This window comes from Ischnura elegans, chromosome 2, assembly GCF_921293095.1.
Source record: "Ischnura elegans chromosome 2, ioIscEleg1.1, whole genome shotgun sequence".
NCBI lineage: Eukaryota > Metazoa > Arthropoda > Insecta > Odonata > Coenagrionidae > Ischnura > Ischnura elegans.
In genome coordinates, this window is record NC_060247.1 from 135,985,351 (window position 1) to 136,124,739 (window position 139,389).

At 37.9% G+C, this 139,389-nt stretch overlaps 6 protein-coding genes across 6 annotated transcripts; 1 reads left to right on the top strand and 5 right to left on the bottom strand.

Annotated features, from left to right (window-relative positions):
- Nucleotides 1–22,481: 22,481 nt before the first annotated feature.
- LOC124154671 (zinc finger protein 512B-like) lies at nucleotides 22,482–30,357 on the top strand. Its single transcript, XM_046528534.1, has 3 exons — nucleotides 22,482–22,526; nucleotides 26,563–26,721; nucleotides 29,501–30,357. The coding sequence occupies exons 1-3, from the start codon at nucleotides 22,515–22,517 to the stop codon at nucleotides 29,921–29,923; spliced, it is 594 nt and encodes a 197-aa protein (XP_046384490.1). The 5' UTR covers nucleotides 22,482–22,514; the 3' UTR covers nucleotides 29,924–30,357.
- A 7,149-nt stretch (nucleotides 30,358–37,506) lies between these two features.
- On the bottom strand, nucleotides 37,507–41,064 carry LOC124154667 (chorion protein S38-like). Its single transcript, XM_046528530.1, has 2 exons — nucleotides 40,962–41,064; nucleotides 37,507–38,355 (listed from the first exon to the last, which is right to left on the bottom strand). The coding sequence occupies exons 1-2, from the start codon at nucleotides 40,971–40,973 to the stop codon at nucleotides 37,666–37,668; spliced, it is 702 nt and encodes a 233-aa protein (XP_046384486.1). The 5' UTR covers nucleotides 40,974–41,064; the 3' UTR covers nucleotides 37,507–37,665.
- Nucleotides 41,065–56,035: 14,971 nt separating this feature from the next.
- LOC124153262 lies at nucleotides 56,036–88,227 on the bottom strand. Its single transcript, XM_046526360.1, has 4 exons — nucleotides 88,169–88,227; nucleotides 80,130–80,739; nucleotides 59,146–59,249; nucleotides 56,036–57,478 (listed from the first exon to the last, which is right to left on the bottom strand). The coding sequence occupies exons 1-4, from the start codon at nucleotides 88,178–88,180 to the stop codon at nucleotides 56,198–56,200; spliced, it is 2,007 nt and encodes a 668-aa protein (XP_046382316.1). The 5' UTR covers nucleotides 88,181–88,227; the 3' UTR covers nucleotides 56,036–56,197.
- Nucleotides 88,228–97,675: 9,448 nt separating this feature from the next.
- LOC124153263 (titin-like) lies at nucleotides 97,676–106,590 on the bottom strand. Its single transcript, XM_046526361.1, has 4 exons — nucleotides 106,576–106,590; nucleotides 104,668–105,300; nucleotides 99,981–100,058; nucleotides 97,676–98,334 (listed from the first exon to the last, which is right to left on the bottom strand). The coding sequence occupies exons 1-4, from the start codon at nucleotides 106,588–106,590 to the stop codon at nucleotides 97,726–97,728; spliced, it is 1,335 nt and encodes a 444-aa protein (XP_046382317.1). The 3' UTR covers nucleotides 97,676–97,725.
- Nucleotides 106,591–118,296: 11,706 nt separating this feature from the next.
- Nucleotides 118,297–121,029, bottom strand: LOC124153264 (proline-rich protein 4-like). The gene is made up of 2 exons (XM_046526362.1): nucleotides 120,955–121,029; nucleotides 118,297–118,908 (listed from the first exon to the last, which is right to left on the bottom strand). Exons 1-2 carry the CDS (start codon nucleotides 120,964–120,966, stop codon nucleotides 118,297–118,299), a joined length of 624 nt encoding a protein of 207 aa, XP_046382318.1. The 5' UTR covers nucleotides 120,967–121,029.
- A 3,649-nt stretch (nucleotides 121,030–124,678) lies between these two features.
- LOC124154670 (proline-rich protein 4-like) lies at nucleotides 124,679–126,394 on the bottom strand. The gene is made up of 2 exons (XM_046528533.1): nucleotides 126,316–126,394; nucleotides 124,679–125,365 (listed from the first exon to the last, which is right to left on the bottom strand). The coding sequence occupies exons 1-2, from the start codon at nucleotides 126,331–126,333 to the stop codon at nucleotides 124,757–124,759; spliced, it is 627 nt and encodes a 208-aa protein (XP_046384489.1). The 5' UTR covers nucleotides 126,334–126,394; the 3' UTR covers nucleotides 124,679–124,756.
- Nucleotides 126,395–139,389: the final 12,995 nt, after the last annotated feature.

Below are 139,389 nucleotides of genomic sequence, written 5' to 3' on the forward strand. Positions count from 1 at the left end.
CAAAACTTCATTGTCACGCCTCTTGAACGGGGAAATAAGTGCTACCCTAGGATATCGACCGGCAAAACGATTCAGATTTAAAAAAAGCAAGTTTCTATGTTGCCGCATCGTGGAAAGTAGACAAAAGGTTTGCTTAAGCGTAGTAATGAGAGAGCCGCTACAAACAGCTGTGAATTGGAAACGTTCGAAGCTGAAGATCCCCCTCGTGGTCATGGCTACGTATTTAGCCTCGAGCCGCAATCTACCGGATCGCTTTCATTGTTGGCGCTTAATAAGGCGAGGGGTGGGAGTCGGTTTTTATTTTACGCGCGGAAGAAAGTAAAAGTCGGAAGGAAGTCGACGGACGTGCTTTCGTTTTCGTTTTAATGGGAGGTGTAGCGGGTAGAAGCGCTTGTTCCGGCCTTGGCGAGCAGCGACGAGGAAGGAACGAGCGAAGACCGGAATGGACTTGGACGTGTCTCCGCTCAACATCTGTCGCTTCCAATGAGAGCTCCAATGATGGGGCGACAATCTGCTTCTTGACACACTTCCTCGATCTTCCGGCGCCGAGTAGAAAAAAAGAAGAGGAAGAACGCCACCCTCCGTATGACTCCCCATCTGCGCACCTGTGGCTTTCTTTTATTTCTTTTTTAAGTGTCCATAAGAGGAGGAGGCTTCTTCTCGGGGTGGGTGGGCGTGAAGAGACTCGTGTGCCGCAATACCCACCTCCTCATTGACAGGGCACGCACATATTTGTTTCAGCTCAAGAATTTTCTCTGCCAACGTGCGCTCCGTAAGATTTCTCCCTTGATGATGTAGCGCTCTACAGATGAGATGATGCAGTCAATTATTTGTGACCGTATTTGCCAATAAATTTTGGTTCTTCACCTCTAGACTGCAGTTTTATTTAGCATTTTGTATAGTGATTTATCTGGCAACATGCTATGTGTGGTAATGAAATAAGCACTTGAAATTTTCCACGATTGTAGAACATATTCCGACTTAGGTTTCGACGTTACTATATCATCTTCAGGGTAAAAATGGTACAAATAGTGTTAGAGGTAAGGGGAGAGAGTAGGGGGAGGAAATGGAAAAACCTGAAGAAGTAAGTGAATAGAAGAGAGCGGAGAAAGAAATAGGGGAAGATCAAGCAGAAGGTTTTCCAGGCATCTTCCCCCCATTTTCTCTCCATTCCGTTCACAATGATCGCCGCGCCGCCATTGGATTTTGGTGGCGAATTTTTGAACTAATCTCCATAATCAATTTTTAATGAATAAACATACAAATAATGGGAAATTTAGTGTTTTCACAATTTTTCCCGAGGGTTCAGACAATTTTAGAGGGGGTCGCCATAAGACTTTTTGTCGTCTTGACTCGTCTCGTTCACCTCAAACTACATCAATGGACCAAAGCACCGATGTAACATGGAAACACTTACTCGGTGAATTACTCGAAGAAAATCCGAAATCCTTTTGGTCGTACGCGAGAGAGCTTCAGGGGAAATATTCAACCGTAGATTCGTAATTTGTTAAGGCTGGTGTCCTAACACCCCCTGTCACACGCCTTTTAGGCGGCTTGCGGGGTATTAAGTAGATGTAGATGTAGAAACATTTATATGAGTGTGTGAGTGAGTACACATTAAATAGGATACTAACAGAAAAAAGAACGTGATTAAAAAATAATACGTTATCGCCATCACAAGCAATGAAAATCAAATCATTTTTACCTACCTTTCTTTTAAGGAAGGCTTTTTTTAGATATCTTTCTACTGCAATCGTGTATCGGCAACAAGACAGGAATCACAGTCAAAATCATCTTCTTCCCCCTCCTCTCTAATCCATTCACTTTCTTCTTCATCTTTTCCGATCTCCTCCCCCCTTCTCTCTCCCCTTTCTTTGCCCCACTCCAGTCAAAAATTCCATAATCTGAATGCACTACGCATCATTTTTACCCTGAAGTTGATGTAGTACATCGAAAACTTGGTCGGAATACATTTACACCCGTGGAAAATTGCTAGTATTTATTTCAATGTGGAATTACTCCACTCCGCCACGCTTGGATCTTCGGATTTTTTATATATTGGTGGTAGTTCTACTACTCCTCTAATTTTTAAGTGGTCAGGGGCGGTTTTAGGGGTGGAGGGGTAGGAAATTCTGGGAGGGACATCCAAATTGTAAGTGGAGTACAGTGGAGATTACTTGAAACCTTCTTTCAATATGATTTATATCCCTTTTTCAATGCATAATAGCTTAGTAAGTGATTCATGCATTAGTTATGACAATTTATTTACCAAATTGAGTCCTTCCATTTCTCTCACAATCCGTCTCTCCTTGGCAACCCAACATGTGCACAAGTTGGTGTTAGAGAAATATTCTACACTGAAATAGGGAGGAACTACTTCTCATGATGAGTCAGTATTAGCCTAAGTTGAAAGGTAGGAACGCAAGCATGGTTCTTGAAGACTAAGATTCGGTCACGGGGTATTGACAGCATCACCTTATCTCGCAAGCGATGTCGTATGGATGAGACTCAATTTATATCTATCAAAGCATTGATTTTCACAAAAATACATCATTATGAGAAAACTTATCGGAAGTTCATATACCGTGAATACACAATAGCTTAGTAAGTGATTCATGCATTAGTTTTGACATGGCAAAATTATTCATGCAAGTAGTTAGTATTTACAAATAGCATAAGTTTTTAAATACACATGCAGAGCCTGTTTTACCTTAAGCGACTTAAGCTTTCCTAGAGTCAAACTATCGCAAGCATTATGGTCCCTTATTGTTCGCAGAAAAAACTGCATCTAAAATGTATTGATTCTGCAGTCAATTTCTCTAATCTTATCGATGCGATAGATTCTAATGATCGATAGATGCAGATGAATACCGCCAATAGATGGCGTTTATCGTGGTTTTGCGAGGAGAATGGACTTAGAAAAGCCTCGTATCACGTGATGCAACCTGAAGATAAAATATCAGAAATATGAGGTAATGCCGCATAAAATTAGAGAGTTGTTTGTTGCACGTTTTTTTATCTGATGTTCTTCGCAATAAACGCGGGTGAAAATGAACTGTAGAAGGCCATGAAAAAAAAAACAAAGAGAGAGAGATCAGCAGAATTAATTACTTAGCTATAAATTAGATATTCGTCTTTTTTGGCCAAAGACCGCTTTCTTGCATATATTTAACGTATTCGTGGAATACTTTTCGATGAAAACGGCCATTTGGAGTTCAAATTTGGGAATTATAGCTCCTGAAAATCTCATAAAAAAGTTTTTAAAAAAGCACATTGGGATAGTGATTTTACACCAATGAAGAAGCATGGAATGGTATCTAAACCACTACCCAATTATTATTAAATTTGGGAGTGGAGGAAATGGTAAAATAAATTTACTTCACTAAGAATTTTTGGAAATGGTAATTCATTTTCACAAGAAATAAATTTCTAAGAGTTAATTTACTCTGCCTCCAATGAATAGGTGTATTTTATTAGTTGTAACTCTAAGCCGCACATCAGCTATCAAAATTATTGAATTCAGCTTTTTCCTTAGCCGAATCGATTTCTTTCGCGGGGTTAACATCTCAATGCCATGTTATATCCTCGTTTTTTTTTCGTTCTGAGGTGTCTTATTCCACGATGAACGATTAGAAATAACAAAATACGGCTGCGAAGAGCATGACAAAAATCATACGTCTCGGCGAGCTCTAATTTTTAACGCTAATTCGAAATCGACCAATCCACTGGTAATTTCCGAGCTATTTTTACACCGTGAACGCCGCCATTGAAATATGAGAACTGATATGTCACGCTAAGTGCTTGGTACGGATTATATATTGCTAATATATATTTATATAAACCCTTAGGCCCTTGGGTGCAGCACAAGTTGAAATCGATCGATTCGCCTTTCACTAGGTGAAAATTTATGTTGAATGAAGACTTACAACCTTCGTTAATTATCACTGATTTTTATTCGGTACCACGCGTTTCGACGCTATAAAAAGAGATGACACTCCAAAATGGCGAGTCTTACCAAATAAAAAATATGAGTATTTACAAAGGCTGTATACTTTCTAGATAGAATAAAATAACTTTGTTTTATTCCACACTTTATTTTAAATAGCACGACCCGGGTTTCAGCGTCTGCCACCTGATGATAGCAATAGATGCCGAAACCCGGGTCGTACTATTTAACATAAAGAGTGGAATACAACGAAGTTATTTTATTTTATTTTATAATGAAGCAATTCCACAAAATAACGCCTGAGAGCGTGTCTTATACTGTATACTTTCATTCATGGCTTAAGTTTTCCATCTCTCCAGTTATTTCTTCGAACAGTTATTCGTATTTTTAAAAGTGGTTTGTTGAGGAAAAAGCACTTCGACTCCTCGCTTCCGTCTCGGATGCATTCGCTCCCTTTCCTCGCTGCAGAGACTCGTTTGCTTTGAAGCACGCATGTGAACCACATTCCTCCCTCGTCCGACCGCTATTTCACTTTTACTCGCAATGCCTCGAACTCACTATTCCACCCAGCCTCAAGCGATTCCTCCTCTCTTAAATAGTTCAACTCAAGAAGAGAATAAATGGGACGTTTTGCTTCTACATGGGACATTTTACATGCTACCCCACAGGCTGTCACGTAGACGTGTGACGAGGGGTGTTAGGACACCAGGTGTTGGCAAATAACAAATGAAATACTCTTACAGGGTTCCCACTCAACCGTGAAAACCTTAAAACCGTGAATTAGCCGTGAATTTCGTCTACCGTGAAAAAACCTGGAAAAAGCAGTGAATTTCGTTGTAAAACCTTAAAAATCTCTGAAACTTGATTTTAGAACTACGATGGACAAATCAAAAGAAAACTCGATGTGTCGGTCATATTTCAAGGTCATTCAAGCGCAGACACTGCCCTCGCATTTAACTGCACACGTATGTTCGAAGCGCAAATATTGGTTCGTGTGCCATGACGACACATTACCTTAAGCCTGTACCAACGCCGGAAGACTGGTAACCAAAGTGTTCATTAACCCTGGCGAAAAATCAGACACTTCCTAACTTTCCTGGCACCCTGGTCCCTCCATTTTCCCAGTCAAAACATTTAGACGACGCTGAATTTTACAAACGATATGTGACGTCAGGAGAGATATCACTTTCATTGCTAAGTTTGCATTCTCAGCGTCTTTTACGTTCGTTAAATTTTTAGGTAAGGTGCGACCGATGATTACTACGCTGTCAATTTTTCTGCCCGAAATGGTTTTACTACAAACCGTGAATTTGACGCCATTTAGACCGTGCAAATCTGGAAAAAACCGTGAATTTTACAATTTAGTGTTTATGGGAACACTGGCTCTAACTAAGCTCCGACAAGCATCTCTTAAAGTACTTCATTACTATTTTTTATTGCTCGGGTGAAAAATGAAAATAAATTTCGGCGAAATAATTAATCTCTTCATTTATCGTTTCTGTCGGATCTGGAAATATTTTGCAGTTCTATCGCGATGATCCCCGCGTCGCTCTGAAAGATATCTACTCAGCATTGCAAAAGCAATCTAAGCCTAGCGGGCAACCAATAGAATGGATAAAGTAAGAGAGTTGTTTTGCCGGACGGATAGATATGGGAATTCGTTTTTCCCCCGAACCAGGAAGGACTTTAATAAACGCTAGTCCCAACTCGTTAGAGCACTTCATTTTTTATGCGTAGACGGCTAGTGTCCTAATACCCCCTGCCACACGCCTTTCAGGCGTCTTGCGGGGTAATATGTAGATGTAGATGAACCTCTAACATCCGTGTAATGCATTTCTTATGACCTTGTCAGATGAATCTCGCAGCCTCCTTTTGTATTCTATTAAGTTCACGGATTAAATCTTTCTACGAAGGCATTTTTGTGACTTACCCAAATACAGCGGAATCACAGTCGGATCACGGTCACCTAGATTACATGCGCTCTATATTATACACCTTAGAAGACTTAAATAGATACAGAATAGGGTCTACCCTCAAGTATTTATGCGAGCACTCGAACTTATTCTCAACAAGTACCCATTCACCGTTGGAGGAAGATGACCGTTTTGTGAGAGCACAGTTCTGCTCTACTTATAGTGAGCGTGGTAGCCTTCTGGGTAGAGCATTTGGCTTCTGATCGAGAGGTCCTGGGTTCACATCCCGCTTGAAGCCTTCGGATGACTCCAAACGACAATCCTCGAAATGCGTAGAGTCCCAAGGAAAGGAAGTGGTCCCCTTCCCACCTTGAACTTGTGATTTTCACTCACCTCTGGACTTGTCAGGGGTGAGCTCTAACCTCACCTAACCAAACCAACCCTCGTGTTCAATCACTGATTGACAAACGAATACATTCCATAATTAAATATTTATTTTTATTCGATGCACTACTCCCCCTCGGCTTTTCTTCGTTGTATATTACCAGTGCAAGCCATCAATTTAAAAATTTCAAAACGTAAAGACTGGAGTCTTTATAGCATTTACTTTGTATATTGCTTACTTTTTGTATTTTTATATTGAAGGAAACACTTCATCAATTTGTTAGATTTAAGGTTTTTTGGATGAATATTTATTACTTATACCAATTATTTTTTAAATATAGCCAGTCGGGTTTCACTGATTGATCATTATCGTCTGGCGTCAATAATAATAATAATAATAATAATAATAAAATACAGGTGATGTACCTTCTCGATATCACAAGTAGGTTCTCCACTGATATAAATATGCAATTCGGATCGGATAAATGCAGATTACTTCACATATAATGTTGATTGACAAGAAACAGAAGCTGTTACAGAGCTGATATTGCTGTACCACTGTCGCAAAAAAACGAAAAGACAATATCCGGAAAAAAATAAGTACCAAGAATTGGCAAAGAGATAAAAAGAATATGGAATATGAAACAGGTTTTTTTAGCTCCAGTGGTCATCTCGTCATATTCGAAGTTGTTTGGTGAATGTCTTGTCAATGAAGTGGTACCAACGATGACCTCACCTTTCCTTTACGTGAGAGCCCCTCCTCCTCCCTTGAAAGCTTTTCCGATGACCCTGAATGGACATCCTGCAAATGAGTACCCAACCTCAAACCCTCCCCCATTCCTGCTTCTATATTTTACCCCACCTACACCTACCATCAATATAAATACCAGGCTTGCTGCTCCTTAGGTTCGACGGCTCTTGATAATGATGCGTGAGCATTGAAACCGGTCAAGAAAGAATACAAAAGTGTTGAAAAATACTACTGCTGTTTCAATTATCACTTCAGGTATCTATTCAACTATCCATGGACCTCCACAAAGTCAACTCGTCAGCAATCAGTTTGAATTGTGTTTGGTTTATTGAGCACTTTTTCACTATTTATTCTGTTAATTTCATAATTATATGTTAAGTTCATGAAGATTTGGTCAAATGATTAAAAATTATTCTGGGTCAATATTTCATTTTATTTACAAAGCGTCATCATTGAATACCGTGGAATATTGACTCGCATATTTTTGGTACCAGATCAAACATACGAGAACTACCAAATGAGTTATTTTTTTACATTTTGAAGACCCATTATGCCCTGAGAAAGCTTCATAAATTAAGAGAAACGTTGATTAGGTGAATTTTTCAATTCTTTGAGCCGAATTTATTGGCCAACTATCGGACGAATTCGAATGTAGAGCTCCGCGGATACCTAGCAATTACCTCAGGAAACCACGTTGACAAACAATTCGCATTGTTGGGTATATTTTCTATATCTCTTGTCATTTTCTAGGTATTAAGAAACTATAACGTCGTAATTAATATATTTTATTAATTCAAATTAATGTATAATGCATTTTAGTTGCCATTCATTGCTACAAGTCATCGTTTTCTACGGCAATGGTTTCTAGGGTGAAGGCGTTTAAGGACACCGAAGTATTACATTTTTCTTTTTTACTCTGCTAAAAATAGTTTTTTTATCTGAGAAATATAAAACATATAAAATCATTTGTGGTCATTAGGAACACTTAGGGAAATCATGAAATTTGAGCTGGTAGCGGATATTTCAGGTATGAATTATTACAACTTGGATATATTTTGCTATTTGTCGTTGCCTCTAGGTATAAAAATGCCGAGAAAGACCAAATCCAAGAAAAAAATCTTCATTGACGTTTTCTACATAATTTTTCTCAGTGACTCAACGATTCATCCTACTACACTAATGTTACCATCACAATACTGTCTTCGAGGCGTCGGCCATATTGGCATTCGACCGAGTGAAAACCCATTAATATTATAATATTATAAAATCTATGGGAAAACCCCTTCGGAGGTTCGTTACCGCCCACACGCTTCTTTCCGAAGGGATTGTTGGAGGTGGTCACGGTAGAGAGCCGAACGCCGCACAGTGGGACCTGATAGAATCAGGATCTTCATCGGAATCGGTAGACGATTCTTTGGATGGAAAGGAGTCTGATTGAAATTAGTGTTTACGTTTATAAGTCTGTGTGCGCAGCACTTTTCATATTAAACGTAGAAAACCTACTATATAAAAATGTGTGATGTAAATGTGCTTGTTAACTTTTTATATACTCTTATAAAGACTTTATGTTAAGTATTAGTTTTCATGTACGATTTAAAATAATAAGTGTGATTATTCAATAACAGTTTTTTTCTTAGATAATTATTCATGGGACGAATTAGAGACGGATTATATTTAGTTTTTGCGTTTTTTTAAGTGAGTGGTCGCGGGCCTGTTCATATTCTACTCAGATTGACTGGTATAGAATAATTTTTTATAAATTCTTTGCTACCTTATTATGTTCCAGGATATATTTTTAAGCCATAAGTATGTACATGCTTATAACGTGTACATTAAGATACATGTAAAAATATCGGAAATTAATTCGTTTAGAATGTTTGAAAATTAAAAATAGGCATAAATGATGATATTTATTTAAAATAATTCATAAAATTATTAATCGATTGCCTTAAAGCTTTGCAATGTATTTCATATAATTTTCAAAACCAGTTTTATATTCGTAATTTAATATAATTAAAAATATTCCCCCCTTTTTACTGGACATAAGGAACAATTACTGTCTTATTTTAGCAAAAATTCCAATTTTTTGGCAAAATATAGATTTTCTTTATATTTCAATATCATATTCGGAATAAGCGACCTCTAAACCTGTTAAATTCCAAATTCCAAACGCATTACATGATATTTAATAATTATGACCACCTTTTAAGCATTTGGCCCCACTGTGCGCCGGCAAGAAGTGGGGGCCCCGGGCGAATGATCACGGTCGCCTTAATCCAATCGCCCCCAATTACGAACTCAGTCGGCCAAGGGGGATTTTGGGTTTTCCAATTCGCTTGCAGCCCCTCCATTAAGATCCCTTCTGCTCCACCGGTCTTTCTTCATGGCGCATTACCTGCCAAAAACAATGTAACTAAAAACTCTCCACAGGCATAATCCTTTAACACAAGAGCTATTTTTTGTAGCATCATTATTAGGGCCTACACATTTTGGGACCTTTTGAAATTCCTTCATCTTGAGCAAAAGATAAAAGGACCCATCGTGGGTGATGCCACGGCGATTCCCACTCAAGTTTTTTCAAAGCTTTTTTAGACACAAAACATGCTCCCCCTGACTATTCATGGGATTTATTGTTCTAATACGAATCAAGCACATGGAAGTTGTAGTATCAGAACGACATTCCAGCATTTGCCTTTATTTTCAGCATATAATTTCTTCTCAATATATTTATTCATGGAGGTCAAGATTTTATATTCGAGATACCAGCAAGCGTCAACTTAAATTTATTTATTCCATATACCCTTAATGTTTCAATATGGTAGCTTAATATGAAATAAAAAACTTTGTAAAATTCAAGTTTATAAAATTTAGGGTGACCAATTTCGTACCGTTGCGAAATCGCTTGGCGACGTTCAAATAATTTCGTAACTCGATGGAGCGTATCGTTCAAAGTTATATAAATATGTTAAATTTATTTAGTGTTTTATTTCGAATGAATCAATTTCACCACGTGGCGGCTCAAATTGTTGATTAAGCAGATTTAGTTTTGTAACGAGAAATAGGGTTTAAACATAAAAAAAACGTTACCAATCAAACAGCTGTGTTGCATCCTTTCCAGAAGAACCGCTGGTTTGTCATGAGCCGTCACTAGTATAACAACTTGAGCAAAGTGCGTCCCATAATTCAAAATTTAACTTTACTCTTCAATTTGAAGTTTTATAGGTTTTCATAAAACTTATGTCTTGATTTTTTGTCCTTATTTTTAGCACCTTATTTGACCACTTTTTTAATGGTTATAAAAAGTTGTGAAGTTTTCGTCGTCGGTATTGTTAAAAACATTCAACACATCACCAAAGCTACGCTCTTCAATTCGAACATCATCAAAGACTCTGTTTCAAACACAACCGGAAACAATTTTCAAACTTGGGCCGAGAACTTGTGGTTTCAAACCTGGATAAAACTTTATGAAACTGTTAAATACCCAAACGTTGGCGTTAAGTTGATTTTTTAAATTCTTCCTACGACCAAAGCCCATTAACATTTCTGTATGATTTATTTTAGCTGAATTTGTACTCTTCCGCCGACACGGAGTCCAATATTGGCGCATTAATATTTAATCTTATGATGCAGAAATACCGTTTCCCTCACTTGTTGACCTTGCTCGAGTTTGCTTGAGTGGCTTGCTTGGGTAATAATTTAAAAAGCCCCATCGTGGGTGGATGCCGCAGTGATACCCGCTCAAGTTTTCACAAAGTTTTTTGGACAGAGAAAATGCTCCCCCTGACTACTCATCAGATTTTTTATTCTAATGCGAACCAAGTAAATTGACGTTATAGTATCAAAACGGCAGCCATTTTAGTCCAATAACACGGCAACGAATCGAAAGATGACTTTTTCGGAGCTATTGCAACTTCCTCACTAAAAGAAAGACATTACGTTAAAATGCTGAGAGCGCATACGATACGTTAGTTGAATGAAAATGTCGCTGTTGTGGAATCTAGCTGCTGGTGAAAGTGCTGATCGAAAGTAAAATGATTAAATATCTTTCGTTCAAGTAGTTAGAATAAATTTTTCAACGATTAATTGTTTGAAATGCAATAGGCGCATTTAATACTATATTCCATAACAATAATATTGTACCGAATGGTTGTCTGTAAACAGCGTTTTCGATAAACTAGAATGTGTTTTGATGGATTGAAAAGCTTGATGAAAAAAGTTTCAACATGGAATGAAACGTTACCGTTACAGTCCTAGGAAGAGATTTATTTATTGGAATGATGACGTGTGAAAAATCAAGTCACAATTTTGCGCCAAGATGAATCGCAGGTCAGACATAATCCTATAAGTGACCTATAAGCTACAACTGCTTGCTCAATTCCCCACCATGAAAACGAGGGTTACTGCATGCTGAAGAATGAAGTCATAGCTAACTGTCATGCTCTAGAGGAAACTAACTCATTCTCGTAACATTTTCTCAGCCAAAGCCTTGCTTCAGATGCAATTTTTCTTAAGTAGTGAAAGCTATTTAAATCATTAGGAAAAAAGCATGGGAATCGCGCCACGCTGTCTTGTCATTATATACAGTCCAAAACGCAATGAAATGCTGAAAATAAATTTTCGGCCCGAAGCATAAAGAGCACATCATTGATATTAGAATACTTTTTGTTTCACCAAGACGGGTATTCATTTTCTTATTTAAGTGGCCACGTTACATGATAAATATACATTCAGAATTAATCTTGTAGGTAACTTGTCTAGAACGATGGGAGTCATCAATGGAATTAAAGAATATTTGGAAAAGTTGTATGCAAAAGTATTTATGCTCCTTATGGAATACTTTTTAACATAATATTAGATTAATTCTGATGGGAAGTTAAGTTTAAAAGGGTAAGGCGTAATTTTTACAACATTTCCGCAACCGGCAAAAGTATTTTAATAAACATTTGCACTGATTATGGTAATGACTGTCCTTATTGGCGAAGCTTCACCTCAAATTTTTGATACTGTCGTTCTTCGGAATTGGGAATCAATTCTTTTGAAATTTCAAATTGGCTCTTTTTAAATGCAACTCTTTTCGCATGAATTAACGGCCCATAACGGATATTATTTTTTTGTATGCCGATTGTTTCTGAGTAAACTCAAATACGGCCATTTAGGCCAATAATCTTTATTAAATTTCAAATGAAATTTCTCTGAATCAAAATGCAATATTCGATCGAAAACCTATCGTAAACCCCTAAAAATCTTAGAGAAATGTAGGTTTATAGTTATCAATACATAAATGAATTTTTAAAATTCCCTGATGTGTTGTTTTTATAAAAATACAGTCTTCTTTTAATGCGAAATAGAATTAAAAGTGCATTTTTAATTGATATTGACTCAATACAGGTCTACATCTGGAGGCTCATCTACAACGTGGGTGCATTAATCATTTAATTGTACATTTGAATATTGCAACAGAATTTCTGTCGTTCGAAACAATGGGTTTACTTCACCTTGTCTTATTTCAAAGGAGGAGACTACTAAAGGAATTAATTCATGCGGGCAATTTGCCGAGCTCCCTTGGCAGTATCATTTTATTTGTCTCTCAAAATAATCTTATCAGAGACATGCGATCATTTTTATTCGTTGATGAGTGTCTTAGAGTGTAGGTCTTGAAGAATTTAAATGCAAATTTTTAAATAATTTTTTAATTTTTTTAATATTTAAATATTTTCATCAGGACTTTAATTACGATGAATCGAGTTATTTATGAAGACACAGGGTTACGGTTATTAATAACACTGTTCTGCAAAAAAATAGTTAAAAAAATGCCCGGCTTCAATTTAGGGTGTTTCTGGCTACTTTTGGGTCGCTGAATCCGAAAATGACCTCCGTTTTTTTTCTATCACCCTCCATTTTTACGCAACCCCTCAATTGGGGAAAACAACCCCTTATCTAAACTTATCGCTTTTCAAGGGACTTTTACTAATATTACATTCTTCTGATTAAAAAAAACTAACGTTTTAAGGCTATCAGGGTCAAGAGAGAGACAAACTTCACTGGAGTTGAAAGGATTTAGAGGGTAAAAATAAAAAAAACTTTAAAAAACATTAAAATAACCATTTTTCTTCATTTTTATGGCATATGATATGGTAGCTAATGGAAAAGTGTTTCAGGGATGAATACACTGTTCATCCCCCCTATTTTGTAAGGGATTAATATAACATAATATATAATAGGGGAAGGGGAGTATACACCGAAACTTTGGCAAAAATTTGCATTTAAATTCATCAAGAATTACACTCCAATACACTAATCAACGTTAAAAATAATTGAGGTCGAGAGAAAAAAAAACTCGACTGATTATTTTTATATGTTGGTAGCTATTGGATGTCTTCCCTGGTCACTGCACATTGTTAAATAACAGAGAAAGCAAATCATGGTGATGTTGGGCCAAGGGCTCCTAATTATCCTTATCGGATTACTCGTTAGGTTAACAGCCGTCATTTGTTTCAAGCTTGAAATTTCCCCATCCCTCCACCCCTTTCAAACTCACCCCTCCCCTCCATTTACCCTCCCTCCACCCGCATCCTGCCGTGCGGGCAGCGCCATGGTTTTCGCACGCGGTGTGTTCGCGAACTACGCAGTCTCTGCTCTCCTTCCCATGATTTGGTCCCATTTACGGGACTCATATATTTAAAGAAATAGAATTCTAGCGTGGATTCAAGGGCTATGAATGCATTCCATGATTCTCAAACGGATGTCATTTCTCTTGGCACGTATAAAAGTTTGATAGGGTTTGGAATAGTTCTCCAGAACTAATTAAAAACTCCAAATCATTGATGTCTTTCAAAAATATACTTTTCAATAAAATGCTATTACTTGATAAAAATTGATTTTACCAATATGCTACTGTTTTCTGTTACTATTATTATATCATTTATTGCATGTATATAATTTTTCTGTGTACTCGAGCTCTGATACCAATGCATACCTTTGTATGTTCTTAGTGGACCAAGAGTCCAAGAAAAATAATCATTTCTTTATCTTTATCTTTATAATCGAAAGAAGAGGGAATTATTTAACGCCGGAGGCCAACGCATTCGCAAGGAACTCAATTGAATTATGGATTGAAAATGTTGGTAGCGCAAGTGAGGGAGCGAATACAAAGTTTTATGACAATTATGACAATTTTATTCACTCATCTCTACAGACAAAAAAGACAATAACGGGAGAATCGTCAGGCCGAAGAACGAACAAAAAATACTTATGCATAATTAGACATGCCTCGTGAGAGGTAAAAATCAGGTTCGGTGCTAAAGGAACCGTTCTCACAAATTTCATTGAAACTCTAGCAAAATCTGCGATGTACCATGAAGTAACCTTGTATTTTGAAGAAAAAGAAGATTTCGTATATTAATTGCCATCCCTAAATAAAGAAATTTGTACTAAGACTTTATTCTGAAGAAAGCTACCATCAGGCTAATGATTCACTGAATGACTATCTAGCCCTTTTGGGGTACAAGGATTAACTAATCGACTCGATAACTGGAGGGCATAATAAAACATGTTCCTTAATTTGGATTTATAGTAGAAGAAGACAAAATTTTGTTATTTAAGATGGGATATTAAGTAATTGGAAGAATTTGAATTACATTACTTTATTCAATGCTCGAAAGCTACAAATTTTCCAAACCTGGAGTGTAAGAATAATAACTATAGTAATAAAATAGGAATTATTAACTTCAAAATCTTTCATTATTAGCATATATGAACCTATCGTGTCGTCAATGGAATCGAGTATCCGGACTACACCAAGTAAAAAACTAATAATTCCCTATTAATTGGGAGAGGGGAGGTGAGGACTGAGGTTGGAAAAAGGGAAAGGAGGATCAGACAGACTCTTTCCCGATTTGAGATGAATTAAGTTTGGAAACGGTGCGTCTTAGAGTCAATTTCTTCTTTTAGATTTTATATCATTTTGTAGTACATACGTGGGCGCAAAAGCTAGACCATCAATTCTTACTACTTTTTATGGAAATATTGAATTTTGCTTAAACTACCACGTGAATCGAATTGCTCCCTTTGCAAGTCAGGGTATTTAGAAGAATTCAAGGTTCCTAAGTATATGACGTGATTTTTTTCACAAATTCAAACTCTATGCTCTCCTTTTTTTGGAATTGAACCGCAGGAAAGGAATAATTTAACCGCATTTAACCGATTAATAAAACCGCAGGGAGGGAAGTTATGATTGTATGAAGTATGCGCAGTTTATAATGAGTGGTTGGGTTTGTTCTAGTGTTAAATTTGTTAAAAGCCAAACCCCACACCGGGCTGCAGAGCTGCACATGATGATGGGCCTTAACAGCAAGGAAACAGCCATCCTCTCTAGAGTTGGGAATTCGAGCGGTGAGATAAGCTTCGTTCTCGAAACGACAACTAAAGCCAAGAAGTCAATTTATTAAAATAATATAAATTAATTTTCCATTAATTGATTAATTTTGGCTGCAGGAGTAATGAAAACATCTCAAAGGAAATTCGGACTGTGACACATTCCAGCAAACACGTCTTTTGGGAAATATCTCACCTGCTAGCTTCGATTATTAATCGAATAACTTAAATATGTTGATAGTGAGTGAGGTTACATGCAATAAGTTGCATATTAAGTGAGCGTTGACGTTAGCTTGATGCCTTTTATTCATATAGGACATTAAAAACAGATGGAACAACCTCTCAATTCCAAGTTACGAGATGTAGTAAAGCTTACTGAAAACAAAGAATCAGACAACAAATAAATGTAAACCAAATAAGCGAACATAAAATCTTGGCTCGACTCATGAGTTGGGATTACAATCCTCTGCTGACTCTAGAACCATTTTCCCGGGAACTGAGGGGTATCTAAACCGGCTTGCATTACAGGTGGCCAGTACCGTTGATTTCAAAATTATCGTCCACGGCTGACGGAAGTTAATCTTTTGGAATTCTCGTACATTACTGCATCAACACTGAACTTCGCTATTCACGGCTACCAACTAAGTATATTCCTGTATATGATCTAGGCAAGTCTACCTTCTCCTTGCGCTACATCCGAGGAAAATGTTTCATTTTCACGGATCAAAACGCTGCATCAAATATTCACGCGAAATAGCTATCCGCAATTATTGTTTTACCTTTAAATACGCGAGGCACACTTGCCACTCGAGATGTGATATATTGCTTTTTTACCTTTTACCCATTAACTCAACATTTATGTAATAAAATACTTTTTACAGCCTCTAGACGCCATGTTGAACGCCTTAGCATGGTTTTTCTTTTAGCTTTCAAGCACCTACATGTATCCAGCGATAACTACAAGTTTGATCGCGGATGATATGATCCAACGTTTGCCCCATTACTGCCTTTTGAGATTTCAATTCGTTACCTTGCTCTCTACCCCGTTCGTAACCTCTCTAGAGCCTCACATCTCAATTTATTAGTTATTTCATTCATTTATCATGGTTTCAAAACTCGAATTAAACCATTCAAATAGCCAATTTTTTCAATATTTTTTATTCTTCATCAAAAACAATTAATGCAGAGAATTTGACGAAGTTAAACGTTCAATTTGCTTATTACTTTTATTTCATTATCTGATTATAGTATAGAATATAAATCTGTAATCTACATGTTACAGCGAAGGTTTCACGGTGATAGTTTAGCGCACCTCGCTACAGGTGCTAAAACCGTGTACGGGGTAATCGCCTTTCATCTTAATTTCCGGACGTACGAGGAACGACGTACTTTTTGTCGCTATATTCAGAATAGATCTTATTCTATGCCTTTTAATAAAACACTAGTGGTTTTCCTATTTTCTTGCATTTCACTCATTTGTATACTTTTACCATTGATTTTAAATATCAGTTTTTATGAAAATAGCAAGTAAATGTTAATTTAAAGAACTATTTTTTTAGGATAATACCTAAGTGACGAAAAATTGATTAAATTGACCGAAGTGTGGATTTATAGTATCCTGGTTCAATCTAAGTTAAGGATTTTTTCCTCTGTGGTATTTAGGCGCGTTATTTTTATGCTACATTATTAATTTTTTTTGCAATGTAGGTTGGTGTATTTAATTTTACATGGAATTATTAAAATGTTATATTTTTAGTACAATTTTCTCATTTACAATGATTACTAATCCCATTTTATCTCTTTCAGGTAAATTGCTGATATGCCAATTTGCAACCATAATATTCTACTGTTATTAGATTCAAAAAAATGATGTCCTTCCCTGATGAGCCACTGTGAGTAGATACTTACCTTTATAATGTTTAATTATCATATTTTTAATTGTTTTTTTTAACTTCAAACCGCATCTTCTAATACGTAAAGGAGCTCGAGACACTCCATTTGATTTTTATTTTGTATACTTATTTTCTCCATGCTAAATACTTGGTAGCAAAGAATTGATGAAATTGAAGTGCTAAAGAAATACCCAGGAAACCTTAGAAGTAATAATGGTGAATAATGTTCGCGAAAAAGCAAACGGCGTTCTAAAGAAATTAAGAATCAGTACGAAAGAACGTCTAATTCGGTTTATTGATGCAAGTGGATGCCATGTTGGCATGCATCTCTTGGAAACTTTTAAGGCCTACTGAAATTTCATAGTTTTCTTGAATTATATTAGAGTTTTTTTACTCACTGTGATGAAGGATTTTCCAATTCCTCTGAAGCTGAGAGATTGCGTTTTGGAAAAGTATCAAAAATGGGATTCAGGAGGCCGCTAGAGAAGTTCTAGAGGGAAGAAAATTTTGTAAGAAAAAGCTATTGATCACGGATGAAGTCCTAGACCTCAATGAAGAACGGAGAAAGTATAATAATACGAAAACTGATGAAGGAGAGACTTGAAGAATAGATTAGGGAACGAAATTTGTCTCAAAGCGAGGAAAGCTAGAGAACCGTGGATTATGAATCTTTGCGTGGATGTGCAAAATAATCTCCAACAAAGTTAAGCGGAGTCTGGCTGTAGAATAGAGTGGAAGTGTTTCTAGGAACGGCGTAATGCCAAAATATGTAATACCACAAGGGACGTTTATGAAAATATTATGACTAAAGACGAAGACAAAGTGAAGAGATGGAAAGAATACCTGGAGGAGTTATGCAACGGAAACGAACTCAACTTAAAAAGTATCGAGGAGGAAAGTGAAGTAGAAAAGGATGACGTGGGAGCCATCATCTCTTGATCGGAATTCGACGTTGCAATAAGGGAGCTGTGATATGTGTAATTAGGCTCCAGGAATAGATGATATTCCTGTAGAGCTTATTAAAAATGCACGAGAGAAGGGTTTACTCAACGGTACAACACCATCTGCGATATGCACTCAACAGAAGATGTACGTGGTGACTTCGAAGAGAACATCATCATTCCTATTCCCAAAAAAGAAGAGAGCGGAGTGGTGTGAAGATTTTCGGACCATCAGCCTGACAACACACACATCGAAGATACTGATGATAATCATTTACAGGAGAAAAGAACAAAGAGCACTATGAAAATGCCAGCGGATAAGAGAGCAGAATGGAGAGCATCGTTAAACCGATCTTAGGATTGTTGAATCATGATGGTTAGTAGTTTTGTATTCGTATTAGTGCATTTTTTGTATCCTATAGATGTATTTCCTGTTCCTTTACTCTGCTCATAGGTAGGTATTTACTTATTTCTTTATTGCCATGTTACCACCAGGTGGTAGGCCACTTGTAGCAATATGTATTTATTAAAATGCGGTAAAATATCTCTGCAATGTATTCAGTTCGCAAGCTGTGGATAGTAAGAGTAAGTTGTTCGCCTACTACCACTTTCACCAATATCCATTCATTCCTCATGGAATCCGTTAGAGGAAAGCCTTAGCTTGATATGCGGTGATGAGGTTTGAGTGATGAATTGAGGGTAGTGATACTTCATCAATTCACGTTGATGGGCTACTATTGCCAACATTTCATACAACCCAGTCAATGGAATTCAAAATTCATTTGGGTTTTTACTTGCAGTGGCATACATGTAATATTCATCTAAGAAAACTATCGATAGAGCTGTAATTAGAATTTACATGATATATGTTGTAATCATTAGTGAATAATGAAGCTCGCAAGATTATGAGGTGCCTATAAGGAATTCTAGATGTTTAAAATATCTGCAGTAAATCATGAAGATTAAATTCTAGGAGTGAAGTTATCCCATATTTGATGCTTATCTATGAATAGAATAACTGGCAAGTCTTTTTATGTGCTTAATACAATTGTTCCGCTGTATAAACTTTATTTTGCATGGAGATCAAATTAATTAACCCAATTTTTCAGTATTTTAGAATTGGAAAGTGTCCTTAAATGTTACGGTCTAGAAACTGAATTTTGGAGAAAATTGATCGGTAGAAAGAAGACCATGTATTCCGTGCGGACTCACTCACAGGGTAATTGGATTAAAAACCAAAAGATGCCCCTCCGTTACTTTTAGTAGAACTTTCAGATATTCCAGCTGGAGCAATGCTGTATGTGAGATGTATACGGAATTTCTGGATTCAGATATCTCCAATTTATGAAAAACGTATTCATTTTAATCGTGTTATCTATAAGGAAGTTTACTGGATTGTAAATCATATGAAACAATAACAAAAAAAAACAATAATATTTATTACCACTTAAAGATTATATAGATAGCAATAACACAGATGGAAAACCATATTGGGGCTGAAGATGATCCTAGAGTTTTTTTATGCCTGTTGGTGGGATCACCTTCAGAAAATAAACATGACACTGTGAATTACATTGAATAGCAAAAATGTCTTCTAGATGAACTTTTCATGCATAAGTAATACATGTAGTAATGATAAGAAATTAAAAATGGAACACTGGGGGAAGTAAGGAAAGTCATGAAAATTGGACGGGAAATTTCGCATTTTTTTAAATTTCAAATTGCGATAGAATGCCTGAGTGAGGAGGAGTTGTTTTTCGTCGTAACGCATCTGTCTTTTCGGTCTAATATACTGTTTTAATGAATTTATAAATTACGATGTCCGGTCTGAGTAGACGACCCCATTACTTTAGCTCGGGGAGCGAGACAGGAGATTCAGACTAATAATTGTTATTGTTATTCATCCGGAACGAATGACCCAAGTTTTGAAACGGGTTTACGTTAATTTAACCGATAATTAGTATGATTTTAACCGGCGGAATCGATGAAATTGGGTTTCTCCCAGTAAATGTATCTTATTAATAGCTGAATGCATGGGCGGGTATGTAACCATTAAGTATCAATCTGAATAATAACTGTGTAATAACATTTATGAGTAGTTTTTTTCATGGTAATTTATGCAATCTTCACTTTATGGTAAAGTATTATGATTTTTGATTTTGAATGTCATATAGAATACTCCCAGCTTATGTTACCAAGGTAAATCGTATGCCGACTTCTCATGAACTTTCTGGGATAAGATATTCGCGTGATTGCGATATTCCATGATATTTCCTGGGCCTAATACAAGCCGGCCTTTCAAGTATTTTCTTTTTCAGCTTATAACAAAGTGTGAGACAAAGCCACCAATGAATTGGATACATGTGATTCTATGTGCATCAATGCTCTCATGAAAATGGATCTTGAATTAAATCGAGGGTGATCGAAAAACTTCGTAGCCAGAGTGTATGCAAAAATGCTTCGTATCCATGAAAAAAAATATACAAAAGTGATCAAATATTTCAATGCCTATTGGAGTCTTTGGTTTCGAAATGTGGTGTTATGGAATTATATCGAAGATCGAATGGACAACCTTGTGAGTAATCTATAAGATCTAGCAAGAGTAGGAGAGAAGTCTTTGGAAAAATCCTTGGATAGAAGACGGGGAAATGTGATTAGCCTCATAATGGGGCACGGGAGTCTAACGAAAACCATTGTCAAAGGACAGGCGGAAGGGAATAACGGCAGAGGTAGACGGGCGGATGAAATAGCAGAAGAATAATGTTGGGGTTGAAAGATTAGCCGATGGGATAAATGAGTGACCCGCTGCGTCAAACCAATCTTATTATTCGTTGATGACTTCAGGCTTTACTTTGTGAAACCTCTACATATTGGAAATAAAGAAATAAAAATTTGTAAGGTTCACTATTATTTTAATATGGGCACGACCCGGGTTTCGTATCTCGGGTGGTGCCCATACTAGTTATACTTGACGAAGTAACCACGTTACGAAATCCGGGTCGTGCCCATATGAAAATTATAGTGAACCTTACAGCGTTTTATTTCTTTATTTCCAATTACAATTCGTTGTCTCGGGCGTAACTTCGTGGAATCTACGTAACATGATAAAATTTAATGGTATAATGTTATGTAATAAGCTTTATAATACCACATAAACTTAAAGCTATTCGACATAGGCTTCGACGTGGCTCATAATCATCTGGTACATTCGGATCGTGGACAGGAAAGAATGACCAAGACTGTCTCCGAAAGCCAATTTACTAGATAATGACGTGTCACGTTGAAATCTCGGTCGTACAATATTAAGTTCATGCGGAATTGCAAAGTGTCTTACATTTTTTAAAAATCAATCTTGGCATTTATAACTGTTGTTGAAGATGATCACATTCTATTTTACAAGTCCCTTAGAAATCTCGAATGGGTATGAAATTTATTGCAGCTGACAGTTACACCATTCTTACTTTGCTGAAGTTATAGAAAGAGGTTCCAAGGAAGTTACAGACAGTTTATTTCATATTTTGTTACCCGGTTCTACCTCGAGTTAGAAGCATAAGCTCCAAACCATAGAATGTATTCCAATTACCACATCTAGCACAATTTCCGTAATTTCCTTGGTAATTAAACCCTAGAATCACTCCAACCCTTATGATTTATTCCTACCTATACCCTGACGCTATCGTGACGTTAATATAACCTAAATTATGCAAGCATTCATCCGAAACTTCAGTGCCATTGCTCAACTGACAATGCATCTTCGTTGATTTGTTAACATTTTGAAAGCATTGCACTCCAGTGACGTCATCCGCGGAACGGGTCTCATTATTGTCACGGGAACGACCTACCTCGCATTAGTGGTACTATTTAAAAATCTTCTCATAACAATACCACAAAATTCACCTAAATGGACTTTTTCCCTTTTAAGTGCACTTCAAGTCATGAAAACACTGTGGTGACACTGCTATGGGTATTTGAGAAGTATTGAATCCATTACTCTTTGTGGGATAGTTATAGTGTGATAGAGTTGGCATGGCTCCAGCGCAGGTTAAATGGTGAATGACGAAATTATATATCGCGAAGCCTCCCTTGGGATGCTTTTCGCCCTTGATTCGCGGACTGGAATAAACGGCGATCATTTTTGACGAGCACGGGGAAAGGCGAAAGTGTGGGCGCCTTAATGGGTGAAATGCTATCGCTCTTTCTCCGACCAGGGTAACGAACCACATCCCGTCGGGCGCGTATATAAGATCCTCCGTGCAGATGGTGAATCTGTCACTTGGGCCTCTTCTGCCTTTCCCCACGAACAACGGACGAGCCATGAAGCTGCTGGTAAGTTGGAAGAAAACTGCGGCCTTAAATTGAAGTGGAGATGAGTCAGTGATTTTGACAGATAGTGAGCGTGTGATACATCATTGTTGTGTGAGCTAACCAAAAGCGTTGCAGTGAAAATTCCGCGCCCATCGTGAAGGACTTAACGATCACCAATCACAAGACTGAGTTTGGACCAGGGGGATTGCATAGAACTTATTCCAGTCCTTATTGCATATATTTATTTATTCACTCAGGGTGAATTTTAATTAGTTATGAGTAATGTTGTGAGCACGGCGATGAGTTCAGATTGATCCCTTTATTCTCAATATGTATTTGTTAAACAGAGTGGAGAAAAATTGTGCCACGAAATGTTAATCCTGGATGGCTTTTGCCAGTAGGAACAAAAAATACTTATTATGATGTTGAGGCCGAAAACGCACCATTTTTAAACTACAGAAACGTTTAACCAAGCGCTCCAATTGACCGCCAGTTTTCCCTGTTGCGCGATGCCATGGCAACTCATGACTTCGAATACGGTAGTTTCCTTCATCAAAAAAAACGAAAGGCATAGATTGCGATTCGTTACACATCATTAGTGTATTCATAATATACAAATTATTTGGTTTTAGAAATCCCAGTTTAGACGTATGGCAATGGTTAATTTTAACCGCATTTGAAAAAGGCCAGATTGGCTCCCATGCGATGGCACTCCACGTAACTTCACTAGTTTCTATACGAGTAGATGGGAGTTTTACATCGTCTGAGATTACCAATGCATGCATGAGGCACAGAGCTCAGGGATATATTTCTTAATAACCACCTTTTAAAACTGGCTATGGTCGGAAAGTTTTCTTCGTTTGATAAGGTATTAGTAATCCATAATTAAGCCGAGCGCTACCTGCTAGCCGGGTACTCTGCTAGGTGCTAGCAGCCTGCATCAGGAGCCTTCGCCTAGCGGTGCACACGTCCTCACCCCAAGGTCACCTCAATTTGCGGCAGCGGGAACCAGAAAGACGTCACGCGGGCTTTTCCCGGCATTCATACTTATCCGTCGCGTTTTCTCGCGCTTGAAAATTTTCACTTTTCATTTAATCGCGAAAAATAGATATCGTCAAGTAAAAATCTGAAAGGGTGAAATGCGTACTTCAGGAGTAATAATCTTTCGATTTAGACAGTAAAAAATGTAAGGAAACCACCCTGTTCTATTCTTGCATTTGCCTTTATCCATAGCAACCGGCACAGGGCAAACTCGCGCTTGGCTTAAAGTTTCTGCTGTTAACAAATTGTGCGTTTTCGACCTTAACATCGTTAGTAATTTTGGTTCTTTTCAGCATCAGCTATCCAGGGTTAGAATTTTGTGACATAATTTTTCTCCTTCCTGTATTTGCCTCGTCTTCGGGGGTGATTTTTTATATGTTTTCAGAAATGTTCAGAGTGTGGCGATAATTGCAAAGTGATCCGTTTATTTGTCACGAAGAGGATTTCATTTGCAAGGTACAACGTGAATAAGTTATAAATTCGATAGATTATACGATCGCAAACACAAATTTCAGCCAATGCCCCTAAATAGGCGCGTGAAATCTCCGAATTTCCACCGGTTTAATTCGTTGCATACCACCTAATTTTCCACGGACCACTCCTTTTCAAAGACGCAATTAATTTGCAGGGAAGTAATTGTATCACATTTTAGGTGGCCCTGATTATGGCTTATTATACCACAAAATTCGAGTAGGGTAGTTTTCTTCATCAAAGTAAACGAAAGGCATTCATTGCGATTCGTTACTCACCATTAGTGCATTCGTAATATACAAATTATTTGGTTTTAGATATCCCTGTTTAGACGAATGGCAGTGGTCATTTAGCCGCATTTGAAAAAGGCCAGATTGGCGCCCATGCGATGCCACTCCACGTGACGTCACAGGGACCTAGTTTCTATACGAGTAAATAGGAGTTTTACATCGTCTGAGATTACCAATGCATGCATGAGCCACAGAGCTCAGGGAAACATGTCTTCATAATCACCTATTAAAACTGGCTACGGTCGGAAAGTTTCCTTCGTTTGATAGGGTATTAATAATCCTTATTTAAGCCAAGGGCTACCTGCTACCTCGATACTCTACGCTACCACCATGCTCAGCGGCAAGCAGCCTGCATCGTAATGACGTTCATGGCCTCGCACCCAGGTGGCCTCACACAGCAGCAGCCAGACGTCACGCGGGCTTTGCCCAGCATTCATACTTAGCCGTCGCGTTTTCGCAAGCTTGAAAATTTTCACGTTTCATTTAATCGCAAAAAATAGACATCTTCGTTTAAAAATCTAAGAGCGTGAAATATGTACTTTAGGATTAATAATCTTTCCATTTAGGTGATAAAAAATAAAAGGAAACCACCCTATTGTTTTGCTTTCAGCGACAATAGTGGTTTTAGTACACCCATTTAAGTGCACGGTGGATGACAACACATATAGTGGCCAACGGGAGATTCATATCCCTAAATATTCTTTTGGCCAACCTCGAAGGATCTATCGCATTGGGATGCACGCGTAGTCTGGTATACCATCATATTGTGGAAGAGCCCTGATTTGTCAAGTGCTTTGTTGGAAAATTTTGGGGCAAAAGAGTTAAAGAGATCTGCTATTTCACGGTCGTTCGGCCACATCTTTAATATGTACCGAAGATATGGTATCCAGCGCAGAAAAACATAATCTGTGAACTTAATGAAATGCAAAGGAAACTGGCGCGGTTCGTCAATAGCTGCTACGGGCGTACAGATATCGTTACCCTGATGTTAAGAAAATTAGGCTGGGAACCACTAGATACTCGGAGGCTGCACACTAGACATGGGTTGCTGGAGCAATTCGGAATAGATATCATTCGGAGGGCCACGGAGAACATCATTATTAGATCCTCATCAAAATTCCAGGTCTGATAGAAACGATACATTGAGAGAGATATTTGCCGAACGGATGGATATGGGAAGTCGTTTTTCCCCCGAACAATAAAGGACTTCAATAAATAATAGGTGGAACATCGTTAGAGCATTTCCTCTTTATCGGCTGACGTCTGGTTTCATAACATCCCCCGCCACATGCCTATTGAGGCAGCTTGCGGGTTTGTTTGCAGATATTTTCTCAAATGAATTTCGGCATGTACACTCGTCAAGTTCTTAGTTTACAGTTTTAATCTGAAGCGCAGAAAATCACGCAGTCACAATATACTATATTCAGGTTGGAGTTATTAAGGTCACATCAATCACGAAGGCATAATCATTCTCTTTTCAGCGTCTTTAAGTATGCCATCTCTTTAAATGTCTTTTTTTTAATCATTTTGAGGTTCAACCTGGAATATTTTAGTGAAATAAAATTTCATGGAGTTTTGGATGAAATCATGCGTTTCAAGGTTTCCTTTTCAAACTAATTTTAATCTAATTCAGCGGCCATGAAGGATGGAGAACGTTCATACGGAAATTTGTTCATTCAAATTATGTTATTGAGAATATTTTCCCTTCCATTGGTTTTCTCGCATTTCTTCCTTACTCAATCTATTGAGGAATTCAACAAATTATAATTTCAGTGCATTGCATGTCAGTTAAATGTATTCATAAAAGTTCACTGCTAATTATTTTCTGGGTTTTCTTCTACGTTGATTAAAATGGCTTTGACGATAAAATGGCTAACGGGAAGTATCTTTCTGGAGCGAGAAAATGTTTGGACTATACTTCTACATTATTAAACCACTGCGTTGTTATAAGCTCGCGGGCTCTTTATTTTCAATTTCGTTAGAGCGTCTTTTTAATTTGCCAACGACAAGTGTCCCAGTACCATTGAGGCAGCTTGCGTGCTATTATGTAGATTTAGATGAAACTATTTAAAAGGAAGATCTGCCTACTTATATATGTAATTGAAGGCATAAATGCTGAGTGAGAACCAGTTGAAAGTTGTCATGGAATCCGCGTTATTCCCTACTTATTGTATAGACGATGAAAAAAGCATAAGTTCTATTCGTTTCGGTGTAACTGTCGTAAACGATTCGTGACCACACTGATTCTTCGGCAGTCGCTGCCCTGTCTCTTGGCTGTCGGAGTCGCCTTGTTCGCCCTCACGGCTGCAGAGGAGCGGGACTCGAAGCAGAGGAAGCGGGGCGTGGACGGAGCTTATGGCTACGGAGGTGGGCACATATCTGCGGGATCCTATCACGGCGACGGAGGATACCAGGTAATCGTGATAATCACTGATTTTAAAATGCTACTAAATAATTTCAGACGGAAGGTAAGACATGAATATTTGCATTTTTATGCACAATTTCAGTTTTTACGTGATATTTTGGGTTTTTGGATTCATGAAGGACCTTTTTTTTTTAATGATTCCAAAAGGTTTTTCGATTTCTTTTCTACTTTGCACATTTCAAACTCCTCATTTGCGTAAATGCGACAAAATCCTCGGGATAGTTTAATACGGTGATTTACAGCTCTGGATTGCCGATGCTGTTGAATCACGTAATTAATAGCGGCGGGCGTGACGTGATGGAATTCCGTTATCGAAGGAGTTGAGGGAATAAAAAAATTGCTTTTTACACATGGTGATTTATTTTGTTCGACTATGATTTCTTCGCAGCGTAACATTTTCAAGGTGTTACGCTATGAAGAAACCTTTGTCGGACATTATAAATCACCATGTGCAAAAGGCAATTTTTTTGTATCTTCAACTCTTATGCTGTTGAATTACGTCATCCTGACACCTGGCAGTTAGAACCACGTTCACTACGGCATCCATTATGGGTCTTTCTTTATCCTCACACACTTTAGAAAGCCGACACAAATGCTTTTAAAAATGAATCAGTGCTCACTCTAGCTGCTTTGGAGGAGACACATTCAGGACCTACCCAAAGTCCCATCTGCACCCCAGACCAATACCCCGCACTACCGAGAGACACATCTGATTTTAATGCTCCAAAATAATCAATTAAAAGGATATGGTACTTTTCCACACAATTTACTTAAGACGACCGGTTTCGTCGCAGAGGCGACATCTTCAGGTACACAAATCGGTATTTTTATAGTTACTTTGTTGTTTATTTGGTTGCTATTACGCGTTGGTAGGGGAGGATTGCGTTGGGGTTGGGGCGTTACTCAACTTCAGGGGAATTTCCAAGAAGGGGGAATAGTTGACAAAAATATTCTCATTTGCTGAAATTCCATTCCTGATGCGCTTCCTAATCTCCAACTCCTCCAAGCAGTCCATCCTTCTTCCCTTTTTCTCAAGATGTAGAATTTCCGGAAAAAAATCGCTCCTGCTGTCACTCTCTCCTATAGGTGCTTCGCGAAATGCGATTTGTCTATCTCCCCGTTTCTGAAATGTCTTCTGTGTTTCTCTGTTCTTACTCGGAACGAACGTCCAGTCTGGCCTATATAACAGGTCTCACAGTCTCTGCATTTGAGTCTGTCAATGCCACTTTTATCATTTATGTCAATTTTATCTTTCGTATAGCATAATAACGCCCTTAAGTTAGATGTGTTATAATATGTAATTTTAAATTCTTCTCTGGGAAAGAGGTTTGCGGTTTCCTGTGAAATATGTCCGTAATAACTGAGTTTGCACCAGCGTTTCTTATGTTCATTATGATTGGATGAATGGTATATCATTTTCTGTGCCCGGAGGGAGCATTTCTTCCTTAACAATTTATTGATGACACCTTCTTCTTACCCGTTTTTTACTACAATTTGTTTGATAGTTTTGCTTTCCATGGCGAGGTTCTCGGCAGACAGGGTGGTTTTGAGTGCTCTGTTTAACATGGAATGAAAGGCGGCTAACTAATGAGAGGGGTGGTGGCGGGAGTCGGAGGGGATGACATAAATTGTGTGAATAAGTACCATACATTTATTTTGTTTACAATGGATTTTCACAAAGTTACGCCTGAAACAATCGAGTTTCTCCCAAATAATGTTAAAGAGAGAGCATGAAAATTTAAAAATAACGGAGATAGTTAGCCACCTTTTTGGGGTAAGCATAAGTTAAACCATGAGGAGTTAAATAATTACAAATAATATAAGTTAATATTCGTTTTCAAATGTGAATGTTAAAAAAAATAGCTTTCTGTGCGGACTCAACCAAAATGCCATGCCTACATCTATCATTAACCACGCGAATACAGTAATATATTCACCTTTAAGTCATCCATTTAGTCTTACATGTATGTACAATATCGTCCTTGATGGCTCAAAACAGTGAAACTCGTATAATTGCTTCTAAATTGACATGTAAGATTCATTATTTTAGCATATAGTTATATGTATGAGCAGCTTTAATATCTACAATGTATTTATTTCCATTCAGCAACGCTTCATTTTTCAAGTTGGGATGCAAAATAGATACAAAACTTATTAGAAAATGGTTTCATAAATTCATTAATATATTGCAATATCGGTAAGGGCAACCTCACATTTTGATAGCCTTTGGATTTAACAAGATACGTGATATGCATTAGCCGGACGCTGACCCTGAGTCGGCGTGAAACCGTTGAAACCCCAGTCAAGCTATTAAAGCAGCAGGTAAACATTCAAAAAGTGTCACCAGTGCATGTCATTAAACTCGTGATAAATCGCATAATAATGAAGAAATACATATGCGGTTGTATCTCTTGTTAGTGGTGCCATCATTGGAGTAGGATTAAAGATTAAGATTTGGGTGAATGGTTGAATTAATCTAGTAGATTAATGTATTCTGTTTCATTCGTCTAGGCTGTGTTTTTAATTTTTTTAATGCAAATGTACACATATGTAAAGTAATTAGATTTTTCAATGCCAAAAATTTAAAACAACAAAAAATGCATAAAAATAATGAGTAAATGAAGAGGTCATAAGCATCTGTTATAGCAGGAGTCATTCCCGAGGGTAAGGTATTTGTATAAATTTGTACAAATGAAATATGTCGTCAATATTGTATATGTCTTCCGTCACCGCCGTGCCTAACATAGGGTTTCTGTTTTATTGCCAAGGTGCACGAAGACGAAGGAGACCTGTTGGAGGAAGGCTCCAAGCACCAGAGCTACAAGACAATCACGATCACCAAGAAGGTTCCAGTCTTCGTGCCAAAGCCGTATCCCGTGGAAGTGGTGAAGCATGTGCCGGTCAAAGTGCCTCACCCGGTGCCCTATCCGGTCAAGAAGCCCTATCCCGTGATCGTGAAGAAGCCGTACCCCGTGTTCGTGGAGAAGAAAGTCCCCGTGACGGTGGAGAAGAAGGTGCCCTACCCGGTCCACGTCCCGGTCAAAGTCCCGTTCCCCGTGCCCTACAAGGTGTACGTGAAGAAGCCGGTCCCCGTGCTGGTGCACGTCCCCGTGAAGGTGCCCGTGCCGCACCCCGTCATCGTGACCAAGAAGGTGCCCGTGTTCATCAAGAGTCACGGGAAAGGCTGGTGATTTCAACGACCGCATTAACGATCAAATATCTCACTATATAGATCTCCCTCGGGTTTTTTCACCGGGTTAGATTTTACATTTATCCTCCCAATTTTAAACCGGCGTGAAACTCGAATTCTTCGCCCATATTGTTCACCGGGAAAGCATCAGGAGCCACGGAGAAGAATGGTGACTTCAATGACCGAATGCACAATCAAACATCTCGCTGTATGGATGTAGATCTCTCGTGTTTTTTCACTGGGCTAGGTTTCACACCTCTCCTTCCAATGCTGGTCCCTAACCCGGCGAAAAACTCGAATTCTTCGCCCATATTGTTCACTGGAAAGGCAACGGATATCAGATCACATCTAGCCAAGTTGTACTCGGGAAGGCGCAGCTACGAGGCGGTGATGAGCGGGAGGCCTTTTACTACATTTGCTGCTCTACTTCTCGAGTTAGTTACTGCTGAGCCTCCTCCACTCATGTGTTCATATCGATTATTTTTATGTTCTTCTGTTAACCCATCGTCTGCTGAAGTATTGTACTGCAAGCTAAACTCATTTACTTTAATCGATGCATTTTAGTGTTGTTCGTTATTCTGTTTCCCAATTTATAGTTTTACTCTGTTATTATTTGTTGAATAAACATTTCTAAAAGACGTTTCCTATTATTTTGAGAATAATTAATCCCAAAAATTGCGACCCAACACCTCACCGCTATGTTCGGGTATTTAATCAATGCTATCATCAAGCGGAAATGCAAAACTCAATCCTATGATGATTGTTACAAACACAGCTGCCAATTTTGTGAGACCTACATGGATATATAGGAACAGGCATGAAAGCTTACCACAGCAAGGTGCATGTTGGTAAACATAATGTCATTTAGAGAGCGATAGCCCTTTTATTTTCTGTGATTTCATCCTCGTAGACAAAATTGTCGCTGATTCTCCGTTCTCATCCACTTTTGTGAAAAAATCAACGATTATGTTCTCTCCCTAATTGTTATTGAAACATTTATCAATAGTTTGTATTGCAAGCTATTCATATTTTATTCGATCCATGATTGTTTGTGTTGTTTGATTTGAACTTTTAACATGTTTTTAATAATTTAACTGTTATGGTTTGTTAAATATACAGCTTTAAAAAATTTTAGGGAAAAAGTTGAGATTCGCAACCCCATTGTGCATAGAATAAATGTGCAACGTTATATTTTTAGCATTTTATCAATGTGATGATTAATGCAGCATCAGGTAAAGCAGAACTTCAATGCCCATAAGAATCGATGCATTTCTAAATATTTTTTACCATATTTATTTCATATTTTAAAGTTGCTTTGGAAAGGTAATGCGTAACTTGAGACGTTATTAAGTCATTACTGTCGTGGCGGCTTATTGTTTCAAGAATATTTGGATCGAAGGAGCAAACTTTAAATGCGGCCCCAACAAGATACACGGCCCCATACAAGTTATTTGTATGATATGGAGTTGATAGTCAAGTCATCTTGACCAAGATTTTGCCCATATTCATCAAGAGCAACAAGAAAGGCTGTCAGCAAGAATGAAAGACCTCACCTGGCAAATTCCTGTACACTGGTTTATGGAAATGAACTTGGGAAAAGAATCTCCATCAAAGCACATACAGTCAACTAAATGTGCACTGTAGTATTACGGGGAAGCGCACGATCAGGAGGGGAATTATATGTATTGAGTTATCTCCAGTTATTTACACGTCAATTCACAGAATTATAGATCGTTGCCGATTCCTACATCTCATCCACTCATGCTTATACGTTTCTAATATTTCCGTCGCAGTTTCAAAGCATCAGTATCGAAACCTTGCAGTACCACGTGTACTTCCATGCACTATAGAAATTCGTCATGAAACATTCATTTCCTTTCGCCGGGATTCGAACCCTGATCTCCCGATTGCATATCAGGTATGCTACCAGCTACACCACCAAGCCATCTTCTTCCAAGGCCAATCTTAGGCGAGGTTTTACCAAAGAAGGTGTTGACGTCTCAAAATCAACACTGTGGCCCAGGAGACGGAGGTCTTTTCTTGCCAAGCCACTGTTGAAGAAATAAAGCCTACTTGCTCGCCGTTACGCAACAGACGTTTTCCAAAGCACTGCATGAAACAAGTACATAACTTTGTACGTAGTCATGCGCTCAAAGTAATATACTCCAAGAATGAAAAAATCTTACACTTATGTGATTTCACTGATTCTCGTTATAGTTCTTTAAACATTTACCTTTACCGCGTTTTCATATTTTATTCTGCAATTACAGTTCAAGACCAGTAAATGGAGATCCATCAAACTTTATCCATACCATGGATGTCCATTCTAAACTACTTTAAGTTCAATAACCATGGTTTGAAGATCTTTTACGCCATTATAAATTAGTCGCACCATTTATTTTAGAGATCTGTAATAGTTCCCTTTTGGTAGCTTTCATGAAATAACGCAACCATTATTCTATGTGAAAGGAAATCAGGCAAAAATCAGTCATATGACAATAATCTGCAGCAATTCTTTTAAACGCTTGAAACAATATGGTAATGACTTATCCAACATGTACCCTTAGCCCACTTATTATTTTATTTTCTTGGATTCCTAAGAATTCATTAGATTGCTCAACAATTTAGAAGTCCGTAGTTACCATTATAGAAAGTGGATTAATCTGTGATCATTCATATCAATTAAAATTATCTGTAATCATTCAACATGTATAACCTTTGTTCTTCCAACCATCGTACACGCATCACATATTTCACAGATGTTATCCTTTTCAAATTTAATTTGGCTTTCTTCCACTTCTCCTTTTAACATTTTTAAGTCCCCTCCACGAGTTTGCGTTTCCATTAGTGGGCATCGTAAAACAATTACTCGAAAAACTTCTGGTGTGCCCTTCGGAGACTGCCCAATATCAAGCACTTGTAATTTGTCTGTCCTTTAATACATAGTCAGCTGATATGTGGACATTTCGCCGCCACAAAAACTTTTTCTGGTCTATTCTAACTTTCTTCTACTCGAATATTTAAATTTCTTGACAAGATGCTTACTGGAAGTGAAAAGAGTCGAATGTGATCAGAAAATTATTCATTCACAAGTATTATAAAATTTTCTGTCCCTATCAATCAGGCTTTAACCATGCTTGCTTCAATGATAGGTTTTAAAATTCTCATCAGTGAAAAAACATTGACAGAAAAGCCCTTTCATATTTTGTATGGTAATTTATTTTTAGGAATTAGTACCTATAATTTCGAGTAGTAGATCTCAATCTTAAGAATCACGAGGAATGCTCAAGTCGTACACAAATCAAAATGTTTTTACTTAGTCTCAAATTGTCATTTTACTGTAGAAATTTCAATAAAAGGGATACTCTTTTGGCAATACAAGTACAAAGACTATCGTCATCATCTGTCATCAATTCAGAGATGCAACATACGCAGATCTCCACTCAACTCTCCCATCGGTTAATCTTTTAACACTTGCCTAATTCTTCTTCTGTATACCCTTATCTGCTCTATCTCTCCTCTCTATGTGCTCCCACCTGCTCTGTTATCTGAGGCCTACCCTTGTCGATCTTCCCTTCCAAGTACTCCTCGACAATTGTAATTTTCATTTAACCATCGTTTCTCATTATTAGAGATACGTGAAAATCGCACTTTTATTTTTATTTTATCGCACTTTCAATAACAGTTTATCGCATTTTGTAGCGTCTATTTTTTATTTTCATAATGAGGTACATGATGATAAAATGTAGTGAAACACAGTTATATGACAAAATACAGAATATTTTAAATAGCTACGTTGTAGAAAAATAATAAATTAAGGAATAAGACATATAGTGGCGGAGGTGTAGCTTACCCGCGCCCACTTGTAGTTTGCGGCCACGTAGAGTCCCAGCCAACAAGTAGCTGGCCAGAGGCCAGTCGCTCACATGCTTCCTTTAGCGGTGAGTGTCGGCAGAGCATTTAAACTGCGCTCGGCACAAAATGTACGAATTTTGCCGCGCACATCGCATCTATCTCGCATTTATCGCATTTGCGATTTTCATGCATCTCTACTCATGATGTAACCAATTAAATTGTCACTTCTAACCCTAATTTTTTCAAAGTAGTACCTCACACGGATAAACATTTTCTCGCTTTGAAATTATCTCCTTTTCTAATTCTATTAAAATAATTTTTAATGATTGAATAACTATCTCACAAGGACAACGATCTCATTAGCTTTCCCTCTTCCCTTATTCTGGCGTCTGTTTCTTAATTCCTCTTTTCTTCCGTTCAGTACGAGGGTGTATTGAGGAGTAAGGTCTCCAACGACGCCATTTCCAAACGCGATCTGTTAGGCAAAATTAGACTACAGCATTGCATTTTTTGGTTCCTACGCTAAAATTGAGAACCACTCACGAGAACACCTTAGGTCACTCAGTCGCTGTGTAGCAGCCGTTAAGGATAACGCTCTAGCTTAGCGCGCACGCCAGGTGGGAGCTACGCTAAGTCATTCGATTTTTGAAAGGGAAAAAGTTTTCCTCGAAATAATTCGTCACCAGTTAGTGGAAGTATATGACTAGAAGTGTATGAGCATCAAAAACGTGCGGAAGTGGTGTCTCGTAACTAAGGTCACAATGATAGATAAATCGATAATAATTTACGCCTAATGCTGATGATTATACATCAAAACCCAGGTCGCTTCATTAAAAAAAAAATGAGGTATATGTAACAGTAATTCAACCAAAAAACCTAAAAATGGAATTCCACACAGTTGAAACTGAGTCGGTGAATTCTATTTAAATAATTTATTCTGCGCATACACAAAATAATAAGTTTAAATGTTCAAAACCAAATCACTTCTCCCTAATATTTTACGCTCTGATTTACCCTAAGTGACTTCTTGCACTGACTGACAAAGGGTTAAACAGTAAGAATGAAGTGCCGAATGAGGAAACCCATTAGCGACACAAAACAGTGAGAGTGCTCCAGATTGAATTAAAAGCAGTGCTCTGCCGCCGCTCGGGCGTGTCCAATTAGGGAGTGGGAGAGAGGGAGAGAGAGATATATAGAGAGAGAGAGGATAGAGAGGAGAAAGCTTAGAGAAGATCAATGCTTCAACCAACAGGCAATAGGGTGGTTTCCTATTATTTTTTATTGCCTAAATCGAAAGATTATTACTCCTGGAGTACGTATTTCACGCTTTTATATTTTTTAATGACGATATCTATTTTTAGCGATGAAAAGAAAAGTGAAAATTTTCAAGAGCGTGAAAACGCGACGGCTAAGTAGGAATGATGGGAAAACTCGTGTGACGTATTTCTGGGTCCCGCTGCCGCCCTGTGAGGTAACCTTGAGGCGAGGCTTGAGCGCTGATACGACGCAGGCTGCTAGCAGGTAGCAGACTACCCTTCTAGCAGGTAGCGCTTGACTTAAATATGGATTATTACTACCTTATCAAACGAAGGAAACTTTCCGACCTTAGCCAGTTTTAATAAGTGATTATTAAGACATGTTTCCCTGAGCTCTGTGACTCATGCATGCATTGGTAATCTCAAACGAGGTAAAACTCCTATCTACTCGTATACAAACTAGGTCTCTGTGACGCCACGTGGAGTGGCATCGCATGGGCGCCAATCTGGCATTTTTCAAATGAGGATAAAATTGACCGTTGCCATTCATCTAAACCGGCATTTCTAATACCAAATAATTTGTATATTATAAATACACTAGTGGTGGGTAACGAATCGCAATCAATGCATTTCGTTTTCTTTGATGAAGGAAACCACCCTATTAGATGCAACAGGCAACATCAGGCATTAGATGATTTAAAGTTTTCCTGGATATCACGCAATTACTTATACCACTTATTTTTTTACATAACGCGAACCGGGATTCAATGAATTGTTTAAACAAATCATAATTTGCGCCTGAAGATGATGATGATTCATTAAATTCGCTCTGTAAAAAATAAATGGTGTAAGTAATTGCGTGATATCCAGGAAAAATTGTTAAGGAATACCACAAAGTAAATCAAGAGTTGGTGAATTTTATTTGATAATTTTTCAAATCATCTGATTGCCTGATATTTGATCGCTGAAGTGTGTAAATTTCATGCTTTGTTAGTAATTTTTATCCATCACTATCAGCATATTTGTGCAATTGCCCCGCACTCTGAGAAATAGTCTACCCCAATTCATAATTTCATGATTCTTGCAATATTTATGACGTAGAGCATTCCCATTGACATTATAATGTTATTTCAGCAGCATTAAAAATTTCCCTCCATGGTTCTCATCTGCATCTAATTACAACCCCGCGAGCTGCCTCAATAAGCTGGCGGAGGGTGGTGTTAGGACACTTGCCGTTGACAAATAAAAGCAAATCTTCCAACAGAGTTCCACCCAGCATATATTAAAGTCCTTTATTGCTCGGGGGATAAACTAATGCCTATCCGTTCGGCAACCTATCTCTCTGTTTCTGTCGCACCTGGAAACAAAACGGGGTTCTTATATGATGTTCTCTGGGTCGCACTGAAATATAAGTTTTCTCAATGATCAAGTAATCTAAGCGTAACGCGCAGTCTCCAAGTATCTCAGTCTTTGAATCACGACGACTTCGTTAATCATTATCAAGTGAAAAAAACTTTATTTAGCCTCAATTAGGCATTTTACAGTTGAACTTTCACTGAAAGGGATATTATTTTAGCAAGGAGTGCACGAAAATTTCATCATCATCAATTCTAAGGTAGGTTTAACGCAGGTTATTCTCTCTATATAATTTATTCTCGCACTATATTGAAATCATCAAATTGTAGTTATTTTTCAAGTTGATTTGAATAAGTGTCCAGGCCATATGCATATTTGGAGAAAAGAGAAATTGGGTACACTCAGACAGCAAAATTTTTCTAATTGCCTGCTAGTAGTTTATCACTGAAGTGTGTCAATTTCACGCTTCGTTCGTAGATTATATCCATCAAAATCAGCATATTTACGCAATTTCCCCCTGGGTAATTTCAGCTTCTATTGATGCGCAAAATGTATGTACTTCCACACATTAGTTTAAACTTGTCTTTCAGCGAATACTGACCTGTCACTCAGCGAAATTCAATATATTAATGAAAAATTTAGAAAATATCATTGGTTATATATCGGAACTAGTTTATCAAGAAGTTTTCGTGTCCCTTAGAGTTCTTGTCTTTAGTGCCATTTGCTTTTTATGCTAATGAATAGCAGCTACATCCATGAAATATATCTGATATAGTCTGGCAAAGGAAACGAGAACTTTGGCGATTAATTGAGCAACGATTTGCATAATGAACTCACTAAGTCACACCTGATATATCAAATGCGATGGTCACAGACATGTGTTCTTTTGAAGCGATGGCCTTGAAGTACTTTTGACTTTACAATGTGATAGTTATTTTAACTCTGCTCAAACTTCTGTAATACTTAATTGAACCCGCTAATACTAGGCGGAAGCAATAAGACCAATCCTTTGCTACGAAATGTGGGTGAAATATCTTATGAGTACATTATTAGAAAATATTTTCATTCTGCAGAAAACTCAGGTCCCCATCAACATAGAAATGAATAGTCAAGTAAATTTATTTTTTTACATATTTATTATGAAATATCAAGCTAAATGAGACCATTACACGGCATGTAATTGCTCTCTTTACGCAATGAACGAGAAGATGGCTCTAACAAAAAGCAGAAAAACAATGCTAACAAAGATAAATTAAGTGAGAGGGTAGAGGACTTGTTAGTGTCCTCCGTACCCGTGACCTTCACCACCGCCGAATCCACCCTCGTAGCCTCCTTCGAAGTGACCTCCGCCGTAGCCTCCCTCATGGTGACTCTCCTCGTGCTTGTGGTGGACGTAGACGGGAACTTTCTTGTAGATGGTGACCGGGTGCGGCACTGGCACCTTGACCGGGACGTGCACTGGGTAGGGCACTGGCTTGGGCACGTACACCTTGTATGGGTGCGGCACGGGGACCTTGTGCGGCACATAGACCGGGTACGGCACCTTCTTCTCCACGGTCACTGGATACGGCTTTTCCACGGTCACGGGGTACGGCTTCTTCACGATCACGGGATAGGGCTTCTTCACCTCGTACGGCACGGGCTTGTCCACCTTGTAGGGGACGTGCTTCACCACCTCCACGGGATAGGGATGAGGCACTGGGTACGGAACCTTCTTCTCAACCGTCACCGTCTTCACGTGCTCCTCGTGGTGGCCGTGGTAGTCACCTCCATACCCTCCTCCAAAATGTCCTCCTCCGTAACCGCCTTCGAAGCCTCCATGTCCGCCCTCGAACCCACCAAAGTGTCCTCCGCCGCCGTAGCCCAGGCCAAAGACGCCCCTCTTCTCCGGCTGCTTGTCGCCTTCCTTCGCTCCTTCCTCGGAGGATGCTAAGGCGACCGCAAAGGCCAGGAGACAGGCCAGCGTCTGAAGAGAGAGAGAGGAGGAGGTTTTCATCAAGGAAAGATACAGAGGGCAGTCATATAGACAATGGTCGGCCCTCATCGGTACTTTAAAAACTGTTTTGTGAAGTCTGCTTAAGTAGTAATGATCCTTACTCCAATATAATTGACCACCGGGTATATTTATCCGTTAAAAATATCGAGTGTAAGTCGACAATTTGGGTGATTAATAAATCCTTCCTTGCCAACGTTTCGGAATGTAAAGTGTTTCATCTTCAGTGCTACAGGGAAAGTATCATACGAGGGTGCAACTCTTACATCAGTTATCTTATTTAACAAAATCATGACAATTTTTAAAAGAATACTTACCTTAGAAGTTGTTACAAGGATACAGTAATTATTGCTACGTATGGTTAAATCCTTCTATTTTTATGTTAAGTGGAATAAAAATAATAATGAAACTTAAAAAATATTTGCATTGTACCTTGGAATCGCCAAAGGAGACCCAAATAACCCAAACCGACGACCTTAATTCGATATTTTTAATGGATATGCAAATAAAAAATTGAAAAAAGACACCATATTCTACTTGACGTATATTTCTAGGCATAGCGTTTGCTTGCATATATGCTAGAGTTAGTGACTGAATGAAAATGTGATTAATCGCAAACCGTTAATTCCCCTCCCGTTTCGCCATGCCAGTATCAGCATTTGGCCCAAAGGTACAGGAAGGCCGATACAAACTAATTTGAAGGACTTGGACTTACGATTGCTTTTCCTAATACTCTGACCTACGCTTTCTATGTATTTTTTCTGTCGCTTATTTTCAATTTATAATCCGAATCCCAGATATTTTATGATAGTGTAATTAGGGGAATATGACTTTTTACTATAAAAAAAATTATTATAATAAACAGTCATATTCCCCTAAATCTGTTTTAAACAAATATTTGCATTTCAATAGAATGTTTAACAGTTTAACATGTAGCATAGCATAATTTACAACTCTCAATGTTGGAGGCGATTCACGATTTTGGTGGAAAAGCGAGTTGCTTCAAGGAAAAAGAATAGTTCCATGTTTCGAACTTAAAATATTTTGGAAAGTATGCATATGCATTAAATCACTGATTCGTGCGCGGCCTCCATAAATGATGCATGCGAAGTATACATCCTTCAAGGAGAGACAGTGTATCAGGGGAAACTTTCGCGCGAACACGCGAATTCCAGCAATTTTTGGAAAGCCAAGATGTCCCGTAATAGGAGTAAAATCCTCGAGGACTAGAAAATGCTGGAATGGTGAAAAAAAGGAGAATAGCCAGCCGATTTTTGTGATTAGGGAAAATCCGGGAACTTAATTTCATGCGCTCATTTAGGAAGGCCAAATTTTGAAGCAAAAAGGAAACCCAAACAAAAGATTTTAGAAATACTTAGATAATAAATCTAATCAAAATTCTTCATATTTTATGCTTTAGCTAGTCAGGAATGTGTGACGATAATAAATAGGCAATAGGCAATTTGAAAATAAATGCTGCCGCCATACTGGGTTAGAATTGCTTCCGTTATGAATGCTTAAAAGAGAAAAACGCGGTTTAAAATCTTGACGAGGATCCAAGGCATTTCATCCATGGGTTCAAGTCACTATTATCCATCGCCCTTCGTATGACTGACCACTGTGTGATCCTTAGATTTTTTGTCCATGGGATGGATGATGTCTTAGCGAGATATGAGCAGGCTGAAAATGCCTCATGCAAGCACTTCGATAACTAGCCGTTCTATCGCTTTTATGACTATTTTAATCCTTTCCTAGGGATTACATACAAAAGAATCTTGTAAGTCCTGTGGAGGTTTGATTTATGCTGACACTTCGTTCTCTTTTTCACCATTTTTAAAAACTGGCGGGGCGATGATCATAGAGAGAGCCATATATTCACAATGCGTACAATAATGTACTTAAAATCGCAATTAAAGTCAATGAAAAGGAATGTTTTCGATAGGTTACACTAACTTGAATGTAAATATTGATTAAAAGTCCTACTTTTTGCTGATTTCTCAATAGAATTTGGATCTATCGCGTCGCAAGTGTCGGATTAGCATCGCATGTGGCTGTTTTTTTGTTCAGATGCGCCGCGGTAGACAACACATCTTTCCTATCCCGTGAAATTCTGGGGCGCTCAAGTTGAATCATTTGAGACGAACTTCGGTACTTAGCCAAGGACTCACACAATAAGTAACCAATGAGCGGTTCGAGATAATTCCGTACCGGAATGAATCTCGAACGATTCAAACACACTCCCTCCTGATTACGATCACTGTTCACTAAGGCAAATCCTGTATGCAGTATTGTTCCTGTTCGCTAACGCAGAATGGCAACGGTGGTAATCCAATTGTTGGCGAGTTGATTTTGTGGAAATTATATATTAATGGAATAATAAGCCTCTTTATATTCCACAATATTATGTTTACTGTACCATGACCAGTTTCCGAGCCCCAAGCGTCACTTCCATGAGATACCTCTTGATAATGACAATTGGCTCGTTGGAAACGATCGAGGTGTAGTGAATATAATATTGAGGAATATATACAGAGCTGTCGTGCTATTATTAAGATTGTAGTAATCCTCGTCCGCCTTACCTGTTGCTTCATGTCCCGGCTTTCTGGTTGTCGAGGTACTCGGGATGGAAGTCGGATGTGGTTGTGGTGATCCTCTCAGCCTCGCGGTGCCCTTATATACAATCCTCTCCTCTCGATCCGATCTGCTCCGCTTATTCCGAGGAAGCTTAACAGATAGCCGGAGGGGGGAGAGATTCCTTTTGTGAGACCCACCCCCCGCCCCTTCTCCCTTTAATGCCTGGATCCACACTCTCGTCTCACCCCGCGGATCGCGGACACGCGGGGATTCACGCGTTGCACGGCCGAGGAGAAGGATCAGTGGGTGCCGTCGTTTCGGAGGGACTTTCTAATAATCAGGAAAGCGATTCGAATGTGCGGAGGAAAGGGTTTTGAGCCTCCGTCCGTGGCCAGTGCTCCTGGTTGGGGCGCGCGTCGTGCTTAGCACCAGAGTCCGCTCACCCGCCAGCCAGCAGCGGGAGAACCCGCGCAAGGCACGCGTAACGTTAATTTCGTCACTGCCCCTCACGCTCCCGGACTTCCTCGTGACATTTCCATCGCTACTCACTTACCAAGGGGGTCTATTTAAAAGCGGATCAACCCATTCGGTCCCTTCCATTTCCTCTTCGAACGCACTGGAGACACGATCGGTCTCAAAGATCCGTAACGGCGCAGTGGATGGATAGTTTGTCCAAGTTCTCGTGTCCAACCTTCGTTCAAGTCTAATTTCTTCATGAGATATAATTTATTAAGTTTAAGGATTCGGTTAATCTCCGAGAAATTGTTACCATTTAAAAGCAGGTCGACCCTTGGATAAATTTATGTGAAAAGTTTTCTTATTGCCACTGAACTCCTGGTTAAGAAAAAATACGAAAATATTTTTGTTTTTCTCTACTGACCATCACTACAGTATATAACAAGAGTATTAAAATAACCCATGTTCTTAAAATTTATATTAAAATAGTTCTTGGAGTGTAGGTCAATGTATGTTATGCAAAAAAGTTTTAGCCAACGTTTCTGTTTATTTTAAACTATCATCAGGGCTTAACTTTGTACATATTTATTAATATCAATAAATATGTGCTAAGCTAAGCCCTGATGATCGTTTAAAATAAACAGAAACGTTGGCTAAAACTTTTTTGCATAACATATGTTGACCTACACTCCAAGAACTATTTTAACATAAATTAAACGAGGTCAAGATAAGAAAAAAAAACAAGTTTATTTTCTGAAAATTTCTGCAAGTTTCTTTTCACAACTTGGTTTTTCTTCTCTTTTCCATCCTTCCTTATTATTCCTGCGTAACTCAGTCTCGGCTTTGCTTTGTCTTTCTTCCGGTGCATCCATTCCGTCCTTCGACGATTGAATTCGTCAGACCATCGTGCCAGATAAATTGTCTCGTTATCCTAAAGTTTTGTAGAACACTTCCCTTCACTTCCACTCTTATTAGCACTTCATCATTACTCACTCGGTCGATCATAAACATTCTTCTTTAGACCGAGAGGGAGCGTGGTAATATTTCCACCCCTAATTATTTCTACTCTTTCACGTCCCTCTATGCCAGCCCAGTGTATTTTATTCAACGGCTTCCGTTTCATGTATTTCAAAACCCTTTTTCCAAAAATAGTTTCTTCGGCAGACCGTTTTGCCTCAAAGTGTAGCCGATTAGGTTTTTGCGTCTTCTTATTGGAGTTTTCATGCATTTCTCCTGCTCTTCCTCATTGTTCACTCGGCTGATCTGATTTTCACCATTCTTCATTATCCCATTACGAATACCTCCACCTTTCTTTGCAGCAGCTATCATTCATGAGATAAAAGCAATTTCATATTTGGAACCAATAACATACTTATACCCTCTATATTTAAAATTTACCAATGAAGCACCATGCCGATACATGTAAATCAAAGCGTCAACTTCTCCTATCCCATAAATAACTATGAATTGTATAGCTTTAAGGATGAATGATTTACTTTGTAGAATAGAATTAAAAATATTAAATAGTTATACGATTTCATAACTGCATACCAAGTTTCAATTCTCCTCATAAGCTATGTTTTTAAATACTCATCAAAGTTTACGACAAACATAATAAGAAACATTTTCCGACCGATGGTGGTCGCTTTTTCAAGGGAAAAGCGACCAGCATTGGTCGGGAAACGTTGGGACCACCCCAAGAATTGACGCGGCGACATAGCCAAAAAGTTTTTAATCATAATGACGAGCACCCGCTAAAGCTTTCACGAAGAATAAGAAACTTAAAAATCACATTAAAATGAATTTAATTCAGCTTCCCTTGTAAAATAGTAACTATGTAAATGAGGATATTTAACAGTTAATTATTGGTTTTCCACATTTCACGTACTAAACTAATGTATTATGTTGATTGCTGAAAATGACAGTTGAATATTTTCGTATTCTTTTATCTCACTTGAGAATAGTTTTAGTTGCCGCAAGATATAATTATATTTTCCTAACTCTTTCAAAATAGTGCTTGTCAGCAGAGAGAAACAAAAATATTATACGGTTTTATCTTAACCAGGAGTTCAGAGCCTAATGGATAATTTTTTCTCATGCATATGTTACAGGAAGAGTTATAAGCTAAAAGTTATGTGAATTTGGAGTATTTTTCCTAATTGTAAAAACTATATTGAATATATGTAAAGGAAATATCAATAGCACAGCTTAGGCACTCCGAAACAGCTGTCGAACACTGAATTATTCCCTCCTGCATTGGGGGAAAGGGGATTGGTACGGTCCACCGACGGTAGTTTTTTTTAACTCTTCCCACGTTAAACCTTAATGAGAAGGTTAAATAAAATCGAATTGTAAGGTCTGCGTACTTTATTTTAGTATGTTTACTGCAATTAGGGCACAATTAATTTTTATTACTATGCTTACGTGTTTTTTCATTGCAATGGTGTATGGCTAAATTTGTTTTATGCTCGATGGTGGCAGGCCTGCCTCAGTGAAACTTCGTATTAAATGGTGTCAAAAAATAGCACGATGGGGTTGTAAAGATATTTAGTAAAATCACTCGATCGGTGATTGTACCCAAAGGTTGGTTTAGATAGGTGAGGGTAGAACTCACCCCAGATTGAGCCGCAGGTGTGTGAATATCACACATTTAGAGTAAGGGGGCCAGTTCTTTTCCCTTTGGTCGCCTCGCATTTCCAGGATATTGTTTGTGGGTGTCCGAAGTCTTCACTCAAGATTTGAATGCGGGACCCTTCCATCAGCATCGAAGCTCTCTACCCACCACGCTCTACCTACAAGTTTATCGATAACCGAATCGGAAATATTGTGCTGGACTAGACTTGCATTACTGGTACCACTTGCAGGAGGATCTCCTTCAATTGCGTGATGGAAAGGGAAAATGGCACTGAAAATTTCCGTGAACCATGCTACAAAATTCTTCTCTCACTTGCGACCCCATTTGGAGCTAACGTTGCTGCGCTAGGTCATATTCCATCATCAAAAGTGATTTTTTGACCAAATTTTTTCCCTAAGTTTTGGTCAATTTTAGTACTATTTCACTTCAACGAACGAATTTTGCCTTCATTTTTCTTATGATTACTTGCAGCTTTGAGAAGCGCATGGTGAGGTGTATTTTTTCCTTATTATTTCACGAGTACCCATCTCTAATCTATATAAGACGCTCCTCGTGCCTTTTTGGTCGAGATTTATTTATGCTCAGCTGTTAATTTTTTTATTCTTGAAATTTCAGAGGGGAAAAATCATTTGCCTTGGCCGGGAATCAAAGCCGTATCCTCTAATCGTGTGTGGAATTTGCGGGTGGTTTCGTAAAGCAGGTATCACCGTTGGCTTATATTTTTTCATCTTCATCAACCTGAAAACAGCTACATTTGCATCGGGGGCCTTTCGCATCAGGGAGCTCACAACAATAGGGCAACCACGAACAACAATGCCGAGGTTAGGGGTTACCTACCCATGCGGGACTCGAACCCGCGACCTTCACTGTTGCAGGTGAGGAATTTACACCGCCGCCACCGAGGCCGGGAAACCAACGGTTGTCCACGGTTAATTTTCGAGAGTTATTTTAATTTTAATGTTTATTTTATTTATTTTATTTTTATTTTATTCTCAAACCACCGGATACAGCTATTATTGGCCATTTTACACCGGGGTGTTCAACAAATGTAACAAGTAAACGTACACAAACGACCATGCCCTGGACCGGGGAAACCTACCCAGGCGGGACTCGAACCCGCGACCTCTTGTTTGGCTGGCGAGAACGTTACCCCGCCGCCACCGAGGCCGGCAAATGGATTAGCAATTCCATCAGAAAATTCGGAAGTTTGCAAATATTTCTAAGCTTTATTCTGAAAACAGGAGGTGGAAAATCTAACTATTAGATGAGAGTCCAGAGTCTTTCAAAAGTAAATGTTTAATTTTTTAATGGAAACATAGTTCTTTCGTGTCCGAAAGGGACATCTATAAATTTGGATCAATCTTAGGGTCCACGCCAATTACTCCTACGGACTGCGAGGGAAACTTTCAATCTCATCGATCTGTAACGGCGGCGGTCAGCTCAGTCTATGAACATGATTTCCTTCCCTTGCTCGACCATGTCGAGATTGCCCATCGATATTGTAATCGAGTTCAGTCACGGCCCCTCCCAGCAATTCTCCTTTCAAAAATGGATTTCTCTAGCACTGCCCTTACGACATCGCCATTTGCTATTCCGATCCGTTTTTCAATTCTAGGAATGGCGAAAAAATGCAGGGATACCTATCGCAGGGATCCAAATATATAAAAACTATTTTCTTCGGGGTTAATTTATTTCGCGTGTTATGGAATATTTAATCACAATCTAAACGTGTAATGAAGTTAGAACGTAGGTTTCCGCGGCGATGTTTTGATCTCTACATTTCTTCAGGGTTTTCTTCCAAGTCAGCTTGTTTGCAGACAACAGTTTGTTATTAACAACAGTTAAACTGGTGACTTTGGTTGTAATTAAATGCCAAATAAATCCATTTCTAAACATGGTTAGTTTTAAAATATAAAGAATTTTTGCCAACTCAACACGAATTAAATGTACAGAATGATTTTTGCTATGAAGTACTAACGTGTAATGAAGTTAATAAAAGGGAAATTGCAAGGAAAAATTTTATCATTCCTTGATTTTTGCACGGAGGGCAACGCAAAAACTTTCCGATAATTTTACTCTCTTTAGCTTCTTAAGAGAATTTATCTTAACCTCAAAGGGATTGGGTAAGTTACATGCATCACAAATTTATGGAGCATCAAGGATTTGAAAAGTCTTTCAGAAGTAGTTAAAAATTGTAAAATTATGGGATCCAATTACAATAATCGGTCTTTCCATAGTGAGAAAAATTGCACAAACTAGGATACGCTGTCAAGTCCAAAAGCTAGGTGGAGTGGAATTTCTCCAATAAACTGGTGACTTTGGCTGTAATTAAATGCCAAATAAATCCATTTTACACATGGTGAGTTTTAAAATATAAAGAAATTTTGCCCACTCAACACGAATTAAATATGCAGAATGATTTTTGCTATGAAATACCAAATGTAAAAATTTATATTTAAAAAACAATTATTTCACTATTAAGCTAGAAAAATAACAGTGATGGCTTGCTGAAATGTTCTCGTTTTTTTGCAACCTATTTATTTGGTAATTGAAATGAAGTACCCTTAATTATTTTATTCAAATGAATCTGTTTTCACAAAACATTGCAACTATATGATTCCAAGGAAGGAAAAGTAGCTGGATTACGTGGTTTGTCATATTTTTAGAGTTCTATTGAGCGCATACTAGGATAAAGTATTAAGTATTAGCTCTTTCCAGGAAACAGAAAATTATGCCTCTCTTACTGTATCGGTAGACTCAGTACTTTTTCGGTTTTCCAGGATCACGGAATTGTACGGGAGTAGTAAACGTCCAGTTAACAGAAAGCGGCAGGTACATCCATGAAATTGGACAATAATTAGTGCCCTACCTGGATAAGCGGAATGGATAGAGATCAGGTGTAGATAGCCATCAACACCCTGTAGGCTCCACCAAAAAAAGAACGATTATCTTATTGCCACATGAATGAAATAAATTAGTCGCTAGGCATCAAATGATTTGGTAATACAAGACTTGCTGAAGCAAGCTGTACAAAAAATGCATTCATATCTATTACCAAAGACTTAAATTGAGCCACGGAGGAGAAATCCGAAATTCCAGCCAAAATCGGAGTGACGACCCAGAGGGTGAAATTAGCGAGGAAGGATAAGGCGGAGATTAAGCTCAAAGTGTGCAACGATGCAGTCCCTGAACAGTTTTCTATCCGCCCAAGCAGGAAACTAGCGACAAAAGGGAGCGGCGGTAATCCAAGGAATCAGAATTTTGCGAGGATAGATAGCGTGCGAATTTTGATGATGAGATCGTATGCTGTTGAGAAGAGCGGGCAGGTGACCTCGAATTTGAGGATTATGCCATAGAATCCGGGCCGCCATCGCACTTTCGACCATCCAGAGGTTTTTAACCAGCCGCTGCCATAATTTACGGGAATATTTATACATGGTTCACGATCCATTAGCATTGCTATTTGCAAATTTTAAACAGAATGCGAACCAAAAAAATGAAACGTATATAATTAAACACTATTTAATTATTTATTATTTCTGCAATGTTAGAAATATTTTTGTGAGCTAAACAAAGAATTAATAAACTTGATTTCATGCGCTAAAAGCTCGTTGCAAATAACAGTGAGTTATCTTTCCCTGAAATTTTAAATATAGATTATTTTATCCTCCCAGAAATGTTTTTATTTATAAATTTGGTTACTTTTATTTGCAGATATATTGCTAATTTCATTCAAACTTATCACTTAGTGTGTAATGTTTCAATTCTGCTGTGTTAAAGGTGGTGAAATTCATATTAATTGCCATTAGAAAAAGACCCCTTGGCCAGAATCGAACCACGAACGTTTGGCTTTCCGGGGCACTGCGCAGACTTCTGAGATAATTCATTCCTTAATTTTTAGGGTAATGGTACCAAACCTCATGGCACTAGATGTGCGAAGGTGTACAAATATATGTGAACTTCACCATCGTTCACTCGGCAGGATTGCAAAATACCGCAGTATCGTCATGCGCGGCTTAAGCACAGGTTATGACGCTCTCAACCGGTTTTTCATTTCATAAATTGAACTCTTTCATTGAAGTCCTTCCTCCTTCGCATTGCCATCTTGGATGGACCGCAAAGGCCTAACATGGCCGTTCGTGTGTAAGCCATTTAATCACTATTTCCGTAAATTTGATCTGTCATTATCCCTCATTATTTATTTCTGTGGATCAGCATATAGGGTAGTCTGAATAAGCTAACAATAAGACTATCTCAATACCAGGATACCGTTACGTACATTAAACAAGTTTATGCTCAAAGTACAACTTACTTTCCTATGGCAACTCTTCAGAGCTAGTCTTTTAGTTGGGGGTGGCTAAACGTCTTGCTGGACTCGAACCAGATAATCCATTGTCAGCAACCTATTCTTCAACTAACTACACCAAAACATGCTCCTATAATTTCATAAATTGTCAGGATTTATGATAGTTAAGAGTTATAGCTATCTAAACCACAGTTTGAGATTCCATTTTGTAGAACCTTATCCATTTAAAAATATTTAGTAGTTTTCCGCAAATTGTATTTTGTTTTAAATACACATCGTATCTAACCGATGCATAAAATGATGTCGTGCAAGCCTTGGAGTGGCTTACTTCTTTATTAGTTACGTGATCAGATTAATATATGGAATGAGAAGCTTTTGTACTAATACTTCCCTATTTATTTTCGAAAAATAATCTTTAATAATAATTTGCTTCTCATACTATCATCCCTTGATTTGTATTCACTTTCTTTCTCGGCAATAATTTAAATGAAGATATATATTTTGTTGCTATCGTATCAATAGTTTTTACTACCCATTTTAATTTTTCTTTCAAACTTTATATAATACGTTAAGTTTTTAAAATCTATTGTGCTTTTAAAATGAAATTCAGTGTAGGTATTGTTTTGGCAACAAGGTTAGCTTGCAAAAAAAACTCAACTCTATTGCACCTAGTTACGTGTAATTAAAACCATATAAAAATGTTAACAAGTTCAAAATATTTTATATTTCTGATATGGGTATACATGATAACTGTAATATAAAAATAATATTGTGATGCATGATCATACTTCTTGGCTACGCTGATTACGAGTGAAGCATTTGAGCCTCTGCCTGCAAACTCATGCGGTTACAACAAAATACAAGGATCATTTAATATTATAGACATGAAATTTGTAGGTTGAAGAAATTTTCGACATTTAGAGGAGTTTGATAATTAAAAAAGATCATGCAAATGGTTCGAAATTTGTTTCATACCGCAGGGGTACTCTTTCCGTAGAATGTTTATCTATTGAATAAATGTGGTGAAATTATAGTGAAGGGTGCTGAGAAGGTATTGATTTACATTTTTCTCTGTGCAAAAATCTTTTCGTGCCAGTCCGTGGAAAGCTGAGACTGCAGTAAACTATTAGTGTCTTATAACTTACAATGGAAAATCACTATTCCCGATCTTCTAATCAAGTGCACAGCGTCCAACAATGGCCATTTTTTAGCGCGACTTTCTTAATGAAGTCGTTGAATGTATTAAGGCGCCAGTGAAGGGATCGCTCATTGTATGGGATATGGCATGTTATTGCGCACCTTTCAAAGTAATTTAAGCCTTAAAGCGCATTACAGTATACCCAAAGAATTTTCATTCAAGTATGTCGGACGCTGCGTGCTAGGCTTAGATTACTTGAGTAATTGTGAATTGATATCTTCCAGAGCGGCGCGGATTAAAAATGTATTGGAATTCCACTGTATGTACTTCCAGGTCCGGCAGAAGCGATGGATTGAGAGAGTTACTTTGCCGAGCAGATACGTAGGGGAATTCGTTTTCGTTAGAGGATTTCCTTTTTTGCATGTTAACTGCCAGTGTTCTAACAACCCCTTCCTGTTGAGGTGGCTTGCAGGGTAGTCTATAGATATAGATGTGCATACTAAAAACTTGAAGCTATAATAGGAGATTCTATTTCCCGGAGAATTTTCATATCTACCATTTAGAAGTCGTAGCTTACACCCTCAAGCCATCGTTATACTGAAAAAACGATTGGCCACTGACAGACGATGACCGCGGACATCTATTACAAACTCCCGCTCAACCCCTGATTCCCGTGGCAGAGACAGAAGCTATTTTCCACCGGCAAAACCTATATCTAGAAAGAAAAAAATTAATCATGAAAAATCGTTTATTGGGCATGATGTTTGGTAGGAAACTCCATCGGCGGGATGATATGAAATATATTCTATTTGAAAGATAAAATTCATCTAACTCTAAATGAATCGCTATTTATTTGGAATTAATCGGAATCAGTCTTCTATACTTACACAATATAGAGTTAGTTGTACGAGCCAGGCTCATCTACGGCAGCTAGGTGAGTTACTCTGGTAGAGAATATAATTTAACACTTTCTGCCGTTTACATCACCACGCTCAAATTGCAGATCGGATATTTTCGTTACAGATATAATGTATTGCTCACCCATTTAGACCATCTCAGCTCCATCTAATATTTTGGTTCTAAAAAGTGTTACAAATACTTTCATTAACATAGTTAAGTACCGAGTTCCTTAATTTCGCAATAAGACGGCTGATACTGTTTTGCCAACACTTTCCATACTTAATATCCCAAATTTAATCCTCAAAACCGATTCAAAAACTAGTACACAGCATTCTCAACTCTGCCATGGACTGTTCTGAACCTATTTCCAATTTAAATTCCCATGTAGACTCACTTTACTCCTCCATATTTTCGCCTATTCCCTTCATTGTCCCTGACCAAGCGTTCCGTTCTCTTTCCTCATCAATTGATTCTCTTCCAAAACACATTGAACCGTTCTCACCTCCTAGCCACACTTTTACCAACTGGTCTCTTTCCCATCTATATAGAAAACCTTAAGGTTATTATCATTACCTTTAATGCATTGTTATTTATTTAAATTTGATGTTTGATTGTATTTATATTCTTGTATTGTATGTTATAATGTGCCACTGTAAACTGGCAAGTAAGATGTATGTGAGCAATTTACTAAATAAATAGCTAAGCGATGGAAATTCATGGAGCACGTAGCCAAAATTGATGTAAAGCGCAGAGAATAGGCGAAATTTCGGCATAGGCACATGGTAAAAAGTGATAGACGAAAGGAGTTTGTTTTCTGGTCTCCGCACTGCAGTGAGATATCACGGTTAATATTCCAAACTCTGACTGAAAGCAAAATTAAGGCGCATTGAATTAAAAAAAATAAGCTCAATGTTGGCAGGCGATTACTTGCAGATATATGAGTCACGGGAAGTTGGATTTAATTTTAGGGTTCACAGAGAAAGAACAAACATTGACCGGTAAAAAAATGAAAAAGGAAGGCAGTCAAAAAAGAGACCTTGAGTTAAAAGAGGTAAATTGGCAGCATTGGCAGCAGAGAAACAGGTTGGTGTTGACGGAGTGGAACGGTGTAATGAGACGGGCCAAAGAAAGAAATTACTGAGCCTTGAATTTCGGGTGTTATGAATTACTTTTTGCTCGATTTTAAATGAAGAAAAGCTGCTGCAGATATTAAGGACAAATTGGATGTTGAAGGACTCTTCGATTAAAAACCGAGCGATTACTGTGATTTAGTGTATATTTGATGTAAAAAGGATGATGACAGTATCTGTAACTAAGACATTTATGTAAGTCGGTAATTACATTAGGCGTTATTTCGGCTTTAAAATCTCATGTTTCCGTGCTAATCGTCATAACTATAAAATAAAAATCGTGCCTTTAACGTTTTGTATGATCTTAGGTTTTCCCGGCGTATCAGTTGCAGAAAGGTTTCTCGGGTTTTCCACCGGTTAATGTCGTCCATGTCTTCCAAGGCGTCCATGTCTCGACCCAAGACGTCCCAGTCTCGGGAGACATGGACGACATCAACCGGTGGAAAGCCCGAGAAACTTTCTTTTAACGTTTTGTTTGCACACTCTTGGTTGATGTTAATTCATTTTTATTTATTTTGTGGCGTAAAATAATGCCCACAATCACTCACTAAAGTAATGATCTGACTAATTCTTAATGCGGTATTATATTATTTTTACATGCTTATTGCTGAATTTTCTCCACGGATGATGAAATTTATGCTTGAGCCTATATACTTCAGGCCAATGAAATCAACTTATACTTATTCAGTGTAGCATTTTATTCTCTTAATTAAAAATATATGGTAATTATAAAATATCAACTAGAAAATACTTAATCAATATTAAAAGTTGAATTTGCACATTGATCGTCCACTGGGATGGTCAATGGAATGAAAGAAGAGCATATATAATTGCTAAGTGCTAGTATGGGTGGCTGCGATGCGGCTGGCAACCTCGCATGCTCTACTTCACGTCACTAAGGAGATTGTTGCCTCGCTTGGGCAAAGCGACGATGGGTGGCTGATGCTCGCTTTGCCCTTAAAAGTGGACATGGCGAAACTAATTGCGGTAATTGGTACTTGGAATACTTACGGACGGAAATTATATTCGAGGAAAGGGAAAGATTGAGGATGTGTTGCAGATATGGGGGATGAGTATTTATGAATACTTATGAATTTAACCGTAATGTTCAAAAATTTTACCTCAACTAATGCGGATGATTTGAAACAGCAACAGCAATTGGCCAAAGTTAAGTCGATTTTCACTGTTACTGCATCCAAATTGTAATATTTTTACAGTCGAAAATGCAAGTGTATACATGAGGAAACAATTCATCAAATGATACGTATGTTTCTCCATGAAGGCGACGCTTGGTCGTAGATGGATGCAGAGAAATCAGGATAGGAAGCATTCGAAATGTGGTGCTATCTAAGAATGATACTCCTGTTAAAAAAATTGAACACATCTGAGTTGAAAGTTTTCTAAGTCCACAATCGCTGCCAAAGTGACAACGAAGCTGAGGTCCAGGAGCTGAAGTCCAGTACACGAACAGAATTTATTTCGAAATTGAAAAAATAATTAGAATTTAAAATGGATCGACCGAGTAAGTAATGAGTTAATGCCAAGAAAAGTGGGAGAAAAGAGAACTTTTCTGAAAACTTTAAGGAGAAGACGAGGCGTCTAAGTTCTCTACATTATGAGGCACGATGGCCTAGTGAACGTAATCGTAGAAAGACAAGTGAAAGGGAAGACGGTTAAGGGACGGCCCCATTATGACTTACGTAGCACAGTTAATAAAGAATTAAAAAGAGAAGAAACACGTCTCACTGAAAAGGCTAGCGGATAGGAGAGCGGAATGGAGAGCTGCGCCACAAATTTTCTGGATTGTTGTCTTATGATGATGATGGCGGCATAAACAGAAGCATGGTCAAGCAAAAGCCTTTTTTCTGATCAGAAATATTTTTCCCTTTCCATTCTGTAACTAGCACCTATTACCCCCGTTAATACTGTCCTGATTTTTAGCTTCGTTAGGAGCAATCACTTTCTACGAGGTTCGTAGCGTTCTTTCTTCGATCGCCTTTTTCAAGGTAAGCGACGTACTCGGTTTTTTTGTTTATTTATTTCGTTCATGCATAAATTTACCCTGCTGTTGCACGAGCTAAATAGATAGATTCACGTATGGTGGTACCTGACATCACCCGCATAAATAATCAACCACACACAAGTACAATTGAAAATTAATTGAACCTCAATGAAATCCAAAGTGTAGCGTGTGATAATAAAAACGTATGATAAAACGTAAAACATAGCAAAATAGTAAGTATTAGATAGTATTTAGATTACGCGAACAATAGCTTAAGGTAATTTGCGCCGTAAGAAAGGGTAGGGAGGAGAGAAACACGGTGCTGGTATTTGCCCGCTCTTCACGAAAGGTTCCAGGGGCAATAAGACATAACGTCCCATCCGACGGACACAGTACTGACAATGAGCTTGAATTGCCCTCCACACAAGAATCAATCACGAATCTCTGAAAATTCTCAGCTGACGCTCGATTTGAACCCGGGTCCAAGAAGTAGGAAGTAAAGTCCTTTGTCATCACACCAATGCAGTCACCCAACCAAGTTTCTTTTCTACAATAAACCTAATTCGCCTTTCCCAGATGTAGAAGTTTCGGTAAACAGCGTTTGTCGAAAGGAGACGACACATAAATCTTTTTAATCATAATGTGTGTTTTAAACTGAAAGTGTTTTTTTAACTGGAAGTGTTTCAAAATATTGTCATACTCTTAACGAGAGGTGGGTGTGATCTTGTGCTATCTCTTGCTCGCGCAAAAAAACAAGTCACATTTTCTAATGATAATAATCAACCGAAATAATGGCTGCAGTGGATGCCGTAATAATAACACAATGAGACTTCAGGAGAAAATAAGTTGAAAGTTAAATGCTTGTTGCAATGAATGGAAGCAAGTCACTACTTAAATGATAGAAAGTGAGTTGGCACGATGCGAATTCCTGTCTAATAATTGTAGGAAAAAAACGCAAGCTGTTTGAATATACGTATGGGAGGGAAATGATTCATGGATGGTTCGTATATGTTTCTGATAAGAGAGCTATTCAAAGAACATATTACTCATGTTATCACCTGTGATGAGTGGTTTTTGGAGCATTCAATACCTCAGGTAGGAGCGTATTGAAGATGTTAATTTGAATCAGTTTTACTAAATTGCATCAAAAGTCGAAAGAAAGAAAGTAATGATTACCCGGAGTACGTAGGGGCTGAATTTGAAAAGGAAACTTGTAAACTAGCATTCAATAGAAAAAAAACAAGTAAATGTCCTTGGGTCAGAAAACAAACTATTTGAAATAATTGGAATGCGGATTTTCATGATACATTTCTGCTTTATGAATGGGAAATTCGATATTGAGGCATAATGGAAAAAGATGTGTAAAAAAAGAAAAAATTGATATACTTTTAATTACTCATGGCCGAAAATATATTGTAGTCAGATAACTCTTTTCATTTTCCTCCCTTAAAAGCAACAACATATGAAAGTTCGGAGAAAATAGCGCAAATTGGCGGCCAATCGATGATACTGTTTCGATGTATTTTGTTTGCTGTGGTATTTTTGTATTCTCCAACTACCCTCCACGCCCTCAACACCCTCCAACTACATATAAAACGGAAGTGAATGATTGATTATTATCGATTATTCTTAAGAATTAGCTTTACATACACTTAATTTATTACGTCAAGCATCTCAGATGAATAATGAGTACTCTAAATGCACCGCTGTATTCTTAAGTATACATAGTGACACAGACTCCTATAGTAGAAATGTTTGTAGCTTTTGAAAAATGGGCACTTGATAGCATTCGACACATTTGGAATAAGAACAGAAATTTGTCAGAATGGGAATTATATCCCTTAAGCTTAGAATTCAGACTGAATTTATAGGCAAGAAATTCTTACTGAATACAAGGAACAATTTGAATTGATGAGCCAAAAACATGAAAAAGAGAACGCCTGAACGTAATCTCTACTTCATGAGGAGGAATACCAGGAGGGAAAATGTACTTTCTATGGCCTGGAACTGATCCAAGATTTTCATATTTCCTAAAAAAATTAATTTCTTCATTTGATAAAGTGGTGGGGTGTATACATAGAATACGAATTTGAACTTCAGTCCAAGGCAAACTGATTTCTCGGTGAAATTTCAAAACTTATTATTTGCTTGAAGATGACTCTATGCCACGTAGATTTTAAGGTGTCCACTATTATAATTCATTTTCGGGAATACGTCTGCGTGCTTAATATTTAACTCAACGTTTCGTTCCACTTACTGGGAACGTCGTCGTCGTCGACTTTCTCCTGACGACGTTCCCAGTAAGTGGAACGAAACGTTGAGTTAAATATTAAGTACGCAGACGTATTCCCGAAAATGAATTATAATAGTGCATCTAATCGCTGCGAAAACCTTAAAACTAAAATTTAAGGTGTCCAGCCTGCCAATACGTTCTATAAATAATCAACTACGTAGCTCTAAAATCTAAAAAAGAGGGCTGATTGGTGACCAAATGCATTCAAGCTACTCCACATTTAAGAGAACAATTTTATTGCAAAAAGCGAAAATGAAACAAATGACTATCACATTTTGATAACACAGTCTTTGCGACAGCAGACAATCGTCTCATCATCGGCTGTAAAGAAAATTAAATTGGCAAAACAAAAGGGATTCAATTCGGGCAACAAAATAGTTCTCAATGTCCGTGACCTCCATGACCTCCCCCCTCGTGACCTCCGCTACCTCCGAAGTGACCTCCGCCGTAGCCTCCCTCATGATGACTCTCCTCGTGGTGCTTGTGGTGGACGTAGACGGGAACTTTCTTGTAGATGGTGACCGGGTGCGGCACCGGCACCTTGACCTGGACGTGCACGGGGTAGGGCACTGGCTTGGGCACGTACACCTTGTATGGGTGCGGCACGGGGACCTTGTGCGGCACATAGACCGGGTACGGCACCTTCTTCTCCACGGTCACTGGATACGGCTTCTCCACGACCACGGGGTACGGCTTCTTCACGATCACGGGGTAGGGCTTCTTCACCTCGTACGGCACGGGCTTGTCCACCTTGTAGGGGACGTGCTTCACCACCTCCACGGGATAGGGCTGAGGCACTGGGTACGGAACCTTCTTCTCAACCGTCACCGTCTTCACGTGCTTGTGCTCCCCGTGTCCTCCACCGAGTCCGCCCGAGCCCCCGTGACCTCCCCCGAAGTGTCCTCCACCGATGCCTCCTCCCAGGCTGCCTCCTCCGTGTCCTCCCCCGAAGTGGCTTCCTCCGATACCTCCAATGTCATGTCCTCCTACCTCTCCTCCGTGACCTCCGAAGTGTCCTCCTCCAATACTTCCCCCGTGTCCTCCGCCGATGCTTCCTCCGTGACCACCTCCAAAGCCTCCACCGAAGCCATGGCTTCCTTCGAATCCTCCTCCATGTCCTAGCTCATGACCTCCGAATCCGCCTCCAATACCACCTCCGTGACCGCCGCCTAAGTGGCCTTCGGAACCTCCCGTCAAGTGTCCTCCTCCGAAAGACCCATGTCCTCCACCAAAGGAACCTCCGTGTCCCCCGAATGATCCACCTCCGAACGATGCTCCTCCGTGTCCTCCACCGATGGATCCTCCTTCATGTCCTCCAAATGATCCCCCTCCGTGTCCTCCAAACGATCCTCCTAAATGTCCTCCTCCGTGTCCTCCACCAATGGATCCCCCTCCGTGTCCTCCACCAATGGATCCCCCTCCATGTCCTCCCAATGATCCTCCTCCATGTCCTCCCAATGATCCTCCTCCATGTCCTCCGAATGATCCTCCTCCATGTCCTCCGAGTGATCCTCCTCCGTGTCCTCCACTAATAGATCCTCCTCCCCCATGTCCGTATCCCACTCCAACGACGCCCCTCTTCTCCGGCTGCTTGTCGCCTTCCTTCGCTCCTTCCTCGGAGGATGCTAAGGCGACCGCAAGGGCCAGGAGACAGGCCAGCGTCTGCCGAGAGAGAGAGAGAGTAATTCAGAGATTAGTGATGAGTATTTTTTGGTCATCCAACATTAGTATAAGTGTGTGGTATGGCGATTAACTGCTGATCACAGGGCCCGGTATCAAATTCCGTAAGAAGCCTTGGTTGGTACATCCTTAAACTAAATCCTCGAAGTGCTAGGTGGCTCAGGGAAAGGAACTGCCCACCCTTCTGCCGTGAATATGAGGTATTACACGCCCGTGGCTTAGTCCAGGATGAGCTCCATCCTCACCAATCTAAACCAGCCTTTCGGGTTGAATAACTGAGTGAATGAGTCAGCAGAAATAGTGGCCATCGCGTTGAATGTGATGCAAGCTATTCATAAATGTGTTGGAATAAAAGAATAGAAGCTCTCAGAAATGTTTGGTATAAATTAAATGTAACTTCTATGAACAAAAATGTCTTTAGGTTTTTTTCCCATACATTAAAAATCAAGTTATTCTACCTCTGATCTAAACTGACTCTGCTACAATGCAATCATAAGTTTTGGCTGCCTTCAATTAATATTCATTTGCAATGATATCGAAATAATTGGGTCCTGAATCACTATGGCAGTGCACTTATGAAATCATTTGTGAAATTAAATGGATGCAGAAAACTACAGGTTTTCTTAAATAGTCAGCAGTGTCGTATGAAAGGATAGAATTTTAACTTTTCTTGAGGAAGTTGAGAAACAACCAAGAGCATTCAAGGAGATGAAGATCGAAAAAAAAGGATTTTTCTCAGAGTACGCTGTTCATTTATATACTTAGCATAGATAACGCAAGATAATTTAAGCGTTAAAATCCTAAGCATCAAGCAAGTAAAAAAAAGGACATAGGGCTACCTAATGATTTATATGTAAACGTATTTTATGGCTCTGGGGCTATCTCTGATTTTTCCTGTGAATGAATAGTACATAGCTATTCATATCCATGTTTAATTTTTTATGGGAGATAGTCAAGGTGATAGAACAGTTTGCTTTGAAGACGTATAAAGGAGTGGTTTAACTCAACTTTTTTCCAGAGTGGACGCGTGTTGTTTTCGAGTTTATGTCTTCAATTTCAGACTAATTTGGAGAACGTTTTAAGACTGAAAATTGAGATGAATTGGGATCCATTTGAGGAAGAAAATGCTCCAAATGATGGAGCTTAAACGGTGCAATTAAAATTAATAATTTGAGGTCATCATTCAAAAAATGCCTTCCTTCACCACAAAATTTTTAGTGGAAGCGATACGATACGACAGAATTACGATAATTTCGAGCTTATCGCGAAGAAAACATATCGATGGCTAAGTTCCAACAACACGATCTAAAATTCGGCCGCTTTGAGACAGGTATCTTAAACAAAGTGTAATAACATTAAAAAATAAAATACAAGGAAAGAAAAAGTCTTAATTTGCAAATGAATGCTTCTTTTTCAGTTTTATGAACTTTTGGTTTTTAATTTCAGTGTGCAAGTAAAAGATATTAATCGTTTTTTTGCTCTCCAGAAAAGTAGCTTTTTGAGATACGTGTTGTTAGAACTTAGCCATCGATACGAGAAATATTTGTGGCACAGCCTTGAAGAAGCTTGGATTCGTGAAGCGTGTTAAGAGAAGATTTTCGTTTGAAAAATTAAAAGAGAGGTGCTATTCCGCACTCGTCATGGCTTACCTGTTGCTTCATCTTCCTCTGGAGGTGCTGAGGGTGTTGACGAGGAGAGACGAGGGAGTTGAGTGTGATTTGACGTTCCGTCCGGACGGCTTTTATACGATCACCTCAAAAAAAGAGAGGGGGCTAGGAGGACATGCTACGCAGCATCCTAATGCACCCCCACCGCACCTTCCTCGCCCCACTCACTCTCCCGAAAATGATGCTCCTCTCCTCGTCACCTTTCCCCAGCGCTCCCCCCTCTACAACACCAATCCACCAACATCTTCGCCATTCATCGACAACAATGTGCTCGTCGCGTTCACTCAACCGGGTAAGAGCCGAGTCTAATTCAGGGAATATCTGCGAATTGCCTAAAACGTTGTTCCTGATATAGTTATAGTGGCATCGGGTAGTCCCACAAGGAAGCTTAAGTAACCCCATTTTGTTCATTATATACATACATAATCTATGCTTCTGATTAGTAGTAAAATATGTTCATTAGCTATCTACAATGCTGTCGCGAAATAACTGATCACTCCGACATTGAAACTCTATCATCGGATTTAAACAAAGTTCATGAGTGGAATTAAGAGTAAGGGACTCAAACTAAATCCGAGGAAATGTACGGCGGTACATTTATAGCGTAAATTGTCCATCTATCCCCATGTAAATGCTGTAGATAGTTTAAACATAGAGGCGACAGGTTAAGTGAAGTATCTGGGAGTTGCAGCAGTCAGCAGTCAGAAGAAGCTATGATTCGTCAAGCGAAGCTATGAGAAGTATTCGGAGGTAAAACTAAAGGGGAGGTGCTGCTTCACACTCGTCTGGCCACACCTTGAATTTTCAGCGAGCCTTGGGTTTCGGCGCAGGTTGTCTTTATCTGTGAACCTCAAAGGAAATCTGCACGATACGTCAAAAACGAGCGTACAGAAAGCGTTACACAGATGTTTTATTTCCATATACCACAGAAAAGGCTCGCAATGGTGTTCACATGGAGGATTACGGCACTTACCTACTGTACAGGCACGAACGCCTCCGTCACCACCGAGGCCAAAGATGTTAAATTAGGCTGGGATCCTTAATAGACTCGGAGGCTGCGCTTAGGCTGCTCGAGCAATTGAGAATTGATATCTTTCAGTGCGACTAGGGAGAGCATCATCATCAAATTCCTCGAATTGCTGGGTGTCTCAGGGAATGGAACTAGCCCCTTGCCCTGAATGAGTGGAGGTCACGCGACTGTAGCTTAGTTCGGGGTGAGCTCTATCCTCAGTGAGTGAGTGAGTCTATACTGAGTGAGTGTATCGATGGAGACATATTCATAATTCGGGATTCTTCCCCGTAAGTTGTAAACAATGCACATCAGTGTCGCCAGCCGCCATTCTGCGCATCGTCAGTTGAAGGAACGACGAGTAAACTGTCGTGTATTATTCACAGCAACGCATCATCATCAAAGCTATTGTTTGTTATTATTGCTAGGTAATATCCTTAGCTTAAGTATAAATGTAAACTCAGGGGGAAATGTGAAGATGGATGAGGGAAAGCACTGGTAATGGCTTGCAAGGAGGGAATACTTCAAAAAAAGAGTTTAAAAACGAGCAGGAGTAATTGTTGAAGTAACATTTAAGGGCGAGTGTTTCACGAAATATGTATTATTGGATGGAGACGCGGGAAATAAGGAAGAGAAGGCAATTTATAAGTTTGAGAAAGAAAAACAGAATATTTTCCTTGATAACGAATACATCTCAGAGAGTAGGCAAAGTTGACTTTTTACCTATAGGTGCTGGGAACATGTGTGTTGGAGTACCTTCAACGATTTGATAATTATATTGAACGGGTATCATTACTTCGTCAACAACTGTTAAGGGCGTACACAAAGCGTCACATAGATGTTCAACGAATTAGGCTGGGAGCCGCTAGAGACTAGGAGACTTAGAGCTAGGCATAGATTCCTAGAGCAATTTAGAATTGATATCTTTAAGAGCGACACGGAGAACATCGTACTAGAACTCCACGAAATGTCCTACAGAAGAGATAAATTAAGAGAGATATCCTCCCGAACGGGTAGGTATAGGAATTCGTTTTTCCCCCGAACTATAATGAATTTAATTACATGCTAATGGGAACTTCGTCAGAACATTTCCTCCTTTTTGTAAACGGCTGTTTCCCTAGCACCCCCTACCAGACGCCTATGCATGGGCGTACCCAGCGGAGGGCAGGAGTTTAAAAATGACATAGCGTAGCAACACTTAAAAATCCACAAAAAGAAACGACTTGCATGATAAAATGAAAAAAAATATGCGATTACTTTCCGGGCGAAGGATACAAAGTGACCCGTGTAGTTACTACATTGTAATCAAAAAAATATAATGACTACTAATAGCCAATTTTGACATTAGTATTGTATCGAGTCATAACAATTCCGTAGCTAAAAATTATTGAACTGAAAATAAACAAGGTAATCCATATTTCAATGGCATACGTTATTTTTGCTACTGAATCTTTTTGTATGGCTTTCATATTAAGTATTCCAAAATTCATTCTGTTTCGGGGACAAAATCTGTAAGGTCTACCTTGGTGGCACAACATATTTATCATTAACCTTCAATCGCTTCGACTATTTTTTCACAATTTTACATCTATTTCATTTTCATGTTATGATAGTTACTAATTGTGGGAAACACGCTTACAAGGTAGAATGTGAGTGTGTATTGTAAACAACATACCCATCAGAATTAAAATATGCACTACAAATTAAAAAAGGCAAGAAATGGGCGTGCTAGATCTAGCTTAAATCGCTCAGATCCTGCGAAAGATACAAGACGATCTCATTCATTTTAAATGACTTAATTTTTTTTTATTTCCATCAATTCCACGCTGGAATGCTTTTCTTCGTTGGTGCTATGGACGCATGCATGTCTGAGTCCATTCATGTGAAAAATTATCAATTCATGTGAATAATTAAAAATTCTGGACGCCATCTGTTATTCTTCTACAGAACTATAACATCATACTTCCTGAAATCAGGAACTAAAATTGTGTTCAGCTGTATCTTAGCCACATCGATTTCTTTTCCGAAGTAAACTTCTCGGTTGGACATTATGTTAATGTTATTTTTCATTAAGAGGTATCTCCTTCCGCTATTCATGGTTAGGACTAACAAATTATAGGTGAGAAGCGAATGAAAAAAATGGATACAACACTACTTGTTATAAAGTTTCATTTTTTTTAAACATACCTCATTGAATGAAATGGGAGCGATTTTGTGTGAGCATTGTTCATATTCTGTGAAAGTGGGAACTGAAGAATGCCAGCTTACGGTTTCTGCGATCAAAATGCTTGGAGCGCTCGCACTTCGAGGCATCACGGCCAAGAGCAAATAACTATATACGAGTGCATAGTTGGGCTGCCACCGGCTCATAAAAGCGGGGAGATTGTAGGGGAGAATAATGGTCGATCAAAGGCTTTCACCCTGAGGTCATTTTGGAGGCTGTTGGATGGGCCGCCCCGCACGGAACCCTTCCCCGATCTCTCTCTCTCTCTCTTTCTGTGAACGGAGAAAAGTCGAAGGAGGCGGGCATAGAGAGCTGCTCCGATGGGCATTTTAGAATGCAAACACAATATGAAAGTTCCGTAATGAGATTGACCGTTCCGCGCCAAGAACGAACGGATTTATTTGCTCTAAACGTTGATTCCATGCGCTGCGGTCGTCGTACACGCCTTTCTCTCCCGTGCAAGTCATTCTCACATTCAGCATTCATTTTCGGCTTTATTTTTCATAATTTTTCTGCGTGTATGAATCACTAATTAAACCAGCAAAGAAAGTCTTCTGAATTCTTTATAATTCCATATCAATGGAGTCTTTCCTTTACGCTCGCAAGTTTAACTAGCCAAAATAATTACAAGAGAAAAATAAATTGCGACGAACGAAAACATTGGCGATTCGGCCACTTTTTTATTAATTCAATCGTGTCAGGCTTTACACACTTTTTTATCGCTGCAAGTTCAGATAACGCGAAAATTACCTCAGAGTTTTTTTTCGGTACGTGTAATCATCAGACTCCTAGTTCATTCCATCAATTATGGTACGGTATTTCTTGATTGGTATGGCACGGTAATTTAAGGGGACGACCCACAGATTCTCATTAGCGTGATTTTTGGTGACGCTATTAGAGCACTGGTTATTTTTACTCCTTCCAGGAGAACCATTCATCTAGAGGAGTTGTTGCGGCCAAGAGTGTAGACAGCAACAAGCCACGCCAGGCCCGAGGCACAAAGGACCGAGGAGAAGCTGTGGAGTGGTAACCCACTTCATATGAGCTCGTACCGTCACCGACTTACTAGCGTAATGGTTATGGCCATCGACACGAACAGCTCGAGGAATTGGCAATGGATCGAAAAGAGGAAAATATCGAGTTTATTTATTTATCAGTCACAGTATGGGAAAACAGAGGATACAGCCCAAATATAAGAAAACAGCACATTGAAATGCTCAATTTTTAAGGCTAATTTTATAGACAAAGAGATGAAGTCCATTCTGACATTTAAAGAGAGAGTCAAAAAATAGGAGAGGTGAATGAATTCTGTCATTTGGGAAGAAAAATAAACAGCAAGAATGGAAGAATCGAGAAGGAAATCGTCAGTGGAATGGCCCCGATAAAGAGACCATTCTTCAAGATGAATGATCCACTTACAGCAGTAAATACCTACAGGAGTAAGGAAACAATTCATCAGAAATTATTTATAGAGCATGTATCCTATAGCAGTGAAGCATGTACGATGAGTCAATGGATAAATTTTCACTCTCTTGTATTTATTGGCTTTCATAATCATTATTTCTGGATTTATTTTTTCTTATAAAGAAAGACTTTATTTTCATATGCGTACATGGCAACGAAATTCAACGCTTTGTTAAAATTTATTCTATCACATTATCGAGTTAAGCTTAGTGTTGTTATAATTCCAAAATAAGGCATTGATCAGCGGCATTTCCGGTTCATATGATTGCATTTTGTGGAATATATTCTGTATTTGAGATTCATTGTAACAATTTAAAAATGAGAAAAGTTTTAAAGTAATGAAATAAAACAGTGGTTAAATTTTCACTCAAAATTTAACCACTGTTTTCTTGCAATTCTCAAACGAACATGTTTTGAACATATGCACATGAAACTTACCCTAAGAATTCACATTGCCAGTTGAGTGAAAAATTCATAAAATTTGGAGAATACGAATGAAATTCAACTTTCGTTTGTATCCTAAGGCAGATAATACGAAATAATTAAGTTTAGCAAATAATTGGCACGAAAATTTTATCATTGTTTTTTATAAAATGTACGTCTTATAAAACGATAAGTGTTTCCACAAATTACAGCTCAATTCGGCTTTATATTGAGAAAATGTATCATTAGTCCATTTTTTTAAATCGCGAAATATATGGAAGTATAATGATTAGTTGCTTCGCTACGTATGCGCATGTTCTGCACAGTTGAGGTTGTTTTTACTCTAAGGGACGTTAAGTAGATTTTATTTCGATTGGAGAATTTTTCTGTTGCCTCGAGTATTATAGTGATGCTGCTAGCAATGGAGGTGAAAGCATATGTAGCAAATAATGCAGCTCCTGGAAAGAAGAAATAATAATAATAATGCTTATTGTTTCACACAAATATAAATTTTAAGAAATATATGGCTACAGGAACATAGGAACCCCTTTGGAGTTAGTACTCCGCTTTGGGGTTACCGACTAGCTCTTCAGTTATAGTGCTTTTATACATATTACACAAAAATGATACCTTGCTGAATCATTCGTATTGAGAAATAATAAGCTCCCTAGCATATGAAACATATTTAATGTAAGCATAATATATATATAAAAAACATATAGAATATGAAACCACTAACTAACATAAAACAATTATAGAATCTCATTCAATTCATCACAATACCTCATTCACCTAAGCAAATGTGAAACATCATTATGAGCAAACAACCAAATCTTTACCCTTTTGCATCTGTATACATTCATTTCGTCAGTTATGTATTTTGGTAACTCACAGTAAATTTTCGGTCCAAAGAATAGGTAAATTTGTTTAAATAATTCAGTTCTTTTCACCACCTCTAATATCAAATACTCTAAGGACCTTATAAACAAATAAATACCTCAAAGGTAAGATAATGATGCTTTAATAAATAATAATGCTTTGAAAATCAAATATTTCTCCCGCAAGCGTGGCTATTGCATTCGTCAACACGTTTAGGATTGTACGCATTTAATTATTACATTTTACAATTTTCTTTACATTTCTGTATTTATCATGGGTATGCTGCTACAGCAGTTATGTAGTTAGGATTCTGAAATGAGATGGGATTTGCCGGAGATTCCTGGGCCCTTGAAAAACGCTCTAGGGCAAAAAGAGGGGGTCCTCCCCCAGAAAAGGTTGGGATTTTCGATGCTGAAAACGTTAATTAAAGGGCTCATAAAAAGTAATTTTGTATGAGTATTTATTAAAAGTTATTAATTCAGGCCATTTTACTCGTTTTACTCAAAAGGGAGGGCGGTTGTACCAGGAAAATCTCCCACCCCCAAGGCTACGCCACTCTGTTATGGTGGTAATTAATTCTCAACAGCAGACTTAGAAATAGGTCGTAATTGTTACACTTTTGGGTATAAAATATATTATTTTTACCAGGTCGAGTATTTTTACCTTCTTAATATCCAAAATTGAAAAAAATTGAAATCAAAAAAATAAGGACATATCTCATTTTTTTCATTGATTAATTAAACTAAGTGTTGTGTTTTTTGGAAAAAGTTTTGATAAATCCCAAAAATAAAAGAAAACAATGCATCGAAAAAATACCGTTTTGTATCATAGGTTATACCTATTTCATTAAAATAGCTCTGATATTAACTGTTATTTCCAAATTCTTAGCAGATTTTATTCAATGAATATATTTGTGCACTATAAGTAAGACACATGATACATCTACCTTAAAAAATATTCTCGTATGTAGGTATATGACCACTTTTTGTGCGCTTAAAAAGTTTAAATTCATCGAGGCATTACAGTACTTTCCTAGATGCCACAAATTGAGCGTAATTTTTTCACCCGGAGAGGATTACAGGTGAAAAAAATTGGACTTGGCCATTTTATGCTCCAAGGCCTTCTGAAGTGCTAGACCTTCACCGTTAAACCACTGATCTGAAACTATCACCAATAAAACAGTCCATGCATCATGAGCATGCTTTTCTCAAGGACTTCCTCAGCACTGCAATGACGACTCAGGAGATTACTACAGTTATCGGAAAAGCTGATAGGATGTAATAATACCTTTGAACTTAAGGGAAGTGCTGGTGTAGATTATAGGTTCAATAGTGACTAATTACATGATCTATGATATCGGCTATTTTTGATGTGTTATTTTTACAAATATGTATTTATGATTGGTATATTTTATTTTTTTTAATATTTGTGATTGGTATGTAACTCAGCTTTTGACCACTTTGAATATAAAAATTTGTATTTCTATTTAGTTTAAATCAAAAAGAAATCGTCAGCATTTTCTGTTGCCCACATTTTGGGATACTCTCTTCCCTTTGAAGCCTGTCTCTTGATCTGGTTAAACAGAGCAGGTTACTTTTTGACAATGGCCTGAAAAGCAATTAATCAAGCGTACACCCTGTAGACTATTTTATTTTCTGTTAGCTAAAATAGAGCGAGTAAGTCATTAGCAAATATATATAATGGAATAATTTATCAATATTCTGAACAATATCGTAAACAATATCCTAAACAGAACAGGTTATCTCTTGATAATGACCTAAATAGGTCGAGACCGGTAGAGTTTTTTTTATAAATACTGTGTGCAAAATAACAAAGTTTATTTATTTTATTAAATCTACATTACCACTCAAATTATAAAATATTAGTTGTTAGGAGGATCGAGAATCTCCAGGTTTCGAGTCCCTCTTGCGTAGGTTCACCCTGTCAAGGGTATAGGTGTTCGTGCACGTGTAATTGTTAAATTGTTGAAAAACCCCTATGTAAAGGCCAACACATGCTGGTTTCGGTGGTATGGGAATACATTGTTTTAAAATATATACAAAATAGAAGATTTATCAGTTTCTAAACTTATAGCCCTTAAGATAACTAAATAAGTATCGAAACGCTTTCGAATAAATATAAAACCCTTTTATTCACCCCCCTCAAGAATAACTATAGTTTTATGATAGCTGTTAAACTGAGCCTGTTAAACGTAGTTGTCGATAAATACATTCATGATGTTACGCTTACTGTTCAAACACATTTGTGTGTGTGCTGGTAATAAGGGTTTTCATTTATAATTATTTTTATCTTCCAGGTAAGAAGAGTTGGTACCTCCAAGAAATAGAATTCCGAACTTCAAAGCTAAAAGTGGAATATTGGGCATTGTTCTACACGTCAAGTTTTTCGGCTATGGATCAGCAAGAAACAGAATTGGTAGCTAATTTTTATCTAATTATTGATACATCTGAAATTTATGAGCTACTGCAATCATAATTACCACTTCTTAAATGCTACAACATTACATGATTGCTTATGAATACATTTATTAGTGTGATCCTACACTTTATGTATCTGAGTTGCAAATCAAGTGTACACTGCAGACTTAGTTCATTGTTGTTAGCTAAGAACGGAAATAGAAAGCTGTTCGCAAATGTTCGCAATTAAATAATGCATCAATATTCTGAACATAACATCTTAGTAATACTGCCCTGTCACCCACCTCGCATTTTAATGGGTTTACTGAAGTCGCCACCCGCGGCGCGGACGGTTAGTGCGATAGAAATTTTACGGGGAAATAAGGTGTAAATAGGGCCCTTTACCGACTTTTTTATTTTTGATAACAAATTATGTAGAATTCTTGACTTTTCCGTGTCATTCCGGGCGATTTTCCAGCCTCCATATTCGCCAGGCATGGCTCCGTGTTAATTTTTTGCATTTCCTAAAATAAAGGGAACGTTGACGGCCCGTCGTCTCACATGTATAGATGGCATTAAAAAAATCGCTGACAAAGCTAAGGGCTATCCCAAAGATCGATTTGCAAAATTTTCAGGGGATGGAAAAAAGCGCTGGCACAAGAGGATAATATCTAATGTTGACTATTTTGAAAGGGACAACATTAAGTGGACGTATAAATAAATATTTTATAAAAAAAACTTACATCCCTGTTTTTGATAAAATTAGGTGGGGAAAAACTTGAAAAGCTAGAGCAGTTTAACTATTTGGGCAGCACATTAGAGGAAAACGGACACAGTAGCAAAGACATCAGGAAGCGAATTGCACTAGCAAAGGAGGCGTTCATGAACAGGAAGGAGCTTCTTAGAGGATCGTTATGTAAGAGTTCAAAGAAAAGGTTAGTGAAGAGTTTGATTTGGAGTGTAGCTCTCCATGGTGCGGAAACGTGGACACTGAGGAAAGAAGACGAGAGAATATTGGAGGCATTCGAGATGTGGGTATGGAGAAGAATGGAGAGGGTGAAATGGACGGAGAGGAAAAGGAACGACGAAAACCTGGACATGGTGGGTGAGGAGAGGCAGCTTATAGATGAGATACGGAGGAGACAGAAGGTATGGATGGAGTTAGTGCTTGGCGGGATAGGGGATGTTGAAAATGGTGTTAGAGGGTAGAATGTTAGGGAAACGAGGGAGGGGAAGGAAGAGAATAGGATTTTTAGATAGATTGAAAGGGAGTGGGCCTTACAGTGAATTAAAGAAGGCAGTGCTGGAAGGAAAGGGAGGCTTCCAGATGACTTCTTGAACACTCCATGGAAACCTACCATAATCGGTGGAATAATATACTAATAATAATTTTCTGAACACACCACGTCAACCGAGCCCTACTTTAAATAGTGGTCGATTTCTCTGCGTTGCAAATCAAGTCTGAGAAGGGTTTATGGTTTGAGAAAAGAGGTTTGGAAAAAGCGCTGGCACAAGTGAACAATATATATAAAACGGGGACTATTTTGAAAGCGATAACGTTTATGAGGACGATAAATATATATATATATTTTATTGAAAAAAAAAACTAAAATTTCCGTTATTTTCCGGACACAATTCGTGAATCCAGCCAAATTTTAGCGTTAAAGCGGTCGATTTCTCTCCGTTGCCAATCGATTCCCATCCCTTTTCCATGCGGATCTGCTCCCGAGAGAGCGGGGCGAGGAAAGGCGTTCGGGTCGGCGGGAAGTGAGCGGGAGTGAGCGAGTGAGCTATCTGGTGTGTGCGGTGCGGTCTCCCCGAGTGACCGGAAGATAGAGTGAGTGCATTTCGAATGGGATTCGGGAAGGAGGGTGGGTCGGTCGAGAGGGAGGGTGACAAAGTCACGCTGCTGAGTCTGGTGCACATTCACCACGTTCTCTTTCGCACTTAGAGGGCGGTTGACGCGTGCAACTTCATTTTTTTGAGTTATTTATCGGTATCACAATAGATTGCTTCATTGAAATTTCCGACCTATCGAATGCAATTCGACGGAAGTAGCTGAATGTGAAAGTTGGTGGCAGAGAAATGATTGCCATTTTCATAAAAATAAGTACCATATTAGTTCTAGCGGTAAAAAATCGATCCAAAACAGTGTGTGTTTTTACGTAATGAGAATAAATAAATTTAAAGAAAGGTTAAGAGATATCGCTACATTTTAACTCATTAATTTGACGTAGTTCTCTGAAAATAATGGAAATGTTTTGAAATTTTTCCTTAATTAATTGGCTTATTGGCAAATCATCATTATTAACCGATTATGCGAGAGGTATTTTTCGTATTAGAACATGGGGCTTTTTCGAATAATTTCTAGACCCTCCCCGCATTAGGACTCCACGCAATTGGGATAATATTTTCAGATGTGATCGTTTTAAAACGCAATCTGCTGATTTCTTTGTTCACCGTTCATTTGCCCAATTCTTCGAGAACTCAATCGATCTTTTCCACTCTCAAGAATCATTCCCTTGGTCTGCTCACCTATTCTCATTTCCGCTCTCCGCCGTTGCCATTAGCTCTGTCTAACCATCGATGAAGGGCATGCTCTAGATATGTGTTTTAATGAACTATTTCCTTATGCCGTGAATTGTGCCGCCATCTGCAGCAAGGAGAATTTCCTCCTCTCCGCCTCAGATATTCTGCTAACTACGGCTTGCCCTTCTTGTTTCAATCATTACGAGCAATTCTTGTGGAGTGAGAAAAGAAATCACGCATTTCTGGACACCTGTCTGCAGTATCACGTTGCACTAGAATACGTTCATGTTTTAATTTATTATGAGTAAAATTCGTGAGAAGTCTCCCCATAATTATTATTCCCTGCATGCACGTACAGAAAATATATCAAAAGAGGTATACCCGCATAAATACTCTATGAAAATCTCTGAGAAATTCAACTGGAAGTGGTATTTATATTTCAAACTCACACCTCAATCACCGATTCAAGTAACAGTCGCTATTTATGATTGTTGAAACTGGTTATAATAAAATCAACGAAGAAATATTATATGTTAAGAATTGATTTTTCTTTAATATATACTTAAAACATGTAGTATCGCTAGTTTCGAAGATAAATGTGAGCTTTTCAGCAAAATAGATATATTAGGGACACACGAATCATGATAGGGAAAATGAATAAAATATGAGTTTCGTTCAGTCAACTATTCATAATAAATCAAAGGCCTCTATTTTGAATTTAAAGTTCCCTTTAAAGGTAATAAAATGAATTTGCTGCTCTGAAAGTAATACCTGGCCTATGAACCTTCTGGTATGTTGGTGCTTCTTGGGGGTCGCGAAAGCCAGGTACAACAAATGAAATGACTCTAATACCTTCACATTTTGCTATCTAATTTATTGTGATTTAATATGTTGCTAAAGGTTCATGGCGATAAAATAGTGGAGTGATGCAAAAAGAATAATCAGGCATGCATTAATTCGTTTTCGTTTATATAGATCCGCTTAATCTTTTAGTTCTCTTGATTAAAGGTTATGAAAAACTATCAGGACATTAAATCATTTGTATCTCAATTTTTCTTCTAAGGAAATCAAATTTCTTAGTTTGACATTTAAAATGTGTATATATTCAACTCAATGACAATTATCATGGCAGCAATATATTTATTTGACCATTCATTTGACAGAAGTATTAAACAAATTTTCGTCAATAATTATATTTTATGGGCTGAAAACGCAATCTGTTTTTTAAATGGTGGAAATTCTACTTTGATACGGCTTAAAAACAGCGCTAACAAAATAACAGCGCTAAAAATAGTATGTGTTTATGCGGAAATTTCACCCAAGCCTTGCGTTCTGCAGGTATTCCTACGCCCATCTAGAGTCATTTTTTTATACGTACCTATAGTTACTTAAATAATTACAATGCTGGGAACCACTAACTCGTATGCCTCTTGAATGTCGTCTAACTTATAGCGTGTAGGATATTAGGACCGGTTTTGCTGAAGACTTCTGCGTAGAAGGTCTTAAAAACGATGTTCTGCTGCCTTCGTAGCTTTTTGGGTGTTGCTTGAGTCGGTAAAGTAAATAGCACATATTACGAAACGTAAAACGAATTCGTATATATCAAGAACCGCTAACCGCTAAGCGAGCAGAAACGCCGCAGCAAGGATAGCGCTGAGCGAGCCAAGTGAGCAGCGCTGATGTATTCTTGCTAGGTTGGGCTGAACGCAGTGCTGTTGCCAAGGGAATGACATAATACCGCTCATGTTTGAAAACAGTTTCACGTATAAGTGTAGAACACAATACCAAAATTGACATTGTGGCAAACATTTTATTTTATGATATGGATGGCGATAATGATAACATTATAAATGCCATCATGCCAGTAAATAAGGAAGGTAAGAGGAAAAACTGGTTCAGAATGTCAACTGTTTAACGCCTGAAACTACAAATAGTCAAGAAACTCTCAGTAGATTGCTAAAACAGCTGGGAACTCGAGATCCAATAAAAGCCGCGAAAAGCCGCAAGTAGAATAAGCAGTTGTGGACAATAGCGACGGCGTTCTTAGGGCCTTTGCACACTAGGCCACCAAAGTGGCGCTACTATGGAAGCGCCACCACGAAAGGCATTTTAGAGGATATTCCTCTATTCTTGGGTAAGGTAGGCCATTTAAATTATGCAAAACGGGAGGAATTGAAAGTTTCTAGCCAATTTTTTGGAAAATCAACCTTTCGTTGCGTTTTGTGGAGAGTTGTGGCTTTGGATATGAATTAATGAAATTGTGATTCCTAGATATACACCGAAAAAGTTTTAAACATGAAAATTCCTTTTTATATAATTTTCCATTTTCTTTCCAATAAATTTGTCCGCAGTAAACACACCATAGCAACCAATCAGGGATCAACGCTAAGTCGGCGAGCACAAGAAAATTTCGCTGTGGAAAATTTACCTCCGATGGAGGTAGAGACCACCTTTGCGTAGCGGTCAAGCCCGAGCAGCGCTGTCGCCTAGCACAGCGCCCTCCTGGATGAACGCTCGCAATGGAATGGATTGTTATTCAAGCAAAAATAGATGTTTTGGGCATTATTTCACTGAATTTCAACCAGAAAATGGATACGTTGGGAATGGAGACCGGCCGGGGTAATCAGCAAAATAATCCATGCAAACCTACCATAGCTGGTAGAATACTTAAATAAATATCATTTATCTGCGGAATATGGTACATATAAAAGAAAACATGCAGTCATCAGAGTAAAATAAATGCTTTTTTGTTCTAGTAAAGAGTTATTTATTCATTAATCCGTCTCTAGTAAGGAATTTTTTTAAATGCTCGTTTAAGTAAAAATTTTGGTCATGCATGCAAATTGAAATTATAGTTAGCAAATGCATCGTGTATACGCTTCAACAAGAAATCATAATTAGAGAAATGAAATGAGTTTTTATCGTTTTCTGTCGTGGTATTGGAATTTGTATTGCTCCAGGGCGCAATAAGCGAGCATGTTCAGTATTGCGATAATTACGGGGAACTTGGCACTGAATAACGGAAGTGTAACTGGATATCTATGAAAATAATGAAAATAAATTGCTACACAATCTTCCCTATTTGCATATGCCTAACCGATGTAATTCGTCAAAACTTTACTCACTGCTGAGCAAACTTAAAACCTTTTACAATAAGAAAAATGTTGTTTTCAAAAAAAGATATTTTATTGTCGTTTTGATCGTGTGATAGCCACATAATTTTTCCGGAGTCACTTCACTCTTTAAATATAGGTACTATATTCTCAATATAAAGAGATATTTTTTTAATTGAATGGAATAATGAGAAATAATTCTTCCAAATATTTTGCGAAGACATATTAGATTTAAAATTGGAGTTCAAAAAACTTGATAAGTAAGAATCTGATAACGTTGGGATAAACATTATGTAACTTTTTCAAACTATTTTCCCTTTTACCATATTCATTTTCTACCGTGTACCTATCTAACTCAAGCAAGTCGTCAGCAGCGTAATATCTTAGCGATCATCACCTGCGATGTGGTCCACACTATCGTCAACTACATTTAAATGACTGAACTTCCGCTTATGTAAGTGTGGCAAATAACATTTTCAATCAAAAGAACTTTTGAGCCATTTTGAAATTTTGATGCTGCGTCATTACGTTTCTTAATTGATCTATCCATTTTATTTTATTTAATATAAACTCAATTGCTTGTCAGGTCAACAATATTTGGATTCAGGCTTTCATTTTCCCCTTAAAGATCAGACATTTTGAACATGATTAAAGGGGAAATATAACAATATAACTGATTCATCATACCAGACGCTGATTTGGAAATACCACTGCCAGGAAACTAATAATTAAACATCGCTCGTGACTCAAAATTGCTCCCTCCATCTCTGGGTCAAGTTTGAAGTACTATTCGTGAATCAAACTTTCACTCGTACGTTAACACGGTAACGAAAACGCAATTCCCACGTAATGGGGTAGTTTCCTTCATCAAAGAAAACGAAAGAAATTGATTGCGATTCATTACCCACCATTAATTTACTCATAATAAACACATTATTTGGCTTTATAAATACCGGTTTAGACGAATGGCAATGGTCAATTTTATTCTCATTTGAAAAAGGCCAGATTGGCGCCCATGCGATGCCACTCCACGTGACGTCAAAGGGATCTAGTTTCTACACGAGTAGATAAGAGTTTTACATCGTCTGAGATTACCAATGCACGCATGAGGCACAGAGCTTAGGGAAACATTTCTTAATAATCGCCCATTAAAATTGCCTAAGGTCGGAAAGTTTCCTTCGTTTGATAGGGTAATAATAATCCTTATTTAAGCCAAGCGCTACATGCTAGCAGGTTACTCTGCTACCTGGTAGCAGCTTGCATCGTATCGGCGCACATATTCTCGCCCCACGGTCACATCACACAGCGGCAGCGGGAACCAGAATGACGTAAAACGGGCTTTTCCCAGCATTCATACTTAGCCGTCGCGTTTTCGCGCGCTTGAAAATTTTCACTTTTCATTTAATCGCGAAAAATAGATATCGTCATTTAAAAATCTAAAAGTGTGTTATATGTACTCCATTGTAATAATCTTTCGATTTAGGCAATAAAAAATAATAGGAAACCACCCTATTATGCTAAAAATAGGCTAAAAGTCGTTAATAGAGAATAATTAGCAATATATTATCTATACATATAAAAGTCTTGATGCGTGAGATTCCCGCATCCGTAGGTACGTCAGTGGCAGCGATCAAAGGGTTGGAGTTTTGGTTCAAATTTAGTATTTGATTGACGTGATTTCGTTCATGACGATGATTCGATTCTTCAAATGGTGCATAAAGAATGGAACCAAATAAATTCTCGACTCCTTGGATTGAACATGCTTCTTTTGAGCGTCTTCAATACACCCCGGGAGCAACAGAAGAACTTTATTGCAAAAGAGTAGTCACCTAAGCTAACAGTGGTACTATTTTGTGCGGCGCAAATATAAAAAATATCAATGCAGCGATTGGATCACTATCAGTGACGTCATGGCAAAATTAGCAGTGCCGGAACGCACTCTCCAGAACTTTATTCTACAAGTGAAATATTACTCTGTGTGTTTTTATTGCAAGTTATTACTTATATTTATTACATTTTTTTCGTTTTGGTTACGAATGTATATTTTAGAAATTTTGAGGCATCAAAATTGATAAAAGTGTTCTTTGACTATTTTGTCTTTTGTTAACCAGTGCCGGCGTTCCGGCGCGATCCGGCACCATGGCACCCCTGATCACTATCACTTATTTTAACATACCCACGGATTCATCGTTCATCATCAACGAAATGAAAACTTCCCACTAATTTGAACGATTTCACCGGAGAATCATGATACAACGTAGTCAGCCCATCTCAATGAATCGTTCAAAATGAAATATTCATTCCCCATGAAAAAAATCAGTTCGGAACGTTGTGAAATCAGTGCAAAAATTAACGTCGTTTTTTGGCAGATTTTGAATTTAAGGAGAATGAGCGTGAAATTTTAGGGAAATGAAGTGTAGTATTCATTTTTTCCATGCGCTTTGCATTCATTAATTTTTAGTTATAACCGTTAATCATGGAAAATATCATCTCGGAATGAAAAATAACGTGTATATAATCAGAGCCGGTTCAAGCGGAAAGCAAAGTACGCGACCGCGTATGGCGCCAAGCACAAAGGGGCGCCTAAGCGCTCAGTCCTAATTTTCTTTACTGATCTAACAAGGAGTCAAAAGGTTGAGAATTGATTTACTCCATAAAATTATGGTAGAAGCAAGGAAAAATTATGAAGTAGGGCAGTGAGGGAAAGGACGGAAGATTCCGACGCAGACGTAATAATGCTGCAACAGAAATGATAACACGGATTTAGCATAAGGCACAAAATATATGCCAAATAAAAAGGCTACGTTAAAAATAAGCAATGGCTACTCTCTCACTGGTAAAACGAGTGCGCAGTATGTAAATATAATATAAAAATATTTTTTTAACGAAAAAACGGTTCTATAAGGAACAAAAGAGATTATCTATATATAATGGTTTTATTAGAAATAAGCATTAGTTCTTCTATTACTGGCAAAACGATAGTTTTGAATAAAATGGATACCCATAACCAATAAAAATCTCTCTTTTAGTCTTCTAGGTATTAATTTCTTAAGTTTGTTTTCATTTGTTGAGTAAATAAATGATTGAAATTCTTGAGAGCCGAAATGTGCTGCATTTATTTACATTTTTTACTCTGAATTTTTATAAACAATTTATTTTTAAGCTCTAAAAATATCACATTCAATATATAAGAGCAATGACGTTATAAATTTGCGATGATATGTAACTCTCGGCCCTTATTCCTTCAGTGCTAGTATTCTTTTTCAACATGTCTCCAGAGAGAACCCCTATTATCTTTCTCGTTATTTTTGAGTTTGGGGGGAGGTAGAATTTTGTTCACCTGCACTAAGTAAACGTCTAGAATCGGCCCTGTTTGCAATGTGCAATTGAGATGGTGACTGTGGAAAAGAAATCGATGCATAAAAATGATGGATGACACCCTTTTTAGGCTGCTGTTTTCTATGAACGCCCCTCTGAGACTGTGAGGCTATTTTTTTCGTGAAGCCTCAAATTATATTTATTTCTAATAGTTCATGTAAACCGGGTTCAATTAGTCAAGTTTACCTTATTTTTGGTTTTAGATTATGATTTGTGCTAAGAAAATACAACGGACTCGTGTATTTTTCCTATTCGTCATGCACTTCTTGAGGTATTCGCGGTGAAAAATCGGCGCCCTATAACCTTTTGTGGAAAGTTGATGACGACACAAACTCCTGACTACTATATTCTACATTTTCGAATGAAAATTACCACATTTGAAGACCCGCTGGATCTTTATGTGAATTGATAAATCGATCAAGCCATCGTTAGTGTAACATACAGGAATGTTTACTAGGTAAAATGGTCTAATCATTGACACGCAATTGAATAATTAATGACTTTTCAATTGTGTAGCCAAAATTCTTGCACAATACCAGATTTTCGACTCAGATTTACAATACACCAGTACCCTGCATGCGTTGGGATTTATCCGGTTTATTTAGGTTGATTTAAAGTCGGCTCGTCGGCTGAAGCCAGCAATTGCACCTCAACGCTAGGAATACCGGTCTTGACAAGCCTCCTATAACTACCGAATGCAATCATTCTGACTCCTACCTTGTAATTATTTATTTTTGCAGTTTAATATCTGCTTATATTGAAACGTTTCTGTAATTTATCATTTTTGTTTATAATTTCAATATTTTAGCCGTGGTTTCAACAATATATATATATTTTTTTTAAATGCGATGTTCTATGGTATTGCTTTGATTTTTTTTCTTGCATGTTGTATTGTTTTAATGGGATTATCACTGAGGAATAACAGTAAACATAAACTTTTAACCATATTTTACTATCTTGTTTACATGGTAAAAAATATTACGTAGGCAAAATAGAAAGTGGGGAGATAATTTAATAAAATGATAAATATTTTTATTACAGTTGGTACCTCATCGCTTTGTTAGTTAACGGTAAATTTTGAAAAATGTGTACTATTTTTTTTCTTAAACTATTTTTATCGCAAATTCTCATTATATGTCAAAAATGAATAAAAGTGACTGAATTTGAGGCCGAAATTCGTAAAATATTAGTCAGAGCAGAGAAATAAAAATCTCAAGGAGTCAAAACGACTCCATCGGTAGTTCTAGCGTTAAAGACACTGTGCATGACGATAAACTGAGGATAAAGTAATACTGCCTATTCATCATACTTGACACTGATTATGAAAGACCACTGCGAGGAAACTAATAATTCAACTTAACTCTTGGCCCAAAAATACCCACGAATCTGGGTCAAATTTAAAATGAAATTCGTGAGTTGGACTATAACACGATAGCCAAAACTTAACTCGTACGTTTTTGTTCCGAATGGGCTGAGGGCTGCTCACTGGAGACATAGCATTAAACGAGGTTTCTTTAGAAAATAACGGGGATTTTAGTTATTTTCTATGGAATATTTATTAATTCGTCCACGTAAATGTTTTCGCCTTCAAAATGGCCCACAGTACTTGTGCAAGCGCTTCTTCCAGTTTTCAAAACAGTCCTCAAAATATATCTACAGGATAGCCTTCGGCTCTGTCTGTGATTTCTTTTAAGGCCACACATACTCGTAAGACGACGGGCCATTAATGTTCTCTTTATTTTTAAAAATAGGTAAAAGTCACACGGAGCCATCCAGTGGAGTAACTATGGGGAGAATGAGGGGATAGATGATAGATCCCCCCCCAAAAACCTCTAAAAAATATATATAAAAATATTGTCTAGTTTTGACATGTGATTACTTCATTAGTTTGCCTTTTAGCTTCAATTTTTTTGCCAAATTGATGTTAAATGTATTTCCAGACACGTCATTTAAAAAAAAATTACCAGATTTTACCTGAGGGGGGGGGGGAAGGTTTGCCACCCCAGGCCATCCTATTTCCCCCCACCCCCTAGACCTAAGGCATATTCCTAGTTACGTCACTGAAGCCATCTATGCTTGGCGAATATGGAGGCAGACGAATCCTTGAACTGTGGGTCTTTCCGGATATATGTTTACGATTCTGCAGCAGCCTGTAATCGATGATTGCTGGTGCTTCGGTCAATCAGAGATGCTCTTTTTATTATTGGGTTCCGAATCGTAGCGCGAGGCCTTGGTTAATATTAGTGTTGAGGATGCAGATCTCAACGGTCTTCCCGATGAGCAGGTAGAGATAGCATTTGAACTGCCCAGCAGTGCGATCTACACTCACTGGATGCAATTATTCTCCTCAATGGCGTTTTCTCAACAAGTAAAACGGTTAAAATTTTCGTTCTTGCGTACCACTTCATGTAGTGTTTAGAGGTAAGCACATTAGACCGACAAAATTGTTCATTAGTCAAAATATCTTTTATTCGCTCAGGATATAAGAGTATTACTCCATGGCCTTGAGGTAGGTATAATTGCAAATGCAACGAATGGAGTTGTTTTGATTTCCATGAGAGTAAAATCTATTTTATTCTCTAACGAACCCTCTCTTCGACGACCTGCTGCCAGAGACTCTGACGCTACGCTCTAGTCTTAGATTGCTTGAGTAATTAAGGATTAACATCTTTCTGAGTGACATCGAGAGCATCAATATGCAACCGCGTTTAAATAAATTCCAAGCGTTATTTCCTTAGAGCATTTCCTATTTATTTGTTAACGGCTGGTGTCCTAGCAACCCCCGCCACACACCTATAACGTACAGAGGTGCTTTACTGGTTAGTGTGTAGATATAGATTGGAAGCTGTGCTCCTCTCTGTGGTGAACGTACTTTAGCTTACAGCGGTAGTAAAGGTTTAATCCTGTGTAAGTTGCGAGAATAAATTGGTGAGCGTGGTTGGAAAGCTTAGCCTAAGGCTTGAATTAGTTATTTAGATTATATATTTACCAGAGGAAGAAGAAATTATCTGTCACAGTTTACCGTGAAAGACCTGCTGAAAATCTTTTCATGCAGTATTAATTTCAAACGAGAGTAAATGGGTACTCAGAAAAATTAACTGATCTAAAAAAATTTTACAGTAAAAAATAGTTTCTACTAATGGACAATTAACATCAAAATGAAGCAATTTACAGATGGAGTTATTAACGTTCTTTTATCATCTCCAAGTACAATAATGATTCCATCTTAGGACCACTAGATAATACTGGTATAGAAAGATTTAATCTGGATTTTTTAGATCTGCCAAATGATTTTTTTCAAATCGAATCCCGTCTTAGGTGAAATTTGTACACTTGTACTTTTAGATAATGGGCACAAAAATGTCTTAGTCATTCATTGGATATTTGAAGTAAAGTTTTCATATCTTAGGTTAAAAAGTAATGAAATTTATTTATAGTAAAAAAAAAAACGTAACAATTTACATATAAAACAAGTAAAGGTTTTTTTCATGCACGAAGATGGTCAATTATTTCATTCATAGTGTTTTTTTAATAGTGGTGTCCTCCGCCGTAGTCGCCTCCTTCGTGGTGGTGGATCTCCTCGTGGTGCTTGTGGTGGACGTAGACGGGAACTTTCTTGTAGATGGTGACCGGGTGCGGCACCGGCACCTTGACCGGGACGTGCACGGGGTAGGGCACTGGCTTGTGCACGTACACCTTGTATGGGTGCGGCACGGGGACCTTGTGCGGCACATAGACCGGGTACGGCACCTTCTTCTCCACGGTCACTGGATACGGCTTCTCTACGGTCACGGGGTACGGCTTCTTCACGATCACGGGATAGGGCTTCTTCACCTCGTACGGCACGGGCTTGTCCACCTTGTAGGGGACGTGCTTCACCACCTCCACGGGATAGGGATGAGGCACTGGGTACGGAACCTTCTTCTCAACCGTCACCGTCTTCACGTGCTCCTCGTGGTGGCCGTGGTAGTCGCCTCCGTACCCTCCTCCAAAATGTCCTCCTCCGTATCCTCCTTCGAAGTGTTCTCCTCCGTAGCCCAAGTCGTGAATTCCTCTCTTTTGATTAGTCTTGGCACCTTCACTCTCTACGTCTGCGGCAAATGTGATGCCGAATGCGGCCGCCAGAAGTAATATGGATATCTGTGGATGGAATAAAACTGGATTTATGCCTACTTTTGATTAAACATAGAGGGTATCAAAGGATAGAATGCTTTCATCGAGTTTCACGAATAGGTTTAGCTATGAAGGGCTGATTGTAAGCTACACTAAATCATAAAATTTAATTGTGATTATTCGTCTATGCCAGAATAATGAGTAACCGTTTAAGTGCCTTACAACACGTTTGAATGCGTGGTCAGGAAATAGAATCAATATGCTAAAAATTCCACTTCCGACCACTCACTCGTACAAAATTTTGAGGTGAACGACGAGATGCGACAAAAAGTCTTATGACGGCCTCCGCTAAGATTGTCTGAGACCCCAGGAAAAATTAAGCAAAAACTATATTTCCTATTGTTTATCTTTTTTTTTCTATTCATTTAAAAAAGAGCTTGGAGATTAGTTCAAAAAATGGCCACCAAATTGAAATGGCGGCGCTGCGATCATTTAAAGGAAGAAGAATAATATAAAATCATAACAAAAAGATTGTTAATGCAAACAAAAGCATCAGAAGTGGAACAGGAGAAGTGAAAAAGAAGGGTGAGGATCTTAAAGTAAAAGGTAAGGTGGGAAAATTACAATATAATTTTTGAAAAGAAAAATTGTTCGTGGCTTGTTTCCATATGAACAAAAATTTGTTTACAACAACGCGTATCAAACATTGCTTGAGTTGTCAGAGAGAATTGAATTTGAAAGTTTAATTGAACTGAAATTTCTCTACAAGAAGCTCAAGAGGAATATACGAAGGAAAAGTGGAGAGTAATAAGAAAGAGCTGGAACGAAAAGAGGAGAAAGATAAGGTAAGAAATTTATTTGCTGTTGCAATCACTTTAAGATCGATATTCTCATAACAACGTTTTTGTAAGGAACTTAATTAAAAGAATTCAAGTAATATTCTATGAGTCTAAGATAGTTTCCAATTTTACTATAGTTAAATTTATTTCGTAGTTTCATTGCGTTGTGATGTTAATTAAAAATTGAGTGTCGTAATTTTAAAGATAAGAAATTTATTTGAGTAGTATTATAGCGACACATGCGCCAAACGATTTTCATTATATAGATAGGAAATGTGTTTGAGACTGTCTGGCCGATAGAAAATTTATTTCAATCTTTATAGTACTACTAGCTGTCCCGAAACACGTTGTTTTGCAACATAAATTATTTCTAGTGAAATTTTGGTGGTCAAGTAAAAAATAACTAATTTATAGTAAGAGAGTGGAGATGCGGTATCTTTCTCCCAGCCACTCATGATTCAAGCATTGTATGTGTGTGTATATATATAGAGAAACCTTTAAGTGAGTGAGAGAAAGCTTATTGAACTTTTGAACGAATATAGCGAAGAATTTATTTTGAGACTACACATAGAAAAATATGTCCATCAACATAAACAATACTGACGAATGTCAAAGGGACAGTAAGGCAAAAGCGCTAAAATTTAGACATTTGTATTATTTTTTCACAATTCACCGTAAATGACGTGAAAAACGAAGTTCGAATGCAAGAATAAGAATGTGTATTTATTTTTCTTTCGAATGGTATATGTTTCAAATATATGTGACCACGATCACTGATTAAAATATTCAAAAGAAAACAGGTCTGCAGACATAAATGACGAACTTAACATGTATTTCTTATGAAAGTGATTCAGGGACCAATCCAGGGCTTCATATGCTCTGAGGAATAAAGAAAAATTGTTTACATCCTATTCTCAGACCTACTGAATATACACACAAAATTTCATAGGAAGGAGTTTAGAAGGAGTTAGGCTACAAAAACTTTGACACGAGAACTTTATATATTAGATAGATAAACGTTTTATCATTGAATATTACTTTTGTTTATTTTTTATTCAAAACTGTCGTTTTGCCAGTAACAGAAGAACTAATGCTTATTTCTAATATAACCATTATATATTGATAATCTCTTTTTTTCCTTATAGAACCGTTTTATATTTACATACTGCGCACTCGTTTTACCAGTGAGAGGGTAGCCATTGCTTATTTTTAACCTAGACTTTTTATTTGGCATATATTTTGTGCCTTATGCTAAATCCGTGTTATCATTTCTGTTGCAGCATTATTATGTCTCCCGTCCTTTCCCTCACTGTCCTACATCATAGTGATGGTGATTCTGATGTGCAAGAGCGTCCCACTTTGATTTCTACGGTTGGTTTGTCTTTGATGTACGACAAAAGTGAGGGCAGTACTGCATTGCCATCCAGCAGCGGTGTTGGGAGGCCGACGAAACGTAAACGGGAAAGACCCAAGGTGCTCGAATCCACTCGCAACGAGCAGGCCGTGGCTGCTACCAAACGCTTTGCTCAGGCCAACCCAGAGATCAACCGTGCTGCGGTATGCTCAGGCCAACCCCGAGATGAGCCGTTGCGCTTTCCGTCACTACGCCCAGCCTCACGCTGAGGCAAGGCGGGAACAGTTAGCTCGGTACGAACAAGAGACATTGCGGCACCTGACTCACCCGCTACGGCGTGCAAGGCTCATTGGAGAGTACTCCGGAGAGGACCTGGGAAAAAGTAAGACATATCTCCTAAAAGCCTCATCCTTAATGTCACCCGAATGCTTCAGATGCCCACACCGTGGAGCTCGCCTCTTCCATGAAGAGGAGGGTCGTAAGAAGTGGTGTAGTGGTGGACGGGCCTACAAAGTCCACATTCCGCTTCCTGCCCTTGATGCCCACTTTTACGCTGATCAACAATTTTTCCAAATACCTAGGTAATACAAAGACGCCTTTGCTTTTTCCACCATTGTTATTCTACAGGGATTTCAGCACCCCCACCACGGTCTGACTTCCATCAAAATTCAAGGTGGGGATCTTGGAAAAGCTTACTTTGGAGAAGACGAATATCATGGTCAGCTTGAATGTTGTTTCCTTGTTCACACGGGTTCCTCTAGCTGATACGTTCAAACTTCTGGAGGAGAAATTTGACAGTGGGATGGAATGTCATTCCATCATACGCTTATATCCACCTTTTTTTAAATACAACGGTAGCTTTAAAGAAATGTCATATTGAGTTGCAACGGGATCCCCTTTGTCACCAGCCATTATCAACTTTTATATGCAAGATTTTGAAGAGAGGGGCCTTTCATCACCAACCACTCACCAACTATGTCAACTCTGTCTGAAGCATTCAGGTGTCACCAGCTCTGTTCAATATGTATGTTGAAGATATGATAAGTGTGACATTGGATGAAAGAGAAGACGGAATAAGTATTCGTGGACTAAAAATAAGATGCATTGGATTTGCTGACGATGTGATGGTTTTCGACGAGGACACAGAGTCATTGCAGATATTGGTAACAGTGTTGGAGGAAGGAATGGAAACATATGGAATGAAAATTAACGTTAAGAAGACTAAAGTGATAAAAGAAACGTAGATGGCATGAGGGTGAAGACAAAAGAAGATGAAATACATAATGCGAGAACCTACAGCTACTTGGGAACTTTGTTAGCTGAAGACTGGAAAAGTATAGGAGAAATAAAAAGAAGGATAGGAATGGCATAAGAAGTTTTATAGAATTGGAAAAGAGCCTTGTGTAACAAGGCACTGGAATTAAAATCGAGGAAGAGATTGGTGAAATGCCATGTGTGGAGGGTGTTTGTGTATGATTGTGAGACTTGTACGATGGGGAAGAGAGACAGGGACAGGATTGGGGCGTTTGAGATGTGCGTTTGGAGGGAGATGGAGGGAATACGGTGGACGGATCGAGTTAGGAATGAGCAAGTGTTAAATAGGATAGGGGAGAAAAGAACGTTGATGGAAAAAATAAATAAAAGGAAGGGGTCAGAAGAAGGAGAAGGCTGATGTTCATTGACAACATAAAAATTGGAAGACATGGAGACTTGAAGGAGATGGCCGGAGACAGGAGGGAATGGAGACAGCATTGGCGCGGGGGACCTGCCGACGGGCAGAACACCACAAGATGATGATGCCTTTCATCTGCTCCGTTACGCCCTTATTGCTTCCTAAGATATGTTGATGACACCTTCATAATATGGCCTCATGGGCTAGACGCTCTTCACACTTTTTTTGGCCATATGAACGACCAACACCCGAACATCAAGTTCACTATGGAGATGGAGCGGAATTATAAGATTGCCTTTCTTGATGTCCTCGTCCATAGGAAATGAAATGGTAAACCCACACATACATATCTGTGCCTCAATGGCCATAGTCACCATCATCCTTGTCAACGTGGAGCTGTTCTTTCCACCCTGATACATCGTGCGAGAGCAATTTCCGACGCGGAGAGTCTTCCTGCGGAATTGAACTACCTCAAGAATACCTTCCGCCAGAATGGGTACGGAGAGCGGCAGATCTCTTTAGCCTTCATAAAATCCTCCGCAACTGCAAAGAGGTTGGTTATGAAGGAGGACCAACCGAAACCGACAGTCAGGGCCTTTTTACGCTATATTTCTACGATATCGGGCAAAATTTCCAGGGCCCTGAGGAGGTATAAGATGGGAACCATTCATCTATCTACACCAAGTTTAAGAGACCGCCTCGTTTGTGTAAAAGATCCGATTGGCCTTATGACTCCTGGAGTTTATAAAATCTCCTGTGAGTGTGGTAGTGTTTACGTGGGGGAGACTGGGCGAACAATATCTACTCGTCTCAAAGAACATCAAAGGCATTTCCGATTTGGTCAACCAGAAAAATCAGCCATAGTCCAGCATAGACTGGATGAGGACCATAAAATAAGGTGGGATCACATCAGAGTTTAATGGCGAACAAATAAATTTTGGGATCGTTTAACTAAAGAGGCTATTGCAATAAGGCTTCAGAATAAAAATGTCAACAGAGACACCGGATATTCGATCAGCAGCTCTTGGAATAGAACTCTTAAAAGAATTATGCTTGCCAGAGCTAAGTATACACTGGTCCATGGTCCTCCCTGACAACAATCGGGACTCGACCAATCCGGCCCCTCCTAATGCTGAGCGTCAACGGTCATTTCAAATATTCATTCAGTAGCCGTGAGAATTACTGGGGTCTCACCAATGGCACTCAGCGGGCTGCGCTCATTCGAGAGACGAAAGTAATAATTTTTGACGAGGCCACTATGGCACATAGATATCTTGTAGAGATTCTTGATCGATCGTTGCAGGATCTTATGCAGTGCCATGAAATGTTTGGAGGCAAAATTGTGCTCTTTGCAGGTGATTTCCGCCAGATCCCGTCTGTTGTATTGAATTCCAAAACTCCGTCCGATATAGTATCAGCATCTTTACGTTCATCCTACCTGTGGGACAAAATCAAAAAATCCCCTTGACGGTGCCCCAGCGCACGCGCGGAAACGTAGAAATTGCTGAATTCCTCTTGAAAGTTGGCAACGATTCTCTTCCTCATCATGTGTTCGGTGATATCTGCAGCTACGAAAAATTGATTGCGCTTTCACAGTTTCGAACCGCTCATAGATTTGAGGATGCCATAGACTTTATATACCCCGCAGACGTCCTCGCTGACCCAGGTGTTTGTCAGAGTAGAGCCATACTTTGCACTCACAATAATAATGTACGTGACTTTAACGCGCAGGTTCTGGCCTCTCTGGCAGGTGACACGCATCACCTCTATAGCGTTGGTACAGTGAAAGACATGCAGGCACTTGATATTGATACAGATCTGCTCAACCACACGCAAGGCAAGGGAATTCCTGACCATGTTTTCTGCGTGAATTGGTAATTAGGAATTTGAACATCGCGGAGAAGCTGGTAAATGGCACCAAAGTAATTGTGGCAGCCATTAGTTCACACTTGATTCAAGTCAGAAAGCCTGGAAGCATAGATCAGTTTGGTATTACAAGGATGCAATTTATGTTTCCCATCGTACAAGGCAGTCCCTTGGAAATGATCAGACTTCAATTTCCCCTACAGGTGTGCTATGCCATGAGAGTACACAAAGTCAAGGTCAAACAATTACCAAAGCTGCCCTTGACTTCCGATCAGAATGTTTTACGCGCGGACAGGCCTATGTTACCCTCTCTCGGACTCCCTCGCCAGATGACGCCTTGTTGCTTATTCCCCTCGAGCGCCTGTTTGATGGAGTGCCTACGCTAGAAATTTGGTCCATCAAGAAATATTACTTTGACTCTTATATCAGTCGTTAACTTTGTGTGTAAGTAGTAGTTGAGTTAGTGGTTAACTCCCCCTACTACCCTTTGCTGCTTGCCTTAATCTATTGATTATCCTTAGTTTGAAGAGTATCGTTTTATTCACCGTATTTCGTTAAAAAAATAAACAACAAAATAACCGATTATAAAAATATGGCTCCCAAATCCTACGTCCAGCCTCCTCGTTGACAGAAATTTGAAAACGCATAATGCGCGGCTAATCGATGAAGTGAAAAACATATCATTGACAGAGTAGTTTTTATTCGTTAAGACGGCAAATTAGCATAAGAAAAAATAATATTACTATCAAGACGCCATACGATTTATTTACGTTGATAATTTGAGCAGCTGCATGTATAGCTATCTGGAATATCTAGCATCCTTCAGTATAACACGACACAACTAAAAATCTGCACCTACACATTTTAATCTAGGTAAGGTTGGATACGATGAAAAAAACGATCCTTAAGGGAACAAATGCAGATAAAATTGCATTAAATAGCAGAGTGATCACCAAAGGCTTAACACCTCTACCAGGGAGTCTCGGGGGGCTATGCCCCCCCAGCGAGCAAAAGGGAGTATGTTTTAAATTGGTTTGCGCATTTGCAAATATTATTTTACCAAAGTCATGAGATCGTTTGGTTCGTCGAGGTAGCCGATGGCTGTGGGAATTACGAAGGCAAAAACACCAGCAAGGAAATGAATAGGCACAATTTCGCTCGTCGGTTTATATCTGTCTTTTCATGAACAATTTCGTGCAAAGTAATTAATACTTATGTACCATCGTGCCATCTATCTTCACTTGATCGCCACCATATCAGCCCACGAATAAAAAAACAGCAGATATTTCAACTCAAACATTTTCAAAAAAATAATTTTTCCCAATCATATAAGTTCTTTCCCTTGGGGAAAATGTTTTCATTTATATTATTTTCGATCGTGGAGTAAGTAATTAATATAAACTAGATGATGCTGCAAAGCTAAATTTTTTGAACACATATTTTCATTTTTATCTTCAAACAGTTTCAATTTTTTAATGCGTTGCTCGGCTGTTTTTGGCCGCTCCCTAGTGTGAAGCAAACATTATGTCAATATTTAGCTGTGAATGCTTGGGCCCAAGTTAAGCCTCCTTTCTAAGTTGAGAAAAAAATTATATTATAGGTATTACTCTTATTAAAGGCTTTTGTAAAACATGTATATGTTTTGTGCAATGAGGCCTTTCAAAATTGGTCCCGCGAGCTATTAAATTACTTTTATGATAATGCAAAATAAACATTTCTCCTTACCTGAGTTTTCATTTCGGAGAGATGTTCACCTATTGATAATAATCCTGGGAGGAAGTGTATTCCAGACCGATGTGAGCCGAGTGGATGCCGCAAAATGTATTATTCGCTATATATATGCTTCGCAATGGATCAGGTCCGCTGAACTTGAAAGTAACTCCCCTCCTTTGTGTTCTGATCTTAATTTCAATGGAGATGACCCCCTTGGAAACCTCCATATGGCTTTCTATTGGTCGACACCTATGTAATGTACAAGGAAGAGGTAGTTCACCGGCACTGAGGAGGAATGTGGAAGGATTACTTAGCGTGTAACTTCGTAATTATGAATTCCAAGCCATAGAAATGACTCCGTTGCAATAGCCTAAATAAAGGTCAACAAATAACAACGGCCATTGTACCAATTCATCGTTTCCTTCTTTACATTAATTCGAAGCCTCAAAATACTTGTCCAATGATATGAGTATTGTGGGTTATCAATCTGGTAAACAAACTAATATTTGCTGCCGGTTAAAAATTGATTTTGCATGGAGAGATTTATGCCTTTATAACCGTCATCACTTCATAATGTTACGTTTTCTGGCATAGCTATACTTATTTCACCTTAGCTGCTGAAAGTGTCTAATTTTAGAAAATACTTCACATTAACTATTTCAAATGTATTTTTTCAGAGGTAAGTACCACGATAACTCACGTACTCAGGCATTTGCATTTTTCCGTAATTTTTGATGGCTTGGTTGATTTAATTAATCACCCAATAAATACATTGTGGTGAATTTTTCACTTTTAATTCTATGATAACTGTTAGTGTAAGAAATGATCATACGGAAATAAAATTATCCGTAAATGATTGATTCATCGCACTCTGGCTTTATATCGAGAGTGAGTGAGTGTTTACGGTTCGCTTATTAACTATGTTTGATTTCTTTTTATTGATTAATGGAGTAACGTTACTCTTTCCGCATTTCCTCTCCTTGAGTTGAGAAAGCTAGCTAACGTCTGATGTTATTTACAACGGGATCAATAAGTAACTAATAATAGGAAACATCATAGTATAAATTCACACCATAGTGTAGCATTTTGTATAGCATAAATTATATAGCATATATAAACACATATTATAATATAGCATAAATAAACACCATAGTATAGCATTTTGTTTACAACCAATGCCGTGATAGTATTGGCAAGCCCGATTACACAATATGTTACGGAAATTTATGAAATTATTTCAGAGTGAACTTTGGGTACTAAATTTGGGGTCTATGATTCAAGTGCTTCAGTTTAGTCTTATTCTTGTTCTTTAGCCATAGGGTCAACTGACTTGGCACTTTTTTTAGATTCCTGCATTGATAAAGACGTAAATTTCACCAAAGAAAAAGACGTTAATTTCTTTCACTTAACTTGGGTCTATTCACTTAATTTTTTAAATTCCATTTCTAATCCATGTAAATGCACACGTAGCCATGTAAATGCACACGTAGCCATGTAAATCTTAATATAATTTAGCGATTTACGAATATTTTGACTTCAATGAGTAATCAGTAAAACTATAGGATTAAATTTAGTATAATTTTAAACCACATCGTCTGATTTCACCCACGCAATTCGGAAATATCTTCTGGTGTTGTAAAATCTGATACTTTCCCGGCGAATATATTCGAAAAAGGCCATTCGCACTTCCAGCTGGATGGTCTCGCTCCATTATGCCGACGTTTCGGAACTCGAGTCGGGTTCCATCCTCAGGGCTAATGGTGAGTGGATTAAGTTTTCCAGCTTATATACCCTTCAATTGGTTGTAAGGTCTAACGTGATTGGCCGGGAGGCAGCCAATCTTATTTTCCTTAGTGACGGTTTCCATACATTACTTAGTGAATACCCGGCGTCATGGTTGAGGATGTTACTTGCCAGCCGGATCTCGATGGATTCCTTTACCAGTCTTTCTGACAATTTTGTCTCACGTCATAGAATTTTCACTTCTTCCCACTTCACCCTATGGTCAGATTCAAAAGTGTGTTCTACAGCCGCAGATTTTTCCGGTTGGCAGAGCCTAAGATGCCTCTTATGTTCTTTGATCCTGGTATGAATGGTTCTCCCCGTTTCTCCAACGTGCACCTGCCCACTCTCGCAAGGAATTTGTTAGACCCCTGGATTTTCAAAACCACAAGGATCCTTGGCTTTAACAAGTAGGTCTCCTAGTTTGGAGCATGGTTGGAGAACGGTGTCAATACTGTGTTTGTGGAGGATCCTTGAAAATTTTCCGGACACCGTGGACACGCAGGGAATTTTGGCTTTAGCGATGGGCTTTCGGTCTTTCTTCCTCATTTGAAGAGCCTTGGTTTTTAATGCTCCTTTTTGGGGTCGAGTGTATCTCCTTGTTACGGTAGCAATTATGCCTGAAGGTGGTCTTCAGATATATAATCTCTTTTGGCAGGCTTTCTTGGTCCGCTATGGCTTTGGCTCGATAGAAAAGGGTGGACAAAACTGGTCTCCGTTGGGCGAGGTGGTGATGACTTTGTCCATTCAAATAGAGGTCCGCGTTGGTCGGCTTGCGGTAGACGCTGTGACCGAGTGAGCCGTCATTCCTTCTATGGATAAGGATATCCAGAGACGGGATTCGATTGTCTTTCTCGATTTCCATCGTGAAAAATGGATGTCGACTGTTCATATGGCTCAGGAAATGTAAGCTCTCCCTCCCATGCGGCCAAATTATGAAAGTATCATCGACATAGCGACAGAAGCATCTGGGCTTCCTGGTGTCAATATTTGAAAACTTTAAATTAAGAAGCTAGTATTCGTCCTAAGATAAACGTCGCGGAGTAGGTACATTTAAGACGCAATAGAGAGGGAGAAATTGCATTTCAACACTCATAAAAGAGTCTCAGAAGCCAAAATGCTTCTTATAAGTGGAGATAAGAATAGCATGGAGGACAATGCAGTCAGAGGTTCATGCAGAGGTTCCTTCATTATCTTATTTATATCGTCCTAACAAAAGTTATATTCTAAATATCCTCACGATCACATAAATAAAAGAATGAGGCTTCTTGTCATTGTTTACAATGTTCGTCGAACGTTATATTTTACAGAATATTTTTACTTATATCTTCAATTCAGTGGTTCTCTCAACTGCAAGTTGAATGATTTTTTTACGATTCATAAAACGGTATGGTCCTATGTTTACTTGTAACATCCTAGCATAAGTTGGAAAAATGTATACGTGGATCGGTTCAATCATTCAGATTGTATAAATCTCCGGAAGATTCATATATATCATCTCTTCATATACGTCAAGAGGACGTAATATTTGAAATAAAATGCGATCTTTTTTTTGGAAATAATTGATGAATTTTCAATCACTTCAAATTTAAAATTTACAAAGTTAAATATTACAGTCACCCTCAGAATTTTACCTATTGCAGTATTCTTATTTCACCTGGGCGCAGTACATACTCAAAAGATTTTGGGTTGTTTGATCAAATATTCCAAAGACCATTTCGCTGAAACGAGAAAAAGATAGTGTTAGATCATTACTGCACTATGCACTATTGGCAGTGGCTTTAGTGAACTGGTGAAAATTTATGGTTTGAGTGTTGTGTTGCTTATTGAAAACTTTGGGTAGAAGACCAAAGAGTAAATAGGGTGGTTTCCTGTTATTTTTTATTGTCTAGATCGAAAGATTATTACTCCTGGAGTATGCATTTCACATTTTTAGATTTTTAAATGATGAAATCTATTTTTCGCTATTAAATGAAAAGTGAAAATTTTCAAGCGAGCGAAAACACGACCGCTAAGTATGAATGCTGGGAAAACTCCGTGTGACGTCGTTCTGGCTCCCGCTGCCGCAAGTGAGGTGACCTTGGGGCGAGGCTTTGAGCGCTGATACAACGCAGGATACTAGCAGGTAGCAGAGTACCCTACTAGCAGGTAGCGCTTTGCTTAAATAAGGATTATTAATACCTTATTAAACGAAGGAAACTTTCCGACCTTAGCCAGTTTTAATAGGTGATTATTAAGAGATTTTTCCCTGAGCTCTGTGCCTCATGCATGCATTGGTAATCTCAGACGATGTAAAACTCCCATCTACTCGTAAAGAAACTAGGTCCCAGTGGCGTCACGTGGAGTCGCATCGCATGAGCGCCAATCTGGCGTATTTCAAATGAGGATAAAATTGATCATTGCCATTCGTCTATACTGGGATTTCTGAAACCAAATAATTTATATATTATGAATACACTAATGGTGGGTAATGAATCGCAATCAATGCCTTTCGTTTTCTTTGATGAAGGAAACTACCCTATTCTCTGCAGATGTGTGGATGCGAACGGAGTTAGGTTGAGAAATGAGGAGGTATTGGAAAGTGTAGTGGCTAGCGCGCTCGATCCTTCTATCTAAACGGTCATTGGTAGATGTCGATGGTTTAATTCGTAGTGCCTCCAAAGTTATTACTCTTTGAAGAAAATATCGAAATTTGGATTTTTTTGAGCTGAAGACTAGCAACTTAAACAACCTGCTATTATAATTAAATGTAATTGCTCTTCTCTATAATTATTTTATTACGTACTACAACTACTCACTAAGCCATCATCTGGTACAAAACATCGCAGTGCATGCACAGAAAATCATATTCATTTATTTGAGGAAGGAGAGGGAGAGGATTTGACAAGTTGGAGGAAGGGGTTGGAAACAGAAGTACCGTGGGGATAAAAATGAGAAAACGGACAACCGAGGAGGTGCGGAAAACCACTGACAGGAGGAGGACCATAGTGTAAGCCATAATAGAAGAACGACACGAGACACCTAGATCCTAGATTCCATCCTCTACCCTTGGTTTTTTCGTATCCCTTTAACGTTCCGTTTTCTCACTGCCTCTCCAAAGTACTTCACACTTCCTTCACTTCCTCAATGTATAAATGTGAGGTTCTCGGCTACTCTGATGCATTGAACCAGATGATAGCTCTGTGAGTCGAAACGTATGTATTAAAAAATACTAAAAACGTGCAATTACAATTTATTTTAATATGTCGAACTCCCACCATATCACACCTGCATCGTTTGAATTTTTTCAAGTACCCGACTCCGCCTGCGGGAAACAGATTTCTTCTTAGGAGGCTCTGATGGCGAAGATACAAAATAACCGTCCGCTTTCAACCGCCATAGCTTCTGGCGAGAGAGTGAAGTTGGAATCACCCGCTGTACTGCTATGTGGAAGGCAACGGGATACAACTATATTACCTTCCCTATAAGACGCAGCTTTGCATTCGCATTGAGAGGAAAGCGGTGGAGGGTGAAAAGAGAAGGGGTAGGAGGAATTTTATTATTAAAATGAGACATCGCAATATTTCCACTTATAGTTTTCCAATTATTGCAATGTCTCATTTTAATAATATTACGAACTTCCACCACATCGTGCCTAACATCATACAGGATAGGAGGGGGATAAAAATGACAGATGTAATGAAGACGGGGTGAACAGGGAGATCAGAGGATAGGGATCGCATAGGAAGCATTGCAAATGAGAGATGGTTTGTGTCGATCCTGCTAATTTCACTCTTTCCAAACCAGAGCTACTTCTGGGAGAAATTGGATTTCAAGTATTCTCATTTTGAAAATGTGAAAATGTTATAATCAATCTTAAATATTGTGGCATTTACATATTTCGCCATTAAATTTCACAGCACAAAAGAATATGTAGCTTGAATCTTTACTAAATAAAGCTGAAAATGTATACATTTTTGATGTTACTTAGAAGCAACATTGGGTTATAATGGGTCAGGGCACAAAGCCAAATAAGTTGGCCTCTTTTTAAGAAGAGAAATTTGGGAAACCAGAAAGGTTGAATTATTTTTAAAGCACCGCTTACCTCAGGAATAATTTCGATTCTGATCCATAGCTTAAGTCTTTACACTGGTAGCACTTAGGAGAGTACTTACTCAGGTTACCTTTTATTTCAGCTTTAAAGGATACGTTTGCATCTTTAGACTCCAAGTTGAGCTTGATCTCTTCAAGTTGCAGCCTTGCTCTCAAGTTCTGTAACGTCTGGTCGGCGCCACTCGTTGAATCCCAGGCACTGCCGAAGTGTTTGTACTCTTCAGGCAGGATCGTCATAACCTTCGTGATGATCATGGTGTCGTCTATGGGTTGATCCATGCGGTTCAACTTGAATGCGATGTTCTGCAGATGGCTTATGTTGGTCATCATGTCTTTCGTTTTGTCGTAGCGAAAGTTGTAGAACTCTTGAAGAAGGAGACACTTTTGTTGCCCGGTTTCCCTCTGGTAGATCCTTTTTAGAGTGTCAAACATTTCTTTCGAAGACGTACACGTTAGGATGTGTGACGCTACTTGTCTATCTATCGTGGACACGATATAGTGTTGTGCCAACGCGTCTTTGGTTTTCCATTTCTTAATTTTAATTGCATCAGAACCCTGATCAGTTAACGTTTCACTACCATCAACTATATCCATTAAATCTTTCGCACTTAACAGAATTTTGAGCTGGAAAGTCCACATAGGATACAAGTCGGCCGCTTTCAATGTCTGCACATGTGCGATATCTTCCGATGTTGGGAGCGACATTTTTCAGTTGAACTGTATAACGATGACTTTTAATTTTCTAAATGTTATAGAAATATTATCTCCTTATTTTTTTACACACGTCCCTGGGCCCATGACCTGAAGAGGTCCATGGCATCAGTTTTACAAGTTTTGTATTAACTTAACATCACACCGCCATGACAGTTCACTTACATCTGGTCAGTACAACAAAAAAAATGAAAAGCGCTTGTCGCTAACATCAATTTTTCATTACGCACTTTAACATTTTTTTGGTAAAATTGCGTTTTTAGACCAGAAAAATGAATTTTTTTCTACTTTCAACAAAATTTTATTAGCATGACAAACGCGGCAGGCAGTTTTAAAAGCTGTTCGTATTTAAGCATTTATTTCATTTTGTTTGTTAAGAGAACGGGGCGGCCAAAAGTCCCGGTCTTGGAAAAAAATAGTTAGGTCGCCAGGCGATCCAGTGCTGACTATCCCCTCACAGCCCACGCGAGGGCAACTGCGACCCATAGAGAAGGTACACTCGAGAGGAGAGGGAAGCTCTGGCCCCGGTCTCTTTTTTTCAATTATTTTCTCAATTGTATCTTTAATAACAATTACACTCGTCCATTTGATTTGCATATCTAGGTATTTCAAGGATAGCGTAATTCGAGACTATTACAGAATGAATTTTTTGCTTCGCTAAAACTCAAGATTTTGTGAAAATTCAATTAAAAAATTATGATAGAAAGGTTTTATTGAGTTAAGAATATATCTTTCATATTAAATTACAATTTTTTTCTTTACCAAAGTTATTTAAGGGCTAATAGAAAGCATATTAATCCATTTAGAATACAAAGTAGATTGCCATCAACCTCAGTTAAGGTTATAACGTAAGAAATGCTAATTTCATTGGTGGTATTTTTTCTGTCATACACTAAGTTTAACGGAAAGTGCACAGAAGAATGTTAGCGTACTTACTGGCCGACTTATTATTAAATTACTCAGTGCATATGCCTTAAATTAAGGTGAACTTATTATGTATTTTACTTACCTATTTCATATATATCGGCACTGAGATTGGTCTTTGAATACAAAGGAACTCATTTTTTGAGCACAAATGTATATTGTTTTCACTTACTACCAAATTAGATATAGATCCACAAATTTGTGAGCAATAATTTGCCATAATTTATATTATCCATCAGGAGAATTCATAATTGTGGTATATTAGTCATATTTCGAATTAGCTGAGGGATCTTTGACTGATTTAAAGCATATACCATTTAAATTGCACCCCTACCTGACTATCCATCTGAGTTTACTATCTGCGATAACTATTATGGACACAAAATGGATTGCAAAGAAAAACTTCAAATTCGTCTCAGCATACATTCGTTTTCTTGTCAATCATTGCTGATGGAATCCGAGAGATAGTTACCCGCTCAAACATTTGAAGGAGAGAATGTCTGATCGGCACAGTCCCTCGTAAATGAACCACCAGCAATATTTAATGATAAGCCAGTCGTTTACGAATTATTCATCTTAAAAAATGAATGAATAATATTTTTAAAATAACTTTTACGCCAACAACAACGCTAAAAATACGAAAATATATTTCGCAGAGCAATTTCAGGAAATATTATCATGTCCCTTTTCATTATATTTATAACTTCCAACGCATCGTGCCACACGTCATATAACCTAAATATGTTGTTGGTCTCAGCAAGAAATCGAACTAGAGGAATCAATTATTGGTGATTTCCTCCACTTATCCCCTTTCATTGTGGAGTCTCTACTCATGCTTCAAACATTACGTGATACTTCTACTGATGCATTTTCAATGCCTCCGCGATAGCTCTACTATTTAAGTAGCAAGTACTAGGGCCGGTATATGCTCTATCGTCAACATAAAATAACGCACAAAACAAGTGTTATCAAAACGTATGAATACTCTGTTTGCTGTTTTTTAGTGTCTTCGCTTAAATAAGATACTTCTTCTTCTCCTCATCAATTTCTTCATCTTAATAACGATTCAACGGAAGATTCATCTATAGTTGTCTAGACGACTTAAATATTAGAATGTTTCTTAGGGTGCTGAAATTAATTGGAATGATTTAGCAAAACTTGAATATAATTTTCTTTTGATACTGCGCTAATATGTTACTCTGGCTTCAAATTTTCACCTGAATTTTCATTTTCATTTGATTGTTTCACTTGGTCTCGGATTTATTCACTAGTAAGCTCTTGTGTTTCCCTGATCGATCTGTGAAATCTCGTTCATAGGCCGCTGAATGCTACAGATAGCGTTAACTTGTCCTACCAGGTGTTTTAACCTTAAACAAAATGTAGTTCATAGAACGTGAAAAAGGCAGCCCTTGATCAGTTGAGATTCTTCGCTTAAAAAAATTCTTCCAGACTCCAAGAAATTAACGAAAATTTATAAATGACTCCGAGTCTTCTATTAAATCACTTGTATAAAAAAGAATATATTATTTTGAATAGACTGGAATCCAAAGGTTTTTGGGCACATTTTAATTACCTATTACCTATAAAAATTGAGACAATATCACCCCAGGTGACAAATCACTAATAGCTGATCCACCAAGCCATCTTCCATTAAAACGAATATCAGGTTGGATTTTTTTGCTGCCAGCGAGTTTAGTCTACATTTTGGCACAGGAAACAGAAGTCGTGTTTACGTAATGAGCGACTTTCGCAATTCGGCTCTACCAAATGATATTTTTCAAATCTGATTTCTCCCCTGCTATTATCTAAACCTCAACATTAAACATTTTTTCAAGTCAAAGTTTGCTCCTTGCGAATATAACTGGTACCCATAGATACCGAGTACAAGCATAAATTTTTCATTCAATTCTTTGGATTCTTGAAGCAAAAATTAAATATTTAATGTAATTATTTAAAAATTTATTTATAGTAAAAAACAAAACGTAACAATTTGCATATGAAATAAGTAAAGGTTTTTTCATGCACGAATATGGTCAATTATTTCATCCCAGTGATGTTTGTTAATAGTGGTGTCCTCCTCCGTAGTCGCCTCCTTCGTGGTGGTGGATCTCCTCGTGGTGCTTGTGGTGGACGTACACGGGCACTTTCTTGTAGATGGTGACCGGGTGCGGCACCGGCACCTTGACCGGGACGTGCACGGGGTAGGGCACTGGCTTGTGCACGTACACCTTGTATGGGTGCGGCACGGGGACCTTGTGCGGCACATAGACCGGGTACGGCACCTTCTTCTCCACGGTCACTGGATACGGCTTCTCCACGGTCACGGGGTACGGCTTCTTCACGACCACGGGGTAGGGCTTCTTCACCTCGTACGGCACGGGCTTGTCCACCTTGTAGGGGACGTGCTTCACCACCTCCACGGGATAGGGCTGAGGCACTGGGTACGGAACCTTCTTCTCAACCGTCACCGTCTTCACGTGCTCCTCGTGGTGGCCGTGGAAGTCTCCTCCGTATCCTCCTCCAAAATGTCCTCCTCCGTATCCTCGCTCGAACTGTCCTCCGTAGCCCAAGTCGTGAATTCCTCTCTTTTGATTCGTCTTGACATCTTCACTACCTACGGCAGTGCACGAGGCGATCCCAAGTATAGCGGCGAGTAAAAGGATCGACACCTGTGAAGAAATTAAATGTCTAGGATCATATTTTGTCAAGGGAAGACGGATTACATCTCCACTAATTTTAAGAAGGCCAATTTTTCGGGGTGGGAGAATTAGATATAGGTTAATAGATTTGGTGATCAGTAATTATGGAGTGAATATAACTGTCCTCTATCAAACAACCTAAAGACCTGTTCCAAATATGTATTACAAAAAATTTCATTCCCAGAAATGAGGAATTGGAAAATATGAGGATCATTGGAAGGTCATCCATTCTAATAAATGAGAATATTTAACAAACGTTAAAATGAAAACATTTTCTAAAGAGGCAATTGAAATCCGATTGGGAAATTGGCATTTCAGTAAATACACCGCATACGCGCTGTGCAGAGAACTTAGGGACCAGTGCTGAAAACTGTGAACTCTTCGAAGGACGAAAATCGGCGCGAACTGATGCGATTAGACGTCCAGAGCGGCACAAGAGTAAATGCAGGCAACGCACGGTCGTTGCACCAGCATCATTCCCTCATGACGACGGACGTGTCGTGTCTCGAAGCGTCGCAGAAAATGTACACACTCACCCGGAAGGAAACCCTAAAAACCATGTTCACGCCACAAAACATATTTAACGTTATCACAATTGATAATTATCTGGGGAGAAGTGATTGCAAAAGTGATTATGCCGATGAATTTAGGATTTTATAAGCGCTAAATGGCTTTTAATGATTTTTCGAGGTAGGTGCTATCGAATTAATTAAAGACAATTAAATAAGTAAAATATGAAAAGCTTGGGTTATTCATTATTGCCCTCCTTTTCCTCGAAAAAAGGGATATATTGTACATACATCTAATTAAATTTATAAATGGAAAGCTTAATTTAAAAATTGATGCATCTAAATGCTTTAGGTAATCCATTTAAAGAGTTACAGATTGGGACCGTTTGCTGAATCACTGATACACTTTCCAACTATAAGTTTAGATTTGCCTATCATTTTGTATAGTTATCACAAAAAATGATTCGTTTTTTATTTGAATAATAGCTCGTCCTTTAATATTAGCATGTTCATATTAAGTTATTATATTATTAATTAGTCACTATACTAAATTATACACGATCGTCGTTTTCATCCCCACTCTCAAATTAATCCACTATTTTTTTTTGACACAATGCAGAGGGAAAATGTTGTTATAATGTCGGATCAAGCATTTATATTTTTAGCAACAATTTTATTCTTTCCATTAGTCTTATTATTCTTTGATCGAGGCATATATCATCAACAGTATCTTTTCGATAGTTTGGTATATTAAAAGTAATATATCAGGCGTTTCAATGCATAGTATGCTAAATATTTCTAGTATATATTTTCGTTTTGCTTCTCCACATAGTTTTATTGTTTCCTATTCATTCTTAAACTTTTTTTGGCCATTAGTCGGTGTGAATCAAGCATTACCACATGAATTAGCTGTGAAAGTCTCAAATTCCCGAATTTTTCTCCTTTTTCAAGTTGAGAAAAACATTTCTGATATATTTATTACTCAAATTTAAAATTTTCCAGAAACACAATCTTGATTTTAAGCATTAGGGTTTTCTAAAATTTAAACCGTACAAGTATTAAATTACTTTTGAGGTATTATCCGATAGAATTTGCTGCTGAACTTACCTGAGTTTTCATTTCGGAGAGGTGTTCCCAGCTCTTGGAAATAATCCAGGGAATATGTGTATTCCTCGCCGATGTAAACTGAGTGGATGTCGGAAAAAGGAATAACCGCTATATATATGATTGGGAATGGATTTGGTCTGCTGAACTTGAAAGTGAATCCCCTCCTTCGTGGATGGTATGATGGTGTTCTGTTCTTAATTTTAATTGAGATAATCCCAATGGAAACCTTAACATTGCTTTCCGCTGAAGAGGAATGTGGACGTAGTAGTTTTTCGGACAGGGCACTTCAGGCTATTGACTTCGCAGTCATCAATTCCAAGTCATATAAATGACACCATTTTCAATCGCCGAAATATTGACCCTCAATTTAAATCGGCCATTGTGCCGATTAATTTCCTTCATTGCTCTGATTTGAAGCCTCCAAATAGTGATATTATCATATAGGCATAGTGGATAATATTTTAACTAAACCAACGAATAAATACGGTCTGTTTAAAAACATTTTTGCACACGGATATCCATAACGTGTATAAGCGTCGTCCCTGTATCGTTTCAAGTTTTCTGCCATACATACTCATTTCACCTCAGCTGTGGAGAGGGTCTAATTTTAGAAAATAGTTCATCTATGGTATTTCAAACGGGTACTTTTCAGAGGTCGGTATCACGATAACTCAGGTTTTTAAGAATTTGCATTTTTTTCATCATTTAATAACTCACCAATGCATGGCGATTCAATTATTATTACTATTGTTACGTATTGCTGCAAGTAGGAAATTGCCTGGTAGAAGCATAATATTTACATACATGAATAACAAATGTACGAATCCAATAATTAAGTATGAAACAGAAAAGACACCTATAGTAAAAAAAGTAATACATTAATTCTTATCATACAACTAACACTTGAACTATGACTCTATAACCCAATTCCAAAAGTCCGACAAAATACATTAACTCTAATATCGTACAACTAAGAAATGAACATTTACCCAACTAACCCCATGTCACACACTCCCAAATAAATCACTATGTAATTAACCAATAAGTGATGAGCACTTCTTCCTAAAAAATGTCGCATTTGCGGGGAAGGCCTTAAAAATAACTTCAGGTAGGTCGTTCCACTCCTTTATTCCTCTATGTAGGAAGGATTTTTTCCAAATGTCTGATTTCTGTTTTTTTAACTAAATTTTGAATTTATGATTTTTCCTTCCTATGTAGCAGGGTGAGCCCAGCTTATTCCGATTCAATGATCATATAAAAATCTTACATTTCGTAACAAAATGATTCATCGGAGTCTGTTTTCACACCAAGAGTGCGTGAGAGTTTATAGAAGGCTAAATCCAATGTTCAAAAACTTTCCTTTTATTGATTAATGGAGAAACGTTACTGCTTCCGTATCTCCGCTCATGGAGTAGTGAAACCTAGCATATGTACGATGCCATTTACTGAAAGGGAATCAGTAAGTAACTATCAAAAGAAGATATTATAATGTAATTTTTATTTTGTTTACAATAAATGCCGTGACTGCATTAATTTGCAGACTTACACTGTATGTTACGGAAATTAGTTCTGAGTGAACTTTGGGTTCTAAATTTGGTCCAATGATGACTCTTCTCTCACAGCCTACGCGAGAGCAACTGCGACACATAGATAGGTACACTCGAGAGGAGAGGCAAGCTCTGGCCCCTGGTCTCAATTTTCTTAATTTCATCTTTAATAACAATTACACTCACCCATCGGCTTCGCTTTTTATCATTTTCAAGGTTAGCTGGATTCGAGATTCATGTTCGCAGGTATCATTGGCGTTCCCTAGTCCTATCATTTCTCCATGGTGTCAACTAACTCAGCACTTTGTTTTAACCTTTTCTGCATTGATTGAAATTTAAATTTCACCAAATAAAAATGACATTTATCTTTTCACTTTTACATGGTTTATTTACTTCTAATTTAATAAATTTCCGTTTTAAATCCATGTAAATTGATACGTAGCCATGTACATTTTTGAATATATTGAATAAAAAACATACATTTTGACCTAAATACGTTAAAATTTATTTTCATCGTGAACCACCATCTTCTTTGATGGTTAAGGCAAAAACTGGCTCTATTTTTGCTAACTCAACAATCGGAGATTTATTTATGAGTTACTTTCTCGCGACTTCAGGCAGTTATAATGTAGGGGTCGAAACAAACTGAAACAACGAAGGGGTCAAACTGAATAGGCGAATATTTCGTAAATATTTTGGTATAGTAATATTGGAAAACAATTCTTGCTTATTTATCTAATTCATTAAGTTCACCTAATTTCGGGATTAAATATTTCTTTGGGAAAATTGTTGGCTTAATCATTTATATATGCAACTGGAATTATTCACATTCAAATATTTTAAAAATACGGAAGAAATCGAATGGAGCCCTGATTTTTAAACATAATAATATTACAATTCTTCAAGCACCGATCAATAAGTAGACGGATTCACTATATTGGCTAGAAACAAATGGCCGAGGTCCACAGGGGAAGATAATAAAGAGATTTTTAACTAAAAGAGGGAATGAGTGTGTCAGAATGAAATTTAAGCAGCAAAAGTAGTAATGCAAAACGCATAATGAACACTCACATTTGAAGTATATTGTTTGAAAAATAGCAGTGCAAAAGAAAATAATTTGGCGGGAGTGTAAAAAACTCTGATGGGGTATGAGAAAGACTTCCTGCTCCCACTTCCATGGAAATAGTGACGCGATTTTGTAAGGGATAAGAATTTTTTATGCTTGCTGGATAATTCATCTGTAAAACTAAATGAAAATAAAAATGATATAATTTTCAACTGTATCATCATATTTCACCGCTGCAATTCTAAAATCACCTCTGATATCAGTATTTGAAAACCTGTACTTGTTTACTTTGTAGCCTCATTTTTCTTAATTGCATCTTTAATAACAATTACACTCGTGGATTTGCGTCGCTTATCATGATTTTCAAGGTTAGCTGGATTCGATACTCAGTGATAGGAGAACTTTTTTCTTCACAAAAATTCAATATTTTACGAAAATGTTTTTAAACATTAGATATTATGACTTCATCGGATTCTGAATTTATTTTTCTTGATTACTGCAATATTTTCTTTGCTCAATTTCTTGAAAGGCTAATGCAAAGCATATTAATCCACATAGAATTAAAGGCAGGTTACTTCAAGTAAGTTAGGTAATTTTTTTCTCAGTGATACATAAAGGATAATTGAAAGTGCTCTGAAGTATGTTAGCATAATTATTTGCCGAAATCTCAGATAATGTTTATCAGCTTAATCAGTGCGGGTATTTTTTTTAACTTAAGGGGAGCTTGATACATCATGCTTATTTCTTTCAGTTATTTCTGTATTGTTACCAGCCTTTGAAGACGAGAAGTCTCGTTTTTTGTACTCGAAAATAGGGAACACGGGTTAGAACGGTGTTTGGGTTTTTTTGCGACGAAGAAGGGCTGTCTACTATCAGAGAGTATTCGAAATAGATTAAGCTGCTATTGTTCATCATCAGCAGCCATGTTGATTTAATTAGTTTATTGTTAACTTGTGAACTGTGAGTTGTGTGAATTTTATCCGTCGTCCTCTAACTTTGGATGATTTTGTATAGATGGTACGTCTTACTCAAGAGTTTCAATGACAGTAATTCTTGGTATGTGTTTGAAGTAGTACGTCCAATTAGTGTTAGTTTCGTATGATTGAATCTCGGAATATATGTACGTCATTTTCGGGCGTCATTTCCTAGGTAAGCGTAAACGTGCTCTTGGGGCAGAACAGGTGGGGCGGAACGGGGAGGTAAGAAAAAATGGAGAAAGAATGATGCCATGAGACAACTATGTCTATACCTCTACTCGATTTTCATTCCAAATCAGTTGAAGTCCGGGTCGCTTGTTCCATTTGTAAGAAATTCGCTCACAACTCTTGTGCAATAGTGGATAAGTGAATAAGATGATTCTGTACTTGTGAGTGAATGTTGTGATTAGGATTCAAAGAAGACTGAGTAAAAGTGCACTGCACCTAAAAATTCATTCAAATTAAAAGACAAGAATTAACAGTTACATTTTTTCTTTTGTGTCACATTTAATTTGTTTTGCAATTCATGTTCACACCCATTCCGCCCCATTCCTATGTAAGTGTGCTATAGACAAGTTTTGAAGCGGCTCAAAGTGTCTTCCACAAGAAAAAATTTAAATTTAATAGAATAATGCAATTGTTTTTTCAGTATATTTTATATGATTAAATCCAAAAAATTGAGAAGACGTCACTTCAGTTGAGGGTACGCTAAGAGCTGTACCATCAAGACATCTTCCTTCAGAGTTTCCCACTCCTGGCGTTCCTAGTCAACATTCCAGTTCAGAAACAGAGGTCGTATTTACTGAGCGACATTCGGGGATAACGATTTATATTTCAATTTCGGCTCTCCAAAATAACTTTTTCAAGTCAAATTTTGCTCCTTTCGAATATAACTTATGCCCATAGATATCGAGTACAAACATAAATTTTTCATTCAATTATTTGGATTCTTGAAGCAAAAATTAAATATTTAAACTAAAATATTGCAAAATTTATTTATAGTAAAAAAACAAAACGTAACAATTAGCATTTAAAATAAGTAAAAGTTTTTTCATGCACGAATATGGTCAATTATTTCATCCCAGTGATGTTTGTTAATAGTGGTGTCCTCCGCCGTAGTCGCCTCCTTCGTGGTGGTGGATCTCCTCGTGGTGCTTGTGGTGGACGTAGACGGGAACTTTCTTGTAGATGGTGACCGGGTGCGGCACCGGCACCTTGACCTGGACGTGCACGGGGTAGGGCACTGGCTTGTGCACGTACACCTTGTATGGGTGCGGCACGGGGACCTTGTGCGGCACATAGACCGGGTACGGCACCTTCTTCTCCACGGTCACTGGATACGGCTTCTCCACGGTCACGGGGTACGGCTTCTTCACGACCACGGGGTAGGGCTTCTTCACCTCGTACGGCACGGGCTTGTCCACCTTGTAGGGGACGTGCTTCACCACCTCCACGGGATAGGGCTGAGGCACTGGGTACGGAACCTTCTTCTCAACCGTCACCGTCTTCACGTGCTCCTCGTGGTGGCCGTGGTAGTCGCCTCCGTACCCTCCTCCAAAATGTCCTCCTCCGTATCCTCCTCCAATATGTCCTCCTCCGTATTCTCCCTCGAAGTGACCTCCGTAGCCCAAGTCGTGAATTCCCCTCTTTTGATTCGTCTTAGCACCTTCACTCTCTGCGTCTGCGGCGAATGCGATGCCGAATGCGGCCGCAAGAAGTAATATGGATATCTGTGGATGGAATAATACAGGATTAATAATTTTCTTTTGTTTCTTTATGGATAGATTTGACTCGAGAAACGCATTCATTGAGTTTGATGAATAGATCTACCGATGAAACAGTCATAGACCGGCTAGTGTTTGTTAATTCACAAAATAGAGGTCCAATTACGATTATCTATCAAGTTTTTTCATTTTGTTTAAATGATTCTCGCAAATATTTATTCTTTTGCTGATTTGAGTTGTAGTTCGTACTTTTCATAAACACTTTCATTTTAATTAGTTATTTCGCATTACCACCATTGCAGTCATTCTCACTTAATCGCCAATGTATTTCCACCCTAATAGAACTTTTTCCACTTCGTAAAAGTTATAGAGTTGATATCACGGATGAGCAAGCATTTATAATGCTACCAAATATTTTTTTTTCTTATTATTCGCTTATGTTCTTTTCGATGGGGCATGTATAATCAATCATCAATCGAATTTTTTGGATAGCTGGACGAAATTTATAAGAAAAAGCAGATGGAAAATGCATGTTGGAAATAAAAAGAATTTATAGTTTTTTAAATATTTTTCCAATATGTAATTTCAATTTTTCTCCCCATAGTGTTAATCGTTTTTTTACTTTGTTCTATCGATTTTTCCGTTAATTATTGTGAAGTAAGCATAACCCTATAACTCTGCCATGAATATTTCGACCCCAATTAGGCATTATTTACAAGTTGAGTAAGACATTTATTACATAGTATTTACTATGAACGCAGTTTTTCCAGAAACCTACACATGATTTTGTCACCTAAATTGGTCCCAAAAACTATTAAATTACTCTTCTGATCAATTAAAATAAAAATTACTCCAGAACGTACCTGGGTTTTCATTTCGGAGAGATGTTCACAACAGCTCTTGGAAATAATCCTGGGAAGACGTGTATTCCAGACCGATGTGAGCTGAGTGCTTGACGGATAAGGTAGTATTCCCCATATATATGCTTCGGAATGGATTTGGTCCGCTGAACTTGAAAGTGAATCCCCTCCTTGGTGGATGGAACAGTGGCGTTCTGCTTTTAATTTTAATGGAGATAATCTTCTTCAGCAACCCTCACATGACTTTCCATTGGTTGACAGTTGTGTCATGTATAAGGAAATTGTAGTTTACAGTACTATGGAGGAATATGGGCGCAGTACCTAGCGTGTAGCGCGCTGCAGGCTACCAAATTCGCAGTTGTAAATTCCTAGCCATAGATAGGACACCTTATACAATCGCCTAAATATTGGCCCTACTTACATTTAAATCTACCATTATGCCAATTCATCGACATTATTTTCCTTCATTGTAATGACCCGAAGCCTACACATATTGTTCCTATGATATAATCATTGTGCAGTATCACTGCATTAAGCCAACTTATATTTACAGCCTGTTTAAAATGCATTTCTGCCCACGGAGAACCATACCGTTTGAAAGTATCGTCACTGCTTTATTTCAAGTTTTCCGCCAGCTATACTCATTTCACCTTAGCTACGACCAAAGTCTAATTTTAGAAACTACTTCACCTATTATACTTATTGAGATACACCTATTTGAGATACTTTTTTACATTTTTTTATAAATAATATCAAACAAATTTCTTTCAACAATTGATGTAACGATAACTTAGGCATTTGACACAATAGGAAGTCATTAACTATGTAATTAACGCCGCAGATACCTCATTCCACATGATGAGAATGTTGCAGCTATTCAAAATATGCTCGTTTATTTTATTTAACTCAATCCGTTCTTTCAGTGCTGGGAATTCATAACTCAATTATAAAAATGATTAGCTTAACCATTTAAATGTGAAACTGGAATAAGTGGCATGAAAGTCTTTGAAATTTATGGACGAAATGAAGAGGAGCAGGGGTTTTGAAGAATGTGGATATACAGGTCATCAAAAAACGATTAAAATGCCAATAAGGAATATTTGAGTTGTACAGGATAAGAAAATAAAGTCAAGCTTAAATAAGAGGGGTAATGAGTGGATCCAAACGAAATTTGAGCAGATCAAGCGGTGATGATACATGATCACGATGTTGAATTCTCATTCAGTAAGGAGCAAATTACAAGCAAATTACAATTAAGAAAAAAATCGCGAAAGTGCGAAAAATTTGAATGGCATATGGAAAGACTTCATGCCCCCACTTATATCACGAGTTTACACGCCCTTAAGTAAGGGATAAGAATTGATCATCGGAGGGCAAATGGATTCCTATTTAGGTAAACCCATCAGAAAAGCATGAGGGCCGATGCAGGTGTTCTTTCATTTGCTTTTATAAATCGATTTTACTAAATTTATTTACTAAACATTCTCCCAGCCAGTGGCGTAGCCAGGAATTTCGTTCGGGGGGGTCCAAAACCAGGGGGGGAATTTTTAAAAAATAGGGTACTTTTTAATGGGGTTTTAAAATAATTTGAACACTTTTCACAATCGAAAAAACTTCATTTGTTAAAAAAATACTTTTTAAATTGATTATTTTTCAATAATTTGTTTTCTTTTTTTTTTTTAAGGAAAATAATTGTGCTTTTATGTTTCGGGGGGGGGGGTCCGGACCCCCCCCCCTGGCTAAGCCACTACTCCCAGCCACGTGTGTGAATGAATGCAGTTTCATATTTAAATAAATATGTCTATCTTCCACCAATTGAGGCCTGAATCTGTTGAACTTAATGCAGTTTTATGTAATTGCATTCAGTTTTTCTCGAATATTATTTTTCAGTAAAATTACCATTTTTGCTCGGGGAAACGAAGTTTTCTCTAATTGCAACTATAGAGTATTTCCTTGGAAACCGCAGAACAGTTTTTTAAATAATTGCTAGTGTATGTAAAAGCATTCATTTTCGTATTTTTTTGTTGAGAGATAGGGGCGGCAGAATGGGCAAAAAGTCAAGGCCCTGCAAAATAGTGAGGTGGCCATGCCGACCCCTGCTGACTCTCTCAGCCCAAGCGAGGTTAACTGCGACACATTGGTAGGCAAACTCAATAGGTGAGGGAAACTCTGGCCCCCCTCATTTTTCAAATATATTTCTCAACTGCATATACAATAAGCAGATATCGTTGTCAAAGGATTAAAAAACAGCGTAATAAGGTTTAATTTAAAGTATCGCAGACTTATAGGTAACGATAACTCCAGTGTGTGTCATTTTCTCGAGCGAAAGAACATTCGCAATTGTTCGTCATCGGATTATTTACCTTAGAAATATTTTTTTAATCCGACCTTTCTTCACTTGGAATTCCTTTAATCCGGCTCTGCTAATACCCCCCTCTACCCACTCTAAATATCCTTGATTCCCAGTGAATCTGTTATTTCTGTTTACTTTTCCATTAGTTTTTTCACGCTTTGTTATTTCCTATAAATTAAATGTGTTCTGGTCAAACCAAATTAAAAAGCCGTTGTGCTGTGATGGAAGCTGTTTAAATGAATGTATTCCAAATAAGTTATAAATTTATACCAAAAGTTTCGCTAAATTTCAGGATTATTTCAAATGATTATATATGCTTTACATGGAGTCAGTTTTGCTAGAAATTTGACGGCAAATATGTAAGCTGCCGCATGAATAATTGCAAATGACGTGGGATTAGAATAGGCAGTCGCCTAAATAGCATTAAACGATCAGTTTTTACGTACACATTTAACTTTTGAAAGCAGCACATATTCTTATTGAGAGGGGTTCTAAGTGCTCTTGAAGTGTTTACATTTTTCTCCTCAACTTTGTTATCTTTTTTATTATTTTTTGAAACGCAATTTTCGGCCTTCCACAGCAATTTATTGTTACATTTTATGCATAATTCATTACGTTTGTTGAATATATTTCACGAATATATCAAATGAGAAACCTCACCATTTTTCGTATGCCACCCATTTTTCCACTCCGTTTCGAAAACTGCCAGCGATGATATCTTCATTGCTTAAACAGACTGTCTATTCCATCAAAATCAACTACAATTCAATACTTCAGTTGCTATAGATGAGGTGATTTTGACGTAATGCCTGCTAACATAATGAAGATACCATCGCCGGCAATTTCAAAGGTGTAAGCTCCAAAAGACCTTCGCATTCGTAGGTCTATTTTTTCAGCTCCTTAGTGAGGAACACACTATGTTTATTCAATGTAGAACTTAACTCACCACCATCTAGGTATCACATATCAACTGTGACTTAGACCCCTATATCGGCGACCTGTATCAAATTTATCGTATCAAATTTCTCCTCGTGAGCTGTTGAAGGCGAAGTTGGGAGGGGAGTTGCCTCTCCCTCCCTCCCTTTTTCTCCCCCTAGGCGCTTCGGTGTCCATATCCCTGTGCTGCGGCTTGAGGGTTTTATGAGTCATTTCACTGGGAAATTCAAACACTAGGGCGCTCCCTTAAAATATTTGATAGAAAGTTTTTATCAGGTTGAGAATTTATTTTCTAAATTGCTGAAATTTTATAATTTGCCGAAACTATTGAAGGGCGTATGCGAAGCATATTAATCCACTTAGGACTCAAGGTAGAATACCATCAGCCTCGAATAAGTTTGGTGGTTTTTATCTCAGTCATACAATAAGGTAAATTGTAAGTGCACCGAAGCATGTTAGCATATCTTCTGTTTGAACGAGATCTCAGAATTTTTATCGCTTTTATCGGTGCATTTATATTAAATTAGAGTGAGCTTAATATGTTTTACTCATTTTAAACATTAATTTCGGTGCCGTAGATATGGGTTACTTTGGCCAACTTTCAAGACTTTTTTTTAAGATACTCTCTTTTTTCTATTCTACTCTTTTAGGCCTTTAGAACAATATAACCCATACTATAGACTTTCTCTAGTACCGTATCTGAACAGTTATCAATTTCTTTTTTTTATTTTAGTTATTTAAAATAATGATCTTAATTTCTTGGAGTTTAGACCAAACAATTCAAAAGTGATTTGCCTACGCTTCGGTTTATTTTAAAGCGTCCCGGGGGCTTCAATATGTTCTAAGGTTTCTATTGTATTCCTGCTTAAATTTTCCATTCTCGACGTTCAAAAAATGATTTATATCTTGATTTTGAGCGTCGAGATTGGAAAGTTTAAGCAGGTATACAAGAGGAACCTTTGAAAATATTGAAGCAACAAAGGTGAGTCAGTACAAATCATTACCAAGTCCATGCGGGCTATTGGCAATTTCAATTTTTTCCATAAAATTTAATTTAACCCGTTAACGCCTAGCGGTACCATATGGTACCAGCTGGTAGTGCAAAACTAAACGAACTTTTTTTTGTTATCTATTGTAATTTGTTCGGGATTTTGAGTATTTGAAACTAATAAGCATATTTATAATTACGTTTTTCAAAATTGAAATTTTGTAAACGTTTCTTGCATTAAACTGTGAAATTACTAACGCCTATTTAATTTCGATTTTTGACCCCTTATGGACCTAGCAGTACCACATGTACCAGGCCGTATCTTCAAGACTATTAGTAATAAAAGTATTAATTTGCATCTAATCAATCAGATTTTACAATTGAATATTACGAAAAAGTTGGGATGAAATAGTTAATTTAGGCGTTACCGGGTTAAGCCCTTTGTCAATACAATGTAAAATATCTACCTATGTCAAAATTGCTAAAATGGTTATTCAGGCATTAATGAATAGCAAAACAAGATTTTCCGTCATTATATTCCTTCATAAGTGGCTCTGAATTATTTATTACAATTGCTCTGCTTGCAATATTAATCTGTAAATAGTTAAGTTTTGTTAATTTTCACAAAATGCAGTGGAAAATGTTATAGTATTACTTCAATAATACATATATGACTCAAAAAAATTTCCGACGACTTTGTATAGTGTCGTTACTGATTATAAATTAATTTAAAAGTATCATTAATTTATTTGTTTTTGTGAATAATAAGATAGCGCCTATTTATATTTTTTAATGCGTGGAATATAATGACGCTCAAAAAATGGGTTATGGCTTAATATTGAGCGTTGAGAATGGAAAATTTAAGCAGGAATACAAGAGGAACCTTAGAATATATTGAAACCCCCAGGACGCTTTAAAATAAACCGAAACGTAGGCAAATCACTTTTGAATTATTTGGGCTATACTCCAAGAAAGTAAGATCATTATGCAATAGAGGACATGACGAGAAGGAAAAATCTAATTCATTAAAATTTATTTTTTTACCTTGGTCAATATTACCCTTGAGGGTTACTTTTGCCCTAGGTGATTTTACCCACTTAAAAGCATTGTAAGAAAAGCTAAGACCTGGAATCAAGAGGAAATCAATGAATTTTATATAAAAATACATATTAGTGGCAGTTTAAGCTAAACGTATTTGTTTTAAAGTAAGTGATTTTTAAAAATTAGTGTTGTCTTATTTTTATTTTTTGCCTATTTTTAAAATCATCATCATCACTGGTCAACAACTGTAAGATTGGTTTGACGCAGCTCTCCACTCAGTTCTCCTATCAGCTAGTCTTTTCACATCTACGTATTTCTTCTCTTTCACATCTTTCTTTACTTGTTCCATATATTTTGTTCGAGGTCTTCCTTTTCCATTCTTGCCTACCACTTGCCCTTCGACGATTGTCTTCATCAGGCCATCATGTCTCAAGATGTGGCCTATAAGGTTGTTCCGTCTTCTTGTTAAGGTTTTCATGAGGCTTCTCTTCTCTCCTACTCTTCTTAGGACTTCCTCGTTACTAACTCGGTCGATCCATTTGATCTTCATCATTCTTCTGTAGCACCACATTTCGAAGGCCTCTATCCTTGCTTTCTCCGCTGCAGACATTGTCCATGCCTCACTTTCGTATAGGAGCATACTCCAAATGTAGGTTCTTATAAATTGTTTCTTTACTTCCATATTTAAGTTTCCCGCTGTAAGAAGGTCTCTCTTTTGTTGGAATGCTCTCTTCGCCTGAGCTATTCCTCTGATAATTTCTTTCTTACTTCTCCCGTCACTGTTATCTTGCTTTCCAAATAATCGAATCCATCCACCTCTATCAATTTTTTAATATTCGAATTAAATGATCTACGTTTTTTACATCCTTTTCTATGACAATTTAATACCAGTACGCAGCTTAGCCTGCGACCCTAACAGACGAAGCATGCCGCTCACCGTTTCTCTTGTTTCATTTTTATAAATAAATATATACGACGACATATTTATAAACCTAATGATATTTTAAACGATATCCCTTGGCATAAGTTTCGATACTTTTATTCTGTTGTTTTGCCAGCTATAGGACTGGAGCTAAGAAACTACATCTAAAAACAGAACAGATATAATACAGAAAATCTGAAATGTAGACCTACTACCTACGTTGACTTAGAAAAAAAGAACACCTCATGCATTTGAAGGATTTTTGTTTGGGGGAAAACGAGGTTTGCAAAAGTACAACCCACCTTGTCCAAGAAAAAAGCTGGGAAAAATTAGGTCTTAACTTTGAGGTTACGAAACCTGGTGCTACGAGGGTCGTTCAATAAGTCACTAGAATTTCCTATAAATTGCTCTCTTAGTATCAAAATTTTATGTTAACCAGAGAACACCACTCGTGGATAGTGTGCTGTCAGAGTTTCAGCTGTATCACTGCCATACTTTCATCGTTGTTACTATTGTAGTGAACAACTTTCACTTGTTTATAACAATCCATAAAAGGGGGTTTCGTATGGTGATCAAACACTTGTTAATGAAAGCGTTCACTCTGAAGGAAATCAAAGCTGAGGTGCATAGTGTCCATGGAACATCTGCTATTTTGTTTGGAACTATTTACAATTTGGTTTATTTAAACTAGGCCGTACATTCAAAAAAATGAGCATCGTCCCGGATGCCTTGAGGAAGTGTACACCCCCGAAATGATTGGCGAAATCCACGGTACGATTTTACGTGATAGATGAAGCAAAGTGTGCGATATAGGTTAGGCGACAGGCATATCGCAATGCACAATTGCTTTCATTTTGCAGGAAAATTTAGGTGTGAAAAAAATCTTGGCAAGATCGCTGCCGCGTTTGCTCACGGTGGAGAATATACTCAATCATATGGTCAACTCAAAGGCTCTTTCGGCGCTTTTACTTCGCAATCCTGAGGATTTTTCACATCGTTACATAACTTTTGATGAAATATGGATTCATCACTACATTACAGAGACAAAAGAAGAGGTAAAACAATGGCATTTTGCGGATGAACGGTCTCCAAAGCAGTCAAAGAAGATGATATGGGCCGGTTTGGTCATGGCAGCAATAAATTCGGATGGGTGCGGAATAATCTACGTCGATCACTTGGAAAAAGAGAAAAACTATAGAAGGAGAGTATTATGCATCGCTATTGGACCGGTCGATGGTAGAAATCAAGAAAAGCGTCCTTATTTGAAACAGAAAATGCTCTTCCTTCAACAAGGCAATGTACGGTTGTACTCCAGTTCAGTTGCAATAGTCAAAATTACGGAATTAAGGATTCAATTATTACACAACTCACTAGAATTGGCCTACAGTGACTTTTTCTAATCTCAAAACCTGAATATATAGCTTGACAGATAAAGATTTACGTCTGAGGTCATCACCCAAACTAATGGCTATTTTGAGGATGTCCCGATACTGCTTTTTGGACGGCTTAAAATACTTGGAAAAATGCTTACAAAAATGTATAGAGCAGAAATGAGACTATCATGAAAAAAATTAAAATTTGGCCCATTGTAATTTGTTTTTATACCTTTTTCTATAGACTTATTAAACGAACCTCGTATTATGATTTTTTTACAGAAAACCCTTAGTAATATTTAAAAGTTCATCTATGATAATGCCTTAAATATTAAATTGTGCTCCAAAATAGATACTTACCAGTCTAGTAGCAGAGGTAGACCAGTATTCACAATCATAGGTGTCAGAGCACAGAATAACACGTGGTTGCCCAAAGAATAGAAAACCACTGGTGCTGATCCAAGTGGTGAACAATGAAATGATAGGAATACACCACTAACATTTGATGCTGCAGCCTAGTGAAAACTGCTGGAATCTTTTGAAAAACTGTTCCCATAAGATAACCAGAGTACGTTGTATCTCTTTCTCAGTTTGGGCCAAAGAAACACACGTCCACGGTATTTTCATCAATCAGTCTTTTAAGACGAGGGATCTTGTTTTTGGGACGAGAATATATATTATGTTTTCTTACTACCCAATTATGTTTTTTTCGCTATTAAAAAAAATTTAATTCTGCATTATTAAATGCTTTCATTTGGATAATTCATAATATTTTGACATTATTTATAAATTTATACCACTACCATTAATTAATACAATTTCTTAACTTAGGTCATGTTAAGCAATAGCTGAGGGATATTTGAGTGAATAGACATTAACTATTATCGACGCATGTAGAGTGTGTTGAGAATAAATTTGTCTTCTTTCTTCAATAGGGTGCTTTCCTATTATTTTTTATTGCCTAAATCGAAAGATTATTACTCCGGGAGTACGTATTTCACGCTTTCAGATTTTTTAACGGCGATATCAATTTTTCGCCATTAAATGAAAAGTGAAATTTTTCAAGCGCATGAAAACGAGACGGCTAAGAATGAATGCTGCGAAAACTCCGTATGACGTCGTTCTGGTTCCCGCTGCCGCAAGTGAGGTGACCTTGGTGCGAGGCTTTGAGCGCTGATACGACGCAGGATGCTAGCAGGTAGCAGAGTACCCTGCTATCTGGTAGCGCTTGGCTTAAATAAGGAATATTAATACCTTATCAAGCGAAGGAAACTTTCCGACCATGGGCAGGTTTAATAGGTGATTATTAAGACATATTTCCCTGAGTTCTGTGCCTCATGCATGTATTGGTAACCTCAGACGATGTAAAACTCCTATCTACTCGTATAGAAACTAGGTCCCTGTGACGTCACGTGGAGTGGAATCGCATGGGCGCCAATCTGGCTTTTTTCAAATGAGGTTAAAATTGACTATCCCATTCGTCTAAACTGTGATTTCTAAAACCAAATAATTTGTATATTATGAACACACTAATGGTGGGTAACGAATGGCAATCAATGCCTTTCGTTTTCTTTGATGAAGGAAACTACCCAATTCTTCTGAGCGGTACCCGACCGTTTTCCCGAATCGTTTTTTCCGACGACCTTTTTCCCGAAAGAATTATTTCCCGAATCGTAACGCGTCCTCTTTCCCGAAAGCTTTTTTCCCGAAACCCTTTTCTCCGAAACATTTTTTACCGAACACCTTATTTCCCGATTGTATAAAAATGAGTTCATATTTTTCATAACCAAATATATTCATACACAAGATACATCATTTTTTTATAAAACTATATTGTGCGCGATAGCTCTAAGAAATTCAAGAAAATTCCCATCGTTCTTGTAATCTTCATATTCTTCTACAACCGATTTCAGCCTCTCGTGCATGTCGCGTGTCGTCTGCCAACAGCTTTTACGCCAATAACGCATGTTTCTTGAAAATATTTCATAATTGGCTCAAGTCTGGGAATATTTTTATCCGCGTACTTTCTTAGAAGCTCGAAAGTTGTTTCAACGTCTTCAACTGGAACAAACGCTAAAGCTGCCATCATATGAACTGTCGTTTTGAGGGTTCTATCTGTTGGGTCATTGTAAGGGACTTGGAGTCCCACTTGTTGATTTTTACGATAAATAGCTTGTTTTTTATACAATCGGGAAATTAGGTGTTCGGTAAAAAATGTTTCGGAGAAAAGGGTTTCGGGAAAAAAGCTTTCGGGAAAAAGGTTATTCGGGAAAAATGGATTCGGAAAAAAAAATTCGGGAAAAAGGTCGTCGGAAAAAACGATTCGGGAGAAAGGTAGGGAATCCTTCTGAGCACACCTTCGTCGTCCAGTCAATTACGGCTGATCGCTTCCAAGAGATATTTACGCTCTAAAGCATTTGAGGGTAGAAAATTTCTGACCCATACAGTGCCTTGTAAAAGGCTCGTCATTGTATTCCATACATTTTTTTAAAATATAAATGGGTACTATCTAATTATTCATAAAAACAAATAAATGAATGATATTTTTAAATTAATCTAAAATCATTAACGACACTATATAAAGTCGTCGGAAAAGTTTTAAGTCACATATGTATTATTGAAGTAATACTATAACATTGTTCCACTGCATTTTGTGAAAATTAACAAAACTTAACAATTTGCAGATTAATATTGCAAGCAGAGCAATTGTAATAAATATTTCAGAGTCACTTATGAAGGAATATAATGACGGAAAATCTTGTTTGGCTAATCATTAATGCCTGAATAACCATTTTAGCATATTTGAATTAGGTAGATATTTTACATTGTATTGGAAAAAGGCTTAAATTAGATTTTATGGAAAAATTAAAATTGCCAAAGGCTCGGATGGATTTTGTAATGGTGCATTATTTTGTACTGACTCACCTTTGTTAAAGTTCAGCTTCCCCATGACGTCAAAACCTTCACGCCCCTCTTGTTGCATGTCTTCTGGTTTCGGCCTTCACTCATTTGTTCACCCAAACTGTTTCCCCCTCCCACTCCCCTCACTCCAATTCCATATGCCCCCACCTCCTGCCTTGGCCTGGGTATATATGCCGAGAAAGTTTTTGTTGGATTACCTTGATAATGACACTATGTGTCGGTCGTTCAGTCGATGTCGACTCGGTGGGTCGTTAATTGTTAATGTTTATCTGCCACCCAATGGTGCCACATATCATACAGCATAAATAAATTGTTCTTCTCAGAAAGATATCCTCATGATTGTATCAATTATCAGCGGTGTCTTGCGCCGTATCCCCCTTTATAATCTCTTTCTGCTTCAAGCATATCTCCATGCTTGCGCTCTAGCAAAATTTCAATGCCACCACGAGAGCTCTTCTATTTGTGTATCAAGCGCATTAAAAGCTTTGTCATTTACACCTTTTGGTTTAAAAACATGCGTTTTTTATTATGCATGGGTAATCTCTTTATTGTTACGATATTTTATTTTGGGCACCAACGAAATGCATAATACCAGGCATACATCAGTTGAAGCCTGCATCGTGTGCTGTTGTTTTATAGTCTCTGGGCATAAATAAAATGTTTCTTCTTCGCCTTATTAATATCTTCCTCTTTCCAATTCTGAACGGATGACTCGTCCATAGTCATATAGACGACTTATATGTCTTATTTGATTATTGTGCCAATATAAATCGGAAGGTTTATGCTTATTTTGAATGTATTTTGTTTTTGATGCTGCGCTATTATGCTATTCTGGCTTCTGAAACTCGCCTGTTTTTCATTTTCTTTCGATACTATCACTTGCTCACCAAGAATCACTTGTGCATCCCTGTGCTATATTTTTTATTGATTGTTGAATATTACCAATAGCGTTAACATGGCCTACCAGGTGTTTTACCCCGAAGTAATATGTATTTCATAGAATGTGAAAAAGTCACTTCATGACAAGTTGAAATTGTTCCACTTGAAAAAAATAATCATGACTTCAAGAGAGTATTTAAAATAAATGAGTGCCCCACTGTTAAATATTACATGTGTTGTATAAGAAAAAATATATTTAAAATAATTGAGTAGATTGTATGGTTCTTCGAGCATATTGTAAATGATTACCACCAAAAACTCAGAAGCTTTCATCCCAGTTGGCGGAATGGTAATAGCTGCACCATCAAGCTTCTTCCTTCAAGACATATCCAGTTGAGTGTTCCGCTGTCAGCGTTTCTAGTTCACATTACCTTCTTTACCCACTGAGCGACTTTCCTAGATAACGTTTTAGTTTCGAATTTCGGCTCTCCCAATGATTTCTTCCAATAAACTTTTCCCCAAGTAAATATAATTTATACCCGCACAACGCACCATAAACGTAGATACCTGAATAATTCAGTGCTGCGGATTCTTAAAGCAAAGTACAAAATTAAGCGTCTACGGTTAAATACTCCAAACTTTATTTAAAGTAAAAAAAACAAAACGTAACAATTTACAGATAAAATTATTAAAGCTTTTCATCATGATTTCATCATGGTGTTTTTTTGTTAATAGTGGTGTCCTCCACCGTAGCCGCCGCCTTCGTGGTGGTGGACCTCCTCGTGGTGCTTGTGGTGGACGTAGACAGGCACTTTCTTGTAGATGGTGACCGGGTGCGGCACCGGCACCTTGACCGGGACGTGCACGGGGTAGGGCACTGGCTTGTGCACGTACACCTTGTATGGGTGCGGCACGGGGACCTTGTGCGGCACATAGACCGGGTACGGCACCTTCTTCTCCACGGTCACTGGATACGGCTTCTCCACGGTCACGGGGTACGGCTTCTTCACGATCACGGGATAGGGCTTCTTCACCTCGTACGGCACGGGCTTGTCCACTTTGTAGGGGACGTGCTTCACCACCTCCACGGGATAGGGATGAGGCACTGGGTACGGAACCTTCTTCTCAACCGTCACCGTCTTCACGTGCTCCTCCTCGTGGTGGCCGTGGAAGTCTCCTCCGTACCCTCCTCCAAAATGTCCTCCTCCGTATCCTCCCTCGAAGTGTCCTCCGTAGCCCAAGTCGTGAATTCCCCTCTTTTGATTCGTCTTGGCACCTTCACTCTCTACGTCAGCGGCAAATGCGATGCCGAATGCGGCCGCAAGAAGTAATGCGGATATCTGTGGATGGAATAATACAGGAATAAAGGTTTACTTTTGATTGAATTTGGAGTGATTGACCTCGGGGAACGCATTCATTGAGTTTCATGAATTATTTTGACAAAGGCACCAACAGCAAGCTTTGTACTACGCATGCATCAGTTCAGGTCCGCATCGTCTGTTGTTTTATATAGTCTCTTCGCATGAATAAGATGCATCTATTAAGACCTACTCAAAAGATAAAATACATCGTAGAATACAATGCTGAAATGCATTTATGCCCGAATGATCGATAAAGTAACCGTGTTACAGTAGGGTGGTCCTTATTTTTCGATTTTTCGAATTTATTTCGGGACACCCCCTCATTTTAAGCCAAATTGGTGTAAAAACATATGCTGTAAAATATTATTTAAATTGTATAACGGGAAAACGTGCCGCATCGCACTCAAAGTTGTAAAATTTTGGCACTTTTGGCTATTTTTCGGATATGAATGGCGCTGGTATTTTTCAGTTTTTTATCTATTTTTAATTTTTATCTAACCATCGTTACATTTTACACCTGATATGCTGCACCTATTATATTTTCCAATTGTGACCGGTGGTTCCCGCGATAAAACCCCAAGAGTGAGCGCGTGCCACCCCAGGCAGACATTTTGGTTGGCACGCGAGTTGCCTACGCTTAATGTTTGTTGTTAATTCTCACTCATCGTAAAACCATAAAATTCTTTACACAAACTTTAAACTTCATCGATAAAACCTTGAATGCTATATTTATTACCGTTTATTGCCGAAACGGGCAGGTATTTGGGCTTAGTAATATATTCTCCATAGGTTTTGAAATATTTAAAACAGAGGAATATTAGTGTCCGAAGGCTTCTTGAGAATTGATAAATTTTTGCGTTTGCCAGATGACAAAAAAAAAACAAATTAAGATAAAATTTCGATGCACTTCTTTTTAGCATTATCTTTCTTTTCCTGGCAGAGAGGAATGACATGTTGAATGCATTGAAATTTCCTCATGTTGAATGCATATGCATTGAAATTTCCTCAAGGAAAAGCCTTATTAGGGGGTATGTGCCACAATATGCGTTAGGCAATCCGATGTAGCAGTCACAGACTGGCTAGCGTTTGTTGAATCACATAATCGAGGTCTAACTATCCCTATACGCTTTCCATTTTTTTATTAGCTCTCGCAAATAATTATTCTGCTGTTGATTTGAATAATAGCTCGTCCTTTTCATAAACATTCTCATTCGAAGTACTTACTATACATGCACCGCCGCACAGTGGTCTGAAATCGGAAAAAGGTGGACAAAAGTCCAAAATTGCGTTTTTTGAGATAGAGACTTGAAACTTGGCGTATATACTCACAAATAGTTGGTGATCACGGTATAATAAGTTATTTTTCCTATATCTAATCCGTTACTGAGATACAGGGGATCAAACATGACCAACTTTCCAAAAACACGCCCGATCTCGTTTTTCCCCGAAAAACTTCGGAGTTAAACTGCTGGTAGAGTTTTTGAAGGATTTTAATGCAGTAAAAAACGTTATATTCCAAAAATATGGTACTTTATCTACATTTTCCATTATTTTTTAACGGCGCGCCGTTGCATTTATCCTCACTTTATCGCTACTCTAATCAACACCCAAATAAAATTTTTACATATCTCAAAGGTAAAATAAAGTTGTCGTAATATCTAATTATAATAGCTATAATGCCATTTTTAAAAGCATCATAAACTTAATTAATGTTAGTCGTTTAAGTTCTTTTACGTGTATCCTAAATCGAATTTTTTCGAAGGCTGGGGCTAATTGAAATTAACAAGCAGATGCTTCAATTCTTATCATGGTAAGTATTTCCAATGAGTAACATAATTTTTAAGTGTAATTACTTAATTTTTAATTTTCTACATCGATCGGTCGATTGGTATTGGCTGTTACTAGGTATGAAGTCAGCATTGCCCATTGATCAAGCTCTAAATGTCTCAGCCCAAGTTTCGCGTCTTTTCCAAGTTGATAAAAACGTTTATAACACAGTTGTTACTCTTATTAGTGATTACATACCTGAGTTTTCATTTCGAAGAGATGTTCACGACAGCTATTGGTAATAATCCTGGGAAGAAGTGTATTCCTGACCGATGTGAGCTGAGTGAATGCCGGATAAAGTAGTTATCGCTATATATATCCCCGGGAATGGATTTGGTCCGCTGAACTTGAAAGTGAATTCCCTGCTTTCTGAATTGAACGATGGTGTTCTGTTTTTAATTTTAATGGAGATAATCCCCATGGAATCCTTCACATTGCTTTCTATTGGTCGATAGCTGTGTTATATCGAAGGAAGAGGTAGTTCACAGGAACTTAAAAAGAATGAAGGCGGAGTGCTTAGCGTGTAGAGCACTGTAAGGCTATCAACTTAGCAATTGTCAATTCCAAGCAATATAAATCACACCTTTTGCAATTGCCTAAATATTGGCCATCCATTTTTATCGGCCATTATATCAATTCATCGATACAAATTTCTTTCGTTGCATTGATCCAAAGCCTCCAGTGATATTAACGTAGTTACTTGTAATTTAAGTAAACCAATTAATTTACGCGGTTAGTATAAAAAAGTTTTTGTACACAGAGATCCATACCATGTAAAACCGTCGTCACTGCACAATTTAAAGTCTTCTGCCATCCATACTAATTTCGCCTTAGCTGCGGAGAGCATCTAATTATAAAAAGTGCTTCAGCCATAGTATGCTGTTCTGCACGTGCTGTAAACAGATTTTCTTCAGAGCATAACGATAGCTCACACACTTAAGCATTTGCATTTTTTTGATAATTAGTTTCGTTAATTTTTCGTTTCATTGATTCGTTAGTTTAATTGATCATGTGAAAATCCTCTTATCCGTAACTAAATGATCTATGATAACTTCTCATGATTCAAGTGTGTATGCTTCATGCATTGAAGCATACACTCATGCATCAGTATGCATTCCATGCTTTGAAAAATCAGTCGTCTTATATAGGAGCTAGGGTGGTCGCAGTACGGTCAATCAGAGCCCTAAATCCGTTATCAAATCTCACCATATAATATCACTATATTGTGTATTTAGAAAGTACTTATTCGCTTTTAGTGGTATCTACTGCTATTTGAAGTACGTTTCCGTTCCTTTTATTCAACTTCTTAAAGTTAAGAGCAAATAATATCTACATTTTCATCCTCAAATATAGTGATTATCGATTTTGCGTAAAACAGGACATATATTTCTATTGTTTAAGGAGAAAGTGGTGCAAGAAGGAAATATAATTCACCACCATTGAAATTAAGGGATATCTAATTCATTCCATTATTTCAAGATTTAAATGGCAACATATGCATTTACATGAATTAAAAACAGATTTTTTTATTTTAATAGTCATTAAAATATTTGATAGAAATCTTATATCGGGTTAAAAATTCATTTTTATAAACCACTGCATTTTATTCCTTACTGCCGTAATTGATGGGCATATACAAAGCACATTAATCCCCTTTGGTAGGACAAATGGCATCGACCTCAATTAAGTAGGATAGTGTTTTTTTCCCAGTCATACACTTAGGTTGATTGAAAGTGAACTTCAGTGCTGCTTGGCCAAGTTCTCAGAAAATGTGTATTAATTTACTCAATTTATTTATATTAAACTAGAGGAGGCTTTATTTTACTTATTTTATACCATTATTTTGGTATTATTACCAGTCTTTGAAGACGAGAAATTTCATATTATCGACACAGATATATCTACATTTTTTATCTCACTATCCAATTTATATAAGTAATTTATATATTCCAAATACATAAATTTTCAAACGTTTGAGCAGTAATTTGCTATTCTTTATATTTTCCATTATGAAAATATATTTAATTTTGTGACTGATCAATTAGTCATTTTATCTAGTCAAGAAATATCTTAGAAATCTGTCCGTGAATTGCTGTTTAAATTACCCTCCTACTTGACGACCCATTTTAATTTAATACCGGTGGTAACTATTTGGAGAAAATGGAAATGAAATATGAAAATGGAAATGAAATGAAAATGGAGGAGAAAATGTGTAAAGGAAATTCGAATTCGTTTTATTCGAATTCGAAAAGGAAATTCAAATTCGAAGTCAAAGGAATTCTTTGAATTCATTTGAAAAAACAGTCGCTATCTAGTCATTAATGACAGATCGCATTGGCGAGATAGTCAAGTGCTCAAAACGTTTCAGGGCGGAAAATGTCTGACCCACATGAGTCCCCATAATTGAACCGCCAAAACATTTTTATATATTTAATAGTTCCAACTGTTAACGAACTATTCATAAAAACAAATTAAATGAATTTTTTAACTAATTGTAAATCAGCATCAGCAGAATATGCAAAGTCCTACGTAAATATATTTAAATAGTAAATACATAAGTCAAATAAAACTTTACAATATTTACACCGATTTTTGGGAACCTGAACAACACGTATTAATCTACAGGATTATTTTGCAAGCAAAGCAATTGTAATTAATACTTCAATGTCTCATGTAACTAATATTGATATTTTCCACCCCATCTTGCCAGTCAACACACAACATAATTATATATAGTTCGTCTTAGCAAAACTTCTATCTGGTGGAGTTAATTATCATTGCTGTCCTCTGCCACATCTCCTTCATTGTGGTGACACTCTTCATTTATAAAAAATATCCTCACACTACTACTCATGCAAAATTTCTATTTAATAATCATCTATCAAGGCTTTATATTCTGTAAGTAATACCTAACAACGTTTACAACAAGCGCCCTTAATTATAAAGATATTTTATTCTTGGCATCGGCACATCCCTTGTTACCACGCATATATCTAATCAACATTGCCTGATGTTTTATAGTCTCTTGATATAACAAGATATTTCTTCTTCCCCTTATCAATCTCATCTTCTTAACAACGCTTCAACGGACAACTTGTCCATAGTCATCTAGACGATTGAAATATTCTATTTTAACTTGGGTGCTAAAAATAGTTGCCAGGCTTATACTTGCTTTGATCATAATTCTGATTTTGAAGCTGAAATAATATTCTTTCTTGGATTCATAAATTTGCCTGAATCTTCATTTTCATTAAATCATTTCGCTTGCTCCCGTAAATACCACCGAGAACTTCTTTATGACTCATCGATCTGTGCTCTCTCATATTTTATTCATGGAATGCTACAAGCACCAATTACTAACCAGGTGTTTCACCCTGAAGTAAAATGCTTAGGAATGTGAAAAATTCACTTAATGATAAGATTTTTATACTCAATCAAGACTTCTGCAAAGAAATTAAAAAAATGTCTAAGAGAGACACTTTCAATCTATTCTTAAAAAAATTTTTAATTTAGTTTAGTTTTTGGAGTTAAAATAATAGAGTAGAATTCAATGCTTTCTTGAGCATATTTTACATGATTGATTCCAAAACTTGAGACGTTTGAAATCCAGTTGAGGTTATGGTAATTATTACACAACAGACCCATTTTCCTTCAAAACGAATATCAGGTTCAGTATCGAATATCAGGCGTTTCTAGTCCACATTCTTACTAAGGATCATGTTTAGCGAGCAAATTTTGGAGGTAGTGGTTCGCATTTCGGTTCTGCCAAATGATTTTTTCAAGTCAACTTTCGCCCCTGGTAAAAATTACATGCGTGTACCAGTACGAGAGACTGCATACAACAATACCTGTTCCAATTCAGTGTTTTGCTGTTTTGAAGTAAAGACTGCATATTTAATGTAAAATATGGCTATATTTATTCAAAGTAGAAAAAAAACGTAACAATTTGCAGAAAAAAATAATAAAGCTTTACATCATGATTTCATCCTAGTTTTTTTTGTTAATAGTGGTGTCCTCCTCCGTAGTCGCCTCCTTCGTGGTGGTGGATCTCCTCGTGGTGCTTGTGGTGGACGTAGACAGGCACTTTCTTGTAGATGGTGACCGGGTGCGGCACTGGCACCTTGACCGGGACGTGCACGGGGTAGGGCACTGGCTTGTGCACGTACACCTTGTATGGGTGCGGCACGGGGACCTTGTGCGGCACATAGACCGGGTACGGCACCTTCTTCTCCACGGTCACTGGATACGGCTTCTCCACGGTCACGGGGTACGGCTTCTTCACGATCACGGGGTAGGGCTTCTTCACCTCGTACGGCACGGGCTTGTCCACTTTGTAGGGGACGTGCTTCACCACCTCCACGGGATAGGGATGAGGCACTGGGTACGGAACCTTCTTCTCAACCGTCACCGTCTTCACGTGCTCCTCGTGGTGGCCGTGGTAGTCACCTCCATACCCTCCTCCAAAATGTCCTCCTCCGTATCCTCCCTCGAAGTGTCCTCCGTAGCCCAAGTCATGAATTCCCCTCTTTTGATTCGTCTTAGCACCTTCACTCTCTGCGTCTGCGGCGAATGCGATGCCGAATGCGGCCGCAAGAAGTAATGTTGATATCTGTGGATGGAATAATACAGGATAAAAGTTTATATTTTGATTTCATTTTACGATTATAAAGTATGACATGGTGGAATGCTTTCATGAATGCACGTGTCCATTAATACCCGATTACGAGATACGTGAGATCGTAGAATTTAAAGTTTTAATGCATTAATGTGAGAATGGAAAATCTTCACCGTGTAACAACCTTCCAACTCTTTTGAATGTGTGATAAGGAAATTGAACCTGTTATAATGTGGTTTGCGCATTCGTAAATATTCTCTTACGTTCACTGAAATCTTGAATCATGAATTCACATATTGGCCGTTTGTGCTTATGTTTAACCTTGCCTCACGGGGCAACAGGAATGGAATTTGACCTGGGTCGTGTTTTTTTTCTTCGAATATTTTGATTTTAAATGCCAATTATGGAGATGTATAATGTTTACCGCATGTTATTTAATTTCAATTTTTCATGAGTAATCTGTCTGTTATGAAAACATTATATTATTGGCATTAGCACCAAAAGAAATGCTTAGTACAACTTATATATCAGTTCAGGTCCACATCGTCTTTTGTCTCTTCGCAGTGGTGTGAAATTTAAAATAAATAAATTGCTAATGATTTTTCCTAATTTTGATTTGAAATAACAATAATTACTCTTTAGTAAATAAAATTATGAATTTTAATATTAATTGTATTGAACATCAACTCAATTGTTATGGATATTAGGGCAATGTTAAGCACATTATATTTTCTTTTAGGCCACCGATTTCTCCAATTATACTTGTACTGATGCAAAGTTTTGGTAGCTTTTCGATATATATTCTATTCGATTAGCAAATATTTATCTCTTTAAATATCTTATTTTATTAGGGTGCCAAAAGTAATTGAAAGGCTTATGCTTTCTTTGAATATATTATTTTGATTTTGATGCTTTGTTAATATACTTTGGTTTAAAATACTCACCTGAATTTTCATATTCATTCGATGCTTTCACTTGGTCTTGGAAATACCTCTGAGCACTTGTATCCCTGGTCGATCTGTGCTGAGTATGTGTCGTCGAATGCACTGATCCCTTTATATATGCTCGGGAAGCGATTTGCTTCGTTACGCTTGAAAGCGATTATACTCCCCTCTGTGGATGGTACGATAAGCGCCTTGTTTTTAAACTTTTACAGAGGAGATAATCCCCTCCGAAGCATTCGCACTACTTTCCATTGGTTGACAGTCCTGTGGTATAGAAGGGAAGAGGAGGGAATCATTGAGGTGTAAGAAGGGACGCTTAGCCAGAGGGTGGCGAGATGCATGGTATTCTCCCGGATAAGAAGACATTGAAACGTGAAATTCATGAGCAGTGAATCTTTTACGAGGGAATTTGCTCTTCCTATTTCCAGTTTAGATAGCTTCAAACGCATGCCATTAGCGGAAACAATAATTTCTCGCCATCCCATACTTACAATTAAACTTTCACTCCATCTAACTCACCGTAACAATTAATTGCTTCCATGGCTGCTGCCTCGCAGCGCCTTAAGTTTTACACGTACTTAAAAGGAAGCAGCTAGGAGATAATTTTAATCTCTCTATCCTTTAGTAGTGCCTATTTGATTTACTTTAAAACCTTTCCTAATACGGAACCCAACTTGGTTGTCCTCGAAAAGTAACGGATATATAAAATTTTGATCATTAATATTTATATCCGATTTTGATTCCGAGAGTGAAAATGGATTTTTGAGTTGTTGTCGTGCTTCAAAGTAGATGCGTATAAGTCCTAATTTAAAAATTATTGGCATATTACTTGTGACTCAACTTTCAAGATTAAACAAATGGACTGTACACCGCCCATGCTAAAATCAATGGCAGCGTTAACGGTACAATTTTCGTTTCCTCTATTTATCCAATCCTTAATATACCAGTTTTTAGTTCAAAATGAGATCATTTGCGTGGAAAGATGTACATTTTATAAACGGAATCGTATTTAGAAACTCAGTAGTTATTTGATAAGACATGTTTTTCTGCAATAAGCCTGGGACATGAATGACGTTTTAATCATAAATTACTCCTCGGAGAAGCGCGGTGGCCCAGTTGGTATATCCTATACTGTTGGTACTGCTGACAAAATTAATTCGTCAATAACATTCTTATGTATATTTGAATGCTAGTTCCTAACCTCCTATAATGTATAAAGCATCCAAGTTCTGGAATTCATTGCCCCCCTCAAAAATATGCTCCTCCACCCACGAATCATTTAAGAGGAAATGGTACAAATATTTAAAACCGTAGCACTGTTGCTTTGAAATGTAAGAATCTGTGCCTTGATTGATTTGATTTATTGCATTCAATGACTCCTGTCTTTATGCCACGATTATTTCAAAATTTTTGCGTGTTTTGAGGAGAATATTATCTTTAGTTCTTACGGGTATCCCAGAACATCAATAAACCATTTATTCAATACATATTTTGGGAGCGTGGTGGTCTATTGGGTAGAGCGCTCGGTGTGCTAATCGAGTAGTCCCGGGTTCAAAGCCCGGATGATTCATCATCGGGCCAAGAAGCCAAAAAAAACTTGGCCCCCCCTACCCACAATATGTGAAGTTCACACGCTTGTGGCTTAGGCTGGAGTGAGCTCTGCCTTTACCTCACCAAACCAACCTTCAGGTTGTTTCACAGACAATGAGTGAGACTTACTCCTCGGGTTGATTCGTTTTTTTCATCACCATCTTATTATTGCCGCAAATTACGAGACCTCGGTCGTGGAAATTTCCGTAAAGAGTGTGGTGCGATCGCTAAAATGAGTCCATCATCGAGTTTACCATTTTGTGACATAAAATTGGTGTTCCAGAAGTATATCATTAAAAATTTTGTTGAATGTACTTCAAGACTTAAAGACATAGCAACATAGTGGAGAAAAAAGGTATTTTTGTTTTGCTGCACCAGACAGGTTTATTCCTCGGCTATGTGCAAGCATTTATATTTTTCAGACTCGTCAATCTCATTTTCTACCAATACTCCAACATGATGTTCCATCATTAATACCTTACAACTTAAACAATGAAAGTTTTAAATTATTTATTGGTAATCTATTTTTTGTTATGACATTGTATCATTTGCATTGGCTCCAATCACAGACTTAGTACTACATATGAATGAATGAATTTATTACTCCAACCTTTAATAAACACTTTTTTTACAACACAAAATTAATGGAGCTTTAGGTAGCATCAATGGTTAAAATAAAAAACCAGCATGGAAGCAACCATCTTAAAAATAAATTCAAGGCAGGCCACAAAACAAAAAGGAAGTACCTATTATAATTTTTTGAAACATTATCCTTATGAAACATATATGTGACAATAACTTACAATAAACAAGAACAGAGTATATATATGTATATAGAACTATATATATGTTCAAGTCTGCATCGTATATTGTTGTATAGACTCTTCGTATAAATGAGATATTTTTTCTTCTCTTTATCCTTCCCTTCTTGGTGTAATGTCCTATTTTTCTCGTGAAGATGGCATTTCTCGGGTTTCACACCGGGTGAGAATTCATCTCCGGGAAGAGAGATGGAGATTATCACCCGGTGTGGAACACGGGATATCTTCACAGTCTAGTCTCTTCTTGTCAACAACGTTTCAACGACCGACACAATCATCAGGATGAAATGACAATGCACGAGTCTTCCGGAGAAACTCCCTGGAGATACGCAGCGATTTGAACCGGTGACAAACCCGATAAGACTTAAAGAATATAATTCACTGTAAAAGAGTTACATCAAATTTTACATCTAATTCGTCTAAAACAATTTTAGCCGGAAAACTAATGAGACCGATTTTCTTATTGTGGAGAGACTTATACAATAAACAATTTCTTTTTTACTCGGCTGTAAACGTGGAGAATATAGCGAGCTGGGCTTATATTATCCTTCGCCTTAAAATGGTATCTAATTCATTTGTACCGACTTACCGAAAATGACCCGGAAACTTTACTTAAACTTTGCTGGTCATAAAGAGATTTCTCATAGACAAGTCAGAGTTTAACTTTTGGGAAAATGTGCTGGTATTACCAGATGATTAGATGTTTTCACACTGATTGTATTATATCGCCAACGTTTCGACAGATGCTTCGTCCAAAATCATCAGGGTAAAATGACAAATGACGAGGCTTCCGTTGAAACGCTGGCATTGCAAATCAATGTAAACCGGTGGAAATCCCGATAAGACTTCACTCCAATAATTCGGCGAGGAAGAATTACATCATTACCACTGGTCGACATTCCTACAATTCTTTTGACGTAGGTCTACACTCAATTCTTATATCAGTTAATATTTTCACACCTAAGTATTTCTTCTCTTTCGCAACCTTATTCACCTATTCCATATATTTCATTCAAGGTCATCCTTTTCCGTTCTTGCCATCCACTTTTCACTCGACGATTGTCTTCATCAGGCCACCATGACCATGTCTCAAGGTGTGGCCTATTAGGTTTTTACGCCTTTTTGCCAAGGTTTACATGAGGCTTCTCTTCTCTGCCACTCTTCCTCTTCGGGACTTTCTCCTTAGGGAAATGATTACATCAAATTTACATCAAAAAATTGTTTCCCAATATTGATTTTGAATGTAGTAAGATTATAATAAAATACAAATGAGATAAAATTAAAGTTCTAAAATATACATAATAACATGAATATTCCATATCTTGGTAATATTGATTCCCTTCTGTACTATTAGTATCGTAATTTATTCATTCGCCTACAATTTTTCTATAGTTTTTTGTAACCTGCTGCAGTTCTCAAAGGCATGCTTGCAATTATTACTTAGGGTAAATGTGTATTTCCTTCTGTGCACTTCATTGGTGGTCACATATCAATCAGGTTATCAGATGTGATTCAGGAATCGCTTCCAGGGGCGATTTGCTTAAAATGTAATACTTAAGATTTTTTTTTCAATTTCCCTCTAGGGTTTCCTTAGATTTAATGCGGCCCTGGAGGAGATGAAGGTTTTTCGCCTAGCTTATCTATAGTCATTAACTCTTCTCTTTTGAATTTATTAAAAACCTGCGCACAGCAATCATTATTTAAAATCCAGTAACATACATTTCGAGAGTTATTAAGCATTACCGTACCTATCACGAACACCCATCATCTCCATTTGATTCTCAACATAACGGATCATCTGAAATCTTGATGTGTTCTGCCTGTGTTGACTACAGCTTTAGACAATAATCATCAGTTGCCTGAATGATTCGTATTAATCAAGGTATTTGATATGGAACCTCAGATATAAATATCCAGGATGATAAATTACTTCTCTGGCCCGATTATTGAGGAGTATAGCAGTTTTTTTTATAATGTAGAAATGAAGAAGTCGTTAAGGGAGCGCTTGTATGTTTTCACCCATGGCTTAGAGAGATCATTGAATGAATTTCTTGCCACTCACCTACTGCCACCACCAACCTGTTTATATGATATCTATTTCTCAAAGTTACCGGAAAGGATATAAACAAACTAAAAATTTTTCTATAATTTCCCAAATTCTTAAGATTGATACATTATTGTGTTGACTAAATTTAGGTATACGGCATTGAAGTTTGCAAACATTTGCTATCCATATATTACACATTAAATATAAAACAAATCACAACTTCATTTTCCCAAACCACCACCATAGTTCACAATGGCGGTCAAATAGCAATTCCAAGGTTACCTTTCAATTTATCAAAGGTCTATTCAAGCTATCAAAATGGATATTAATTCTTTGAATAGTAAAATGAACGTATGTTGAAGATATTGTATAGTTAATGACGAATTTTACCATGAAGAACCAGACAAAATCCGCCAACGACTAAAATTCATCATAAGATCCAATGTACAGGTTTTTTTAAGTTCATCGTTCGTATAGTATCGTTGGTGAATAAAAACTGGTTAATAAATACTTGCGCAAAAATTAACTGAACTGTTGCTGTAGTGAAGACGGAAGTAGCATTGTCCGACACACCTTGAAAAATCTCTCTCTGCAGGATTTGAGAGGCACTTTGTGGTAACTGATACCTAGAAAACTCTTGCCTTTCATGGAGGAAACTCTCAGTTCATATAATGTGCTTAAAGAGAAAATGAACGTGGCCATATATTATCTTAATAGGCATTAGATGCTTGACACTTGAACCTTTACTCGCAGCACATTACTTTTGAAAAGTTAGAATACTTGTGGTGATGATATATATCACTGTCGGAGATAGAAAAACGAAAGTAACCATTTATATTCCCATAAAAGTAAATATTTTAAATATTTCGCTCTTCCAAAGAGCGAAACTAAATTCAAAAAGTGTACTTTAATACCCAGGTTAGAAAGCCAATGACGCACATGAAAACGTAATCTGTGAGAGAAAATAAATCAGCCAACATTTCGCACCGAATTCTTATAACTGCTTCGAAAAGCTTTCGCTCTAATTTATCATTTCCAAGTATCGGGTGAGGACGTAGTAATAATAAGGGGTAGGGAGGATATTCAAAAGTTTTTTCTTACTTGTATCATGCTATATCACGGCTAGGCTTTCAAATTTTTTTAGCAATAGGATAGATACAATACTTTTTCCTTTCACTTTCACGCACCTTTAGTCCATAGTTGAAATCTAAAACAATGAAACTCCACGGAAGTAGAATTATAGTCGTAATTACACTCCACAGCAGTCACAATATACGCCATCACTACAGTAAAAATGTGCTTCAATTGCTATTTATTATCAATAAAAGTTACAAAGTTATTTTAAAGAAGCTCAGGACAGCCACCTAAAATATTTAAAGAATAATGATGAGCATTTCAAAGTACTTCGGGATTTTACACAGAAGAAAAATATTCAATTCTATTGATCCCGTTTGAGTAACCTATTAATAAGTTATTGTGTTTAATTTATTTTTGTTATAAATTGTATATTGCATTTAACACTCGAATGGCTGAATTTTTGGTAAACACTATCATTCCGAAGTTCCAAAAGCATGATCATTTATTATATTTGATACGGCTGAGTAAGTGGGAAACTTATCTGCTCGCGGCCAGCCAATGGAAAAAAAGAGACTGGGTCAGTGACCCAAATGACTCACGCTTCTGACAACCGGTGCTTTGCTTGTTAATTCATCGAGACAGATGAAGCGATACTATACTAGTTACTGAGGCAAAATAACCTCATTTCTCAGGTCTGCCATTCATGCGATAACTAATGGCATTTGAAATATTCTCCTCGTTAAGTCCACTGTAAAATCACCTTCTTACGTAGCGCAACCAATGTAATAGTTATAACTCCTTATTTTCCCGAAATTTGGTCATTTTTTTAACTAAATGTAATATCTTTCTACGAACAGTTAAGTAATGTTTCGAACCATCTCCAGGGCCACAATGGTATAACTTGCGGGTTTTAATAAGTTTATATCCTGATATTTATTGAGAAGAAACAATTAAGTGATAAGAAAAATACGAAAACAATGTACCAAACACAGTATTAATATGTAATTGCAAAAATATCCAGTAACTGTGACAGTTTATTACATAAAAGAGATATTATCTTTAGAAGATTTGTTAATCCAATTAATTTAATAGATGAATTCACACAAAATCATCAGTATCTGGGGTGTTGCATAATGACATGATTGGGAACAGGGTCAAGGGAAAAGTATATAAAATCGTTGTGCGGCCATCACTGCAATAGGGCAGTGAAACGGCAGTGCTGAGAAAGGCCACGAATATAAAATGGATGTGGCAGAGATGAGAATCCCGAGGTGAATGATTGGAAAAAAATGAGAGATAGGATTAGGAATAAGACGATGACAGGAATGGTTGAGATCTCGAGGAAAGTGCTAGAGGGCAGGATGCAATAGTTAGGTCAAATATATTTCAAGAAGGGATGAGGAGTATGCGGGGAACAGAATTCAGAATTTATAATGTGGAAGGGAAGCAGAGAATGAGGGGAAGAATAAAGAGAAGATAGTGTCGAGAATAATTGGAGGGAAAAGGGTTTGACTGAATGTGATGGATGCACAGGATATTAGAGTGACTTGGAGACGACTAGTTGCGAACAGCAGACCCATAGCTGGAACAGCTGCGGAGAAAGGAGGCCCTCATTTTATACGTCGTTTTTCAGATCATAAGAATATAAATAACACCCCATTATATACCGCGCGTAATCAATTTGTAATAAAAAATAATCGTTACGAGTATCAGTGGCGCAGCGAGGGGGGTGTTTTGGGGGATAAACCCCCCCCCCCCCCGGAGCTCTGAGAAATTTTTTAAGTTTAATCCATTTTACTTATTTGGATTTATATTACTAATAGTGTAAGGATTAATAAAATATCTCTCAGAAAGCCGTAAAATTCACCATTTTGAACCATTTATATTAAAATTTCGCAATTTATTAATCTCGCACCTACCGCTTATCCTGGTGGGTATTCCATATCCCACACACCCCGGTATTGGTTGCACCTAAACCCCCCCAGCCTTAATTCCTAGCTGCGCCCCTGACAAGTATAACCATGTAGGAGGTAATCCTACTAAATTTCTCTAGGAATAAATTCAACAGAACGAAATGAAAAAATGGCTTTTCGTCCTTCTGAAATGGAATTCCCAGAAACTGGTTATGTTTCAAAAATAGGATGGGCAATGGCACAATAATTCATCGCATCCTTTCTCGGCAAGCGTGATGCGTGCAGCATAAATAACTCCGCGAGTGATCTCTATCGGAGGGAAGCAGGGTGGCGAGGGAGTGGGTGAGCAGCGCACTGCGTGGCACGGGCTTGGAGTGCAATTTCCTGCATTTCGGATGTCATGTTCCCAAAAAGGTATTTTCCCCTCTGGACGACCAATTATCTCCACCAATGGCGACATGAACGTGATTCTCAAAAGGTTTCTCCACGTGACTCGTCCAGATCTCTGGATGCATCAGTCGAAATTTTTCGTTAAATTGGGGGAAAACGAGTTTCACCTCGCGTTCGGGACTATTATTGACAAACAAAGTGACGAAACACCACCGGTTACAGGTTTAGTTGCATTTGCGTAAGCTAACGGCAGAGATTTCTTTTGGAAATCTTAAAATAATTACGTCCCTTAATTTTATGATGAATGACAATCCGAGTGACGGTATTTTTTGGCAACAAATCAACGGAAACGCAAATAATTTATTTCTATGTACCCTTATTGAATAAAAATCGTATATCAGATACCAAGAAGATAATATAAATCTCGAGAAAGCACTATAAATTCAGGTTCAACAGAAACAATGACACAAAAGTGATACTTTGCTTGGTGTACCTCTCGTCACACGCTTATTGGCAATTTGTCAAAGTGAAAATTATACTTCCCTTCCGTTTCAAAATCCCTGATTGTTGCAGCATGAGATATCTAAACGCTTTTGGGGTAGATGTGGTGCATGCATTGATGGTAGAGTGAAGGTCCTTGATTTGGGTTGCTTAGTTCACTGCTTTACGATACCTTTCATTGAAGAGGATATTCTGAATTCGTAATGTTGAAGGCATTATGCGCCAAACATTTGTTATGTATTTAAACTAGGAAATAGAAACTTTTTTGAAAAACGAGGCAGCATTGTTTAAAATAATTTTATTCAGTTTAAGTTCCCTTGAGCGCTTTGATTGAAGTGCATATAAGTTTTTTTTTATTTTTAAGGGATTACATTGCGCACACGTAACATAATGAAAATGCGTTTCAATCGAGAGCTTATGCCTGAAATCAGTTTTAAAATAATATTATTAGTTATTCAAGTATCCTAGTGAAGCTCTATTTGCTTATTGGCAGAACAAGCAACAGTAAAAATGTAGGTTTCAAACTATGCCTGATGGGACTTTGGCACATAGAAAGAAAAGCTGTGAAATTTTTAACGGTAAACAAATTAGCATTCAGCCAGTTTTCATGCTATTTATATCATCCTCAGTTTAATTATCTTACGCGGGAACAATCAGGAATTTATATACAGAATGGAAGGGAAGTGTAATGTTCAGTTTAACAAAATACCTTTTTTTTCTTTGGATATAGCAATAAAATATTATTCTCTTTAGCAAAGATGGTCTTTTTAAAATAAATATATCCATGTAAATTTCTTGATAGTGTTTATTTATTAATTTTAAATAAGTTATAATACCATTTTATAACTCATTTCAAGCTTAAGTTCTACGTATAAACTTATTACCTCAGACGGAAAATCGTCTATCACACCAACTGGTGTTGTCACTCTTTTCTATCGTCCAAAATGAGATGGATCCACTCACGGTCGATCCCGGAAGAACTTCATATTCTTCTGCCCGCGGAAACCTACGTAAGGATCTCACGGTCATCTTTGGCGATTTCCAATTACGGAACGACTTTTAAAAATTCTAGTTGCCAAATAAGGTGAGGTATCTCGGCGGATATTCTACCACTTGGCGAGTCGTAAATTGTCGACTGATCTGCGCTGAGATTCGTCGCGTAATATTCTCTCCCGGATAGCCGTGCGAACGGATTTCCCTCGCCATAAACTTCCTTCCTTTCTTGCGTTCCCCGCTCGCCAGATGGCGCCCATTCAAATGAATCTTCGTGCGCGTCCGTGGATGCTATTTCCGAGACGGGGATATTAAAAAAAAACGGAGCCTCCACCCGACTGTGGCCGCCACTACTATCTCTCTCTCTCTCTCTCTCTTTCTCCGACCACTTTCACCTTCGGCGGAGTAATGCGGCCTCTCCGCCCATCATTATCCACACTCATCCCTCCTCATCGCTCTCTTTCTTCCCACATTGCATTTCTCCCTGGCGCGACCGATTTATTAACACGAGGTCGGTTGCTGTTCTAATTACCTGCATTTAATTTAATCTTCTTCATCTACATACTATCCCGCCTCATTAGGCATATGGCGGAGGTTGTTAGTACTTCAGCCGGTAGCAAATAAGAAGGAAATGCTCTTACCAAGTTCCACCTGGCATTTATTTAAGGTCCTTTACTGTTCGGGGGAAAAATTAATCCCCTTACACATCCATTCGGCAAAATATCTCTCTTAATATTGGTGATGCAGGAAGATCCAAATGCAGCCATTAGTTTGCATACATATCTAATACATTGGTTTCTAGGATGGTGGTGCGATTTGGGAAGCGGTGCGATTTAGGCAAATCTCCCCTAATATGGTGGTGTATCTAGAATTATAGTAAGATATCTCTTTCAGATTCGCAAGCAATCTAATCCTAGCGCGTAGCCTTTAGTAGCGTGTAGTGGCTCCCAGCTTAATTCGCTTCACATGTGTGTAACGCTTTCTGTACGTTCGAAGCAGTTTTTGACGAATCGCGCAGCTTTCCTTTGTATTTTGCAAAGTTCACCGATTAGGCGCGAAAAAGTTTATCGGGTTTTCCACCGGTTGATGTTGTCCATGGCTGCCGACGTTTCGAGCAGCATCAACAACTGATCATCCTCAGGGGATCTTCCGAATGAAGAATTCTTCATTCTGCAATTTCTTCATTCGGAAGATCCCCTGAGGATGATGAAAGTGAAAAAGCAGGAGCAATTTCCACAATTTTACATTTATTAATACTACCGGTTTCGCTCTTCAGCATCATCAGGTCACCTAAGGTCACCTGATGATGCTGAAAAGCGAAACCGGTCGTATTAATAAATGTAAAATTGTGGAAATTGCTCCTGCTTTTTCATTTTCATTATGTCACGTTTCCACTCCATCTCGCCTGAAACCTCAGACTATATTCCCCTGAGGATGATCAAGAAGTCGCTGCTCGAAAAGTCGGCAGACATGGACAACATCAACCGGTGGAAAACCTGAGAAACTTTTCTGCACCTCATACGCCGGGAAAACCTAAGATCATACTTTTTTAATAAAAAATTTAATATGTATCATAAAAAGTACCTGAAGTTCTTATTTAGCTCTAAAATTTTCAAAAGAAGTCTATTCATTGAAAAAGATAAAAATGGCAATGACTCGTTGGGTCCCTTTTTTGGGACCTTCACGGTTCTAAGGGACCACCAGAGTCCCGCGGTCCCAGTGTTAAAGCAGAATAATACCGACGCCGCGCCGGGTTTCCCTACGTACGTAAATGTACTCTTTTACTTACGTATGGAAGATACCCTATCAGCCTACTTAACGTACCTAAATACGTTAAGTAGTCTGATATAATTTGTTGCGCGTTTCCTGAAAATACTTCGTGCGTACTAATTAATACTATAATTATTAATACTAGAAGATAATATGGTGGAACACTTGCAAAAGTTGATAGAAACTCTAAATCCCTTCCCTCGCCTCTCAGTTTCTTGATGTTTAAATCCACCCAATCTTACTTAGACATCAATTTCCGTCAATATTTACATTTTAACTTTCTGCGGAGATTTATTTTGAGTTTCAAATACAGACCCTGTGTTGTAGCAATTTTTTAAACCTGGTTGATCTGTCAAATGAGCAATCGTGACTGTTCATTTTCTGCTGATCTCACTTTCACCCGATGTTTCGCAGGTGTCTAAGTTGATTTGAGTGACCTATGGTGCCATGAAAACATGATTCAGCAGGAGTGAACACTCAGCCATCTGCTTTGCCGCGTCCTGGGATATCGTGTCAGTAGTGCAACCCATTGGAAGAGTTTCGGCATCACCAATTTCCCCAATAAGTTATCCCAAAGTCTTCATCACCATACCTCACATTTTGAAATATGCAGTCATCATTCACACAGTCATTATTTGCTTGGGATGGTTCATAATACTCAAGGCAAATATGGTTTATCCATGATCAATGAGTGGCTTTACTTCGTTTTCAATTTTTTTACCGTATGGACGCACTACCTAAGCGTTTCCCCTTTTTATTTCTAAATTGAATTTCATTTGCTCCCAATTCAGTATTTCATCTACATACTGCCCAGAAAGCCGTCTGAATAAGCGTGTGGCAGAAGGCATTAGGACACCAGCCGTTTAACAATAAAAAGAAAATGCTTCACCGAAGTTCCGGCTTGCATTTATTAAAGTCGTTCATTGTTCGGGGTAAAAACTTATGTTTTCGGTAGAACATCTCTTTCATTTTATTGTTTCTCTCGGGCCTGGAAATATACAGGGGCTCTAATACCATGTCCTTCGTGTCACTGGGTAAGATATATATTCTCCATTGTTCAAGGAATGTAAGCCTAGCGCGTAGTCTCCGTGTCTCTAGCGGTTCCCATCACAATTCGTTTAACATTTGAACAGCGCTTTCTGTAGTATAATTCGTCTAAAGCAGCTGAGAGCGCACAAAAAGTGTTACTCATATTTTAAACCAATTAGGCTGGGAGCCGCTGGTGATCTGTGAGCTGCGCATTGGACTTAGATTGCTTGATCAAATAAGAATAGATATTTTTCATCACATTAGAACCCCACTATATTTCCAGGTCCGACAGAAACGATAAAATAAGAGAGATATTTTTCCGGACGAGTAGGTATGGGAATTTTTTCCCCCGAACTAATAAGGACTTTAGTAAATGTTAGGAGGAACTTCGCTGGAGCATATAATTTTTATTTGTGAAGGGCTGATATCCTAACATTCCCCGACACACGCCAATTGAGGCGGCTTGCACTAAAGAAATTCGCGATTATCCTTAGCCAGTGGTCAACCGAGTTCACCCTTGCCTGAAAATCGTGGCGATCGGGTTTGGGTCCCCCCCCCCCCTTAATGCTTAGATTCAGCAGTTTAAAATATACACCATCCAAATTCACAACCCTTAAATTTAGTACAACTTCTACTGATGAATACTGCCCTCCCCTAATAATTTCCCTATCTACAGGCTTTTTCACCACCCAAGCCGAATCCCCTCAGTCGGATAGTCATTCATGCAGCTATTATTCATCACCATAGCTTCGAGACTTAGTAATATATCTGTAGCCGTGTATGGGGCGAAAATATCCGGTGTCCCTTTCAATGCTGTATAATCCTGCGCCTAGGAATTAAAGTTTATTTTCGAAGCTAGCATTTAAAATAATGGTTTAAATGAATTTAATAGTTTTTTAATATTCATTTATGATAAATGATGCATTATTATTAGGGATGGTTG

Excerpts from the sequence above, each read along its gene's own strand:
- LOC124154671 (XM_046528534.1), top strand. Across the intron at positions 26,722-29,500 it reads ACGGCGACGGAGGATACCAG|GTGCACGAAGACGAAGGAGA; the intron begins GTAATCGTGATA and ends TTTATTGCCAAG.
- LOC124153262 (XM_046526360.1), bottom strand. Across the intron at positions 59,250-80,129 it reads CGGCGGAGGACACCACTATT|GTGATCGTATAAAAGCCGTC; the intron begins AAAAAAACACTA and ends TCTTTTTTTGAG. Across the intron at positions 57,479-59,145 it reads AGAGGAAGATGAAGCAACAG|ACGCTGGCCTGTCTCCTGGC; the intron begins GTAAGCCATGAC and ends CTCTCTCGGCAG.
- LOC124153263 (XM_046526361.1), bottom strand. Across the intron at positions 100,059-104,667 it reads ACGGCGGAGGACACCACTAT|TTTACATCGGCGAGGAATAC; the intron begins TAACAAACATCA and ends ACATCCACTCAG. Across the intron at positions 98,335-99,980 it reads TCTCCGAAATGAAAACTCAG|GTGTCGATCCTTTTACTCGC; the intron begins GTAAGTTCAGCA and ends ATTTCTTCACAG.